Source organism: Hyalella azteca, unplaced genomic scaffold (assembly GCF_000764305.2).
Source record: "Hyalella azteca isolate HAZT.00-mixed unplaced genomic scaffold, Hazt_2.0.2 contig3241, whole genome shotgun sequence".
Classification (NCBI taxonomy): domain Eukaryota; kingdom Metazoa; phylum Arthropoda; class Malacostraca; order Amphipoda; family Hyalellidae; genus Hyalella; species Hyalella azteca.
The window spans coordinates 134,200-246,221 of record NW_025933493.1 but is presented as its reverse complement, the minus strand read 5'-3'; the positions used below and the strand labels follow the sequence as shown (position 1 = coordinate 246,221).

At 38.2% G+C, this 112,022-nt stretch overlaps 3 protein-coding genes across 4 annotated transcripts; all 3 read right to left on the bottom strand.

Moving 5' to 3' along the window:
- Positions 1-9,551: 9,551 nt before the first annotated feature.
- Positions 9,552-17,643, bottom strand: LOC108677650 (U6 snRNA phosphodiesterase 1). The gene is made up of 5 exons (XM_018165903.2): positions 16,915-17,643; positions 14,120-14,250; positions 12,847-13,060; positions 11,997-12,156; positions 9,552-11,402 (listed from the first exon to the last, which is right to left on the bottom strand). Exons 1-5 carry the CDS (start codon positions 17,256-17,258, stop codon positions 11,202-11,204), a joined length of 1,050 nt encoding a protein of 349 aa, XP_018021392.1. The 5' UTR covers positions 17,259-17,643; the 3' UTR covers positions 9,552-11,201.
- Positions 17,644-22,877: 5,234 nt separating this feature from the next.
- LOC108677642 (otoconin-90) lies at positions 22,878-46,488 on the bottom strand. 2 transcript variants are annotated; one of them, XM_018165893.2, is made up of 5 exons: positions 45,209-46,488; positions 27,861-28,065; positions 27,172-27,281; positions 25,917-26,046; positions 22,878-24,472 (listed from the first exon to the last, which is right to left on the bottom strand). In XM_018165893.2, exons 1-5 carry the CDS (start codon positions 45,531-45,533, stop codon positions 24,454-24,456), a joined length of 789 nt encoding a protein of 262 aa, XP_018021382.2. In that variant the 5' UTR covers positions 45,534-46,488; the 3' UTR covers positions 22,878-24,453. The 2 variants fall into 2 exon arrangements, with proteins under 2 accessions (XP_018021382.2, XP_047735476.1); XM_047879520.1 differs by having other exon boundaries at positions 22,878-26,046.
- Positions 46,489-59,732: 13,244 nt separating this feature from the next.
- On the bottom strand, positions 59,733-103,968 carry LOC108677643. Its single transcript, XM_018165894.1, has 5 exons — positions 103,852-103,968; positions 78,840-78,949; positions 77,495-77,649; positions 63,104-63,247; positions 59,733-61,702 (listed from the first exon to the last, which is right to left on the bottom strand). The coding sequence occupies exons 2-5, from the start codon at positions 78,940-78,942 to the stop codon at positions 61,673-61,675; spliced, it is 432 nt and encodes a 143-aa protein (XP_018021383.1). The 5' UTR covers positions 78,943-78,949; positions 103,852-103,968; the 3' UTR covers positions 59,733-61,672.
- Between the last annotated feature and the right edge of the window lie 8,054 nt (positions 103,969-112,022).

The following is a 112,022-nucleotide window of genomic DNA, read 5'->3' as shown; positions in this document are numbered from 1 at the left end:
GTTCTGACGTGGGGCCGCATTGAACAAGTCTTCAGAGGCTCCCATAAATTCCAACTAAAGAAAAGAAAGTGCACCAACTAACACAGCTCGGTTAAGCAAGCCTCCCAGCCAACGAGCATGATACTAACAGAAAATAATTTTCAAAAATGAAATCTTTACATGAAGTGAAGTTCATGCGTTACATTACAGATGCTATTTCTGTATTTTCCAAAATGATTAAGATAATCTAGAAAAATTTCAGATGATCAAATAAATTATTTTCTGGCGCCACCACGAGGGCCTTGAGGACCGGCCTCGAGAGACAGCGGCTGACTCTACGTATTCGTCGCAGAGCGCCAAAACAAGCGGTGGTGACTTTGGCTACGTGTGGGTTCATGATAAATTCAGAGTCCAGCAGAATGCCGAGGTAGCGAACCGGAGGCTCCGGCATTACGAACTCGTTGCCCACGCGAACAGGGTTGGTCGGTTTTATTGCTGCATAAAAATGGTTTTTGATGCATTGAGCTGGAGCCGGTTGGAGTGCACTCAGTCTGAGACGGCGTAAATGCTGACAGACATCCAGTCATGCAACGCTGCAGCGTTAGCCGGTGCACAGTAGCCATAAATTGGGGTGTCGTCAGCGAAAAAATGCGGATTAAAAACTACGAGTGAAGATAAATTATGTGCAACACATCGATGGTATATAACGAAATGTGGATCGGCCCGAGAACTGATCCCTGCGGTAGAATAGAATAGAATAGAATAGAATAGAATAGAATAGAATAGAATAGAATAGAATGGAATGGAATAGAATGGAATAGAATGGAATAGAATGGAATTGACTTGATTCACAAGGGATCCGGCCTATGGAACCCGATCTTTCCATAACTGACGATTGATTGAGATAGCTGCTGGACTTATTGCTTGGTCCGTAATTTGCTGGGCATTTTAAGACTGAACATATGCTCCTGCATAGCTTCGTCTGGACTTATTGCCTGGTCCGTAATTTGCTGGGCATTTTAAGACTGAACATATGCTCCTGCATAGCTTCGTCTAGTCTGTTTTTGAAGGCGTTCATACTCGGAGCGCCAACGATGCTATCAGGGAGGCTGTTCCACATGTTGGTGACTCGAAGCGAGAAGAAATGTTGTTGCATGGATGTGTTACAACGCAGTTTTTTTAGTTTATAGCCGTAGCCCTTGGTGTTGGTTCTTGTTTCAAATTCTAGTAATCCTTCGGGGACCTTGTATAAGCCATGAGTATACTTGTATGCTTCAATGAGGTCCCCACGCAGACGTCGATAACTGAGGCTTGGAAGCTTCATAATCTTCAATCTTTCCACATAGGACTTGCCTTTTAATCCCGATATTATCCTTGTTGCACGTCTTTGAACGATCAAGCATCTCGTGAGAATCTCCTTACCGATGCAAAACGATCAAATAACTGATATTAAAAAAGACATACACATGACATGAAATATTTACAAGTAAACAGCTTACGATCACCGTACAGCATCAGCTCGCCGTTGAACTTACGACAGTCGTAAGGTTTCACGGCTCAGCACAACACAGTTACCGGAAGCCGACAGAGAATTGCGCTAAGTTCCTCTACGAAGCTAAGATATCGCACTTAAGTTGGGGCTGGTGTTCTCAAGTTAGGCCAATCACGGCTGAGAATGGCCTCGACAATTAAGTGAGGTAACCATTGCACAAGTGAAACAACATTACTGTTTTATTCTTGAGTATGAACTTGAGCATTCATTTATAACGTATACTTAAAAAATGCTGAAAGGTCAATGACAATGATGTAAATTGCAATGCCATTGATTTTCATAGTAAATTTAGGCCATTATATTCCTATGACGTGGTTTTGGTTCCTGTGGACTTGCGTATGTCAATTGTACTTCTAAACACAAGTTAAGAGAATTATAATTTTTTTATCGTCTACCTTAGCGTAGAAAATGATTCGACCCACGCGTTGAAATATCCCTTACTGAAGACGAAGCATTATTATTATTATTATTCTACGAAGTAGTTATCGTGGCGTCTGATTCAAGCGAACTTCCAGGGCACGTGCCATGCTCATCTTGACTTCTGCGTTTTTCCTTTTTTTCTTGAGTATCCAAATATTTGAAAGTTTGCAAATTTTTTTTTGTTATTTTCATTTTATGGCAAGCTATTCGACTATCTTATCCTATTAAAGTGCTATATTGTGATCTAACTAAGCTCACTTCTTAGCGCATTTTCTCATTTATGGAAAAAATGCACTATTGTGCTCGCCATGTCGGTCTGCCCGTCAGTGACTTAGCGTTTTCGTCGACGAGAAAATGCGCTCTCTGTCACTCACTGCAGTGAGTACTGAGTTATATTTTTGTTATATACATTAATTGGATAAGTGCGGTCAGTACAACCTCACATTCATCTTCTGAGTCTTCATTATCTGGTGGTCTTTGTGGCCCACAAATTGTACCGCCTTTGGTGGCCTACAAATGGCAAGAGTTTAGGCTACCCTATTGAGGAAACATTACGCCTTGAAATCAAATATACAGAGGTTAGATAAAATAAGGAAAACATTTGAGAAATCCGCAAAATATTTTTTAGTATGGTGTAGGTCCACCTGTTACGGCAAATACAGCAACAATTCTCCGAGGCATTGATTCATACGATTATGAATTGTTTCCGAAGTAATTTTAACCCATTCTTCAGTTAAAAATCTCCAGTTTTTTTGAAAGACGATGGTGGCGAGAATAGACTTCTGACTTGCATATCTAAAATCGACCATAAATACTCGATGATATTCAGGTTTGGTGATTGTAGTGGCCAAATGGGAGCGCAGCCGTGGGTAACAAAATTGACTCGTAAACAGGCCCTGGGCCTAACGCCAACCACCAGCATGCAATATCTACACATGGCCTCAGATCAATGAGCTGTGGGTAACTCCGGCTAACAGTAAATCCGCTTTGCACAACACAGCCACTGCTCCACAGCGCCGGAGCACAACTGGCCGGAGCGCAACAGGCCCTACCGCAAAAGGCGGCGCATGTTAGGTTAGGTTACGTTAGGAGTAGCTGTTGCGGTAGGGCCTGCTGCGTTCCGGCCAGTTGTGCTCCGGCCTGTGACTGAACTGCGCTGTTGTGGTGGGCGCTTTGTGTCAAAAGCCGTGAAGATGCCCGGCTGCGTTACGCTCGGGAAGGTATATGAATCGCACTGTGGACTTGGGCGATGCTGACCTCTAGCTATCCACCCGGCCAAATGATATACTCAACTTCATTAGAATATTCCTCGCGCCATTTTTAACCATTCCTGTTGCATGGATCGGAGCAATAGCATCTTGAAAGGTTCAATGGTTCAAGCACTGTTTCATAATCATCATTCCCCTCCGGAAACAGTGCATAAACCATTGGATGATCTTGGTCCTCCAAAATTTCTAATTTCCTAAATAGTCATGGCTGTTGATTCTTCCACGAAGAGAAATCATTGGTCCGCTGGAATTCCAAAAAAATAGCACGCTAGATCATCACAGATCCCCCGCCATGTTTCACGGTTGGGTAGAGGTAGTCGGGATTAAATGAATTTTTTGGCTGTCTCCAAATGTAAAATTGGCCAGAGGTCGGAAATAAGGTAAACGATGATTCGTCAGAGAAAATCACATTTTTCCACTGCTCGCGGGACCAATTCTGAGGTTTTTACACAACTCTATATTTTAAGCATTTCTATTTGAAACCAGTCTTCCTAATAGCATCTTTTCCATAGAATCCCGATCTGCGCAGCTCTTGGCGGACAGTCTTCATGGAAACTAGGTTCTGTAAGCGTCCATTGAGGTCTGCAGTAATTTCACCAGCCGTGGTTTTTCGATTGTCCCTCACAATTCGATTTGGGTGCCGACGTTCTCTCTCAGACAACTTCGACTTTCGGCCAGACCTGTGCTATGCTGAGGACGTTTTTCCTCCTCTTTAAAAAGCAGTCATTACTTTTGAGACAATACCTCTAGAAACGTCAAGCATTCGGGAAGTTTCTGTCACACTAGCACCTGCCATACGGGCCCCAACAATTTTAGTCCAGGAAACCTAGTGAAAAAAGGAGGTCAACCTAGAACAAATTGCAAAAGAATTTTCTCCATCACCATAACATGCAGAAAGGCCTCAGAAAAGACATATAAAAATCCTCTAAAATATATATGGTGGAAAGGCTTCAAATCAGTGATTTTCAAAATGGCCGCCAAAGTACTCTATATGTTGATATGCAGCGGTTTGAATTAGTAGACTGGAACAGTTTTGCTGCCAAAAACCAATTTTTTAGGCTAACAAATCAAATTATATCTATATTATGAGCTAGATTATATAAACTAAGAAATATTGCATTATTTTGTAATAAAAATACCATTTTATCGATAATTTTATGCTTTTTTAAGTCCGATGAATTTTCAGCGTTTCTTTTTTTTTTCTTCTTCTACTGATAAAATTTGGCATAAATGTATTTGTCTTATGTAAAATAAGTGGGGAAAATTCATTATGCTCAGAAATTCCTTAATTATGATGGTCAGCTTTGGAAAACTATTTCTAAGATGAAATAAGAGAACGGCAGCTGTGTAGACAAAAAGAGAAAATATCAGACATATGAATGATGAATGGGATAGAAAAACCCTTTTTTTATTTCAGTTTGCACAATTTATTTATTTATTTTGGACGTATAATATAAATGAGAAATTAATATACTGTGGTAATTAAGAAGTTATACTAACAAAAAATCCAGTTATGACGCTTAAGCTATAGAACTAAGGTTTTATTAACGTAAAGTTTAACAGTCCATTATAGTATAGGGTAACATGGGGCAGCGAGCCCACTGCGGGTCATGGGCCCATAGCGGGTTTCTCGCTAAGTATGGCAGATATTGGTCCGTGTTCTCTACCGCTGGTCGACAGTTTCACTGGGATGAAGTGTACGGATTTACGTTTTGCTAAGATTTTGCGTTGTTTAGTTATTTGCGAATAAATGTTTTAGCTCAGATAAAAGTTTTTTTACTGCTAAATAAAACTGTTTTCGATTACTGTAGATGAAGCTTTTGAAATTACAGTGAATTATATTTTGAAAGTAATATTTATAGGGATAATTTTGAGTTCAAGTTTTGACTATTAGCTTATAAAATAAAATGTTGACACGATATAAATTGAAATGATACTTAGGGGGGCAACGGGCCCATGCGTGTCACGGGGCAAAGCGCCCATGGTGAAGTCTTGTGTTATACATCATTAGATTTGTCTCAATGACCTTTTCAAAACTATGACTGGCTTTTTGAATTACAAATTACACTTCATATTGCATGATTTTTTTATTTGCTGCCTCTAGGCAACAGGTTCTAGTTTCTAGTTATGCGTATTTGACCCCTTATCGAGTTTTTGACTCTTGCTTTGCCAAAAGTTGATTTCAGCAAACACAAATGAGTCAAAAGTTGATGAATTTTTTTGGTGTTGGCTGAAATCAAGATTAAGCACGAATTCTCTGCACATAATATCTGGATTATGGACGAAACTGGAACGAAGTTTTTCTGATCACCTAAGTATATTTTTTCTAGTCAAGGATACATTTTTTCATGTCGAGGATGAATTTTTTATCGCAAGGATATATTTTTCCAGTCAAGGACATATACATTTTTATGTCAATGAAATATTTGTCTTCACGTCAGTGATAGATTTTCTAAGCCTGGAGTATAATTTTTTCATGTTAAGGATATAATTTTTTAAGTTGTTAATAAATGAATGAATGTTATATCTTTCATTACATTTGGCTTATTTTTAACTGTAAAGTGTTGTTTTATCATTTTTAAACAAAAAATATGCAATTGTGGTTGTAAAAGTTCAGGTAAAGGAGGACTCCAAATTGATTCGACAATTAACCCTAATCTGCCACCGATCTTAACAAGGGAGGAATGAGAGAATAATAAACAAATATTTATTAAACAAAATACGCGAATTGATCACTGATAAATGAAAGGTTGAACAGATCCGAGTAACGAGCGCACAACAATGATAGTACACAGCAATGATAGAACACAGCAATGATCGTACACAGGAAAGATGGTCAGCAGCAAATGTAGTTCACAGCAAAGGTAATGCACAGGTAATGCCCCATTGCCCCAGGGGTGGGGCAATGGGCCCATTTTGACACTTTTTATAAAATAGTGTTTCATTAAAAATTGAATTACTCTATAGGCGTCTAATTCACATCATACATTCCTCATTATTTGTACCTTTAAACATAACAAAGAATCACCTCGTATCAATTAAAACTTCATCAAAAATTTAGTTTAAAAAAAGGGAGGGGGCCGCTGCCCCATGTTACCCAACTGTGATTATTCTATACAATATTTCAAATTAGAATGATGTCACCCATCAGGAGTATCAGCATTGGCTACATGCTGCTGAACACTCCTATGTATCATATTCGCCCTTATACCACCACCATTACTGTCTTGCGGTCACTCATCAGAAGAGTTAGAATCACTGTCAAATACTTGACTTGTGTTACTGCACACACCATGGCACTGGCCACATACTGGGGAACATTCCATATCTTGTTTCCAATCTGTTGAACAATTGCATCTCACCACTTCTAGTAGCTCAGGTGGGGCAACTTCTCGATCTGTGAGAACAGGCATGCATTGTCCATTTCTCATTTCCCATCCCCACTCTCCAGGTTTCATTCTGTTGCCCAGCCACTCTTGCACTTGGCAAAATGTCCTCAGACTGTGAAACTGGGCAGCTGCTGATGTAGGTGAAAGCACCTGGGGGTCTACTAGACTCCTGCGTCTCGAAATAATTTTCTCGAAATGAACTGGGACAGACGAAACGAGACGAGAAAATTCAGGGAAAAAAATAACGGGACAGAGGGTAAAATTTGTCCCGGAATAAACGTATGAACCGAGACAAGACTCTGTCCCGGACTTAAAAACTTGTGTCCCGGTAAATTATGAACCGGGACGAGACAGACAGATTTGAAACGAGACATAACGAGACGAGAAGAGATTTATTTTAACCAGGATGTCTCGTCTCGTCTCGGTATCGTCCCTGAATTCCTACGGAGGGCTGAAAATTGTCCCGGTTTTTAATGCGAACCGGGACAGAGCCTTCTCGGACTAAACAAAATGCCAAACGAAGGAGTCTAGGGTCTACAAATGCTTTGCTAACAACTTTTCTGTGAAAGTTGTTGAATCGAAGTTTGTCCAGAGACTCTCCGGTAAAGCACCCTTGTACAGAAAGACTAGTGCAATCTCTCCAGCCACAAACTGTAACCTGGATTTCACCTTCAGACCCCACTCATCTTCTCTCTCAGACCCAAGGATTGAGTTTTGAACACTGTATTCCCTGACAGGTGTCAGCACTAAGTCTTTCTTCTTACCACCATATCTGTCCCGCAATAGATAGTTACTTTTGCAATCAAAGCCGGTTCCAGTAGATCTCAGCTGGCATGCTCCGTCTTCAGAAGACTCATTTGCTCTTTTTCTGTTCTAGGCTTCAATACTGAATGACCCACAATGGTCCTTGCGACATTGTGTGTGTACTTTTTGTCCAGCACTACTGTTGTTACAACTTTTCTTCTTTCACTGGCTTTCTGGATACCTTTACAACCCTTGGGTGTTAGTGTTGCACATTCTTCACCTTCTAGGACAGGCCTGCTGCAAAGGGCACATTAGGCAACATCCATCTTGGTGCTACCTGTAAGACATGATGTGATCACCCTCTACCAAGCTTATGTACAAGCTAGACATTCTGTAGCAGTGACTATAAGCATGTAATAATCACAAAATACCTCTATATGGTGTGTCCTGTCTTGAAGTCTGATCAGAGGGCTGCTCTCTTAATAATAATAATAATAGCGGTTTCAGCGTTTATTAGGCCGTAGGCCTGTCGCCGATTCTTAACATCGCAGAAAATTCACAGCATTTTGCAGTATCGAACTCGCAACTCACTGCTACAATTCTGCTGTGCTTAACCGCCCGACCTCCTAGCCGATTCTGACCAGAAACTGGCGCACAGAGCTGGGATCAAACCCGCACCTCTCTGCTCCAATCCTGGTACACTGAACTGTAACCCCTGGGCCGCCCTCTCATGCTGTCATGTTCTTAAAACTTACACCAGAGGGTCTAGGCAATGCTGCCCTCTAACTACAATTAACACACCATTTATGATATAGACACACACTCACCCTGCCCCACAAACATACTCCAGGTGCATGCCTGTATATATCATAGGCATTATTCCACATGCCTATATAATCACAACTTTTCACTTTATAGGTGGCTGTTTTTTTGCAAATACTAGATTGCTACCACCTTGGATGAAATTTAGTTATTATTTATGAATACCCCCTACATGAAAACATACATACAGTCACAAAAATAACTGTCGACCATATTTTTAAAATGTGTTATTGGGCTTATATTGCCATTCGGCGGCCATTTTTTTAAATCTTAAATTTGACACCCATCCACTACTTGCATTTTAGAGGATTTTTAGTATGTTGTTTCTAATGCACTTCTGGAGCATTGGTGAAAAAATAATTTATTTTGCAATTTGTTCCGGGTCAAACCTTATTTTTCCTGGACTATTTGGCCTCTTTGAAAGTCAGAGGTTTGCTACGTATAGCATATAGGTTAGGTTATAGATACAAAACTTTAGGACTAAAAATATCTGTGCAGGGATAAAATATGAATTAGCAGCAACAATAAACAATAAAACTTAAAAATTATCTCACGTTTTCATTGTTTATAACATGTTCAAGAAGTACGATATCAAAATGTCAGGTGTTTACAATATTTTGTCTGGAGGGTGTAAAAATATGTGAGGCATGTGTGGCTGGAAGCTGTAAAATTGCCCGCTTTCGGAACTCCACAAAACAGGACAAATATGGAGAGCAGTCTTAACGAGATAAAAACCGCACGGAGAGATTCGATCTTTAAATAATTAAGATACTGGTTATGACTATCGTTCCTGATGAAATTCAAAAAATTCGCGCGACAATCGCGCTTCCACAGACAATTTCTTGACCACGTTCCCGGCCTTTAACTTTTCCTTAACTGAACAAGACAATAATATCAGTATCGACGGAATCCTCTCTTCAACAAGGTGTTCGGGCCCATACACGTGCAAGTGTATGGGCCCATTCTTCTTAGCCGAACAGAATTAACGAGTCTTAAACATAACGAATCCGCAGCCCCCTATTCAAAAAGTAATTATGCATTTCATCTACAAGCTTGGTAACTCAAGTTAGCGTCGGAGGGTTCAAGTAGATATACAAAATTTACATGATCCATCGTGGACGAAACGAAGACGTATGGATTTTTTCGTTACTCCACACGTGGAACAAGTTGCGATAGATTAGATTAACAAAAAATACATTGATTTTTTATTACGATTTTCGACAGAAATAACAAAACGGACGAGTTTTACACGCCCGTTTTTTTACTTGGATGCGAAAAATGATGAGTCGCACATATGGAATATAAAAAATGTTACCAAGACATTATGGACGGTACTAATTAGAAGCACTGGCGAGAGGAAGGATAAGAAAAAACAGCTCAGAATTAGTGTCATGTAAGCATCGTACGAAACAAACTGAAGCCTTAGTTCAGTTACTTTAGTTGGGCAGCGAGGGCCCTGCTTAGGAGTGGCGACCGGCGCGTCCCGTCGCGCACACACACAGACACACGGCGCTTAGATATCGTACAAAAAGTACGAGCACATTATAATGAAAAGCAACAAATATGGAGGAATGTTGCTTATTCCTCCGCATACGCCTAAGAAAAAGTGATTATGACTTTATAAAAGGAAACAAGATGATAGGTCAAAAACACAGCCAAGATGAGAACACGAAGAGCAGTGATCTCTCTGATCACTTATATTATAAAGCATGTACAATATTATTCCTTTCTTCATCTCTGCTAGGCTCGATGAAGCAGCATGAATTTACAGTGAGCAAATTCAATCCTCCTATCAAGTAAATTACGAAGCAGAACTACAACAGATAAACACAACAAAAAAAGAATATGGAGTTTTATTCTTTTGTCAATATTTGAATAGAATCAATCCTTTTAGTTAAGAGACCATCTATAGGAGAGGTCAGGCAGCGTGAAAGCCATGGGACAATAAAGACTTTTCATTGACGTAATAACGAAGAGAAAATTTCACATTCAAATATTTCAACCACTGAAGCGCGAACACTTGCGCGTCAATGGAGATGATACTCAAGCACTTCCACCGGCTCACCAGTAGGCTAACACTATTTCCTAGCCTTTGATGGTCGTAGAAAAATATTCATTTCAGCTAGATAGAGTTCATGCAATATTTCATTCAGTTTTTTAAATCTAAAGAGAAAACAGGCCACAATTTCACACTATACGCCCTTGAAATGAAAAAATGAACGTTGGCCTCAAAACGCGAGTTTTCTAAAGTTTCCACAAGCACATGAGTAAACAATTGTTTACGTATTTTCCTTAATTTCATCCTTGGATCACGGATTCGTGATGACTTACAACAAAGTTATTTATCTGCCGGGAGTGGACATCCGAAGTGAGGTAGGATCACAACTTTGTTCGTTGCTGTCACGATCAAACCACGTTGAAACTAATAATTTTAAGTTTATAGTGCTCGAAATTGTTATGTGAAGCAAAATTTTCAATAATATAGGTACGGTATTGAAAATATTTGAAAAGGTTTCATATCAATATGTATCAAAGACTTGAATTTGTCTTTATAATAAAGAAGTTTGCTTCAGTTGAAATGTGACAATTTAATCAACACCAAACAAGACTTTGTCTCGGGCATTCAAGTTCATTATGCGGCATTAATCAGCTATTCTCCTAGATGTATCACAGACACTTGTACACATTTCATCTCAGAAATTCTTTTCTAAGAATATAGAAAAATATCATTACCTAGACAATGTATCCAGTTGAAAACGTAGCCAAATATCTGCGTGAATTAAATATCAACAAAAAGTGATGCAAGTGTCGATTCATATTTCGGCACATGCATTAGCTAACACAGTTAATGGTATGAGAAGACATTATTTATGCATTTCTATATCTACATATTGAAGAAAATATTGTTGTGCGATCTAATGACACGTGAAAGACGCATGTTTATTCACGAAGGTCTAAGATTAACGAGGTTAATTCAATAAAAAACCAAAATTAGTGTAAGAAACATATGTTGAAGCTAGGGCATGGCTAGCTGGCGTAGGGGCCAAGCTGTATGCAGTTGACGCGGTTGCCAGCCTTGAGGTGGATGTACTTGGCATGGAAGGAGCGCAGGTGATCGTCGTAGTTGAAGTAGTCATGGAAGTGCGACTCCAACGACGGCAGCAGCAACTCCAGCGCCGCCCTCTGGTCACCTCGCACCCACGCCACCGAGGCGTGCAGGTCGCAGTCCTGCAGGCACAACTTTTGTTTAGCCTACATTCATAATTAACATTGGAGTAATAATCCCATTTTGGAGAGCACATAAGAGATCGCTTCCACTTATTTAGGAAATAGTTATCTAATGCAGCTCACTGTCAGGTACATACAAGAATGCATTGACTGTGCTGTTTCAAACCGTGCTCGTCTGGAGGAATGTAATCTGATATCCAGGATGATCATAGCAATTAATCCTCTACCGCCGTATGTCGATCTCCAGCAACATAACTTTAAACTTGAATTATATGTAAACAATTGAGTGTTGCAACCTGAGGACGTTAGTACGCAGCAGAGAACACTTTAAGTTGTCATACGTGGCGGCAAACATCAGTGCAAGTCATTTTGGGCTCACTAGCAACAAATCCTTTATGAATAAAGGCTTGTGACAATATTGCTCTGGTTACTCATGTCAGGCGGTAGAGGGTTAATTCAAGTTTGGCCTCAAGAGTAAGCAAGGTAATTTTTTCACAGAAAGGCAGCTGCTCGTGCTCCAGTTTAAAGGTAATGCCAGAAATAATTGTAGAACTTACAGACAAAATTATGAAGATGAGCTTGCCTGGCACCCACCTCATAAAATGTAGGCAGGTTATAAGTTTGGAAGATGCGGTCCAGCTTGGCAACAACGTTAGCTAGCTGAGACTGACCATGTAGCACCTTCAGCCCCAGGAACGTACGAGTCTTGTCCTCATTGACATAAACAGCAAATTTGTTCAGAAAAACATGGAACCTGGAAACAAAATATATGAGCAGACATTGATACAAATCATTTGGAGTTAGGAATGGTTGAATTACAGAAGATTCTGCATTTGATGAAAAATAAAGAAGAGGATCAAAAATCCTCTTGTTTCCATTGTAATGTATTCCAAGAACAAAGTAAGTTGGAGTTAGTGGTTCAGAACATATCTAGTTTTCACGAGAGGGGGGGGGGGGGAGGGGGAGTGGATCAAAATAAATCCATCAATTATAGCCAATTAGTCAGGTAGCAGTTAATGAATGAAAAAGAAAAATAGCCAACAATTTATATGAATTTCCAAGTCAATGACAGCTTGTTCATTATCAACAGCTTTTCACCTGGAACACACCAATTGATGGAACACAACAATTTATGATTCAGGTTTATTCAAAACCTTTATGAGAGTTCACAGATCATAGGTTTTAATTACTAGCATTTTTCAACTCTAGTTAGAACTAGATTTAAATTTCATCAAGTTTTTCAGTATCATTTGCGAATTTTAATGCAAAGTGCTACCAATGAACTCTCTGCCACTAAACTCACACTAAATATCTGAACAACTTGCGCCAATCAATCTGTTATTCCAATATAATATATGTATTGGTTTACAGATTTTCCTATTGAATTTCACACTCAATATCATATTACACAATTCAAAAGAGCTCTCAGTGAAAGTTGACTGACCGGTGAGTGTTGGCAAGACTGGCTCGCACGTCGTGAGCGAGAGGATGAATGAGGTGTATCCTAAGGAGCAGAGTTCTGCTCAGTGAGATGTGGAAGTCCGTGGAGGGAGTGAGGCACAGGCTTTGACGCTGGCAGATACTCACTGCTTCAGTGACCAGAGCTTGTAGAGTCTCATAGCTTGTGATGCCAACCCCACTGCTGGTGTCTTCATTCACTAAGTGAAGGAGAATAATTGTCAGTATAATATGAAATATCTGTTATCCATGAAACAAATGCCATTAAAAATGCAGTTTTGGTACATTGATATAAAAATACAAAGGAATTTACAAATTTGGATGCAAATACTACTGACAATGACCAATCCTGGGATATATATAGTATCTCCTCACCAACATTTTTCACAATTATTCATCAAAAGAAATCTCAGTTGCTCAATTTCTCACATGATCATTACAGTAATTGAATATAAATTAAGTTTGTTACTAGTTACACACCCTTCAAATTTGGATGCAGAAACTTAATTAAAATAAATTAACTGGTTTTAGTGAAGAGACAGCATTAAATAAATTCTAAACCATAATTTAATCCTCTAATATGAAAAATTTTGAAAAATACACACGAGTCAATAGGTACATCATATAATTGATCACACTTTCTGGCATGGCTTACAGAAATTTTTATTTCTGCAAGGTTACAGGCTTGCCTGCAAACGGTTATTCAATAGCCATTCAAAATAAATTTTCAGATGATTATTTATACCAGTAATCATATTGATTATAATTGATAATGCCAGTAATTATTATTTCTTCATGGTTCTTGCTTACTTTTTTAAAAAACAAATTTTTTTAATTATTCCAATGTTCTTGGTTTGGAGAAGATTTTAAAGTCACTTATACTGAGAATCTTTCCTTTAATTTGTATTTTTATGCAAGTTAAGAGCATAGCACAAGGTGGCCACATGAATGGTCTGATAAGTAGACATGTCAAGATTGGAAAAAAGCCTCAAAACATGAACAGAAAGATTTGATGTGCTTTCATGGGTGGAGACTTTTAGTTAGTAAATATAATACATATACTTGCCTTTGGAGCATTAGAGAATAATGTATTGATATTCCATGCAAGCCTGGGAAATTAAAATATTATTTGTGTAATTGTGATTTCCATTCGAAGCAAAAAATCAATGTATCGACTTAACATAAAATAATAAATTCATGCATTTGTGATATAGTAGAACAAAATGTTCCCTACATTAGGCTACATAAGATCTACTTACATGGAAGATATACAATAGATGCCCAATTTCCTACATCATGAGGGAATGACCTCACACGACCTTGATGCTTACTGGCATCGTCCACGTGACTGGGACCTTCTCCAGCCAATTCTTTGGGTAAAGGTATGATTCTGAAATAAATAAGTTTAATAATTATCAATGGTAAAATTAAAGCACCAGTTTTGCAAATTAGGCCCAAGTTCTTATAAATATTCTCAAATGTAGCAATTACAGCAATCCCTTGATTAGCACGGTTTTGATTAACGCAGAAAAAAATTTTGCAACCTACCCTTAATCTACGCGGTGCCAGTTTTGATTAGCGCGACTTTTTTTTCACAACGCATCATTTTCCCGCCTCTAGCCAGAGGTGCTACGTTCGTAACAAAAGTGTTACTTTTTGCTTATTAGATCTTATGTTGTTACTTTTGTTATGACTTTTGGAAAAATTTGCCAAATGTTGTTACTTTATGAATTTCAGCCAATAATTCTTTAAGTAAGGTCCCATTCCGTAGGCACTCGTGCTGACTACAGAGTCGGTTTAACCGCGCCTTGTCTCGTTCATAACTCGAATGGTCAAGTTCGGCAACGTTTGCTGGTAAGTGCGCCATGCCGGTGCTCTAGTTACTCGTTAGCCTGCAACTGGTCAAGATCGCTGCCATATCTACTGCTCATTTTTATCAAACTACATAATTTTCCTTGATAAATTACCGTCATAATTATAGACAAAAAGGGAAGAAATCTAAGGAGAGAAAGAAATCTAATACTACTGTGCAATTGAAATTGGATTAGTTTTTCAGTAAAAAATAAATGTTAATTCATTCGCATTTCTTTTATTTATTTCCCCTATTATTCAGAAAAAATATGATGAATTTTAGTGGAAAAAAAATTATTATGTAACTTTGCTATTTTTGAGGATTCATTATAATTATTCCCATATATTCTTAAGTTTGATTAGCGCCGTTTTGCCTAACACGGTAAAACTCGGGGATTTATTAACCGCGTTAATCAAGGGATTGCTGTAAATAGAATGAAAACTTAACCCCTTGTCTTATAGAAACAACAAAAAACTCTTACTTGCAATACAAGATTGAAAAGAGATGTTAATTAAAATATCTCACAGGTCAGAAATCATAAATTTAAAGTAAATTTGATATCTTGCAGTTAAAAAGCTATCTATTTTGAAGCATGGGAAAACTAACAGCTTGAAGAAAAGATTAATACATCAAGTTGTGGAATTATGCAGCCCTAAAAACAGCAGAGGTGTTGTTGACTCATTGTTGCATTGCAAAAAACATGCAATTAGCACTCAACTGAGGGAAAAGGTTCCTATTACTATTTTAGGAATTAGGAAGACTTGGCCCAAAATGGAATACTGAGAAGTCACCCATAAAGGAGGCCATTTGAGATGAAAATGATAATGCTTGCAGTCAGTCAATTTTACCCATTATAATGGCTTGTGCATCTTGACTAATTTTTTGAGTAAAAAGTGGAAAAACAGCAGATTTTTGCATGCAATTTTTGGAAATTCTCTTCAAACCATCATTGACTCATTCACAGTAAAAAACAATCATCAACCACTGTAACCTAGAATTTAAATAAATGCTCAATCACTAAAAATTTTTTTATTTCAACCATATACCATAAATCATATATGAAAAGTAAGATATAACAATTCAATTTATCATGCATGTTTTTGATTGAAATTTCCTACTCATTACTGAAATCTTGCATCTCCAGATCCACAAGTTTTCAAAACATTTGGAATCTTGCAGCCAGATTGTACATTTTTGTTAATAATCAGAGAGGTTTCTTAGTGGTATTTCAAGAGGTAAGCCAATTTCTTATGGGAGGAACAGGCACCTACTACCTAGCATGAATCTGGCAGTCTCAAAAATGGCAGAAAACCTCTAGCAACTAGCTGCAGCTCAAGAGGTAGAGGGCATTGAGAATTTACACACTAGTATCTGAATCTGATAATATTCTGATTTTAGAGCTGCAAGATTTTAGTTTTCAGATTTGACAAAAAAAAAATCCAAGTTTCCTAGGAATGTGATTTTTACTCACAAAATTGGCTTATGAGAAACCTAGAAATCATAAGAAATGATAGTGTTTCCAAAAAAAAGTTTCAAAAATTTATCAATTTTTTAAACATTTAAAAAGAAAAAAATTTGCCTAGCTTTTTCACTTTTATTTGTAGGTTTCCACTTGTGACTTATACCTAGTTTAGGTAGGTATATCATATATGGTATTTTACTATTTTTCTAATTTTTTTTCTCTTTTCAGCAGTTATAAGGCCTACCTAATTTTCAAATTCCATTAAAATCTGAGCATTCTGAGGAAAAATTTTTTATACACACATACCTATTAGTGAGTACTGAGTATTACTATTACTATTAGGCTATTACGGTATTATTGCAGATTAACTACATCCAAAAAAAAGGTGTCGGAAAAAAATCGGTTTTCCGATGCCGACCGCCAAAAATGGATTTCAGATTCGTAATCTACACCCCAAAAAACATACAATTAAAAAAAAAAACACCCTTTTTTTTGTATGTAGTTAATCTGCAATAATACCGGCTATTACCTAGTACTAGGCGTAGGCTACGTGCCTACGTAGCTTGTACTAGTGAAGTAGTGATGGCGGTTAGCTGATGGGGGGGAGGGGATCATCATGCCATCATTGCCATGAATCTGATCAAGTTTACCATTACCAGGGCCAAATTAGGTATTCCTTCAAAGTCATGCAAACTGAACCTCAACTTAAAAAATTTTCTTTCTTGGATCTTGGTACTCACAATTTTCCACTATACACAGGCAGTTGGCTTGTAGATGGTGATGAAGTTTTGACATGGTTATTCTTACAAGAAGAGGCAAATGAACCAACATTATGATTATGATTTTCTCTCAAGCTCAGAGACTGAAATTTGTTGTATTCTGGAATATCTACCATCATTGCTTCTTCCATGGAATCGTCCTCCAATTCCAATCTCCGTTTCTTTGAATTAATTTGAGTAGAAGTATCATCGTGTGATTTTCTTTTCTTATCATCTTCGCTTGTATATCCTGAATCTCTTTCGCTGTCAGAAGAAGACTCATAAGCAGCAACTAAATTTAGTGCTCCACTTTCACCGCAAGCCATTTTGAATTTAGTAGAAGGCACGACAGCGAATGCTAGAGCTTACACCAGGAGGTGCAGAGCGTTGTTAACTGTGACCGACACGACCTCCATAAAAACAAAAATGAGTGAATAGAATAGAAGTGTAGGCACTGAAGAAGTAGGCCCATGGCCTGTTGCCGATTCTTATACTTTGGACCTGGTAAATCCCTGAGTATATCTAATTTAAGCATAGTTTACAAGGTTATGATCAAACAATCTTAAATTTGTGTACCAATCAAAGTTAACTAATTGAATAACGGATTGTTTTTCTGTCATACATTTTTATTTAAAGAAATTATGATTGAGTGGTACGTCACCGTACGTGCAAACATCAAAACAGGAGATCGTGTTTTTGCTGAACGCACATCAAGCAATCGGAGGAAACTATGGGTATACATTCTAATTCATAGGAATTTCGAAAATCAGTTCAAAATTCGAAAATTGCGATTGCTGCAGTGCACTCTAATCATAAAGGCACTGCTCTTCGCGTCGATTTGTAATCCGGCATGAAACAAATAGGAAACAGTACCTATTTTTGTCCACTAGCGAGGTCATGTTCTCAAACTGCGCCAGTTTTACGCGCGTTTATTTGTTTATTATTATTTTTACTAGTGCGCTTTGAATCATTTACTCACGAGGGGGCCCAGTGGTTACAGTTATGATTATCAATATTAAGTGCAGCGAGTATTATGGGTTTGACTCTGGCTTCATGTGAATGTTCCTGGTCAGAATTGGCGAGGTTTGGCAAAGCGAGTATGGAGCAATGAGTTGCGTGATCGAGACCCGCAGCAAGCGGTGAAAATTCTGCGTTGTTCAGAATCGCGTTAATCGAGATGGCCTAATATTGAAAGCCGACACCGCTGTTATATTTATTATAGTTGTCAGGTTCTCACACTGTTTATTTTCAGAGAATTATTTTCCTGAGTAGATCACATTTCAGGGTAATCATGAAGACATAAATGCATGATTCGATGATTGCATGATAGTTTAAATCTATTCCATTACATTTGAGTGTGATCCTAAGCCAAGCAGCGGTAGTGAAAACGTCGTTGAGGATATGAGAAGCTAAAATGAAAATCGCTCATACTTATATCAGATCAGAGGAAGATATCCTCTGATGAGGGCAAAGCCAACGTACTTAATCAGTTTTTCAGTAGCGTATTTACTGAAGAGGACTTGAACAGTATTCCTGCCATTGAGGAGCGCCCAGTCGGCTCTAAATTAACAAGCTTTCAAATACAAGAAGAAGAGGTTCTCAATGATGTCGAAGTCGACAACGGAAAAGGATTTAGAAGTTAATATCGACAATGAGTTGAAATTTTCTAAGCATATTGAAGGTCAAGTTAATAAAGCCAATCAACGACTTGGACTGATCAGACGCTCTTTCGAGTTCCTAGATTTAGAAACGATGAAGCAGTTGTTTGTTGCTGTCGTGCGCCCGAACCTGGAGTTTGGAAACGTCGTGTGGTCACCGAAATTTGAAAAGGACAAAATTTTAGTAGAGAGTGTTCAAAGACGCGCAACAAGGATAGTTCCGGGCTTGAAAGGCAAGTCCTATGAGGAAAGATTAAAGATTATGAAGCTTCCAAGCCTCCATAATCGACGTCTGCGTGGGGACCTCATTGAAGTATACAAATATACTCATGGCTTTATACAAGGTCCCAGAAGGATTACTAGAATTTGAAACAAGAACCAACACCAGGGGCCACGGCTATAAATTAAAAAAACAGCGTTGGAACACATCCATGCGACAACATTTCTTCTCGCTTCGAGTCACCGACATGTGGAACAGCCTCCCTGATAGCATCGTTGAAGCTCCGAGTATGAACATATTCAAAAACAGACTAGACGAAGCTATGCAGGAGCAATGTTCAGTCTTAAAATGCCTAGCAAATTACGGAGCAGGCAATAAGTCCAGCAGCTATCTCAATCAATCGTCAGTTATGGAAATATCGGGTTCCAAAGGCCGGATCCCTTGTGAATCACGTCACGAAAAGTTCAAGAATCGGCAACAGGCCATGGGCCTATGTCTTCAACGCCGACACTTCTATTCTATTCTATTCTATATAAGGAAACTTATGTTCACGAGGCTTTTATGAAGAGTGGTGAATAAGATGCGCAGTAGAATATAGTGACCGTATTCTGTAACGGACATGACACGGCCCATACTAAACTCTAATATTAAACCTTAAACACTCATTTCAACTGGCGCCGAACAAGACACAATTAGGTAAAGTAATGTGTGCCCGTGGCTGCTGGACATGCTGTGTCGGCGAACAGCAACGCAGCTTGAAAACCGTGTAAATGCCCTGCGCCTCTGCCATAAATTAGTTTAAAAATGCTAACGTTTTTAATGCCAAGCCGCTTATCCCAAGATTTCAACTACTTGTCGACATAAACTCCTACATCTTTTTCAATTATCGACTTCACAATCATGACTCTCGTTGCAACAATGTCGTCTCAGACTGCAATCTTACTCTTCATTGTTCCTACCAAGGTGAATTATTTTACACTTATCAGCTCTGAAACGCACCTGCCACCTTTCAGCCTAATCAACTAACCTGTCCAGATCATCTTGTAACTGTACTTTTTTGACGTATCCTTCACAGTATTACAAACTTTGGTGTCGTCAGCATGCACTGAGCACACGCCGAACACAGATTTTGGCAGATCTTTATGTACGAAACGAATGAAACAGGCACTAGAACACCTCTTTGTAGATGTCAACTCTTCACATCAGTCGCTCGCGCTCACTAGGTGTCTTGACTCGCCTTCCTGACCTGGCACGACGCTGACTGGGTTTGCATCGCGCGTCTTCCCGTTAAAGGACTTCAGGTAGTCGAGAGCACGAGGACTCGCATGCAACCCGACACCCTGGCGACGAATTATGATGGAGTAGCTACCGTCGCCAGCTGGGGCGTGCACCTCACCATTCTTGACATTGGCGTCGGACCCACCACCTCTGAGCTGCTATGGGCTAGGCGCTAGGGTCACCTGCGCCTCGTTTGCGGGCGTTGCAGTCACCATCTAGCGTCCCGGAACGGTTGCTGTGGCACACGAGATTTTGGTCGAATTGAGCGATGTCTTTTCCTGATCATGTCCTATGATCCTTATCACCAGCGATTTAGACGTTCGACTGGATCGCGTCATCGACTCATCAGCGCATCAGATGAACGAACGGCTTGCTGTCCACCTTTGGTATGGTTTGTCACATGACCTTGTCGACGCACGACATGGGCGGACTGCTGGACGTTGTCATCACGTGTACTGACCTTCAAATTCAGCCAGTTGACATCATTGAGATCGCAATATCCGACCAACGACTACTTCAGCGGACGGTACCATGTGTGCGCCCGGTGCCAGCGTAGAAAACCGTTATCTGTCGTCCGTGGGGCGGTCTCGACGGCGATGTCTTGTACGCAAAAAAGTGCAGTCGTCCCGACTGCGCCGGCATGACTCATCGTTTGCACTTTCAGCCAACGATCCAGCTGAACTCTATGATACCGAGTCGACTTGATCACTTGATGACCTCATTCCTGCCGTTGGAGCACTCAAACACCCACGCTTTGAGACCCGACATTCATCGTCGAACCATGCATGGGTCGGAGAGGGTCGCCTGCCGAAAACCACCACTGCCCTGGATGTAATGGACCATCATGATTCCTGCCTTCCGGAACGTAGCCTTCAACACTTCAAGCCGTCCGTATCTAGGCCGTGGGTCGAACCAGCCCTCGGTCGAACGGCCACTTGTCGAAGGACGATAAATTTTGGAACAGAACTATGCTATCTGAAACCTAACCTCAGATGCGGTGAACGTAAAATTACGTAATTTAACGATGCCAGGAAGTCATATTCGATCCGCGGCCTGGTGGTGCACGGCAGGTGGTGGTCAAGGCCAGAGGAGGACAAAGCCGAGTGGTGCACGGCTGATTGGTGTAGGTTCGGAGAGATCCAAGGCGTTCGATTCAGGGCTTATTGGTGCACAAAATTGGTGGTGCACGGCTGCGCTCCCGTCGGAGACTCGTTGTGGTACCCGAACTGTGCGCGCAGGAATGAGGTCATATAGTGCACAAGTCGACTCGGTATTATAGAGTTGCGGAAGACACTTGTTTAGTGTGTCAAAGTGAGAAAATTTATTTGGATATAATAATTGTTTTTTGTTAAGTTTGTTCATCTATATTGGACTGTAAAAAACTTACTCAGGTGCAAAAATTCTAGTTAATTTTTAACATATACTAAAATTTAATTAATATCTACTGAGCATGCTTCGATACATTCAGTATTGCACATCCCGGCAGTTCCCAAACCATAATATAAACCTGGCCAACATGAATAAAAATCCAAAATAAATATTTTACATGAATAACCATACTTAGAAATGCTTCGATTTCAGGGTACCGAATCACGAACCTTCGACGATTCAGAGATATACTTTCTGAATTGTGGAGAATTATGTCCTTTTGCCCTATGTGTTCACTTTCCTAAGTGAGGCCTGGACAATCTTATGAGGTGACATTAGTTAAAGAATAAACTAATGTCAACTTACTTGATGACATTAGTTTATCACTATCACAAATTTTCCAGCTAACTGTTCGCTTTGCCCACGTAGAAACATATTGGTCCGATTCACGAACGGAATCGCTCACTCGTGGCATATCTTATGGAGCCCCGCAGCGTAACTGTTTTTCTAGTAAGGTCTATCTGCGTACTTACAGTAGTTCCATTAATTGAGATCATCGTGTGTTTTAAGCGCATTTTCTCATTTATGGGAAAAAGGCGTTATTGTGCTCGCCATGTCCGTCCGTCCGTCCATCTGTCTGTCTGTCCGTCCGTGACTTCACGTTTTCGTCGACGAGAAAATGCGCTCTCTGTCGCTCACTGCTGTGAGTTCTGAGTTATATTTTTTAAGGTATTTTTGCACATTCCTGGTCTAGTGTGATGGAGTTTCGCATGTCGTGCTGAAGACGTGGTTGTTGTCGAATACAGAAGAACACATTGTGCAGTGATTCAGGCAATTCCTCCTCCGAAATACGAGCACTTCATTGACGTCTCGTTGAGCACTCGGGGCAGCAAGAACAGCGTTACCAAATTGACGTCGACTATGCTAGTCCAAACATCAGCCCTGAGCCTGTGTTGGTGCACTAAGTTATGAACTAACTCGTGAAGAATCTTAGTTAGGACAAAAGTTTCTTTACGGACATGGAATCGGAGCCAAAAATAATATATAAATGAACGCCTCAAAAATGTAAAACTTCTATGGAAATTTGAATTAGCCAAATATGTTTCAGTGGTGGAATTATTGCGTTCATTGTTTTTGTTGAACGTTGAATGAAGGTAATTGTAAACTTGTTTATTTCATTTGAATTCCATAAAATTACGTTGTGCTAGAGAGATGAAAGACGATCATGATTTTGATTAAGATCGCTGACAAATAGAATATCGAATTTCAAGAAGCTATATATAATAAACAGTTGATGTCATATATAATTTTTGGTGACCAAAATACCCAACGCGATGCGAATCCAATCCTTTTCTCAAACTAAACCTTTCACGCACTTTTAATTCCTGCATACTGAGGAGTTTGAAACACTGTAGTTCATTTATCTTTTATTACATTAAACAGAACTTCATATATATAATGCCCGCGAAATATTTATGTTGCAGTAATATTATACACAATTATTATAGATATGCGTGTCGTCGTTAACACAATGGCAGTTATCGTAATGTATTTGGCTGAACTTTTGAACCGGGCAATTTGTTGACATGAAAAAATCCTGCAGCAGTCATAGTGATTAGTTTCTTGCTAGATGAATTCAAGTCATTTGGAAGCTTTCGCAAGTAACGCAGAACTTCAAAAGCGCAAATGCCGGGACATCACGAGACAGCTCGGTCATCCCCAGCAATACATATCCCTAACAAAACTGACATCGCAATAGCTTAAGACGAACTGTCTTCGCCCGACACCAGATCCGTATTAATTACTAATTCGACCAAACTTTTATTTAAGACTTTAATTAAGAGAAAACTTGTCCTAATTGAGTAAGAAGGGACTTTTTCATCATTAAATTTATGTTCAGAAAAAATATTCTTTGTAGCACAATTTTATTTAATATTAGTTTACCATAGCAAAATATCCGGTCATATTCAGTGTAAAATTAAGTAAACTAACTTCTTTTAGTAATCACCGCAGTGGCCGATGCTGCAGGGACGCAATACCGAAGTTCACATCACTAGAATAACCTAATTCAAAATAATACCTGACAGCAAAATCCGGACGAATTGCCAGAATCAATTTATTAGAGCTAGAACAAAGTGATGATGGATGATATCGTTTGTAATTGAAATAAATAATGCATGTAAACATAGCAATAATTGAACGTCACAGGGTCAGAAAAAAATTGATCAATAATTGATTTGCTTCGGCTTGAATCAGAAAGAGACGATTGTTAATAAGGTTGTTTAAGTCAATAGTCGGACCTTAGTGATGCCCTTATTTTCATGAGGGCATCATTATGAAAATAAACAAGCGTGTCTCCTCAGTACTACCTCTCAACCAGCAAAATGTATTGAGCGATGCGTCCTACTTTTACTATAAAAAAATACTGACTTGAGAATCCACTTCTTACAAAATACTGAGTATCTGATGAGTGATTTCTACCATCGCATCCTTTACTTTGAGTCAGTGATGCGCGAGCTTCCCTTGCATTCAGATTACGGCCACACGTTGACATTGAGCTTAACCGTGTGATAACCGACCCTCAGTTCATGAATTTAGTTAACTCATTATAATTTGAGCGCTACTTCGAAACAGAAGTGGACATTAGCATTACTTGTATTCTCCATGAAACCGAGGACACTCCATGTACAAGCCCCTCGAGTAATTATGTAAGCAACGTGAATTTGGCTTCTCAGCAACGTGGACAAATCAAACAAAAGACGAAAGACTTGAGCGCAACGCCGAAAAAATGAAGAGCCATTCCCATGAATCATTATGAATAACTTCGAATGATTTTGGGAATGAAGCCAACTCGAGATTAATTAGCAATTATCTAAATCCGCAAGCATTGTAAAAAATGACACACCCACAAATTCTTGTCAAAAGTTCTTGTCTCTTCGAGCCCTTATTAAGCGGTGAACATATGAGCCGCATCACGACATGCAGCTCGAACGCCACTCAGCTTGATCTCGATGATCTAAAGACAATATTAATACTGAGCTTAAGAGAGAGAATCAAACAAACGTAAATTTGTGCTCTGAAAATACCAGTCCAAGCATCTAACTAATTCGAGATTTAGGCTCAACAGTGGTCAATCAAAAGAGTAGGACTCTAAAATCTGGCTCAAGCAAAACAGTGGGACATAAACAATGGATTAGATGTGCAACAACCAAAAATATAGTAAAATTCCAAACAATATGTTAGATCCGCACAGTATTTTGTGCATGACGCATATTTTAAATATTAACTGCGTCATAGTATTACGTATCTCATTAATGGTGCAATCGCGACATCTCTGATAGGAACAAGCGTTAGGAAAACTACACAAAGCAGCTTAAATATTTTCTAACGCACTGATGAATAAGCAACGATATTAATTATGTATGAACTCATCAAAATAAATTTAATAGACCGATTAGGCGGCATTTCAGCAAGCACATGTGACAGAAGCTACTTGCAATACTGAAGTAATAACGAAGACGGTAGGTGCAGAGATTGCGTTTTTGAGGAGTAAGTGCAGGAAACATCAAAGCATGCCATGTGCAGAGGGCTCATATGGGTTTATTCGAATCACTAAGGATTAACCGCCAAAAATATGATGAAGCACCGAAGCCACTGAAAAACTGAGATTCACAAACGCAGTTTACGATTTTACCAATTCCACGAAACATGAAAGCAATTTGTGTGTCAGATTCGTTGATACACAGAAAAATTCAAATGATTCATTGCAGTAATTGTGTGGTGCTTAGATGCTGGGCTTGATATTGTCAAGAAAAGAGTTGCAATTTAAGCGAGTTTGCTGCAACGACGAGCAACTTTTGCTTAGATCAATGAGTGGTCAACAGGAGCGGGCTACCGGTAGGTTCTATACGAGATGCATTTCAGCATGCGCTTTAAATGCATCGTATATGGCAAACACTCATGCAACCAGTTTAGTTCTAATGACAGAAATTTATTTTAATATAAAATTGGAAAAGGACTAAAATAGACTGGCAGTCGAAAAAGTGTAAGGAACTTTCCCTCTCGAATTATTAATTCAGGAACATCAAGCAAGTTAGAAAAACGACATTCGTGAAGTGCACCGAAACGAACCAGTGACGTTTTCACCGGCTTCCGTTTATTGTTTTTGTTATCATTGCGTGTAGTGAATTCTTTTCCAATCATTAGGGGTGCTGACTATCATTACAATCATTATGGATGATGACTATAAAAGTAATACAATCATTAGTGGTGGTGTCTATCAATACGATCATTGAGGTTGGTGAATGGTGTCTATCAATAAAATCATTGGGGATGGTTATTACAGACAACTTGACGTGAGGAGGAAGGCAAGACTAGCGCGACTGGATCAGTAGAGGAGGTTGTCGGCATGCTCGAAGCCTGTTTTACCGACGACGCCCATGAAGACGTTCTGTGCTAACCTCCACGGGGACGACACACACATCGCCTTCGGTCCTGGGCACGGCTGGTGGCGGAGGCATTCGGCGAACGCGCGGTCACACTCGCACAGCTGCTGGCCGCAGGACCGTCGGCGCCAGCGCGGCGCAGGAGCTGCTCAACAAAAACTTTTTAAAACTAAGTGAAAAAACATTTTAGTTCAAGTTTTCTTAAAAAGTGGACTGCAATATCTTCAAACTAAAAAAACTTTGTAGTTCAACCTTTCTTAAAGAGTTGACTGCAATATCTTTATGTGTAATTGTGGCAGATCGGAAAAAACGCGCAAGATTCTAACAACTGAATAACATACCGAATGCAGGTATAATTTTAGGACGTAGGTAATTTATGCATAGATGAAACTTCCAAAGGTTCTACTTTCCTAAAGTTATTGATGCCACTGTGCATTATTGTTCAAAAAAAAACGTTAACATTGTCATATATAAGAGAACTCACATTCCTCATGCAGCAGACATGCTGATTGAGTCACAACGATAGATTTATGGCTCAAATTTGTTTGCTTGCCTCACAGTGAAAAGATATTTCCTCTGCTGTTTCTATGTGACATGAAAATGCAATGTCTTTCAAATGACGCTCTTATAGGATAACCGAGAACATTTTGATCGTCCATGGAAGAAAAAAAATCAGCGACTGTTATTCCACTTCGAATCAGGAACCAACGCATGATTGCCTTCTTGTCAATAGTAGAGTGTTTCGAAAAACCGAAGGCATTTCTTCTTCCCTTAAGCTGAACAATTAAGGAGCATTGTGTATTAGTGTTGAACGTAACAATTTCTCACGATTGATTGACCACCGGAATGCCTGTCGCATATTGGACGGCTATGGCAGCTTTACCCGCCGTATGACTCGCCGCATAAAGAACGGCATTAGATATGTAGTGCCAGCCGAGATGTTCGTTAAATTCGCCGCATAAAAGATGTCCTTAGTAGCAGTGCCAGTCGTCAGACTCACCACAAATAGGATGCCCATAATAGCAGTGCCAGTCGTCAGACTCACCACATATAGGCTGTCCGTAATAGCAGTGCCAGTCGTCAGACTCACCACATATAGGCTGTCCGTAATAGCAGTACCAGTGGTCAGACTCACCACATATAGGCTGTCCGTAATAGCAGTACCAGTGGTCAGACTCACCACATATAGGATGCCCATAATAGCAGTGCCAGTCGTCAGACTCACCACATATAGGATGTCCGTAATAGCAGTACCAGTGGTCAGACTCACCACATATAGGATGCCCATAATAGCAGTGCCAGTCGTAAGGAGCCATGTACCACTGTAGTCCCGAGCATTGCCTTGCCGTCTCGTAGCACCAGTCGTGAATTTTGCAGCACCTGCCAAGTCAAGAACAAATGTCATAATATATTAATAGTGTAAAAGAAGCACAGGGCTTGCTTTCATTTCTCGTAATGAACTCTACTGAGAAAAAGTTTAGTTCATGTATGAAGTTTCTGTGTGCACAAAATCATAGGATATTCTTGCGTGTTTATTGTGCTCTCTTTTTTGTAAGAGGAGATTCACTCGTTGGTGAATTTCCCGTAATTTTTAGAACATTTTGTATAGAATATAATTAAGTGTTAATTTTATGTAATCACTTGGTGACATCATAAACAACATTTACTCTCACAATTAGTTAGATCATGTAAACTTTATTTTTGCTGTCATGGTTTTCACATGTTAATAATAGTTCGCATGTTTTGATTCATTAAATTAGCAGGCATAATAATTAAAATGAACTCCATTGAGATAGAGTTGACTTTAAGCAGGAAATTATTCTGAAAACGCCCAAAGTTACAAAAAAGTAAGCTCGCTTAGAAGCGAAAAGGTTAAAATTTAACCGGACTTCAATAACTAAATCAAAGATAAAGGGCATGAGAATATATATGAGAATTAGATCACATTACGCCCCTGACCTGTCAATGCCGTCAACGACCGCGCCGGCGCCCATGAAGCCGCAGTAGCAGCCGTATCCTTTGTAGGAGAGCGGGTCGCAGTTTGTGGAGCAGGTAAGCATGTTGTACAGGTCCTTGACAGACCGTCTACTCCTTGTGCCTCGTACGCTGCCGCTGCCGTCCGTATCCGGCGACGCGGTGCTCAGTGTTAGGTTCTCTGCAGCTTCTGCAACAACCAAGGACATATCACCGTCAGCGTCAGAGAATCTACGGGTGTTATATTTGGATCCATGTACAGTGTTTCCACGCTCAGCTCATTTAGAAGCTGAATAATGCGTCTGGAATTGGAAAATGGTCAGGTTAATTATGTTGCATCTGTGCCAAATGCAACTTTAATTAAATGACTTGGATGACGCAATATGTAATGGGTTATAAATAGTACCTATATGCATTTGAATTAATATTATGAGTTTTAAAATGGTTCATCATTAAAATTTGTTTGGCTGGAATAGTGGCCAAATGTATTTTATAATATTCATGGCAGATTAACATCATAATATAGATTGGAAGAAGCAAGCATAATGAATATTAAAATATCAATTATTTTATATCATAGTTGATAGAAGATCAGCAAAAAAAAAACATAGACATCAAATGTGCAGATTTAAAAAAAAGTTTGAGAGATGTAAAGAACTTCTGATTTAATTCAGGTTCCTCACCCTGCACGACACTAACAAACCTTGCTCCTCTTTTGGGTTTCATTACAATCCGAAGTGAACATGAATGAAATATGCTCGTATTCAACAGGTTTTCAATCCTTTTAAATTTATTATTTACATTATACCTAAATGTTGGGGAATCAACAATCAGTAGAGCAATAGATTTGTCATCGCAAACTTATATAAGGGGTTTTCGTAGCCAGGGTAACTAGAAACGATTCCTGCTTACTATTGATTGACGATAAAAAATGATCGGCAGTCTTATTAATAGTAGATATCGGTTACAATTACGCTGTGCTTTCTCTCTCAACTTCTGCAGCGACAGAAATGCAGCAATAAAAACTGGCAACTATTATTTTTCAGTTCATTCCATGAATGAAGCGAACTTTTAATCACTTTCTCTTGCCTTAATTAGTCGCCTTCAATTTAATTACTTAATTTTCTAGATAAAACTTAATTTATTGAATACTTCATTCTTCGATTCATTCACATGAATCTTTTACTCCCTAATTCACCCCATTATGCAGCATGAACATATTGAATGAACCCATCATCCTAGTGATTTAGTGACCTCAGATCCATCAGAAGTTCAGCAGCAAGACCCCCACCGCCGCTCTGGTCGCCTCCTCGAGTTGCGCTCGCGGTGATGACAAAATTTGGATTTGGAATATTTTTTCTTCAGTAAACAGGCAATCAGCTTCAAAAATAATAATAGTATCATAGTATATACTGCTATATTGTTTTAGGCCGCTCTGTTAAGCTTAAATTTAATACTTCTGTTTTGGTATACAGTGCACTGATACGTGAAAATGTCTGACAGGCAACGTTTGATAAGCACAGTCCAGCTTGGTGCACTGGAGTCCGTTAATCTTTCAACAGAAGTGAGCAGTACATTAAATTTGTTGTAGTTTAGCTGTGATACATTGCACTACTCCGAGACGTAGTGAGCATTATATTTGTTGTAGTTTAACTGTGATACATTGCACTACTTCGACACGTAGTGAGCATTATATTTGTTGTAGTTTAGCTGTGATACATTGCACTACTCCGAGACGTAGTGAGCATTATATTTGTTGTAGTTTAACTGTGATACATTGCACTACTCCGACACGTAGTGAGCATTATATTTGTTGTAGTTTAACTGTGATACATTGCACTACTCCGACACACAGTGAGTACAATAACATAACTAGGAAGAGTGGGGCTGACACCGCGACATCTTGCGTCCCATTCGAGCGTGTCACGAACGCGTTGTAGTGACACCGAACATCGGTGTGATGGAATGTCTTGGACTACGTACGTTATTACTTCCTAGCGTGGAGACTTCTGGATACGCAAGGCTGGAAAGAAGAAAGAACTTCAAGGCTGATATCGCTGTGGATTCTAAAATTCTAATTTCTATGTTCTGACTCGAAATCTACAAGACATTTTTGAAGGCCTTAATTAAAAATAAGTAAATAATATGAATAATTTTTTGTATTTTCACCCAAAGAAGAGGAGGATTATTTTTAGAATTTGGAATTGAAAATTTCGTTGCAAACTAATTTTGTGAGGCTCCCAACGCTTTTTAGCCAACCCGCAATTGCTGATTTGATTACTTTTAAAGTAATTCTTGACTTATGAAAATATTCTGATACAAAAACGTTCAACTCAGTAAGCAATAAAGGAAAAAATGGTGAAAATGGTGATGCAAAATTTAAATTGAGCGTTTGAAAATCTGTAAATTCTGCCAATACAGATTAGTTTTCATCCGGTTGGATTTCCTGATCATTCGTAGTGCAAGCATTGATGGCATTTTGTGCTCAGCAATTGAAAGTCTATTTATATTAAATACCTTTTACGAATTTCATGTGCGTTGTTACATCTGCATAAATTATTGCGTATGCAGGCTGTACAGGCAAGGCCGTATCGTGTATGCAGGCTGTGCAGGCAAGGCCGTATCGTGTATGCAGGCTGTGCAGGCAAGGCGTATCATGTATGCAGGCTGTGCAGGCAAGGCGTATCATGTATGCAGGCTGTTCAGGCAAGGCCGTATCGTGTATGCAGGCTGTACAGGCAAGGCCATATCGTGTATGCAGGCTGTGCAGGCAAGACAGTATCGTGTATGCAGGCTGTACAGGCAAGGCCGTATCGTGTATCGCAGAGCTTGTTTGTTCTGTCAATAGGCAGACTCATTATTGGAATGTACATTCTGTTCTTGAATGTGAGCTTAATTTAAAAATTAAACCAAAGTGAGGTAGAAAAGAAAGAGTTTCTTGTGATACTGAACTCTCACGCTATAGGTAAATTTAATTTTTTTATTCAGTCTTTGATGCATTCTAGTTGCATATTGAATAAATAATTGCTCGTTAAAACGTACTGTTTAAAGGATTATGTGAACGTAATTTAACTTCGGCATTCATATTGTTTACCTGATAAAGTTAACAACTTCGGTATATCCTGATTGTTTTCCGTATAAAGTTTACAACGTCGGTATCGTGATCGTTTACCTGATCATAAATTATTAATTTATTTAATCCATAATATCTTTCAAGATATTATTTTTTAAAGAAAATATTCATAAAATAATTTACCTCAAATAGGTGATTATTTATTAATGCTTCATCAATCTTCGCTTCATTAAATATTCTCTATGAGACATTTAAGACAGGACTAGTTTAATTGATTGAACATCTGCTCTAGAAAAGTAATCGAAAGGAACTTGCCGTAAAATAATGATGAGGATTGTGTAAAATATTAAGGCATATTAAATAAAGCTACGTATTACATGAAAAAAGTTTTTGCGTACGAGTGAGTTCGAAAAAAGTTTCTAATGCTCATGGAATAATTACGAAAACAACCGAGTGTATGAACAGGATGGAAAAAATGCAAAGCAAATTAAACGACATGTAGATTCACCATATCGTCATTGAAAACGTTTCGAATATCAGCTGTATCATCAGTTCAAAAATATATGTAGATTCAAGTAAGGATTTTAGAGTCGTTTCATGGAAATCTGGTCTAATGGACACCTTGCTTATTAATGTACAGTGGAAAACTTGTCCAATAATGCTTATTATAGTTCAAATCCTCTTGGAATCGTAAACCGTTAAGTTCATATATTCCAGCGTCGTTTTCTCTATTCGCAGATAACTCCTTCGTGTGCACTTTCGCTTTTCCTTTCTGATGGTATTCGCATTCAACATATTTTTAACTAATGATGGATTTGGTCTCCGATCCGTTTTTAATGACGATATGGTGAATTTACGTGAAGTTTTCTTAGCTCCTAAATTCTTGATGAACTTGCGATTTAAGCAAACTAATGATATTAGTTTGATGTGATAAGTGCTGCAAGTAAAAAGTTATGGTGTCCAGTCAAGGACAACAGGCGCAGAGTTGCAGAAAGAAAATCTATTTTTTTACCCGTTTTTTTCAAAGAAGGAAAGTGAGAGGCTCTCCCTTGCAGTAGCTTCCTTTCGACGAAACCTTTTCACTGCCTTCCACTTGTTTGCCTCGGCCAGGGCGTCTCAGTGACTGAATTTAAGTTTGCTTTCCTTTGAACTTTACAACGCTCCATCTTATTCAGAATTCTGTGAGAGTTGACAATTGACATTAATGTAAATAAAGATGACCTCATCAATGCGATGATATTGTAGTCTCTTATAATGTGTACTCCTGACCAACCATGCACAGCACCATGCACAACGTAGCACGTGGTCATAAAGCACAAAATATCAAGCAACGAATGTGATGTAGCGTTAGTAATGAATGTGATGTAGCGTTAGTAATGAATGTGATGTAGCGTTAGTAATGCCATGCACAACGTAGCAAGTGGTCATAAAACACAAATTATCAAGCACAGACTGGCAATTTGAGGCGTCGTCGGTGAATTATTTGCAAAACACCCATAATTATTAAAACCAGAGTTTAGGAACTATATTAGAACATATATGAAACAAAACTTGAAGCACATACAATAAACGAATTTTATTCATGTTGTAATGGTTTATTGACCAGAAATTTTGTCCCTTTACAAATTTATTTGACCTTCCTATTTCCATAAAGCCCATTTGTTCAAAACCAATTGAGAAATATAATCATATTTATCTATTACTGCAAGACAGTTTAAGACTATTGCCTAAGAACTGTTTGCTGAGACTCTACGTAAACTGAAGTGCGAGAATCATTCCGCAGCAACAAGTTTTTTTTCCAACGTTTTTTGCCATTTCTTAAGGTCAGTGTTGAGACTGCACGTCATGGTGCAAAGAAAGGATGAGGTAATGTCTATACGGTTGCGGCAATACGCGACCATTATGACGCTATACACACGAAACTATATAACCGTTGCTGCAGGTGTTAAATGCTCTTGACCGCATGTAAAATGAGTTTCGACTCTGTAAAATAATTATATTAAATTTCTGAGAGCAGTGGGATGTTGCTGTGAGGTTGCATTCCTTCCTTAGGCGATGAATCAAATGATTGCAATTTTCCAACATTCAGAAGCAATCATTAACAGATTAACATAAATTCCATCTACTCTAGATTAAATTAATAACATAATGAAAACTGAAAAGATTATCAAACATTATCATTCAATTTAGCGTCAGCACGCAATAAATTTTTATACAATGGCACTGAAATAAATAGCGCAGACGGCAATGACCGTTCTTTGAGGTGGTCATGACCCCTCAGCATCTTACATAAAACTTTTTGCTCAGTTCGGTCATACTAAAGCGCAAAAACTCGTCCAGATCAGCTGTACGGGAGGAGCTGGTTTGCGAGGTTTGCTTTAAATAAACCCCAATTATCCTCAACTCAGTGGCATGTGAGACATCCGAAGGATATAAATCTCGCTGAGGACTGGAAATATTGCTCGATTATACATGAATCATCTTTTATTGGACCTAAATTACTGGTTGAACTGCATTCGTCATGCCGTAGCTCTACTGCAAAGCCTATTATTTGGTAAATTTTTCGCAAATATCCCGCTCAAACAGCGTTGTAAGCCATATACAGATACTCTTATATCTATGTCAACAAAATCAGTTGGAATGATTTCTTTCCCAGCTCAGTTCTTGGTCAGTTTTGGTTACAAAAAAATGCTCTCTATAGTCAGTCATAAAGAACTGACCTTGACACGAGCACGTTTTTTCAGTAAAGACTCGCACAGAGAACCAATTCAATGTTGTGTAACCGACCGAAAAATTACTGTTTAAGGTTATATTGTCAAGAACTTTCACATTATGATCTTTGTGAAATGGCTATCAACCCTGGTGGATTTAATAAAAATGCCACAAAGAGTTATTGTTCTTAATGAAGCAAATTATCGAAGCCAATAAATTAAAAGCGTCTAAATTTAGGATTAGGATTTTATGCAGTACAAAGAACGGCAGTCGACACCAACCGATGCAATCTTTTTCGACTTGGCCATGTGTAATGGAGATCAGGAATATTAATTTGTTAACTCACATCGCAATACATTGAGGAAATTAGAACTGTAATGTAGATCAGAATGATTTGCACCGTGAGGTGGTGTCCAAGAGAAAAAATTCTGTTTTTAATTATTGGCGTGTAAATTGATATTCTGAATGCCGGCAGATATATGTTATAACAGAATGTTTTCAGGTTAAATTATATTTTCCCATAGATGTTGATTATTAAAAATGACATCGTAAATAAATTTTCGCCACCTCTATTCTTTCATTAATAAAGCCACAGTCGTAATTAGGAACGTTCGTCGTCCATTCCTTGAAAATTGGCCTAGAACCTTTGAACCAAAAAAAGTTAAGCACTGAGATCCGTTAAAATGATGAAACGTACAATTTGAAAACAAGAGTAAGTTTAAAATTAAATCAGAACGTGCGACCACACCATAATTCCAGCGAGATTACGCCATGGACAAATCCTGCAGATCTCCATCGTGTATCCTGCGAGCTCACGGCCCTCCGAAATTCCGACAATCAAAGGATTTGTGTGTGTAGGAATATGTAGGGTCAAATCAGAATATTTTGTTCGATCTTCTTAAAAGCAGCATAAAGACTAAGAGCAAACCGTATTGTTCGATCTGACGCGATTAGAGCGGTTTGACGATCCCGTAGCAGATAGCGAACATGGTGCCAACTTACCTGAAGGGGTTACGAAGGGATGTGCCCGCGTAGTTCAGCATCTGCAGAGGTATGTTCTAGTGGCGTGTACTTAATTTTACTGCGTTTCCAAGTGTTGAATATTCTGTGTGTAAATCCCAAGAATTCATTTCTAATTTTAGATAAGGTGCAATTATTTAAGTTATTAAACTTATGCTAGACTTTGTTTCTTGTAGGGAATCGACCTAAGAAGAGGCCAGTCCCAATTATTGCCGCTCCTGAGCTCTTAGCTAGTTCACCATTAAGTTAATAATAAAACTTTCATGTGGGTAAAGCTTTTTAATTAAACCTCGGCACGAAACATTATCACAGTGTGGACATGTATGGCTGCATCCATATGTTTTGTTTCCCTGAATATAATACATTCTTAAAGACGCACGACTTCTCGTGCACGCTGCATCAGCCCCACGAGTTATACACATCGATGTGCAATCCACGCCTTACATTTAATCCTCAAATCTTCAACACACGAGAGTTTTTGCTCTTGAATAGTTTCAGGTCAGGTGTCCCTTACTAATTTTTCCTACTAGTCAGACTTGACTGATATTAAAGTTTGATTTATATCAATTTCCGGTTTCCATTAAATCATAAGTTAGAGGTAAAACTTCAGCTTTTCTTTTTTAATTTCCGAACCGATCTCTAGGTCGCATCAATCCAAAAATTGACGGTCACAGAAGTCTCTTCAAACATTCAATAATAATACTTATAATCTCGAATATACTAGCTGGCCTCTAAATGAAAAAAATTCTAAGCTTTTTTAATTCACAATCATTTAGATACTTTTTTCAACTTTCCAGATACTTCTGCTCTGAGATACTTCCTCAGAGCTCAGCTCAATGTTTTCACGAAAGATCACGAAACAATTACGGTTCAAAAAGATCAGGAAACAATTGCGGTTCAAAAAGATCAGGAAACAATTGCGGTTCAAAAATATCAGGATACAATTACTTTTCAAAAATATCAGTAAACGTTTACGGTTCAAAAAGATCAGGAAACAATTCCGGTTTAAAAGATCAGGAACAAATTACGGTTCAAAAAGATCAGGAAACAATTACGGTTCAAAAAATTCCTTAAACAATTGCGGTTCAAAAAGGTCATTTAACAATTGCGGTGAAAAAGATCATGCAACAATAATTGTGGCTCAAAAACTTGTCATTGAGAGCCGTTTTTCGACATGTCTGTGTGGAATCTCTGGTCATTCAGCAGGCGATGTCACTGCACGAGCTGTGCTGTTAGTCACTGCACGAGCTGTGCTGTTAGTCACTGCACGAGCTGTGCTGTTAGTTACTGCACGAGCTGTGCTGTTAGTCCCTGCACGAGCTGTGCTGTTAGTCACTGCACGAACTGTGCTGTTAGTCCCTGCATGAGCTGTAATATGTCATTGAATCACCGACTCCAAAATACGGCTCATATTACAGCTGCACTATACATATGGAGTCTCGTGAACCGAACTGTCAGCCATTTAGTAGCGCCCACTGACGCAGCTGTCAAGGCTACTGGCGCTTTCAAATGTGCTGACGACCGACTGTCGCAGGGAACGCTGGCTCGCTCGTCACGGTTCAATGAAGCCAAACTCGGTCACAGCGTGAGAAAATTATTCTTTTTGTATAGAATATGTTTTAGTTCGAACTTCGCTGCAATGGGAACAATATACGGTGAAAATCTTTAGGGAACGTTTAACAAATCCCGCGATCGATGTACTCATCCTGTGGATTAAATATTCGAACCCACGATATGTTGCTTACGCTTGATGAGCCGCAGGTAAGGCAAATTTTTAAAACAATTCTAACAATAAAATTGAGCAAAGTTATATATGAATGATTAATTAGTGATGTTATCTGTAACATTTAATTTGAAAATAAGATAGACCTCTGGAATAATACTATCCTCCATTATAAAAATTATAGAAATTCTTAACTCGGTCAGGTTCTGTGAATAGATTTCTGCCAATTGATAAAATTAGAGATTTCTTGAATAATTTAATGATTATACAGCCGCTAAGAGAGATTGTTTGTTGATGAACCCTGGCTACCAGATTTGCAATTTAAGTATAATACTATTCATAAAATCAACGAAAATCAACAGATGCGCCTTATTTGCGACCTTTCGTCTTCAGTACATGTAATCAATAAAGGTTGAATATTCTTTTTGTCACTCAACCTGCTCGCGAACAAAATACCGCAATAGAGAAAAAAATATAAATTAAACAATTTATCGTTTAATATCACGAAATACTTAGAATCGACTGCTGCCGTGCAAAACGGCACTAATTTAATTTTAAAAGAGTACCTGAATTTTTGTATCATTCATTTTAAAGATGAAGTCAGACAAATGACGGCCCCCATTGTCAATGCATTCAGTTAGTCAATTTTTGAAGTTCCGTTCAACTCGCTGAAGCATATTGACGGGTATGTTGACTATTGGTTGGCGTATGTTGTTCTTGAGATGAGGAAGGTTCCATGGACAGTTATTTTAAACAAACGATTTAAGATGAGCCCATAAAAAAATCACACGAAGCCAAATCGGGGGATCGGGCCGGCCAAAGAAGATCACCTCCCAAGAAGGTGAGGCGCATTCCGAGTACGGAGTACTCGTTGAGAAGCGATAGTAGCACGGCTATAACTAAAGTATGCCTCGACAGCAAACGTACGCTGCTCACTTGTAAAATGCATAGTAGCAACAGACTAGGCGGAACATAAAACATTATAACCTTGTCTTTTGCATGAAATAATTTTCGTCAATTTTTCAAAATATCTGGCTGCTTGGCGCGAAATACAAAAAAAGGAACTTTTTCGAATCACCCTGTAGTAATATAAATCATCTACAGGAAGAACATGAACAATAAGGAGGGCGGATTGCGGCTGAAATAAAGAAAGTGAAAGTATGCGTTACAATCATTACATCTTAGCACGTCGACTTCCACTATACGGACACAATAACCATTTGAATAAGGCAAGAAAAATTGCCATTTGAATCCAAAACAAATATTACAACTGTCAGAAATATCTAAATAATAAGTGCACGCTAATGTAACATAGCCATTCTTAGGCAAAAATGCACTTCATCTGAGATATACACGCAAGTTTTGTTAAAAAAAATAATGTAAATACTTCGCACATAATTATCATTACACCATTTCAGTTGAAAATAGTAGAAACTGACTACTTATTTAAAAATTATTTTATTTAAGAAGCAAACATTAAAATCCAGTTGAAATCCCACTACTCATGTGAAAAACGCACTTTCGATTCATAAAAAAATGCTAGTTCAATAATCAACATCAAATTTACGAAACAAGCAATTCACTCCGACTAAAATCACACAATATCGGTAACAACATAAGATCTGAGAAACAAACCCCACTCTTCAGAACATAAGTGCTACATTAGAAACAAACTCTACATTCCTGTTATCAACGTTTCGTGGAAAAGATTTCAAGGACTGGCTCACAGCTTCAAAAAGCATTGCACCACTTCAGCTAGTTACGTTACTTACGTATCACGTTCATCGCTAGTGTTTAAAAAAAGTCTTAACAGAACAAACAAAATCACCAGTTATGAATATCGCATAACTCCACCTGAGCATAATCAGATTCAGAAATATTTCAGACTTGAACACAAAGATTCGGTAACAGATTCAACACATAAGACACATACGCACCGGTCTAGCTAGCAATGTTCCCGTAACAAGTTCTTGACACGCGTCATAATTAGATAATAACTCGTGTCTCACACGACCGTCAGCCGTCGACACTCATTGCTTCTCTTGGAATCTAAAGGTCAGCAACAGTGGCTCATAATTACGATAACAATGTTCAATAAAACCCTTGGAAAAGTTATGATGAACTGTTAAGCGCTGCCTTTGACTCGTATATTGTGTTGTCATCGAGTTTTAGATAACAAATGCACTTCCTAGCAACACTATATGTGACATATGAACGCGCATCACCAATTATATTTGACAGTAAAAATTATCGTAAGAAACGCCAAAGTAATATTTGAGTTTGAAAATTGTATTGGTTAATTATGATATTATCATTGTCTTTAATCTATTAAAGTTGAGAGGAAAACGTCTGTTCCGACAATTGTTACTCGGGTAGAATTACATGAAATTTTGCAATAAGCTCGATAAGTTGTGTTAAAACTACTCGGATCTCATTTTTACTATGCCTCACTAAATTAGGTCTCAAAAGTACTCTTTTTCGATTGATGTTATTTCTGCGTGTGATTTTGTAGCACCGGGGCAACTAGCAGGTGAATAAGTTATGCACAGAAATATACATATATACGTAGAAGGATGGAAATTGAAAATTTTCATCTCTCAAAAATTTGCAATTTTCGAAAATTTTGGATGTTTCTTTCCTGAATTTTGTCATCACGGATTTCCTAATCTCGAACCTCATTATAATCCAGCGAAATATTCTGAAATTTCAGTGAGTTTATTAAAGAAAATCCCGTTTTATTCCATATTTAGCGCAGAATTCAAGTTCCGTTTTGCAATTTTGAGAAATCTTGAACATTTTATTCATAAATTTAATCAAGGTTACAAAATTAAAAAAAAACATTTTAATTTTTAATATTACCTTTGCACTCATTTTTCAATGTCTGGTGATTTTACCTCCAATAAAAAAGTTATTCGATCAGTACAGGGTTGGTATTAGTGTAGAGCTACTGTGAGGCCACTATATATTTTTCCAGCACCATTCGTCAAACAATAACACACTTCCGTCAATCTATTACACATCTCTCAACGTTTGTGTTTGCTTCCAAGCGCTGGAAATACATAGGAGCTGTTTGGGACAGCGTATACACGATATATACTGTAACTATCGTATCAGGATATCACCTTTAGGAACGAACGGACTGGTATTATGGTGGAGTAGCAATGTATTGTGAAATGAAGGAGAGGGTGAGATTAAAATTTTATAAATAAATTTTAATTTTGTAAATATAAATTTTATTCAAACTATACTATTAAATTTTCAGTTAAATTAGTAAAAGGGGTTTGAATGAGTTTCGTGCTAAATGTGGGTTTCAACGGGCATTTCTTCACTTTACGAACTTAAGTTAAAAAATTATCAGCTGAATTCGATCGAAATATCGGGGTTCGGGATGACGAGATTCAATGTCTGGATCAGGAATACCGGGATTCTCAAATTACCGAAATAATGTCTTCCGGAAAACGTCTGGCTACCCTGACATTATGTAGCAGATATTGTACTCGCGCAGTTCAAATGGAAGTTCTTCAATTTCGAAATTTCGATAAAAAATAATATAATATCACAATATAAAAATAAATAATATCACAATTTTGAAAATTGTTATATTATTCTAAATGCTAACAATACATGCGTTGAAAAATCTAGTGATTAGTTTCACTCCTGCTATTCATAATCTGAAAGGGTAAATTTATCTTTGTAATTTAAGGGTAAGTTCACAACGTGGGGGAGTGAAGCATTCCCGTGATGGCGCTGGGAGTTTCATAATCATCGAACAGAAAATAGGCTTGGTTAACTGATCACTAATCGTACAGGTCAAGAACAATCCTCCTGACCTTGCTTGCATCAGCGGTTAACTGCGTAGAATAATGATTCCGAAAATATGACTTCACGGCTCATCAATTTTCAAGAGATAATGCGCAGGGACTTGACAAAGTTGCAAATGACACTCAAGAACTCAGTTTTTGTTGCATTGATGTAGGTTATTTTAAGCTTTCCATAAAGCTTACGGTATATGCGTAAATTTTTAAACTCATGATAAATTATGTCCTCTGGCCATGCAGGCTAGTCATCACATAAATATATTTTTCGCACCGATTTGATCATATGAGCCAACGTATACATGTCGATGGTACATTAACGAAACATGAGTATTTGTATAATTTTTTACCTCTAAAAAATGCCAATCACCGAAGGTTATTATTTCTCGTAACCTATACGTATTTCAAACATTATGTAATGTCTACTAATGCACAGAAACGAGGTAACAACGAAGGTCGTCACCGGGCACCTCAGTGCTTGGCATCAGGTAGAGGTGCCAGTGTCCTAGATTGGGTGCTTGAAGCGGTGACCCTGCACGTCACGGTGGCTGGTAGCGTCATGTGTGAGGGAGGTGGTCAGATCTGCTGTGATGACGATGACGATCAGTGGTCTTCAGTGGCCAAGAAGAGGCTGTAATTTGTTGGTCAGACCTCGCGATCACGACGCAAGGCTCTGTGCATGACGTACACTCTCTCAGCACTGCGGTCAGAGATTATCAAGTCTGGTGGTCGATTTTTGATGGTAAATGTAAAAATATTTTGCTTGTAATAATGTATTTAAACGAATATAAGTTATTGCTTGAAGGTTTTGAGGCAAGTCTCCATATTTCAACAGGTTTCCGCGACTGCTTTACTTCCTGTCTATTGATTTGATGAGCACATTTAATGAGAAAGAAGACTGGGAAAGAAGGAACGTGCCAAAGTGAAGGAAGAATACGAAGTAAGTCTCTGATCCGCACAATGGCTCGAGTGGTAGATTGTATGCACGGCGGACCTTGAAATTGAACCAAGGTTTTCCTTATTACGAAAACTGTGTAGCTAGACTCTGTTAATTGTCAACTTCCTAGGCCGATAAAATGCTGGTAATACATTGGCTCATTTTTTATTATGATCGATAAGAAAATAAATTTGGGAATAAATTACATCTATCTTACATTCCAAATAGCAACTAGTTTCCAATAATTCCACTTAATTTGATAGGAAACAACCTCATATCTAATCTACGCAAAATCATATCTAATCTCTAAACAACCTCATATCTGTCCAAACTGGCACCAGATGAGCAGACCCTAAGACGGAATATTCTTCATTTACACACGAAGGTTAAAGTGACTGCGCCTATAGTGACCGATGAGGAGGCCACAAACGCTCGGTGACGGTCGACATATTAGGATCTGGACGCTGAACCTTGACCGTACGATGTAACCGGTCCTAGAAAGGTCATAGTTGTTTCATACGATTAAGTTAGTTCTATTCATGAGACTAGTTTCAACAAATAACTTAGTCGAACAGTAAACTATACACGATTTAGAGGTCAGAGTGAAATTAAGCTCAACGATTATGTACAGAAAAGCCTTACAAATTGTTGTTTTTGAACAGGCGCGATTTGTATAAAATTTTGCTTATTTGTTTGCATAGGTGATCTTGAGCTTAACAACACCAACAGCATGCAATATGTAAAAACTGCTAACAATTTCATTAAGTATTTTTTAAGTGCAAACTTTTAATGTTTGACCATAAATGTGCATATCGTGTAAATCTAACGTTGTATTCATGTATTCACTCTGGAATGGCATTGTAGCTTGGTATACTAATTTGGATGCGGATAACTATTCCGAAATTTATGATCGAAACAGAAGGAAAGAGGATTTGTGCTTGATACGCGTTGAGGTCACTAGTTTTATTTCCAACTGCAATGTGTTGTTACGCTGAAAGATTGATTTATTGCTAGGATAAATTAATATGCAAGTGAAAGACAGTGGTCATGGAATTAATGAAGCGATATTATAAAACGGAAAGCAACATGTTTTGCTCGATTTAACTGAGATAAAGTTGACGCACTGCAAGAACCCAACAACTTTCAGGTGGTTGGAAAGGAAGAGTAAACGACGAATCATGACAGATATCCCAAATTATGGGTTCGCAAGGCTTGCCAAATAGTTTGAGTTTCATACATCCAGAACTGTATGAGACGACTAAAATATTCGCGTGCACAACATACGTTCACAATCACGTAATAATTACTCATTATATTTAACTGTGCATGAACAAACTGTTTAATTAATTACTTTCTTAGCTACAGACCCCATTAGTTTCACTTCATTCAGCACTAACTGGTCAAGTAATGTCGGCTGAATCCAACGCCAAACTTGCTCCATTTCTCGGATGTGATATTTTGCGGATTGCGTAAGGCGCGCGGCGCAGCAGCGAGAGCGCTTGTGTAATGCACGCGCAGCCGACCTTGCGAGTCAGGCTCCTCGGCCCTGGCCTCTCACAGCCGCGACCTGCAGGCCACGTCTGCCATATATCCTGCAATCCTTCAGCCATATATCCTGCAATCCTTCAGCCATATATCCTACGATCCTTCAGCCATATATCCTGCAATCCTTCAGCCATATATCCTGCAATCCTTCAGCCATATATCCTGCAATCCTTCAGCCATATATCCTGCAATCCTTCAGCCATATATCCGACGATCATTCAGCCATATATCCTGCAATCCTTCAGCCATAAATCCTGCAATCCTTCAGCCATATATCCTGCAATCCTTCAGCCATATATCCTGCAATCCTTCAGCCATATATCCTACGATCCTTCAGCCATATATCCTGCAATCCTTCAGCCATATATCCTGCAATTCTTTAGCCATATATCCTGCAGCTACGCCGGCCACGTCTGCTAATTTGTTCCTCTATCAATGCTAACTGCGCCGGCGCTGTGGACACGCAGCTTTGAACAAGATGTTGGTTGTTGACAATACATAGCAGGGAGTCAGACATGTGAGGTGTTTCACTGGAAAAGTTAATGCTTTGCGCAATAATCATGTTCAAGAGACCTATGTCTTGTGAAAACATTCGTAATTAAGTGTGCGAAACGGAAATATAATTACCGTGAGAACTCATGTGTGAAATTGTTATGATAGCAGGGGGATCAAAAGTAATAGTAATTAGAGATGCGTTCATAACTGATGAACTCTAGTAAAGTATGTGTTAAGGGTATGATTTGAAACTTTAGAGATCCATCCATAAAAATTTTCGATTGAATAAGGCTGGCAAAAATTGAGTTCGCATATGACATTTGCACTGAATTGAGGAGTAAAAATACCCGAGGCAATGTGTAATTGCGTTCAATAAACTTGTTGAGCGGCCTTTGTAGGGAGATTTGCACAGCGGCTGTGCAGCATTACCATCAGCTTGGACGCATACAACAACATTGCCAGGTTTGAATGTGATTAACAATTTGGAATGTAAAGCTGATTTAAATAATGATTAACTTTCTTTAAGTTCTCCATTCAAAATAGCTTGGGGCAAACACCAGTTTATAATAATTTCTGTGTAAAATATAAAGTGATAGTTAACATTTCACACAATGCCTGGGATTCAGTGAGTCGATTCCTTAGTGTTTTTAGCGCATTTTCTCATTTATGGAAAAAATGCACTACTGTACTCGCCATGTCCGTCCGTCCGTCTGTCCGTGACCTCAAGTTTTCGTCGACGAGAAAATGCGCCCTCTGTCACTCACTGCAGTGAGTACTGAGTTATATTTTTAGTGCTAATATGATGCTGGACACACAAACAGAGTTCCGGCAGCAATAATTAGCTCCTTTAAGATTTTAAGTATTTAAAATAATAATTCATTCTCTTTTATCATCATTTAATGTTCCTGACAATTGATATATTAAGTTAGAGTAGTTTATGCTCACAAACATAAAAAAATTCGACAAAAGAATTGCATTGAAAGACTTGATGCCTACTACATCATCTGTAAAGCGTGCAGTCGTGCAGAGCGGCGCAGCAAGTTTTGCAATGTTGCAATCGTACGCCTTGAGGCGTTGCGTGACATAAAACGTAAAACCATTGCACAGCAATTCAAACTCAAAGGATGTTTGCTCTCTACCATGATCGCCATTCCTCAGATATATTCTGGTGTAGATATTATGACGTGAATTGTTAGAGACACGCAATACAAAGCACGCAAAACCTTCTGTTTTGTTCGAGTTTGTGGTCATTCATAAATTTTAGTTTGAGTACATGCGAACATAGTAGAGTGATTGAAAATTTTCTTCACGAACGATTGAAATGAAAAACAATTAAGAAAAATAATTTATTATCCCAAGATAAAAGTAAGGATATGAATGAATTTAAAGACCATAGGAAAAGTGAGAGATTTGCAATTATCTAAAACGCGATTTTTAAATATTTGTGTAATCGACAAACGATTCGGGCGGAATATACTGAGATTTAAAAAATAATGTTCAGCTAAAATTTAATCGTAGTTACTCGAGAAACATTTCTTGTGCGTATGAATGATATTTTGCAGGTCAAGTGATATTTCTTAGACTTGGCAGAGTGACGTTCTGAGGTGATACAGACATTGCGTCACAGAGATGCTGGAGGCCGCATATACAAGTTATAATGCGAGTCCACAGCATCTCAGACAGCCGGAGGCCCTTATGGCGATGTGGACTTCAATTGAGGCAAGGAGTAACAAATCTAAATGCATTGTGGTGAGCAATGCGACAAACTCATGAGGCAGAGAAGATTATGAGTGAACGACGACCTTTCGAATGAATGCTTGGGCAAAATCAAGAAACAGCTTAAGAAACAGGCATCGAATTTTTAAGCCAAAGTGTTGGAGTGGAAAGGCGCTACACAAAACTACAATGCATGATTACGACTCACATTACTATTCGATAACTACACAAATAACAAGAACGATACTACAAGAGTACTACACAATGATACATAACAATAGTACTAGTAATACTCACGGGAAGTGTTATTCTGGGGCGGGGCTGCGCGCACGGCGGGCAGCGCCACGTGCATGAGGACGCTCAGCCCCAGCAAGAGGCGGACGACGCTGCTGGAGGGAAGGGAAGAGCCGCTCGCCATGCCTCTGGAGTGTCTGAGGGAGCCTTGCATGCCCTCGGTGGACGAGCTTGCACTCAAAATACTCCATATGCATGTTTCTGTATTCATTTTCCGATTTATTCCAATGTTTTTATACCGCTGAATAGTATCCGCTGTTTGGAGAATTAAATTGGGTCTCTTGACAGTTCCTGTGCATAATACAACCTGTGTTTGCAGGAGAACCATACGTGATTGTTGTTAGTGACGACTTCTTAATTGTTAATATTGTTACCTTGTAGACAGCTGATCGCTCTACGAGTTAGCAGCAGAGGAATTATATAAGGTTTTGATCCAATCGAGAGAACGGCTGCGAGGGCAATACCTTGTACAAATCCACAATTGCGAAGCATTTGTGTTGAATATTGCTGATAGTTTTTCAAGGATAAAAATATGATGTACTTGTTTCAAATTCACTGCGATGTTGGGATGATGAAGAGTTAAAGAGTTGGGATATGTTTATATAATTATAAACATTTTTTGGTAGTAGGGCGTCTTTGCTTGACAAATCTCGAATTGGGCGAGGAAGAAACGTAGAATAAATTTCTGTGTCAGCCGAAGACTTCTCTAGAAGAACGGAGAGTCGCTTTTGTATGCAATTTCATATTGTTCATTTTCCCAGGCTCGAGAAACAGCAAACTGAACGGTTGGAAAGAATTGCTTGCATTTGTTGTCATTCAAAGATTGAAAGAAGGCTCACCGAAGCGTAATCTCACTTTCAAATTCCTAACGCATAGAAGATGCACCAATTCACGACAATGAGCTACAGTAGCTCGTGACTGTTAAATACTTCCGACGAGAAGAACTTTCAAGAGCGTCATATTAACATCACGAATGATGTTCTAAAAAAATTACTGCAATTAAATTCATTAAAAATAACTATTCATTTTAATAGAGGCAAAATTTCGTCTCCGAAAACAAAGGCATTTCATAGATGCGATACGAGCGTAAATGTTCACTTCGTTGATTAGCCTTTATCACGTCGAGTCGATCAAGGTGCGGAAGAAGTAGTTGAAAAGGTGGCATCTCTCGCTTCCATTGGTCATAAGAGCTGATATTAAATGCACTGCACTATTTGGGTTCGTTATTCGTAAGGGTGAAAAAATCGACGAGCACACGCAACACACAACCTCCTCACGCAAGCGTGTGCAGCAAGACTCTGAGGGTCGCAGTTCCCTCGCTCCTCCCCTCGGTAGCAGTCAAGCCTCGCTGCCGCAGCTACTAAGTTGCTGGTCAAGTAACCGCCAACCAACCTTGACTGACCTTGACACTCAAAGCTCCTAGATCTCCAGGTCAGCTAGTGGCCAAATAAAGGAGTGACCGGTCACCAGGTCTAAGGTACCTTGAAGCATGACTCCAAGAGTGCAGTTTCTCCTGCAATGTTTCCTTTGCCTTTATACAAGAACAGATGCAATCTTATACTCATAGTTTTACCCATCATCGTCTGCTAATATAATGAGGAATTAATTTCGTGCCAAGATAGGTTAATTATAACCAAGGTTATTGTTCCTTTGCAAATTCCTACAAATGGATAATGGGCCATTTGGGATGCAACGATTTCGGATCGACGTGCAGATGCTAAGTATGGATGTTAAAAAAATGCGATAGAGAATTAATATTTAATAAATGAATCTAATTTCAGCTATTGTCTGAATTCTGTAAGGAATCTCCAAAGTAGCAGCAGACATAGATTTATTTAATGCTTGCAATCAAAACGTTTAAATTTTACTATGAATGTTTTCGCAAAAAGCGAGAAAATCACCAAGTGATATGGAAACTTCTTTCACAAGATGTAGTTTATTTTAAATGATTACAAATTAATTAAGCTAGTGCCGTGAATCACGAGATCAGAAATGAACGTCCCACGCAAGTGCCTGCTGTTCGTCTGCCGCTTGACTTTAAAGATGAAATTCGCTGCTCAGCTAATCCATGCAATGCCAAATAACGCACTATTCAAAGAAAGCTGATAAATTTGGCAGTGTAGGTTGTGGGAAAAAGTTACAAGTATAGGTCGACTTTTAATATTACATTTCTGGCGCCTCAGACCACCATGATCTTGGTTGAACTACCAGCATACTGCCAACAAAAAGATTATGTTTGAAAATATCTGTTTGATATGTCAGTTGTATTACCATTTGGTTGTAATAAAGGTTTATTAGCTTTAATAAACTTTTTAGGATTTTAGCAGGTCATTTTCAAAGAGAACTTGAACTATGACGCCGAAGCACGAAAGAAATATTCCACATCGGAACAACGAGATCGAGAGTAGCGGGGGGATGGAGGGTGGAGCTGCTAGCTGCAGGTGCAGTCGACAAGAGTGAAAGTATGACAATGTCGTGTACATCCAGCCGTTACAACTCTACTTACATAATCAGTGTGTGATGCGTGTACGTACACTACAAAAACGTACGTACAAAAACATATACTGCTCCGCACTCGAGCTTGTTTTTGAGAGATGCACTGGCTTATACCACAGGAAGTACACTTAGTGTTGATCTTCTTTTTTCTTATTCGAGTAAAATTGCACAAACGCGTAGAAAATTTTCACACAAAACTAATGCATGTCTTCCCAAAAATTAATTTCCCGCATTATATAGCTGTCAAGCGCTCATCAGTATAAAGGAAGTTATTATTGCAGTCTAAAATTATTGTTTAGATATGCTTATAAAATTGTCTGTTCCTTTGCGCAGCTCAATCACTGACAAAATTAAATCAATTGAATGATACACTCACTTTCCAAAGTTCGTCCGAACGAGTGGACCGACAAACAGAGAATGAGGATCTGCTACTTTATGGCCATCACGTTTCTTTGGAGCATCTTGGCTAGGCCTATGAATCCTAAAAATTTGATACGGACACAAAGTTTAGGCCTTTTGGTCACGACGCTTTTCCTTCTCATTTTTTAGCGCATTTTCTCATTTATGGAAAATAGGCCCTATTGTGCTTGCTATTCCGTCCGTCCGTCTGTCCGTCTGTCTGTCTGTCTGTCCGTCCGTCCGTGACTTAACATTTTCGTCGCCGAGAAAATGCGCTCTCTGTCGCTCACAGAAGTGAGTACTGAGTTATATTTTTTAATCTGTTGACTCATTTTTGTTAATAAATCGAGAGCAGAGGCAAATGATTACAACATATTTAAAACGACGGTCATGTTGCACGACTTCTGTAGATAGTATGTTTCTTCAATTACAATCCAATCTCATTTTCGTACACATTCCAACGCGAAGGCAAGAAATCGCCTAGTAAATATAAGCTGTTAGCGTGGCATAAGTTTATACATTACAGTTTTCAGCCAAAATCGGTGGCAATTAAATTCAGTGAACCGACGTTCGGTTCGATGTTGGAACTTGAGTTTACCTGTGCATGCATGGCCTAATTCAGGATTGTTACGACCTATGCAAATTCTTCTTTCTGTTGTGTAAGAGATCTCAAGCAAGCAGAGGATCTTTGTATCCAAATTTATATTGAAATTCAAAGAACTTGCCGTGAATTTTAATATTGTAATCGTTTTGCCTTTATTTGTTTCATGGAACTGCGTTTATTGCAAGGCATTACTTTTTCGAAACGAGATGAACATATACAATCAATCAGGAAACAAGCATGAAGTTCTTCAATTAAAGTTTGCTGTTTATCCACATAAACAATATTATTATCTGTTTTCCCTACATAATGCAATAATTACTAGAAAGAGGCCAAGGAAAAAATATAATTGACGTCGACTAGACCTGTTTGAAATGGGACCTAGCCTTCCTCCCCCAGTAGGGTCGGGTGAAGATGGCGAAGAAAGCCAAACTTTTGCCCTTCCTGAACGGTCCAACCATGGCAAGTTTACATCCTATTACGTGCGCTTATAAAATCTGGCCATTCAAACACGCCTACCTGCGGTCAAATGTTTACGCTGCATCCAATAATTTTTCACTGAAGATTTTTGTAATATTCTGGAGGCTCGACAAGACCAGTCATATTTCGTCCAAACAATACATGGAAGCTGATCGAAACCGCAATTCACACGCTTCGGGACCCCCGGAAGATTTCAGGCCTATTTTCAAATTATTTCTGAAATGTTGAAATAGATTGAACGTTTCTGATATTCCCATCTTTACTACTGCATAAGTCCACGACATTATTGCAGCCATTCCGATGTAACTGTACCATTGTGCTACGTGATATTTCCCGGAAAACCAGAGGCGAAAATTTGACCACAAATTCTTCAATTGTTTATAAAAACTCCACAAAAAAATTCAAGAAAACGCATCTAGTAATCTATAAATTGTATAAATTCAAGTCTCCAAAAGCTACTGGGCGGAAATGTAGTGCATATTGGTATAACGGAGCTAAAAATAACCTATGTTTATTATGCTCATTTTCAAGAGCAAACCAACCAAAGAGTAACCATAAACATGTATGACTTAACATAAAAACTTTTGTGAGCGTGAATTTTTTGAGCCACGACGAAATTCTTGGCCTAAAATGCGGATAGTGATGATCTTCATTGAAGGTTTCGGGGAAGGTGAGAAAATACTTATTTTTTCAGTCACGATTGTTCAACGCGGCTAACCTTTAACTTCAACTTATTTTAAGCATTGGAATATTGCATGCCTTATGACACACTTTTTCTTTCTGCATGTAATTCAAATCAATATCAGTCGATGAGATAATATTGGAAAGGAAAGGAGCCGTTTGGCGTTATTAATGTAACATTGTGAAGTGATAAAATTTATTTTAGAAGCTGTTTATTCGGTTCTTATTCGTAATTTCATATGGTAACTTTAGTTTAAAACTTACGGAAGGTGGAATGCACAAGGTGTGTATTAGTAAATTTTTGTGGTGTGAAATTCGAGCGGAAGAAATTTACGCTTACCCATTACCACGTTTTACTGATTGTCAACTGTGGTTAATCAACTGAAGTCTGTCCAGCCAAGGGGCCTCATGGACACATGGACACGGCTTCAGTGCTCCAATAAGAACGAACCGACAGCGGAACTCTTCCGCTTTATTCGGCGTTCCTCGACTTTCCTAGACTTACACTCTCCGGCACTCGTGCAATGAAGAAGCCAAGCATATCAATACTGTTCATCGAGTGTACATACGTTTAAACAAGTACGTGGATTGTTTATACATATTTGCTAGAAAGTGGCTTTAATTGAAGACAATTGAAAATCGAAAAGATTGAATTGAAGTTGATGTGTCCAGGGAACCCCAAAAATTAATGTGCAAAATACTACGGCCTTATATAGGGCAACATGGGGCAGCGTACCCCGCACTTTTTTTAAGTTAAAAATGTGATGAAGTTTTAATTGATACGAGCTGGTTATTTGTTTTGTTTAAAGGTACAACTAATGAGGAATGTATGATGTGAATTAGACGCCTATAGAGTTATTCAGTTTTTAATGAAACAATATTTTGTAAAAAGTGGGCCCATGGGCTTGAGGCAAGGCGCCCACCCTTGTTCCCTTTACCACAATTGCATATTTTTCGTTTAAAAATGATGAAACAACACTCTACAGTTAAAAATAAGAAAAATGTAATAAAAAATATGACATTCATTCATTTATTAACAACTCAAAAAATCATATCCATAACATGAAAAAATATACTCTTGGCTTAAAAAATCTATCACTGACGTGAAGAAAAATATTTCATTGACATAAAAATATATATCCTTGACTTGAAAAATATAGCCTTGCGATTAAAAATTCGTCCATGACATGAAAGAATGTATCCTTGACTAGAAAAAATATATATAGTTGATCAGAAAAAACTTCGTTCCAGTTTCGTCCATAATCCAGATATTATGTGCAGAGAATTCGTGCTTAATCTTGATTTCAGCCAACACCAAAAAAATTCATCAACTTTTGACTCATTTGTGTTTGCTGAAATCAACTTTTGGCAAAGCAAGAGCCAAAAACTCGATAAGGGGTCAAATACGCATAACTAGAAACTAAACCTGATGCCTTGAGGCGGCAAATAAAAAAATCATGCAATATGAAGTGTAATTTGTAATTCAAAAAGCTAGTCATAGTTTTGAAAAGGTCGTTGAGACAAATCTAATGATGTATAACACAAGACTTCACCATGGGCGCTTTGCCCCGTGACACGCGTGGGCCCGTTGCCCGACTAGGTATCATTTCAATTTATATCGTGTCAACCTTTTATTTTAAAAGCTAATAGTCTAAACTTGATCTCAAAATTATCCCTCTAAATATTACTTTCAAAATATAATTCACAGTAATTTCAAAAGCTTCATCAACAGTAATCGAAAACAGTTTTATTTAGCAGAAAAAAAATTTTATCTGGGCTAAAACTGTTATTCACGAATATCTTAATAACGCAAACACTTAGCAAAACGTAAATCCGTACACTTCATCGCAATGAAACTGTCGACCGGCGGTAGAGAACACGGACCAATATCTGCCATACTTAGCGAGAAACCCGCCATGGTCCCGTGACCCGCATTGGGCTCGCTGCCCCATGTTACCCTACAAATTTTCCGATCGATATACAAGCGCAAAAATATTTTTTAATATTAAAAATACGATAGCTAAATTTTTCCGCATTCTTGATGAAATTAGTTTTCTTAAACTGCAAATTTTTCACAAACTTAGTGAGCGTTTCATACCAACAGAGCAAAATTTTTTCGGTTCAATGTCGTCGATTTACGCCGGTTACTCTACTTTTTACTCTACTCTACTTTACTCTACTTTAATACTCTACTTTTTCAAGTATACGTTAAATATACGAAAAATAATCGATTCAACAACTACACCTTAAGTACTGCAATGTTAAAATTTTGAGCTACAATAAGGCAGTCTGTGATAAGTTTAACCACCGTCTCACGAGCCCTTAATTCTTGTCTATGCATCCGCCCATACAAAGTGAGACGACTCGAAAGACAGACCAAACATAGGCGTGGAACCGGAGCACCAGAATCCTGTTTCACAATATCGCGTTTGTCAAAATTATCATTAATTCAAGAGCAAAAGGGAGAGCTCAACAAAACTATATATACACCGGCGGGAAAGGATTGCGCTCTACAACTTAATTGAATTCAAGCCCTATACACGAACAAGCGAATGCAGCGGGCTGAAACGCAGTACACACAGAAAAAAGTTCAGCTGCACCAACAGCAACATTCAGCTGTCCAGAATTTCTTTAGACACAGACAGAGGTGGATAACGTCTTGAGAATCGCACTTAGTCGGCATAAATTAAGCAGCATGATTGATGAAATCAACTTGGTGTGCAGCATGGGAGCCAACCTTTGCATGAATGTGGTTTGCAGCATTATAGAAATCAACTGAGGTGTGCAGCATAATGAGAGCTAACCCTAGCCTCCATGACGTGCACAGCATAATGGAAGCTCAAAAGATATTTGACTCTCAGTTTGAGCTGACCTCAAACAAATTGACATGCATTCGGATTGCGTGATGAAGGCGGTTATTCTGAGCTCTCCCATTAGGATCCGTACGATCACAGTGACGCAATTCTGCAATGGCTGCGTCTTTCACCGAGATTAACAACGGATACTGAGCGACCTTATCCTGCAAATCAATTCTCATGGAGTACAGCTCACAGTTCGAGGTGGTCGGAGGATTTCATGGCCTAGCGCCTGTCAAGTAGTGCGGTAGGTCATTTCTGATCGAGCTCTGAATGGGCAATCACCTCGGTAGGTCTGGTGATCGAGCAAGTGTCTCGTACTTTGGTAAGTCGGATGATTAAGCTGATGATCGCTACCTAAAATAATCTTTTGGTTGGTCGAACTTAGGTCAGTTCACTAAATATGATGATAAAGTTCTTAAGGACTACGCTAAGTCTAATGGGCATAGTATATTGTTCGCGATCGACGGTCGTTTTGTAGCCCGCTACGACCGCTGATTTGGAAGTCTAACCCTGGCCTGCCTTCAGCTAGTGAGCGCGATGGTCGAGCGCTGGTACTTTAATTTGGTAAGTGTGATAAGTGGATGGCCGAGCGCTGGCCTTGTCCCCTAGCAGTGCGATGGTCGAGTAATGGTCTTTTACTTTGGTAGGTGCGATGGTCGAGTTCTGGTATTTTATTCTGGTAAGTGCGATGGTCGAGTTCTGGTCTTTTACTTTGGTAAGTGCGATGGTTGAATTCTGGCCTTTTACTTTGGAAAGTGCGATGGGCGAGTTCTGGTCTTTTACTTTGGTAAGTGCGATGGTTGAATTTTGGCTTTTTACTTTGGTAAGTGCGATGGTCGATTTCTGGTCTTTTACTTTGGTAAGTGCGATGGTCGAGTTCTGGTCTTGAATAAGCGTGATTTTTGGGCTCTTGATTTTTTATTTAGGATTTGCGGTAGCCGAGAGCGAGATCTAACCTGCGCTCTGAACTCCAGTTTCTTCAGTTATTTCACAAATGAGAGTGCTATCATTTTAGAATCATGCCGAAGAGCTCTGGAAATTTATGATGGTTATATGTGAATTGGGAATAATAATTTTTGTCTTCCATTTTTACATTAGTAAGCAGAATAACTATCATCAGACTGCCGGTCGAAAAAAATGGACTAACATGAATTTTCTGTGCGAGCCGTCCTATGTTATTTTTAAAGTTATATAGTTATATAGTTTTACATGCAAGGTGATGCTCTCAACTGACAATGCGGTCAATAAGAAAATAAACGCCGCTAAGATCGAGCGTCAATCTGTCGGTCCAAAATTATTTTAATTTACATGTATTATATGTATTCTAATCTACGAGCATTCTAAGGTTGAGAAGACATAGTTGGAGTTGCTCCATGTTCAATTAGATTGCCAGTTGAAATCTTGATTATTCAGTGAAATGCTCCATATGATTTCATAGTTAATTGGGCGTTTTTGTTCGAAGTTTCAATTTGAAGTGCATAGAAATTCTTACTCATTATCAAGGAGACAAGCTGTGAAAGTTGAGTAAATCTTCAACCGTGGAACTGAATTGACTCGGAGGTTAAAGAACTTTCCTACAACAGACTGTCGTAATTGTCAAGGCTAAAGATGCTTATATTCATAATGATTATAGTGGCGGCCAGTAAAGCTGTTAAATTCCAACTGTCACTATTTGCTGTGCTAAAAGCCTTGTGTATAGACGCTACTGGTCTCGCAAGGACCGATTAACCCTCAAAACAAGGTCAGTATCATGATGATTCGTCGCAGTTTGCATTTGAAAGTTATACTGGCCACAACTACCGTCCTAGTGTACATACATCTAAATAAAAAAATGTTCAGTTACAAATAATTAATAAAACAAAATTCGCATTCACTTTAGCAGATTGAGATTCATTTTAACAGTTTTTAATTATTAAATAATAATAAGGGTGATTATTATAATTGTTTCTAAAGTTGTATCCTGTAAAGATCCCGCAGACTTCATTGCGACTGATGTTGTGTAATAGTGTAAATTAACTAATTGAGTTATAATTTATACAGTTATTGGGTGTTGCGACAGAATAGACGTTGGCTGAGCATTTAACACCTTGTGCGTCGCCTAACATTTCAAGCGTATCAGAAATGGTCATCATCTCTACACAAATTTTTGCCGACCATGTGCGTACAGCGGGTGATCGACCCGTGTTTACGTGTCGATCATGCAGTACAGTGTGAGCAGGGCATGCAAGTGTTTTGTTTACCTTTTAATCTCTGACCATAAATACATTTTGATACCAATCTTTGAAAATCTTATATTAAATTAATTATTTTAGTTGTCTGGACAGCAAAGTTTAGTTGCACACTACATGTAATTTTAACTAATTTACAACCAAAGCCTGGCACAGACTTGCAAGGTGGAGACGTGTCGAGGGGAGCGTTCATCTTCAACGAGTTACCGCGACCTTGCATTGGGTTTTATTAGGGAGAGCGCTCACTTGTTAGAATGCCAAACACGGAGCGGGAGAAACAAAGGGGAAGGCAAATGAAACAAAGTCGTGCCTTTTCAATTTATACTTTAATTATTAATGAAATTATATTGTACAATTTATACTGAAAGATACTGAACTGAAATATACATCCTGCTAAACAGCTTACAACGTTCCTATGCTTAACTGGTTTAGAATTAAGTTGATTGACTTGTATTCAGTAGAAGTCAAATTACCCATAGACTGAGTACGTGCGATACATGCATGTTCGCACTTCAGTGAAAGATTATGATAATTTTGTTTCATTCTGCATAAACCCATGTTAATACGGATTTTGTGCCATTTGCTTAAATTCAGGATAATTACTCATAGTACTAGTTACATTTGTTCAGATTCCTTCAATTATAAGTCAGTACATCTTGCTCAAACCTTTTTTAATCTGATTATGCAATCATTACTTTGTATATAGCTTACAAATTTCCTTGAATGTTTGCCGCTTTACTGCGAGACTGCTCGTACATCTGCGCCTAGCGTAATGCCGGCTCTATATGCGACCCAGCGACGATCATAACCTTATGCTCTGAAGATTGCTTGTAAATCAATACGTTCCGTAGAGTTATTCACACAGATCATTGTAACAAAAAATTAGAAATAAAATGGAAAAAATAAAACTGGTAATAACATGGAAAATTGATTGCAAGTAATCTATTTGCATTGATTTGAAATTGATTGCAGGTAATCTATTCAATGCTTGGCAAGCGGGAAACTAATACCAACATTCCCAAGGTCTCTTCAAATTGTGAGTGGAGTGTACCTCAATATGAGAATACCTGTTAAAACATAATGCTGCAAAATGCGTTGAATTGAAGAGACCACTGAGACAATTATCCATATGTGGGTTTTATTTTAAGCTTGAATCAATGAGTAAATGTTTTTCCTAGCAAACCTCTTAGCATATAATGACCAGCACGGTGACCCAGAGAGCTGTATGCCGAGGCTGCTATGATCACGCTATGGCCCATGCATGTAATTTAGTATTGAGAAAATGGTTTTCAGGGACCATATAAAGGAATGATCAATGGTGTTCGAAAAATATGAAGCCCCTGCATGGAACCTTCTTCACATCTGGAAATAAATAAGTCGATAAAAGTTTAGCCTTAGTTAATATGATAATATGCTAGTCATAATTGCACTCCTTCCAGAAGCACACACGCACTCATTTCTTAGCAGCATCTGCCTTGAAGAGGCTAGCTCAAAATTTAGCAAGTGGTGAGAGTTCTCGGCTAGAAACCAATTTTATCGAGCCAGCAGCTCTGGACTGCAGCTGTTCAAGAAAGGTCAGAGTGATTCATTACCATTTGGCGAAATTCTCTCTCTGTCATTTTTGACCAGCGCAAAGGTCATGCTGTCAAACATGAGAGTCCTGCACGAACGCAAAGGTTGCTGGGATCGCAAAGGCTCGAACCATCGACAAGGTAAGCGAGACCGCCACGGGAAAGCAGAAGTCGGCAACGACTCACCAGCGCAGCCGACCAGTCCAGCGAGCAACCAGCCTTGCAAGGCCGTTCACACTCGCACTCCTCAGCCGACTTTACGGCTCGACTTGGCCACGCTGTTCACTGCTATTGCGATCCTGTCTGCTCAGTCACTTCGATTTGCAAGAGAGCGATTAACAGCTAATTAGCATAAATTTTAAGGATTTGTCTCATAACTCAAGGGAAACTAAAGAACAAATCAACTAAGGGTTAATTTGCAGTTTTTATTGTTTATAGTCAAATCATCATCGGTAGCCATTATTTTCCTAATTTTATACCAAAGAACCTTTATATCGTAATATTGAGGAACTGTAGTATTTGTGTGAATTCTCCAAAATGTATGCGCATACTTTGATTTCAATTGAAGCTTGTTGTTTGAAATAAAATTTGATAATTGTTTGGTAACAAACTTCAAAGTGAACATTTTAAGTGGCGATTGTTAATTAAGGAAAAGGTGAAAAATTTTGGTGGCTTGTTTTTAAGATTACAAATGTAATTTCAAAAATTTTTCATTCTAGTCCACTGAAAAGTAAATCGTCATGCCACCATCCATTTAGTGAACGAACATTGATATTCTCAAATGTTTTCCAACATCAGTTGACGGCACATAAAGTCATTTAATTCTTGTAATTTCATTTATTATTATTATAATATTATAAATTAATTTAATTCTTATGTAACTCATTTAATTCTTATTAGTCAACGCCATGTTTATATCAAGAAAACAAACTGCAGATTTGCATGAAAACCGATTTTTTCTTATGTTTTACAAAGAAATTAAAGCACAAAAGGATTTTTTGAAGTTAAAAAATTTTTTATACTATATATTATTATTTTAACATTTTATAATGAAAACAAAACTTGAAATGGTAAACAAATAGAATACTAGAGGAAAAAAATACCACAAAATGACCGTACACATTTATAGGAAAGCATTACCTAATTCCATTGAAGAAAACTGAACACATGTTTTCTAACACAATCAGATGGAGTAGAGTGAGAGATGGGGTAGAGTGAGAGATGGGGTAGAATGAGAGATGGGGTAGAGTGAGAGATGGGGTAGAGTGAGAGATGGGGTAGAGTGAGAGATGGGGTAGAGTGAGAGATGGGGTAGAGTGAGAGATGGGGTAGAGTGAGAGATGGGGTAGAGTGAGAGATGGGGTAGAGTGAGAGATGGGGTAGAGTGAGAGATGGGGTAGAGTGAGAGATGGGNCCTGTCTCTTATACACATCTAGATGTGTATAAGAGACAGGGGCAATTTTTTTTAAATTGATCTCAAAATCGGCACAAAAACAACGTCTTTCGCGACAGTATTTACATTTTGGGCCCACGGTGACGTCACAGTCGGAACAACAAACGACATCCGCAAAGAGCAGCTGCGCGTGGGTCAACCTTGTATTAATTCAACCATGGATTTGTTGTATGTGCAGTAAATGATTACTATTAAAATAACCATCGAATTGATCACTATAGGTATAGATACTGACCCACACACACATTAACTATTAGGTAAATATTGTCTCCGAATTAAAGAAGAATGAAAAGTAACAATTCACTGATTTTTTTCGGCTCTACTGGTCCCATATTCTGTTCAAATTTTCAACCTCCGAACTTGCAATAGGTAATATAATGTAAGCATTTTATGTGCACTGGGCTTAATATTATGCAATTTACATTTGGTTTTATTATGCCTAATAGAACGCATTCTGTCTGAGCGAGCTGAACTTGGAAGTACGTTGATGTTTAGAACATGAGTATTGAACAACAGAAGGAATTTATTTCACTCATTTCTTATATAGTGTAGGAGGAGAGCTTACCACACAACAGATGACCTTGACCTAGGTAGCAGTTCTGCTGCAAGCTAGTTAGGAAATTTTGTTACTGTGAAAGTTCTGTCAATGGTATTAAAAAAATTCTGTTTTATAATACAGGTAGGTTCTAAAAAACGTCGGACAAATTAGTTTCTATAAAATTATTTATAAAATACTTCTATTTTGAAAGTAATTTCAGGCTCTAGAAGTGCGAACGAGTGCAAGCAGAGTGGCAAGCTGCTCCTAACGAGGCAGCAGCTCTTGGCGTGTTGCCAGAAGCTGGCTTGAAAAAGCTCGAGAGATTTCTGCCAGCGAATTTCTCCACAATGAAGGCTGCCGGAAAGTAGTAAAATGTTTAGCACCCGATCAAAATCTCTAGATCAACAGGAAATAGTCTACGATTTCACTCTCCACTCTCCGTCATTGAGAAACACTATTCTCTCAACTCGTCCCATATACCTAAGCATTTAGTGGTTAACTCGAGGAAACTTCGCTGCATAAACTTTCACTTCAATCCCGATCTCTATTTTATTTAAAACGTTTATAACAAATGAAGAGTTGCACTCTGCCTCGCTGTATGCTGAGTCAACGTCGAACCCATCAATTGAAGATGCCCCATGAAACATTTTAACACAAGTTGAGCGTTGCAATCTGGGCCACAATATAACCGATGCTCGTCTTCTATTCTTACAATTTTTTTATTGAATGGGTTTCATATACTTTACACTAGCAATAAATTCAATAGATCGTCAGCTTCTGTGTTACTGTAAATAACTAAGTTTGATCCCATAAGATTGTGAGTGAATATTTTTAATATTATTTAAATTTATTAACAAATATTAACAAATTCAAGACCAATAATATTAAAATTGTGAATTTTCGTTGTCAAATTTCGGAAGCCTCTTTTATAGAGCGATGTGAATACAATATAACGAGACCTCTAACATATTAGTATCATTTTTTATTCCTATTTTCTTCTGTACTTTGGATGATTAGCTGAAATTGTCATTGATTTGTGCGCTGTGTAGCTTTAAATGCACCAAAGGCTGTGGTCTTAAATGGGACCGACAGTCAAAAGCAACAGCATTAAAAAAATTAAAGCAACATCGGCCCTGCAGAGTATCCTCGGAGTGTCAATAATGGTCGTTTTTTAGGCGGATAATTTATCGGCAAACTTGAGAGGTTAAAAAAGCAATGCAACGAGGTTCAAGTGCTTTATTCCAACATAATTTGGCACTGTTACATAATTATTCACTATCATCCAGCTGGTATTACTCTTAACTCAACTCGAGTGCTCCATCGTAGCGCAAGTTAGACACGAGTTTCTTGATTTTATCAAGGCTTAGCGGAATAGAAGAAATTTCTAGAGGCTACAATTTTTTTCCTTATAGTTGATAAGCAATTTCAACAGTATTGATATCACGATAATGTCAGTCATTTGAAAGCGTATGTGTTCACCGAACACACAAAGTCTCTGTTCTTTAATCAGGAACACCAGGCTTCCTATTGGTTAGTTTAGATTGTAAACAATGGAAACTCAAATCCATTCGACTTGACACTAAAATAGATGAGGCTTTTTTTATAGCAGGTTTCAAAATTATCTACAGGTGACTAAATTACAAAGAAATTTCAATGATTTATATGGAAGTTTTTCGTGCCTATGATGATTTATATGGAAGTTTCGGGGTCCTATGAGTGCGAGTTTAGCATTGACAGACACTGACACTTTTTAGCCAGGCTTGTGTCTAACAGCCTCTTGAGTCAAGGATGAAGAACTGCACCACTAATAATTTATGCAGTGAATCAGTAAGAGCTTTTTGGAGGAAATTTAGCTATTTGTTTCATTGCTACAACATTTTTTGGGCGTCTGCACTGGGCCCACTAATGCGTTTAAAAAAATTAATAAAAGCAAATGTAATAGTGAGTTCGATCAGTGAAAGTATAGTTTGCTCAGTTTAGAACTGTAACCAGTTTATTGGAGTTTAGAACTGTAATTATTTAAGAAACAAGAGTGAAATAAATCTGATGAAAATTCGATAACACTTCAACTAAATAAAGCTTGACCTTCAAATTTCTTTTATTACTTTTTCCAACTGATACTATGCGTTTGAAGCGACACAGTACAGATTGCGTTGGTTGATCGGCTGACGTGATGTGTCCTATAAACCAGGTTCCTTGACGGCACAAAATATAGACAATTAGGAACCTTCTATATTGCTGTCGTCGGCAGTATTGTACCAATTGATATTGTGATGAACAATCTCTTCGTACTTCGCTAACGTAGAACGAAGTCTCGTGTCGCGAGATCATGTCGAGATACGAACCAATCCATGACTATTACTGTATGGTTCACCCAGTCGCACAAACATTTGGTACCAACTTTACACAATAATGTAACTAATAAATTTTTCCATTGTTGGTTCTAAACTATCTTGACAAATTATCTCTCAAGTTTTACAATTTTTGTATATTGTTGCATCTGTACACATCAAGAATACCTAAAATAAATTCGAGACGTCTGGGATAACGTACGACGGGTTGAGAACTTAATTAATAAACATCTTTAAGGGGAGGCCGGTATGCAATATTTAGATCATTGCACTCATTTACGAACGTCTGGTGACTTTCTATGTATGGCCGATGCATTGTTCATACTTACAATTTCACTCAAAATTCCTGACGTTACAAGAACCGTTAACATTATATAGGCGGATTTATTCATCGGCTTAATCAATATAAATATATATATGTTAACATAATGTCTGGAGCAGAATTCGGGACTTCCACTCACTTATATTCACTAAATAGCAAGATTATATACTTCGGCATTACACGTACCAGCAATATAATAAAATAAACATTTCAGGCACAATGAATCATTTTCCTGCGCACCCGACTAAAACTTCCAAACGAGTTTCTATCAATTTTTGCACCTCCCTGATCAATCGCAAAAATATCTGAAATGATAACTTTACAATTGATGAATGATTAAAATTTACGATATAACGATACAGTAAGAAAAATAGAAGAGGTTATAGCTGGCTAAATCGACCAGACCAAAGCATAGCAGCAAGTTCTGTAATTCTCATGTCAATATTATCCTTATTGTTTGTGATGCGTGACCCTGACCAGCAGCTACTCTCACTGCTGCGTCGACGCAGCGTCTTCCATCTGCACGAGGATATTTCATTTATTTTAACCAACACAAATAATGATAAGGGGAAATAATCATGAAATTACTCGAATTTGATTCCATTTTTGAGCTTACATTGCATGCGCGTTGAGGTCAAGAAGAAATAAATAATATTCATTCTGTTTGAAAGATCGTTAAAAATATATGCACATTTTTGAACTAGAGTGAAATTTACAGAGAGAAATGATGATGTTAAATGAGTGAAATGTCAATAGGTAGCTTATTATTAACACTCAATACTCATGAAAGCCTTTCTAATCACCGCTGCTTTAAGAGCACAACATAATTTACAGTTGCTGTCCGCTGGACTGTGCCTCTCTCATGATACGCTGGCCAGACGCCTTCAATTGTAGTCGGATTCAGTCGTAAATATTGACGTGCAATATCAGCGAATAAAGTGGAAGATTCATAGGAAACATTCAATCGTTTATCTCATTCGCGTTTGGAGCGAAATTATCTCACCGGGAAGAAGCTTAGCCTATCGCAGGCTGATGTCAGAGAGCCTTGAGGACGCGGTTCATTGCTGATGGACTCAGTCGAGTCCCCTGATCCTATATTCCTTGGACCGCCATACTTACCCGAATCTTCTGATCCTATAGTCACCTGGACCGCCATACTCACCCGAGTCACTTGCTCCGCCCGACTCAGTCGAGTCCCCTGATCCTGTAGTCACCTGGACCGCCCGACTCAGTCGAGTCCCCTGATCCTGTAGTCACCTGGACCGCCATACTCACCCGAGTCACCCGGCCCTATAGTCACCTGGACCGCCATACTCACCCGAGTCACCCGGCCCTATAGACACCTGGTCCGCCCTACTCAGCCGAGTCACCTGGTCCTATAGTCACCTGGACCGCCACACTCACCCGAGTCACCCGGCCCTATAGACACCTGAACCGCCATACTCACCCGAGTCACCCGGCCCTATAGACACCTGAACCGCCATACTCACCCGAGTCACCCGGCCCTATAGACACCTGGACCGCCATACTCAGCCGAGTCACCTGGTCCAATAGTCACCTGGACCGCCACACTCACCCGAGTCACCTGGCCCTATAGTCACCTGGACCGCCATACTCACCCGAGTCCCCTGATCCTATAGTCACCTGGACCGCCATACTCACCCGAGTCTCCCGGCCCTATAGTCACCTGGACCGCCATACTCACCCGAGTCTCCCGGCCCTATAGTCACCTGGACCGCCATACTCACCCGAGTCTCCCGGCCCTATAGTCACCTGGACCGCCATACTCACCCGAGTCTCCCGGCCCTATAGTCACCTGGACCGCCATACTCAGCCGAGTCACCTGGACCGCCCGACTCAGTCGAGTCACCCGGCCCTATAGTCACCTGGTCCTATAGTCACCAGAACCACCATACTCACCCTGGTGAGCTGCGGTGCCTGGCGCTTGCCGAAGCGTAGTCTCATGCCGGGGTGCGAGCGGCTGCCGTCACGTCGCGCTCTCGCGTCGCCCGCGGCCGCCCCGACGTCGTCCTCCTGCACTGCGTCGTCGAACTCACCCACCAGCTGTACATGGTCAAATAATTCCATTACTTTAATTATTCATAATATTATTATTTTCCTCGAAACGCTTTCCGAGAGTCACAAACGCATGTAATTATAAATTATTTGTTTGATCTGTTGATGCTTGATTTTCAAACAAGGATAATAGGGAAAGACAGGCGATCCATATCTTAGAATTTTATAGACCTTCTTCGTCTGTGCCATTTGGTGCTGTTTAAAAGATGTTCAATTATTAAATCGATGTATTAAAGCTAGTTTTGGTTTGAAAGATATTTTTTTACGCAAAAAGCCCAGTGGAGAAATTTTACTTCTAGCAGTAACAAAATATACATGGATTATTTCAATGGTATCAGTGCTGCTGATAGACAGATTTAAACCCAATAGCACTTCAACTATTGTCAAGCTGGTAACTGCATTAGAAAAAATAATAAATCAGCATTTTTATGTTTCAAAATATTAAGACATTAAGAGGCTGGCTTACCGCGGTCAGCAGCCCTACAGGCGATACTATCTGCTATGGGATTCTTCACTAGATTGGTTCGCTCTAAGTTCACTCGTTATTGAAGTAACAATATACTTAACTTCTTATTCTAACAGTCTAACTTCCTTCTTAGAAATACTACTTCAGCTATTTATTTTTGTACATGAGTTGCAAGAAGAATTGGTCAAGCTTTATTTCACAACAATTTCAAAAAAGTGAATTTTACGCTTTGCCCTTCAAACCGTGTGCTAGTATTGGCCCCGGCCATTTTTCACAAGTGTGCAATACTGTTTTTTAACATTGATTGGGACAGCAGGCATTTCACCACAAGCCTCCTTGTCGTGCGGTATTCATGGCCGAAAATATGATAAAAGGAATAAGCCCAGTCAGGCATTGTAAGTCCCGTAGAGTTACGCCAGCTTAGCTCACGAGCAGCGCGTAGCAGATGTCCTGCCTTCCCAGTCTCAATGCCTTCTCAGTCATGCCAATAAATCTGTCGCTGCTTGAACTCACCACACGTGGAGAGAGGTGGGTGGTGGTGTAACATCTTTGTGTTTGCAGGAATAATCGCTTTCAATCCTGCAGGTTTTTTTCTGTTTATACGCACAGTATTTACTGCACCGAATAGTGAATTTACTGCACCAGAAAAAAATGCAGCGCCATTCCAAGCGGTCGTGTTAAGAAGAAAACTGGCGTCAAAGTCATGAGTGGCCTCTGGCTTTAAAACTTAACTACGCTCCTTACGGGACTGGCCTAACGGAGCAATCCACCCAATATGTCCCTTAACAGTATCTTAAGAATATTCTGAGAAGAAACCTTTGAAAATAACATGCCAAATGCTGCTTTATTCGAGGAAACTGGTATTAGATAATTCTCATAGGCAGGAAATGGGACATCACCAATTTCAGCTGTGCCTCAATTTTACAGACCAAAATTTGCCAGCAGTACAAGAGTTTGACATTTAACCAGAACTCTTGCATCACTACTGACTAACCCAAACAGCTCACTAAGCCCAGTAGCAGGTGTACAGTATAGTACAATATAGTCCAGCCCATGTAAATTTCGAACTGATGAATTTACTGCCAAACATTCTTAATAAGGGGCTTTAGCCTCATAATGTCAGTCTATTAAAACGCCAATGGGTAAAGCTCAAACTCACTTAACTGAACATTCAACTAAGACGACACTTCTAATTATGGTTAAATGAGAAAAATGGAATATGATACAAACGTTGCAGCTCTGTTCACGCCGCTTGAAAACAGATTTTAAACCAAAACATTTAGAGGTAGTTTTTTGTAAAGGAACACCTATAAATGTTCAATTTCAATAATAATAAAGAAGGTTTAACTCCATAATTTTCAATTAAGTTTTAATTATCAAGCATTGTTGCAGTATCACAATCGGAAGAAATAAGTAATAAAATTGCGAGCAATTTTCAAATTGTCCCACCATAAAACGAGCATATACTATATACTCTGCTATATTATAAACGGTCACAAATTGTCTAAAAACTTCTGTAAAAAAATGTAAATTGTCATTTAAAAAGATATTGCACTGCACTATGAATATAGCCCAATTACCCCTCATCATTAGTGATTTGCGCCTTATTACACTGAATAAGGCATGAAAAGACTTCATTTCAAATATTCTACTGTTTCGCAGTTCAATAAAACTATACATGATATCGCCGGGATAAATCTCCTATTTTGTATGCACGGTGGAAAAATTAAGGCTCTCGTAAAACTGGTTCATTCCGGCGGTATTTCCGCTGAATAAAACATCACTTGCCTTTATTGAACGAAGAAAAATCGGTCATCTCCAGTAGGAGGAATGGCGACGAGACCTTTAGTAACATTCGCGTAGATCTTGCCTAGCTTAATAGTTACTTGAAGCACCTTGATGAAATTCCTTACTTCATTATGTGTAATATGCACATAATTTCGAGGAAAATATTTTAGATTTATATTTTCATCGCATTCCTCAGCCCCGAATTATTTTCTGGATAGATGCCATGTCCAGCGAAGAATTTGTCAATCGAAAGGTGAGAGCGCATTTCAACACAAAAGAATTCTTCATAAAATGGTAGCCTTCATTTAATTATTTGAATATTCAATTAACCTCAAATGAGTTTTTTAGTTCCCAAAAAATTGTCGAAGTATTTCTTTTTTCGAGGCAGAACTGATTGTATGCGAGCCTGCTTTCATTTACGCGCCTTACGCGCCATCCTGCTACCTGATGGCTGTCCTCAGGCTCTCAATGATGAACTGGCTGACAAACCAGCATCGTACTCAGCACTGCCAATCTTGTCAACGCTATTCGTGCACAAGAACACTAATTGTGGACATTGTGGAGAACAATGAGCGTTCAAAATGCATATATGAAAGCATAATATATGCGTTGAAAATATTTAACTTTTGTAGAGAAGAATCATATTTGCCTTGAAGAGCAAATTTATTAAAAAAACTGAATTCTAAAACCTTGATTACTTTTCATGGCTTTATAGGTGATCATGTACTATTTAGCGTGTTAATGATACTGAAATGAAAACTTTCGTCTACAACGTTATCTTGTTCCGAGTTTCCTCTCGTCAATTATTTTCGTCGCAGGACTTCACGTAGCCTTCGTTCAACAAACAGGGAGAGTTTGAAAAATATTTAAATTGAGGTTTGTTGCAATAGCAATGAAAGGATGATCTCTGATAACCTCTAATTTCTCATTCTAATAAACCAGAAATGTTAGCGATCTTGGAAATCAAAACTCATTCGGCTTGTATCGCGAAAACATTGCTTCATCTCGGCAACTTCTGTATTTAATGAGTCGTTCGTTATTGGGCTTTCCTGTGAATACGAAACATTGAACTTTACAAAAAAGTTAATTATCGGAGACATTTGAGGCTCTTACCTGCGTTCACCGCCCTAACGACGAGCAAAATTTTCAATCCTAAAATAAATCTAAAGCATCAAAACTGCGACGACTCAAGCAACGCTCACCTCATGCCAGGACAGTTGGACGTTACTTGAAAGATCCTGGAACGTCTGAAGAATGGAGCTTGTCCGATAGGTCAGGAGCAGTAAGGTAGCATGTCAGATTGTTCAGTTTCCTGATAGAATTAAATCTGAAGCGGAGGCAGAATAATCTAAAAAAACGGAATCTTATGAGGCGTAATAAATACAATTGTTTCGCTAGCAAGTTTTCCATGATAAAAATTCAACAAAGATTCCTTAAATTTTATAAAGTGAGAGAATTTTATGAAAAATAAGAGGTGAATGATCACTAATCTCTCACACCGTTATAGCTGCACTAAAATTAGCAAATCTTAACCAATGTCTCAGTTTGTTACTCGCGCATTGTATGTTGACAATTGCTGAATGCTTTCCGACACCACTAATCGCTAGTCTTAATTCCAATCCTTGGAATTCACGAAGTACCCAGCATGAAAATAATGCAGCTAATTATGACACTCGGCAAAGGGGTTTATTTAGATGTATAACTCAGTTAAACTCTTCGTATGACATTAATTTTTAAAGTTGGCAAATTCACAGATCGTGCAAGAAAAAAATTGAAGTGAGAATTTTAACGTTACAGCGGCAGAAGTTAAGGAGATATGCTTCTTACCACCACAGGTTCTGTCTTTTAAATAAAGTTAATTAGTGCGATCGTGGAATCGTACATCTTTGACTAATTTGGGAATTCAAAAAGTTTCCTCTATCAAAAACCGAAAAGTGTTAAAGTTAGAAGTTACAGAATGAAAAATACATTTAAAAGTAAATCATTTGTAAGATTTTTTTTGAGATGACGAGCCCTAGGAGAAAAAAACACGGATTGAGAACCTAAGCACAAGTTATCGCGTCTTGTGTTTCAGTGTTTCTAAGGACAAAACAACAACACGTTCATTTAACAGGAGCCCCAGCCGCACTTTGCACAGCGAGAGCGGCGCGAGTGGCGGCACAGAAAACTCAGCCGCTGCAGCCGACGCAAACAGGCTCGTCGCGACTGAATAAGTGACAGTGTTTCAGAGCCGCGACCATCACAACGAATTGTTTAAAAATTCGATCTGGAAAATAGCTAAATTCAAAGATATGCAGAGTCTGAATATTTTAAACTCAAGAGGGTACCTCATGAAAATTGGTCTAATTTAACCATTTGCAGAAATTTGGTTTATATGAATTTCTAAGCATAACGTCAAAAAGTATTTTCGCTGAGTTCAAATTAGAAATATTCAAGATTCGTGATAGATGATGCATACGATGTATTACAGAACATATTTCTTGTAAAGCTGCTGCTTATGTGATCAATCATTCAAGTGTATTTTTTTACTCCATCTACGATTATCTCAAGTATAAATGTCAAACGAGCGATTTCTTTAAAATTTCTCCTACTTGTAGCGACGCAGATTGATCCAAGAATGACCCTTATACAATTATGGATGCAGTGCTGCTTTGTAGCATTGGATATCACCACTGGAATTACCCTCTCACTGACCAACGGAATTCATATAATTATTTTTATTTATATGTATATGTTAGGTGCTTAGGTTACTAGTGACCACCAAATATTTGCATGTAATAACTACGGACAAATTCGAAAGAAATGGTGATGCGAAGTTAGAAGAATCCTGACCTCCTTGGCAGCACATTGAATCAAAATAATTTGATCAGCAAATTTGCGACCGCAGAACGACGATGGGTCATTACGGATTCGTAATCTAACATTATTCAATATCTTACGCGAATTTTTTATTTTAACCCTTTAACCCGTAAAATATTAGTCTTGAAAACTTCATAACTGATACGGGAAAAACTTCCATGTAATTTTTAATGGCATTTTTAACCTTGGGTCAGCGTAAATGATTATGACCTGACATCGACGAGTAATGTTCTCACAATCATCGGAGTATTCTACTTGGGATTACGAGTCTTTTTCAAACCGTTTTGTCATTATATCATAAAAACTAAAAGATCAAAACGCCGTAAGAATCGAGAGCTCAACGGTGATTGCGACTTCAAGTGTTTTTCTTTAAGGAACTTGCACTTAAAGGGTTAATAGTTTTTTACAAGGTTTCAACTGTTTTCTTGGGAGAAGCGGCCGGCGTCTGGTGCAGCCGCTAGTTGCGTTGGGCTCGATTGTCGCGTGGCCGAGATCTCCCGCAATCCCGGCTGATGTCGGGGTTTAGATGCGGGACATTACCGTAATGGCGGCTTACATTAATACGGAATAATAATGCGTCATGAAACGACCTCTCATCTCTTAAACAAGTTGTGTAGCACTCGTAGCAAATTTTGACATTAGGGGCGTGTGAACAAGCTGAAACATATTGAAATTAATGCATTTAACTTTCAACTATTTTCAAAAGCCTAAAAAAATAGTTGATACCTCTAAAGGGTGAGGTATCAAGGACAAATAAAGCGGCTTTTAGAAGAGTGGTTGAGTAATTATCCATACTGCAAAATTCAAAATATGTTCAGTTCACACAGCTGAGCTGCAATGTATTCAGATGTTGGGGTGCAAATGAAGACACACGACCAATAATATATCTTAGTTTAAAAAGTTAAACGAGGGCAAGATAATTTCTACCAAATTTGTGAATTTTATGTGTAATTTATAATTTTTGCTTACAACAGTGACGCAGGTTCAATTAATGGAAGGTTAAATCTAAATAAATTTTACTGGCAATAAACGCATTAGATGTCCCTCGGAAGAAGTTCAACTACTCTGTGCCGCAAAATTACCGCAATATCCTATATTTAAATGTACGAGATAATAACGAGGTGGAAGCTTTATATAGTAGTAGGTTTATATTTACAGTCACGTACAAAAATATTTTCGACTGTGCGCCGGCTGACGTTCGAGGGGAATATTGTTTATGCGAGAAAATTCAATGCTACGCAAAACCGGAAATAATTTTGTGATTTGGTATTTTCCTGTGTATAAAATTGCGCAAAGCTGGCTGATAATTTTGTGGTTACATAAGTTTCTATGTTTGAAGTTATGCAAAACCGTCTGATAACTTAGAGTAGAATTTTGTATGGGTTCATATATTTTTACAAGATAGTGATCAAGAAAGGCACATCACATGGCTGAATTGATAGTTAAAACCTTGTAGTAAAGTTTTGCATTTGTGGATTCATGTAGATTTTTTAACGCCATCGATGTAATAATATATGGTATTGTATTCCGTAGCCGTGAAACCTATCCGAATGGGAGTCGACAAGACCTATAGCAGTGGTGCAGGTAAGCGGGAAGGCATGTCGTGGTTAAACAAGAGGAGTAGCTGTACGTTAAGACGAAGAAAACTTTCCAGAAATTATTTTCAGAATTGAAGGGTTTATCAGATATACCAGTACGTCGGCAGTCGAAGTACCATTTCACGGCTGTCGGTCTCTCTTGAACTGTTTCAAAGTTTCTTGTAGGAAGATTGACGCTAAACTCGAGCAAAACCGTCAGAATGTCGCTCATGTAAGTCTGATTTCAGTTGGGGGGGATTTACTTACTATCAGTTGCATTTATTACTAAATTATTACCGAAGAGAAGTTAAATTGTAAATTCATGTATGACCTCCTGCAATTGATCTAGCAATATAAGCATGAAGGAACTTGATGGCGTCTAAAATTATGATAGAAGAACGATTTATAATTTATTAAACTCTGGAGCGCAAGTCCGTCATAGATTCTTCAATTGAAATATTACTCGAATTATCTCTCTTTTCTTTTTAGACAAGATAAAACTTTACTACAAAAAATTCCAGACCTGAATAGAAACTAAAATTATTTTTGCAAGCGATGCAATACTTGATTGATGCAATAGATTTCTTTCACATTTCAGATAGCATATGAGGTCAAACTAATTCTTTTATGAGCGAGTCAATTAATTGAACCAGTTTCTCAATTATTTTAGGATGTTCAGTTACTCGAGATTACCCTTTCATTATTACTACGTTCTTATTGGCTGTGGTTTCTTTTATTCTTTAGGCGAACCGATAAAGAGTTAATTAGCTTATCCGCTCACATTATACACATAATTGAATTTATATAACTAAGTAAGCCCTCAAATCACTATTCACCGCTATCTAATCATAAAATTGATTACCCGAGAAACATTTGTACTGCAAAATAATTAAACTCAAGTCATTTTCTGAGTTAATTAATGATTTATTCATGACAGAATTGGCAGGATAAGCACTTACTGCTTCAATCAAGAAGTACAGAGAAATCTTTTTTCCAATTAGGCAAGGAATTTCTCCATTCCTTCTCACTCGCGACGACACGTCTCCAGTTATCGGTCGTCTATTTCGGAAAGCCTTATCTCGCTCTCGAAGGCCCTCGTTCGGCAGCTTCTTCGGAGAAAAAGAAGCAATTTGCGTGTAATTTAGCAGTGTCGAATGCTCCTGAGCTCGTCGACCACCAGCACTCTTTGAAATGAGGCGCTCGACGATCCGAATGTTTGGCATCTTTTCTCGGTTCGACCTCAGCCTGAGAGCGGTGCATTGCTTCGCGTTGGGAAAATCAAGCCAACGCAGTTGAGAGAACGAGGAACCTTCCCACAACCGTCCCACAACCCTCCCGTAACCCTCCCACAACCGTCCCACGATCTCCCCATATAACTTCAATCTAAATGGCGCAGAACGTCTGGCGACAGTCGATCATTTGAACATATAAAATTAATTATAGAAGTTAATCGTGAATGCATAATGGTTAATTTTACTATGTATAAACGAAACCCGAATGTTTCGTGTATGCATTGGAATAGCATCAGCCCTACCTGATGCTGTTCATAAAGAATGGGCTTCTTGGAAAGATGAGAACGCTTCTCTAGATCGTATGAGGTACGTTTTTATGTAAGTGCTCAAGATACATATTATCCCGCCTTCATTAGGGACTCAATTTTTTTCTTGCACGAAATTTCTGTTTGAGAAATGTCATCTCTGCCAAAATGCCATTGAGAAGCAAAAATCTGGATAGATTTTTAGATTCGAATTCAGAACAAGAAGTAGAGGTTAATGAATGAAAATTGTGATGGATATATAATATAACTTTTTTAATCTTTAATCACATTTTTTCTCGTGGCTGGTTGTCAAAAGTTTTGATTTGTAGGTAAAGATTGCAGTCATTTTAAACTAATAAAAAATCCATTAACATTAACTGACATTTTTAAATAGAATCAGCACTCGTTCTGAATACATCGACAAAGCGAAGACTTCCCTTGCGTTTTGGGGCAGCGGTGTCTTGTTCAGCGGCAAGCTCGGTTGTTCGTTTATTGTTCCAACGCGAAAAGTGATCTAAATTATCGCATTAGGCCTAGATCATTAGAACATAGTTTGTTCAATGATTGGTAATTAATTAGGGATTAGTGTAATGGTTTATTAACGTGTAATTACATAAATACAAAAGCAATGCCTTAATAGTCCTGGGATTGCGATGCTACTTCTGCTGCAACATACATTTTGTGCTGGTGAAGAACTGAATCTGGTGCGTGGCTGGGCAGAGTTTGTTAATCTTTATAAGTCCTTCAAAGTTTCCTGTAGGAAGCAGCTTGTCATCCCGCTTCTATTTATAAATCTTGTCGATTGAATGAATTTATTTGCCCATCGCTGCCTCAGCTGGCTGGCTGCAGGACATATATTCAACAGAAAACAATAGTAAAATCTATCGGAGCTATAAATACGTTGCTAAATATACTTCGTTGTATAGCTTGGAACTTACGATAATTTTTCCTGACTGGTATAGAAATGATCAAGTAATTTCGTACAATGCAACAATTTATGCAGCGAATCTATCAAAATGTATACACTAACTTAAGCAACGTGCTTGTCCCCAAAACGATGACACGGAAGACTGCTATAAGTAAAGAATCTTATTCAAGTTCCATTGATTATTTTGTCTCACTACGGAGGGCAAATGACCGCGGCTGAAGAGCGACTCGTTCTGACGCAGACGCTAACTTTAAAGTGGAGCCAGAGGCGCCATCTCTTGAAGAGTTTTTCCTTGGTTATATAATTAAAGCCACGAACTGCTTCATGCGAGTACGAAACTTGTGGTATGAAGGCAGATATAAGAAATGGTGTATTGTAATTACCTTGAGCAATCAGTTATTGTTTTAACAGGATCGTCGGATTAACACGATAGTCAGTTATTGTTTTAACAGGATCGACCAATATTTTTATTAATGCACACGAGAAGCTGTTAACTTTATGAATTTAGAATGAACGAAAGTACTCTTTGAGAATGTAAACAATTTTCAAATGATCTAACGGGTTAATGAGACGGAAATACGGATCCAAATAACTTATTACTTTTAAAATGAAGAAAAATACACGGACCAAGGAAAAGTTTCCGTTTAATGCCACTCATTTCAAACGGCTTGCTTTCTTTACAAAATGAAACGTTTGCCGGGTAAGAGGAAGATTGTCGATTACATTTCTGCATACAAGTGAGCAAATAAAGATAAATATTATATTTGAGTATTACTTCGTGCATTTGAACATTTGATCAGTGACCACCATTAATGCAAAAAATAACAAGTTCATCATAATTTAAGCTAAGGAATAAGGTTCGATCAATTCACTGACTGCATCGACAATAATAAAAATTTTAAAGGTAGCTGAGTGTAATTTATTCGTAATATAAATAAGCGTTTAAATCGTTAATGAGAAATTTATTATTCAGCCATTAGACTCAGTCCTAAACGTGCTCGAAGGTCAGCCCAGCGAGCTGTGAAATTTAATTCCCAGCGCTGATGAGTTGCGACTTCATTATCCTCTGCAATCTAAATATATGAAGCCCAGATATTGCCCGCTGCTCTCTGATCAACATAATCTACGCACATATACCGGGAAATGTTTGTGGTATGCCCATGCACCCATAAAACCCGACGTCGTTGATAGTTTGTTTATTTGGGTGCAAATATTAACTTTTTATCATGTTAACAATCATAGATTCTGTAGGTTACAATATCAATTTCACCCAGCATGTTAACCCGATGTCGCACTCGGTAACCGGTACTTGCACCATGGTTATGCATGATGAGAATAATGATCGTCAAACTCTCAGTCTAAGTAGAAGAGCGTTGTAAGTGCAAATGAGATCTAGATCACCCAGACAATATTTCGATTTCCTTATTTATATTTACAACTGCGTGAGAATAAAAACTCTATGCTAAAATAAACATTCGGATGATCGATTAATTTTCCGGCAGCCTGAACGATCATTAAAAACAATATGATAATTACAAAAAATTATCTTAATAAAAAATTAACAACTAACATTCGACGCTCGTTCCTAAATCATAAGAAATAATATATCTTTCATGGGCGACGCCACGAATGCATGCATCCACGTGTTATGCAATCACGATTGCATCCACGAGGAGCTGGTGAAACAGAGACGATGGTATCCACGATACTAGGGCACGCTGCACTTCTGGGTAAAGATAATCCTGATATTTCCACATCGCGCTGCTGAGTTCGAAAAAAAGTTTCAAAATTGAATTGAAACTATTATTCAAATCATGTTTTGAAATTCAAAATGAAATTTATAATTTCCTGAAGTATAATGAATATATGGGAGAAATAAATTATAATGGATTTCAAATTATCTTGAGGTTCATTATTTTTATTCGCCCTCTTCTTTGATGGTTCAGTCTTTCCTTATTGGAAAAATTTCAAGCGTATCCCCTGTATTTCAAGCGCGAAATTTGTGCGAGTATCCCGATGCTGTTGTGTAATGAGGAAACGCGCTCAAATGGTCTTCTATACAGGGGCCAAATTATTTCTACAAATTAAATATGCTTGCAAAAAATCCCATCAATAACGCTTACTTTTTGTCCCGCACCAGCTTCAGAATGGGAAAGGCTACCGGCTGGTTGTATTGTTGAATTTTATTATGAAGTATTTTAATTTCTAGCTATTTCGTTATCTCTAAATAAAAGCTACAACAATAAATTTCTTGACAATATTCGTAGCACACAACTTGCTGGTAGGCATGTTTCTTGAGTAAGTGCCATTTTAACATAAAAAACAAGTAATTTTTCTAAAAAAATTTTATATACTTCAAAGCTCATATACTTACCCTGTCTATATCACAATTCCCATTAATTTTAAGACATTTATTGCCTTTTGGTAAAAGCTTTTGTAAGCCATCGTCAAAGAAACTTGCCGCCAGATTAGACAATCACAGTCGTTTTCACTTCTGCACACAGCGGAAACACAGTTGCCGATTATTAGATTGCTTGGAGACAACTTCGTCATCATCACTTCCTTGAGAAAACAAAACACTTCTCACCTTAGGACGAGATACTTAATCGTCTGTTGTCTTTAAATTTACAGCCAACTTTTTGAAATATGATCATCGGTCATGACTGAAGGTCTCCCACTTCATACCTCATTTTGAATGTTTAAGCAGCCATCTTTAAAGTCCAACAAATCGCCGTATCATTCCATCACTCATGATGTTCTCACTATACACTTCACTTATTTGGTGATGAATGTCATCTGCTTTGAAGCCTATAGCACAGAGATACGTACGCACTTCGCAGTGGGAGGGATTTTTAACACGTGGAGGCATTTTAAAATCACGTAAACAAAAGTAGACTCGATCAGATGGCTCCGTAATTAGCGTCTGCATTGGCTTCCCAGCAGATGTAGCTACACGGTACGCATGCGCTAAACGGCAGCCTCATGCAGTGCCCTACAGCTTAATGTAAAAACAGTTCTTACTCCTAAAACACGAGGTAATTTCCCACTTTATTAGAGAAATTATGAGATGAAGACCGAATGGATGACGCAATTCCGAATGGAATTGAATGGAATTGATCAACTTGAACTTCTTCGGAACAGAACGATAAAGGCCATAATTCCAAGGCATTTGCATAGTTCTGTGTAGATTTGAAGCAGAAAATCGTTACTGAGTTAGCAATATCTTATTCTACTCCGTTTATCGATAATAAACGATACAGGCTATAATTTCAAGGCATTTGCATAGTTTGGCGTAGATTTGAAGAAAAGAATCATTACTGAATAAACAATATCTTATTTCACCCCGTTTATCGATAATTTTATTTGTTTAGGCTTGTCAATAAACTCGTGAATCAGCTTTATTTTTAAATTTGTTTTTCTAGATGAAAATAACTCGGTTCTCTAACGTTCCAACCCGCGAGGTAACAAAGCTCGCAACAACTCAACACAGTACCTACGCATCACTTGCTCTAAACATCTGATCAAACTCTCTTCAGTTTTAAATGGAAATAAATGCGGAGATTGCATCGCTTCGTGCACTTTAGAAGCCACGAGCCAGATATAACCAACAAAATTTACGAAATTTTAATATCTAATACACATAGACATCAATTAACTTAATTGGTGGAAGATTTGAGAAATATTGCAGAAAGCCTAGCTATAATTCTTATGAGACATGCCATATTTTAAATTTAAATAATCCTCCGCCAGGTTTTTAAATAATAACGAAAGTTTCGCCCGGTTTTTAAATAATTTTTTCTTAGCGCTCATGATCGGGAAAGATAATTGAATTTTGAGAAGAATCTGTGGTCGCCTCAAGCACGATCCAATGCACCCTTGAAGACGGATGGAGAGACTGCTGCATTATTCATACGCGTTCAAGTAATCCCGACGCATGCCACTTGTGACGACATAACCACGCGTGCCGGGGGAAGGCTTCTTCCGTTCAAACCGTGTTCTCCAAATTGATCCAAGGCTCTGGTGGAAAATTTTCCCGTCCAGTCCTCCAGAGTGCTACTCAATATGACTTAACAAAAAACAATAGATTAATCTGCTGGACCACTGATACACTAAATATCACGATAAATTCTAAGAAATTTCACTTCGGTAGTGGGACAATCATTGCCTATAGTACATATAAATTTCTTCAAGCAGACTGAGTGCGTAGAGAGAAGGGCTTATAAGAGATTTTATCTCTCCTAAATAAAATTAATCCACCAGAGAAACCATTCATTGAAGCCCGAAAACGATTTTCTGTTTGTTTATCAGCTGTTATCGAATACGAGAATATTTCCCGATTACTGCAATGATTAAATATTCAGATTTTCGCCTCCCGACAACTCAGCAGTGAGCAGGGAACACGGCTCAGGGGTGTATGAACCTTGTGAGTGTGAGCAGAGCAGCTGAGCATAATGCCAAGTTTCCAAGTATTCGGGAAATGGGACACATTATATTGCGCGGATGAATTTCACTAGAATATTTTTAATTAAATCCCGTAATTCCCCTAGTCCCTGATAAAATTACGAATAATAATGCATCTGTAGACTATTTTATTCCATTCCACAGACTGTCAAATGCACATTTTACATAAAAATGGGATTTTCACCTATCTTGCGCTTCAAAAAGCGGACCAAAAAAAAGTAGTATACTTTACAAGCAGTGTATTGTAGTGTATCTCCGTCGATCCACATTCTACATCCATTGATCGCCCATATCGTTAATCCATTGTATACGCGAGAAATTTTGTCACAAGTTTGTCCTGCTATCCGCATGTTCGCTCGTAAATTTATCCAGTTATTTTTTAGGTAGTATAATATCAGTTTTTATTACTTACCTGAAGATGTTACTTGTCAATATACTTACCTAATTACTTACCCTCACGATAAGGATGTTCCCCAAATAAATATATTTTTGTTCGTATTCAACTAGACTTTGATAGCATTAACTCATTCTCCTTACAACGAATATACTATTTTTTATCATTGAATCAGCATTTCATTTATTATATGGAAGTATAGTATTCAAGGCAATTATTATGTACCTGTGAAGGCATCCAGTCCCTCTTGCCGAATCTCATCCTGAGCGACGGCATGGAGCGCTGGGTGAGCCCCCAGAGGCTGGAGCCGCGCTTGCCGAAGCGGAGCCTCATGGACGGCTGCCCGGGCGCCGGCTGGACTGGCCAAGGCAACATCGATCCTTAATGGCAGAGTAATTGAATCGTTATGCTTTGGCGCTACAACTAGGAAAGCAAGTAGATTTATACTCCAGTAGTCGTATGGTAGAGTAATTGAATCGTTATGCTATGGCGCTACAACTAGGAGAGCAAGTAGATTTATACTCCAGTAGTCGTATGGCAGAGTAATTGAATCGTTATACTATGGCGCTACAACTAGGAGAGCAAGTAGATTTATACTCCAGTAGTCGTATGGTAGAGTAATTGAATCGTTATGCTATGGCGCTACAACTAGGAGAGCAAGTAGATTTATACTCCAGTGGTCGTATGGCAGAGTAATTGAATCGTTATACTATGGCGCTACAACTAGGAGAGCAAGTAGATTTATACTCCAGTAGTCGTTATCTCATGACCTCCAATTAGGATATCGATGAAGTCTAATGATATAGCTTAGAATATTATAAAAAAAATTGTCAATTCTTATTTAGGTTTTAATACAGCATTGATATGATCGCAAGTTAGCATTCGTCGTTTTTTTTTTTTTTTATCAATATGATTCCGCTACTTAGGAGTTGGGCTGTATTTGTCTACTGTATTTTGTTCCAATATAATTATTCGTACCAGCTCTTTATTTATTTGAATGGGGTTGTGAAATGTCATAACAGCGTTGTTAATTTATCTTTTGTATTTGTATTTTTTTTAATTCAAATGTCTGCCTTCAAGAATTTGTATTTTTGAAGTCAGGCTCTGAATTTGGGAGTTCATAATAAACATAATAACTGAAATTTTTTGCCTGGAACCATGAGCTACATATATTAATAATATTGATAAATATTCGCACATGAGCAACATCGAAACAAAATTTCATGTAAGATCCTAATATTTAAAAAATTTTGAGCTCTGATAAAGGAAAATGTGACCATTGCGCTTGCTGCAGTGGACTTAAAAATCAGCTCCAGGCTATGGATAACAAACGGCAAAAGACAGAAATTTTATATTAGGTGACATAAGACCGCGAACAGAAATGTGAACATTCGGTAACTGCATGTAGTTGGGTTACAAATGAGCATATACAGAAACAGGAAAATTCGGCAGCTGTTTGTGTTATACATGACCATACATGGAAATGTAAACAGTTAATAACTAGTTGACTTAGTTGATACCTTTACGAACAATTTTCCTAAACTTGTAACTAGATTATCTTTATCATTACCTTCGTCGTAGTCGAGGAAGTTAGCTCCAATGACTGGTGACGACACCATCAGCAAGACAAACATCATCGCTCCCATCATCATCAACTCCTGACCACGTATCATCACCGGTCTGTGAAGATAAATTGAACGAGGATAAACGTACATTGAATTCATTACCAGATTTTCGCTGCAAGAAGTTGGGACAAGTTTTCGGGACACGGGTATAAAGACGAAGCAAGGTTATCATACGTTGAAGGAGCAATCTTTGTAACTACTTCACAAACTACTTCAACTTTAGCGTACACCAAACTTTGTAGCTCTTGAGCAATAATAGATAGCTATATTTGATTAATTGAAAAGCCCTTCGGTTTAATATAGGAAAACCTGATATGATATAAAAAGCTACTATTAACAACAAACTAATTAAAGCAAATTTATTGCGAAAGCGTATGAACGCAAGTACTTTCATCTTATAAAGATTTCGCGTCGACAATGGAATCCAGTTCGGAATGTTATTAAATAATTTACGCAATAAACTTTCTCAATAATGCGTTCTTCTATTCAGATGCCGAGGGCTCTTTTGGCAGACGGCTACCTCGAACTCTGAGTAACTTCTACAATTAATCCATTACGAAGTTACAAATGCATTTAGGTGGCGGCACCCAGCGAAAAATTGCTTTTAAATACGCAAGCCTCAATATGTTCAGAACCTGTACAAAGAGAAGTTGTAGCTTGATGATAAATATCTGGCTTAGATTGTTGACTGGATGCAGTTTGCCTTTAATAGTCCCATGTAAGATCAATAACTTGATTCGAAAGGTATTAATAATTAATAAATGATACTACTGATTAAAACTGAAGTTTCTTATCAATTAACAATTAAGAAACACATTAGTCAATTAGTATCTTCCAGCAATTTGGCAAGGGTATCGATTTTAAAAAATTGCTTCAAATCAATCGTTTAAGGTAGAAAGTACATTCTGTGTACTACTTTGATAATTAATTAAAAAACTTTAATAAGTTTTTTCTCTCAATATATATTAAAAAAGTTTTTTTTGCGTGTTATCGAAGCTAATTCACAATTAACTCATGTTCCAGCATAAATTATAAAGACAATTTCCTGTGTCGCTGCATTGCATTTGCTCTTTCGCTCCGACGATTTAAATTCTCATGTCCATCAAAAACACTTCAGTCCGAGCCTCGTAAAAGAGGAGAACATGATTTGGTTTGAAGATATGGGTTCAGATAGGGATTCATCCCACTCTTGTATAAAAGCTTTTGGAATTAAAGCTCATTCGTTTGACATTATTATCGCCGTTGCGTGCTTGGAATATTAGACCCGCAATGTGATTATTGGTAGAAAATCTTGCTAGTAAACTTGAAATATTCGCGAAAAAATTTTCTGTACATCAGTCAGATTCAAAAAGTGAGACACGTACAAATTTTTCTATGCTAGAGAATTTTGCAGCTCACAGATTAATAATAACTAATCAGCTGACTCAAGCAATCATGTCTATTGTAAAATTATAAAGGTCTAAATATTCTTAATTGAATGCAAGCATTGAAAATGAAAGTATTAAGTCTATCCAAAAACAATCAATTTTTTTTTATTTAATCACTAAGAAAACTCTAATTTAAATGACGAATGTAATGATTTTTATAAGCTATACTAGGCAGAAACACTTGTATCCTAATGATTGGTCATTGTTTTTCTGACTCACAATCTTATTGGCCTCGTTTATAATGATAAGAGATTCATGCAGGTTTGTTCTGGAGCGTCGGAGGGAGAGGAGCCCGCCGCTGACGCGTCATCCTAACGCCGGCGACGCGACAGGCAGCGACAGGCGTCTCGCCTCCGCCGCTTGTTCATTAGCGACGCTTTTAGCGAACAGCGCAACATCAAATGTACTTCACAAGCTCCGTATGATATCTTCCTAAAACTATTCAATTATTCTAAAGAACAAAGCATGAAGTTTATTCGAATAGACTACATTAAAAATAATTACCATAATAATCACTGAAAAATTGGGATTCGTACAAGATTTGATTAAATATTTTTCTTCTCTCATTGCAGGTCCGTTAGAATTCTGTTTCGTTTAAAAATAATATATGCGTTATGCGTTCGAAATATTAAAGTACATAATTAAAAATCAGCAAACACTTCATGGATTGTCACGTGAATTAAGGGAACAAGTTCCGGGCATAACTAAACGTTTCATCTAAATAATGAAAATTAATGGGAATATGATAGTTATGTTATCTGATAAGATCTAATCTAAAAAACCCAAAACCAAACTTTTTCAAAAAAGCGATAAGCAAAGTTTTGCTTATGAGATGACTTACAAGATTGTTAATACTTTTGAAAACCGTAACTAATGACTCTTACTATGAGCCTACAGTGGTATTTATCAAATTCTCTTGCTCAGATCCAAAAGTCAAATCACGTACTATTTGAGTACGTAGAACAGAATTTTTCGTATAAAAAATAATTCTGCCAGTCAGCGTATTGCGCCTTAAACGCATTGGCGTCTCAGGCTAGCCGTGTCCACTCAAGTTCAACGTTCAGTAGAGTTGTGTTCCCAAGATTCTAGGGAAGACAACTTTACTGAACGTTGAACTTGAGTATTTGCAGCGAGTGTTCTAGGGCCTAGAATACTCGCTGCATATAGCATAGATTTGACGTGATTTGAATATGTTGACGTTCGATCAGACGCTACTGTAAGGATGCAGTGTGCTGCTCAAGTCAAACATGGCATTGACGTTTGAGTTTCTGTTGGCGTAAAGTTCAAGTTCCACAGCTCGTGCAACGATTATATGGTCAAAAAAACCACGAGGGTTTTCTTTAATTTGAGAATATGAGACATTTGTACAATTGGTAAAATTTTAATTTAAAATCCATCATGCAGTTGCAAATCTTAACCGAAAGTAGAGTTATTTTTTTCTGATCTCAGCGGCCTTGGCAAATAACTGAAATCGGTTCCTCCTGCTCAGCTGGAAGAAATATTGAGCCAGAGTGAACACTTGAATGCATGTCTGTGCTTCAGAATGACTAAAAATACGCATTGAAGAGGAAGTTCATCCATTTTCAGTTAATATTATTTATTGCTAAACTCAACGCGAGTCAAATTGAATATGTTAATGACAATATATCTTAAATCTATATTTTTGCTTAAAAAAATGGTCCAAATATTGCATTGTGTGCACCGGTGACTGGTTCGCTCCATATTGAAATTACAGCAAGTACAAGTGGAGCTCATTTAAAGGAAACCCCTTAAAGCATTATCCAAGTTCCAACTCTCTCGCCTTGGCAAAAATCTCCTGTTGACAAGTCACGAAAAATACAAGAATCGGCGAGAGGCCACATCAGGCCTACTCTTCAGCGCCGACACCACTATGTTATGTTATGTTAATATTTATTTATTATAATTTGTTAAAAATTGGCTTGATTTGCATGCAATTATTTAATATTATTAAAAAACAAGCGCTTCGTGTGGCGTCGCAGGCAAACGCTCCATCTGAATGATGGGCCTTTCCATTGAGCTATTATAATGCTGAGCAATTGTCCTCAACTGGCCCAACGAGGGGGTAGCCATTAGGTTTATTTCAAGCCTGGGCGTGGGTGAACTTTGTACGTGGTGATGGTGATGGTGATGTCACCGGTGCCAGCAGCGACGGAGTAAACGAAGTGATTTCCAAATGTGACGACAACATATCAAATTTTCAATTCAAAAGCGATTTAATGTTGTGCGTCAAAATTTTTATGTGAAATTTTGTCAATATTTCAGTAAAACTAATCACAATTTTAATAAACTTTGACAGATGAAGCTGTTTATATGGAGGTAAACACTAGTGCGCCTTCAACACGAATGTTTATGAGGTTTGAAGGCTAGGGCAACGAGTCCGCATATGCCGAACATCAACGGCTCTATAAGGACACATTATCAGATTATGTCTTAGTGAAACTTTACTAACGCTGATAGTTTGCTTCAGTTATTTAACTGTATTTGAACATAGAACTTGCAGTAATTAGGATATGCTATTTCATTAGAACGCGTTAGAATTGAAAACCTCATGCGGAGTTTGTACCCAAAAACGCATCCGTATTTTACAGATTTTCCAGAGTTTAATTTTTTTATTAAACAGAATATATATAAAGAGGGGCATGCTAGTGGAGCATTAGGTCCCTTGGCGTTTGGGGAGGATGAAAGGAACACCATGGGAACTTTTTTCGTTAAGAAAAATGTTTATGTAGCTAACACCGGCTTTCTAACAGCTTTCAACAAGTCCCTGCTCACAAATTTAGAAAAAATACTAATTGACATTAGAACCATACAAGCAGCCTCTGTAATTATTTTCTCACAAAAGGCGGACATTACTTGAAACATAACGATCAAGAGTGCTTATGAAATTACTAGCATTTCATAAAATACATGAAACCCATGACTGTTGACTCAGTGTGTGTTGATGATTCTGGCCTCAACTGATTGCAAAGAAAATAGACGCGATAACCTAGTTAACCTAGTGTCATAGCCTCAGCCAGAAGTAGAGATGAGTACGTTAAACTTTCACCGTATTAACTACGTTGCTGCATTTCATGCCATACACTTGATTTAACGAGTGTCATCTAAGAGGGTCGACGCATATGAGGGGGTCGGCGCAATTTTATAAGCTTCGGGAAAGTGCTAAACCACGACAGTGCTGGACGATGGAAGTACGAGTACTTACGAATGAAGTTAAACGAAGAATGGAAGTTAACTTCGTAAGAAGCTTGCTTCCATTCTATATTATTAACTACCTCCTAAACGAAGAATGGAAGTTAAATGGAAGAGGTAGTAGCCCCAACTTGAAATTTCGATAGAGAGCATCGAATGACATTGGGTGCATGCCACTTTGATACAGCCGGTTGCAAGAAATGCCAGGTCAAATTAAATCCTGATCTCATCGGTGTTCATTCTCGCGTGACATGCCGGCTGTTGAAGTGTTTCGATAGATGTAAGTCTATAGCGTTCAAAATTAATAAAATTCTAAGGTATTTATTGCTGTAAATAAGTTTCCATTAGTGTAGATACTTATTTTTGTGTGCAAACGACGACACTGAGGTTTTGTTTGTTTAATTTGAATCTTTTACTGTATTTTTTTGTAAATTTGACTTGATTAAAGGTCAATCGTTTTGAAAACAAAGCCTAATTGAAGACTTCACAGATTTCTATAAGTGTATTATAGACTTATAGTGAAGATTGGTTAGAAAAAATCTTCATAACAGCGTTTCATGTAGGATAGGAAAATTTACTTGTTTTGGTGCGATGAATCAAATGAAAACAGTGAATCAAATGACAAATTCCGCGGCTAGATCTTGTTATTTGGATTTTTATAGGGCAATTTTAAAATATTCAAGTTGTACATAGCGAAGATTGACAGTTCAAGTAAAACAAATAATAAGCCCTCAGTGAAATTGAAACATAAGGAGCTTATGATATGTACATTCTGACATAGAGAATGGTGCCATTTTTACAACACTTCTCTTTAACTTCACTTCTTGTCTGTTTGTTTGTCTGTCTGTTACAAATCTTGTAATCGAAATTTACTGGGGCGTTCGATTCTCATACGGGTGGAGCCAGCCTTTTTCTGATTGCAGTTTAATCCTATAATTGTGCAATTTTCCCGCACAATTGTTATTTTTTATCTAGCCACTCTAACATTATTACCAATTTTTTACAACGATATTTCGAAGAGTGTTATATGTCACTAACCACAACAGGACATACGTATAGGTAAGACTGATGTGAATACTATATAGTTTCGTAAGGACTCAGAGGGAAGAGATTGCAAGATAAGAACGCCTCCTACCCCGCTTTATTATATCTGCTAGAGTACTTCTAGCGTTACGGCTCGGCTGGCCAGATGCCCTGTGAGAAATGTCTTCAGTTTGCCATCTTCTACAAAAAAAAGTGGATCGAGGTTATCCATAAGTGAGATTACCTCGATCAGTCCTCTAAAGGCTACATTTAAAGGCTAATGACTGAGCATTCCCCAAAAATCTTAGCTTAAGCCCAACTTAATAAAATCAAATTAATGGCATACTTTATTACTGATAAATCTATGCCCTTGCGAAAACTCATAACCAACTAGTTATGTTGGTTATGAGCGTAACTAAAATTTTCGAACTGCGCTATACGATACTATTGGCTCCACAATAAAGATACATTCCAAACTGATACTAATTAGGCATATCGTGAAAAAAAATAATATCATTATTACTGAAATTCAATTACTTCCTGAAAATGCAACACAAACACAATAATTCAGTTAAAGTTAATAAATACACAGAAAAGAGCTGAATACTTTCACTCCGGCATCGCCATCACAATAACATTAACTTTGCTACTACGATTCTTGGTGGAAGAGTTTGAGCCCATCACGTTAGGTCTAACATATCACTAGTTACCACATTCTGACAAGTTTTATGATCCGAATTAAAAATGTATAAATCCGAATTAAAAATTTTATATATATATAATTTATGCCACCGTAGTATTTCCAAGTTTACTTAAACGTAACATGAATAAAATTGATCCGTATTATTTGGTAAGGCCTTAATTCATTCGAATGCATTTAAAACAAAAGCGACTAGTTAATTTCTCTGACTAGTCCAATATCTTGTTTATAATGAAGGTTAGGGGAATAGACCTGAATGAAAAAAATATTAATACTATTTTATCCCGTCACACGTACAACGGAACTCTATCAAGATATGCTTAATTTCACGAAAAAGAGGCGGTGTTTAACTTAGAATGGTCCTTGCTTCCAGGATCGGAATGTCTTGTAGTTATTGCGTCTTTTACATCTACACTGGTCGTCTTACGTAAATTTATATGTATCTTACATTCCGAGAACATGAATACCTGAAAGGAAAAATCCACAGTGACCCTTATCTTACATTTTAATGGGCTGCAAAAATGCACAAGTCCTCAAAAATTCTCAGTAAAGAAGTTTATTGAACATTCAAACCGCCGAGGCGGAAAGCTGCTTTTTATTGGCTTTGGTGCTGTACAGCTGGCGAAGCCTCGAAGATACTTCGTTAAAAACTGTCACTAGTTCATTGAAAATAGTGACTGAAATGATTTACTACGTTTTCTTTTTCTTTTTGTATATGACGATATTTTTGGTTCGCAGAATTCTGCTTTCTTTGTTACTGCTGTCTTACGAGCCTGCTGATAAAGTGATAGCGCCAACGAATTCTTACTGGATAAGATGCTTGTGGATATCCGGAAAACTTCGCGGAGTACTATACAGCCAATGAATAAAACGACGAAATGGTAAAAGATAGCCTACTAACTACCCTATAAACTCAAATAAAAATGACGTCAAATGCGCTACGAACTCTTTTAAGATAACCAACTATCACGCGCTAACTGGTATAAGATAGTCAACAAAGTAAAGAATAATTCTTGTAAGATAACGAAAGAATTTGTATTCGAGATTTGAGAACGATTATTTCATATGTTACTTATAATTCATAATTTAAAATATAGAACGATATATAATTCAGCACTAAAAAATCGTATGATAAATAATTCAGCATTGAAGGAAACCGAATGACACATTCAATTCAGCATTGAAAGAAATTGAGCGACTCATATTATTCAGCATTTTCAAGAAATTGAACGAAACGTACAATTAAACATTCAAAGAAATTTAACCACGCATCTAATTCAGCCTTGTAGAAATCTGGAAGGACAAATTTAATTCAGCATTTACACCAAAGAATAATAAAAATTGCGATAATTTTGTCTTACTGTTGAATCAATGTTCAGAAAGCGATTCGTTTTTATAAGATTGAATGCAGCGCGAACTGTGCCAAAGTTTTGATCGTAAAAGTTTGCATGTGCTTCAGCTGCAAAGCCTAACATCAACATCGTCGTTGACTCCGTGATGTGACCGCTGACCGTAAACCCAAACATTATACCACAGCTTGCATGCCTTTATATGTTCTCGAATCGTTGCGCGTGTTGAAATAAGGAGGCCTGATGTCAAAAAACTTGCAAGAGCATGACCGGACTCGTCGAGAAAGGAAACCAGTGCCGTCTTGGAAGTGCTTTTTCCTGGTAATTTTTTGCATGAAAAGTTCTCCTCATGGGTCTCAATGCGTCGTCCGCTCGCGCTTTTGTAGCTCGTCGTTCGCCACGAAACAAAGCAAAGAAAGAATTGTTATTGTTAATTATAAAATATTTCGGACTAAACAAATGCCACTGCACAGCGAATTCTTCAACGCAAATTAAATATTCTGCAGTTTCCGGTTACGGCTATTACGTAGTGATGACTACAGCAAATAGAGAATACTGTTCGCCCTAATTGAAAGTGAAAGTCTTTACCTAGACCTTCTAAATAAGGTTGATTTTGAAATGTCTTTGAAGCAAACAAAATAATGAAATTCAGCAGAAATCACCATAAACTGATACATGAAGGTTTCTGAGTTTAGACACTAGTTATGCACAGACTTCATTGCTGGTCATTTATTTAAAATACTTAACTTTTGGCTCATTTTTGCGACTCCTCAAAAGTAAATTCATTATGAAAATCATTAATAGTATTTTTATTTATGAAGGATTGCAGGACATTATGAAGGTTAAGTATATATTTATAATAAAATTTAATAACTGAGTCACCAAGCAATGTTCTAAACACTGTAGTCGTAGTCATCTATGAAAGGCATCACTGGCTTGGAGTAACGTGGCTAAGCAGCTCGGCACCTGCTTGACAATATACGGCATCGGCGCTGTTGGCTCTCCATACACGCCTCAATTAGGCGATCAAGCGGCCGCCCACCTCCACCTAATCTCAAACACGGTTAGGATTATAAACTTATTCACGGCAGCTGTACACGGTTAGCCTTAATGAAACCTAACCTGCAGACTGCAGAGTTGTGGGAGATTTTCAGAATCATCATGTGCACACAGCCTATCAAGTTTGGCGTCGTACGAGTGATAAAGGGATTGTTTTGTTGTACATGGGAAATATGTTTTATTATTTCTGTGGGCAAGGACATCAACGTACTTCTGCGCATTCCGAAATTTTTTTCTGACGGAAGAATTTTTTTTTTTGTTTTTTATGTTTTGAATGTGAAGGATTCATTATTATCAAATGATATTGTACATATTATATTGACATTAAAACAAAGTTTAAATCGTTTTAAGTGAATGGAATGCCTGCTAGCCTTCGAAAACACATTCATTTCTCGAATGAAATACAGGCGCAAGCAACTAATTCGTGAGCAGAACTCGAGCACTTCGGAGCCCTGGCGATGAATGTTCATTTCTCACACATCTCACTGTACTAACAAGTTCTACTTCCATACAGAAACCAAGTGCTCTGCGAATATCTTCAGTCACTCATGCGCTCCATTCTGCAATCGATCCTTTGATCAGTTATCTATCCTCCCCTGCCATCAAATACGCAATTCCTTCTTTTCCGCATTTCATGCGTATTTGCTTCTTCTCCGCCATCATATACGCAATAGCTTCGAAACCGCCATCTTATACGCAATAGCTTCTAAACTGCCATCGTATACGCAATAGCTTCTGTACAGCCATCATATACGCAATAGCTTCTCAACTGTCATCATTTACGCGGTGGCTTCTTGTCAGCTAACGAAACGCAATAGCTTGTTGTTGTCCGCCATCATTAATATAATAACTTCTTGTTTGTATTAATATACGCAATCGCTTCTTGTTCGTTTTTGTAGACACAATTGCTTCTTGTCGGCCATCATATACGCAATTGCTTCTGGTCTGCCATCATACAGAGAATGTCAAGTCCATCACCCCCAGCTTCAACACCAAGAACATATCTCATCGAGTTGAACTTCCTGTCGTGAGAGGGGAACCTCAACAGACTTCCGTGATGATCATTTGTCGTCCACCTCGTTAGCCGAGGCCTCCTCCAGTCCATCGCCAGACATCATCTATCTGTCACCGTCAATTGATTGTCCATCATCAACAGTTAATTACTGTCTTTCTTGACGATCTTTTGAATTATATTTTCATTACCAAGAGCCTGTATTTATTATGAGCCCATATGTGTTTTGTTTAGTTTCATCTATATGTTCATATTACTTATTGCTACCGAATTCTAAGTTGTATGTCTGTTTGAATGTTAATTTACGGTTTTTAAAATCATTTGCCCGGATACCCTAGTTAAAAAATAAGGCATTTAACACAACCCTTTTTTCGTTTAGGATTTCAGTGTCAATCGCTCAAGACGTCTCAAAAGATTATACATTAAAAATAAAAATTATATGAAATTTAAATAAATATAATGCAATAAAAAGCAGACCGCAAATTTTGGTCTATGATACTTTTAGAAAAATGGATTGCATCTTTGAGAAGCCTCATATGTCAACATTTGTATTGCTGGCTTTTGTATTTTTGATTTTGTCAATTGCCGAATTTAAACTTATGACCATAAATGCGAAACGACCACACAAAGTTATAGATTATCGACCCAAGCCAGATCAATCGAAATTCTTTCCATTAAAATATACGGCGTAAGTGACCCAAAAATATATTTCTCTCAAATCAATGAAGCAAGAGGACTTCACGGCAAGTAACCAAATCTTGGTCTCCACTCGGCGGTGCCGACACCAAAAAACGCGCCTGCCAGAGAGTGTCCACTGCAAGTTCGTTGATCCCAGAACCCCTTGGTTCGTGTGCGTTCAGCTGTTTCTTAATTGCGGATGAGATCGACGAAGGGCATTCTGGGTCTACCACCAGCATAATTGTTATCATAATTAATATTGAAAAATACTCAACAATGAACCATTTGAGTGGCTTCTCATCAGCCGTCTCAGTATAGATATAAAGTTCTACATCTCCCTCCAGGCACCTGAGGATGAATGGAATCACATTTGGAATTTCTATACGTGTCAATTCAATGACTGTATCACTTCAAATTATATTAAATACTAAAAGGTTTTGCATTTCCTAATCCAATGCGCGTATTATATCTTATTTTACTCGCTGGCTCATAAGTGCTCATGTTGTCCTAATTACCTCCAAACTCCCTCTAACGTCAAGTCCAACAATGTTACGTAAGTGTAACAACGTACGCATGATTGTTTTCCTGATGAGGCTGACGACGCTTCAGTTCAATTAGGATGCCATAATGACCACTTCACGGCAGCTTGCTGCACGCGAAAACAAAAAGCTGGAGCCGCACTCGACTTGCGCTTGATCGTTCGTTCAAGCCGCTGTACTGAATTTCTGTTCTAGGACAGACGGCCGGGCTGCTCGTGACTTGCGCTTGATCAGTCATCCGAGTCGCTCGTGAATTGTGCAAGATCAGAACAGAAGTTCGAGCCACTCCTGACTAACACTCGATCGGACATTCGAGCCGTTACTAATTCGTGCTAGAGTAGACGTTCGAGCCGCTCGTGACTTGTGCTTGAACAGACGTTCGAGCCGCGTATGACACGTGCTAGATCAGACGTTCGAGCGGCTCATGACTTGTGCTTGAACAGACGTTCGAGCCGCGTACGACACGTGCTAGATCAGACCCTTGAGCCGCTCGTGACTTGTGCAAGGTCTGACGTTTGAGTCACCACAGCCTCTCTATGGCACCCTCAGCACGCACACAAGTACATGGCGGCTCACCAGCGGAAACCAAGTTGAGCATCCGAAAATAATTTCTTACTTACAAGGTTGGCAGAGGTGTCGTGGTCCTACTAGCTGCTGTGAAAAATTGTGTGCAGTAGTTCATTAGAGCCTTCATGAACAACTAAACTTTATTATTGGATGCAGGGAAAGTTCGATTCCTGACAAGCCAGCGTGGTTAACAGATACATATTGAAAAGTTGTAGAACAGAAGAAGATAAAAACGTTGAACGGAAAATGTAATTGCTTTGATCAATTATATTCATGTTTTCATATTCACGAAGAAATCTCGTTGTCTGTCATTTGTCCCTGTATCATATTAAATATGCTCGTTGGACACAAAATTTTTATAATACGCTGACTTTTTGCTGCATTGCATTAAAATTGTTGGGCTGACTATATCTGTTGGAGCTAAGTTGCATTCTTCCAGCGTCTGTTCCAATTACTTCATGTTCTTTGAGGGACTTCCAATTTGCAGCTAAAAGAGAAAGTTTCGAATTTTATAACTAGTGTTGTAAAACATTCTGAAACTGGTCAGGAAGAAAAGGAATATAGAGAAGAAATTAAAAACTTTAACTATTATCTAATTATCTTCAAGCATAAAATTGTCTGGTTATTTCGTTGATCAACATCGAAAAATAGCAATCGACTTTTCAGCTTTCTTTAATTACTAGAACTGGTAGTTAGTGTAGGCAGACCGTAAAGACCCGAGGCTTCTTCTTCTCAATACGAAGTAGCAGTGCTACTCATCCTGATCCGTGCTCTGATTGGACGAGATTACGTGGCTACCGGACGTCAAAACTGGATTATGGCTCTGATTGGCTGGTCAAGACTCGCAATCCAACTCCACACGTCAACAACAGTTCTAGGAGAAACAGCAGCTTTTCAAGTTTATACTGATATCTGTTGTTGCCTTACTGCTTAGTTCAATAATTTCTAAAATCAACTTTCAAGCAAGAGTCAACGGAGGATTAAATTAATTCTTCATTATATTGATGGTCAAGAGGCTTTAAGTTACATGCCGCAGCCAAGTTAGTCGTCCCTCGTCGTCAGACACATGACCAGCCAAAACACCCGTTGCCCAGACGGCCCCTTTCCTCCCACTTATGATGAGCGAACGCTCCCATCGTCTCCCCCACCCACACGATCAGCCAACACACCCGTCGCTCCCCTCCACACACGACCAACCAACACACTTTGGAATCTTTGGTGAGTGTTTCAGACTTTTAGGAGCCCTAGGCACGGCGTCAGCGCCACCATAGAATCCAGCCATCCTCAGCTATCGGCAGGCATGCAGGTCTTCCTAATCGCCAAAGCCCCGGGGTGACAAAGAATATAATTATTGCGTAAGTACGCATCAGCCCACAGTTGGGAATGATGATGCCGATGCTCTTGCTATCTTCTTGTTGATGGTAATGGTGCGAGCGATAAGGGATTGTGCTCAGAAACATATCCTGTCGCCTTTTGATGGTCTCTAGGATGAAATCTCTATCTCACTGTTCCATCTGCCAGTCGTTAAATAGCCTCGGTTCTGCCATGGAAAGAGATCTTTACCGAAAAGACTAGACTATGGGCGCTGCTCTGTCGTGTAATGAGAATATCCTTCATGTTTTCCTTCTCTCTCTGTGGTAAATTAAATTATTCTGCCGTTTCCAGTTACGGCTATTCCGTAGTGATGACTACAGCAAATAGATAACACAATTCGTTTCATTTAAAACGAATTTTTTTGTTTTACCTTGACCTACTAAATATGATGATTTTAAAAAGTCGTTGAAGCAAACAAAATAATGAAATTAATCAGCAATCGCAATAAACTGATACATGAAGGTTTCTGGGTTTAGACATTAGTTATGCACAGACTTCGTTGCTGATCATTTATCAAAATACTTAACTTTTGGCAATATTTTGCGATTCCTCAAAAGTGAGTGCCTTATGAAAATCCCTAATATTAGTCATATTTATGCGGGATCTCGTTAGGGTTTAATTATATTATTATAACATTTAATAACTGAGTCACTAAGCAATGTTCTAAAGTCTAAACCATGAAAACATCCATGAAAGGTCTCACTGGCTTGGAGCACCGTACAGTTGGGATTATAAACTTAGGATTAGGTAAAACACGGTTAGGATAATAAATTTCTTCACGGTAGCTGTACACGGTTAGCCATAATGCCACCAAACCTGCAGATTTGTGGGAGATTTTCAGAATCATTATGAGCGCATAGCATATCAAGCCATGTGTCCTACGAGTAATAAAGGGATTACTTTGTTGTATATTGAAAATATGTTTTCTCATGGCTCTGCGTTATAATTCAGTAGTATATATCAATATAATTTAGAAAATAAAATATGCACAAACTCCTCTCTCCAGCTGATCGCTCACAGCATAGCCATGCATACATCCATGCATCACGCAGTGCGGTCGAGGCGCGTCGGGTCTCAGTGGCATCAACAGCGCCCAGCAAGTCAGCGCTGAAGTACAATCTAGAGATTGATTACTAACTGCAATTTGCACAACCGAATTTAATTTAAAAAGATCTATAGCAGTTGCTGCGACTGCTCGAGAACTAGAACTACTTAATTAGAAACCGGAGCGTAGATGAGGATCACATGAATAGATTCCCAGCAATTCAAGTAATTTTTTCTTGTCTGCAAATCGACGAGTCAATAAATTTAAATTACTGAATCTCTTGACAGATGCTCCAAAGTGGGGCTCTGAATCATGTTCACATTCATTAATTTATGGTTTAATATTAATTTTTTATGCAAGGTCAATTATTCATGTTATTGCAAATTTAAATTCAACATAAACTTTCATTTCTGACGAATTTCTCTCCCTATTGCATGGGTGCTTATGACGCCAGGTTCAAGGTGTAGCAAATGATTTCGATGACAAGAATAGACTTACGCCTGAAGTCGAAGCCATCCTGATTGCTAAGCCGCTAATTAGATGGAATAAATATCAGGGACGATTGCAAGGCAGTCACTGGAGCAATCAGCTGCCGGGCGCTACTGGCCACTCATCAGTAATAGTAGCTACTATAGCGACGGCCATGCTGTGGCCGACGAGTAGCCATCGGCGGCTCGCCACAGCTTTTGAATAAGGGTTGGCAGGAACTGAGCCAAGCCATGGGTCATTAACTCTAAGGGGCCCTGCAGTTCTAATTACTGCAGCCGATTGCGAGTAGAACCCAAGAGGGGGGGGGGGCAGGCCTCACCCAGGTCCTGGCCAACGGGGGGAATGCCCCCCGTAGTTATCAAATTGGGGAAGGGAGCTGCCTTCCGAGAATTTGGTATAATATATTTGGACTAATATTGATAATAATGTTATCTTTTGAATCATCAATATAATTTCTCAGTGTATAATCCCTATGATATTCTCAATGCAAGAAATACCAATCAAATGAGATTTATTTATTGCTTTATATGCATCACAAGGGCATCTTTACAGAAAAAATAATGTACCAAGAACATGCAAGATATTTAAATGGCAGGAACAATAATTTTCTTGCAGATAATTAACTACAATTACTCTTGAAATTTTACTATGAAGTAAAAAACTTTAAGACAACATTATTAGCACCTGACAACTGAAATGTTAACTCTTATACATAATTGGTATATCAAGAGATAGTTTAATATCTTTAGAAATGAAGTATACAACCTCAGAAATGGGATGAGTATCTTCATAAGACAGGCTCAAAAATATCAGAGGCAGAAGCAAGGACCAGCAAAGGAGCCGTCAGAAGGCTGTGGAGGAACTTAATTTTAATCCGTCATACGGACGAATTTAACGGTAACTCTACTATTGAATTTCCTGACCCAGCGGCGATGCTTGGGTTAACTGGTGTGCAGAGTCGCATTGTGTCCGGGGAAACGAGTTAATAGCTTTACTCACGCACTAAGATATTAGTCAATAATATCAATTTACTTGATATTCCGAGACTGCAATTTGTTTCAGTCTAAAAATTGCTTAAACGGTATTTTCAGAATTCAGGCTTATTCTAGAAGAAAAATCTTCGCCTAATGTTCGATTCTTCCAAAGTCGAGCAATTTGAAGTGTTTTCAAGCCAGCAAATTTCATTTCGTTGCTCTCAAGGAAATTATAACCTCAAATTGAACAAATCTCTTTTGTTTTAATCAAAACATCAATTCAAAACAGCCACATGCAAGATGATATCGAAACAACTGATTGATATGATTCTTATACAGGCATAATAATCGAGTGATTGTTTCTTCTGAAAAATCAAATTTTTCGAGTCATTTGAGAATTTGATATTATTAGTCATAACCTAGTGATGAAATGTTTGAATACTTGGCTTTTTGTTTTACTAATGTTGGGAGCAACCCTCAAATCTGACCATAAGTCGTGTATTATTCTAAGAGCCTGAGTTCCTACGTTTCAGAACCTGAATATCGTAATATTCTAAGAACCCGCATGAGCATATTGGCTCATACGTCAATAGGCGTCATGCACCAAAGCGCCAGCAACGTTCTGATCAGCAAGAGGGTTGCTGTGTTGTGGGAGTGAGCCTCTCAGACAGCAGTACTGCGTGCCAGCTTCCAGAATATTATCAAGGAGTTTAGGGCATAATTTTTTAGCCCTGAATTGCAGGGCTTCAAGACGAAAAAACATCTCAAAATTGCGCTCCTTCTTTTTTGCCTCATCAAATTTTTATTTTCCTTAGTTAAATTTTGATGGTTATTAATCTCTAAGGGTTTCAATAAACTCAATTCATTTACTATTAATTATGACTCAATTCCTAAAAAATAATAGGTACATGATAAAAAGTAATTTAGACATTTAAGAAGCCAAAATGCCTGATATCAAATATGAAATAAGGTCCTACTAATTATGTACTTTACAAATTAGCTTTTACGAGGAATTGAACTCTTTTTTCATTTCAAGTTTTGTTGTCACCAATTTAAGCTGCTGTATTCTTCTCGGTTATCAAGGAAGCCTATTATATTCAATTAACTAAATATATTTCCAGGACTAATACGAACTAATTTATTGATATTATTGAATTATGGGAATTTAATTTACAGCACAAATTAAATCGTTACTCGACGGTGACAATTATTCAAATTAAAACAAAGATAAAGACGAGAATACAAAACAAAACGAGTATTTGCGGGAAAGAAGTTGCAACCGCACAGTTCGTTGGTCTAACATGAGGAAATAGAATAAAAGTGTCGGCGTTGAAGAAATAGGCCCATGGCCTGTTGCCGATTATTGAACTTTTCGTGACTTGATTCACAAGGGATCCGGCCTTTGGAACCCGATCTTTCCATAGCTGACGATTGATTGAGATAGCAGCTGGATTTATTGCCTGGTCCGTAATTTGCTAGGCATTTTAAGACTGAACATATGCTCCTGCATAGCTTCGTCTAGTCCGTTTTTGAAGATGTTCATACTCGGAGCGTCAACGATGCTATCAGGGAGGCTGTTCCACATGTCGGTGACTCGAAGCGAGAAGAAATGTTGTCGCATGGATGTGTTCCAACGCTGTTTTTTAGTTTATAGCCGTGGCCCCTGGTGTTGGTTCTTGTTTCAAATTCTAGTAATCCTTCTGGGACCATATATAATCCGTGAGTATACTTGTATACTTCAATGAGGTCCCCACGCAGACGTCGATACCGGAGGCTTGGAAGCTTCATAATCTTTAATCTTTCCTCATAGGACTTGCCTTTCAAGCCCGGAACTATCCTTGTTGCGCGTCTTTGAACACTCTCGACTAAAATTCTGTCCTTTTCAAATTTCAGTAACCATACGACGTTTCCAAACTCTAGGTTCGGGCGCACGACAGCAACAAACAACTGCTTCATCGTTTCTGCATCTAGGAACTCGAAAGAGCGTCTGATCAGTCCAAGTCGTTTATTGGCTTTATTAACTTGACCTTCAATATGCTTAGAAAATTTCAACTCATTGTCGATATTAACTCCTAAATCCTTTTCCGTTGTCGACTTCGACATCATCACTCTGTCGTTGCAACCGTGTCTTCTCATACTGTAATCTTGCTGTTCATTATTCTTGCCAAGGTGGATAACTTTACATTTGTCAGCGTTAAAACGCAGCTGCCACTTATCAGCCCAGTCAACCAGCCTGTCAAGATCACCTTGCAACTGTACTTTTTGCGACGTATTCTTCACTGTAAAGCATGCTAAATAGGTATGAAAGAAGCATGCTAAATAGGTATGCCTAGACGAACATAAGCTAAGTATAATTAATTTCATATAATTTACAAGGTACGCCAATCGAAATAACTCAAATATGAAGCATAAAAACAAAAAGAATCCTAATTTACTCAAGACGTTACAGGGCTCATCTGTTGAGGGCGATCTGATATGATCGAGATAAATTGATGAAATACGCACTCAAATAATCCACGGTATGGGAATAATAAGTGTATTAATTGAGTGTGGCCAACGTATGTCCTTACACCGTTGTACGTCAAATTCATATTCATGCAGTGGTTTGTGTTGCTTCGAATGGATTTATTATCCCAGGGAACATTGCTAGGGAATTGATCGCGATGGATATTACTAGACTTATTGTTCCTAAAGTTGGAGATGAACTAACTAAAGTTTTTACTAGAATCCTAAATTGTAACAAGTTTACCCAAGCTTTGAACCGCGCATCGGAAATATTTTTATGTTTTACTGCATGAATTCAAATTATGTTGATGCACATCATAGAATTTAGAACTTGTGTATAGACAGGAACAGAAATTTCACTGACTTCTTCTGGTGCCGCAAGCAGATCTCCATTTCCTTATCGTAACAAGTTTTTTTGAAAGTTTAAGATACCCGGAGGCCCTTTCTAGCGCATTTTCTCATTTATGGAAAAAATGCACTATTGTGCTCGCCATGTCCGTCTGTCCGTCCGTGACTTCACGTTTTCGTCGACGAAAAAATGTGCCCTCTGTCACTCACTGTAGTGAGTACTGAGTTATATTTTTTATCAGTGTTTGGTGAGAGCAAGCCAGTATTAGTTGTACATAAACCTGCGTTTTATCATAAATCAAGTCTCCCCTGGAATAGTTCCGTAGATTTGTTTCGTCGTTTGTCCAGTTATCGTGAAAATTTACCGTGGCATTATTTTAAATCCACCAACAATTAAAAATCAGTTTCACGACCAGTTGAACCTTTGTTGTTTATGAACAAGCACCAAAATTGTTGACGGCTGATCCTCCAGATTTTATCATAATTATTGTGGCAATTGTCGAAGGCAATGATAAACAAAGCAAATCCTTCATTACAAAATTTTCTAACCGGATTAAATTTTTCGCTCTTAAATCCCGCAAAAAGTGGTACAAGAATCTAAAGAGATAGGACCATGCCAGATCCGAAAGTAAGATACAAGAGGATCATAGCCTTCCCCTAGAGACATGATTTGTGTTCAGCAGTCGCCTGACTTTCCTACAAAGCCCTAAAGGCTTGGGTCGTGGCGCTGCCACATGACGCGGGTGTCTGCTGTTATGGCGACCCACGTCAGGTATCGGTCCCAGCAGCCTCGATTAGCGGGTCTCAAGCTCACACCTCGTAGTCACGGGGGCGGATTATGCATTTCTTGGGGAAATTTTTCCTTTTGTAGACTAAGCAAGACTGTTCCAGCAAGAAGCTGGAACAGTACACTTTTGAGTGATAGACGACGAAGACTTTGCATGCTGGTAGGTAGAGTTGCACTTTTCGAGGAATATTAGTTCGAAAAGAATATTTTTCTTGAGGGACTTGAATTTTTCGAGTTAAATTAAGGCTAGTTTGTTGTTATGCTGCAAATTATTCGCGAGCTCAGAAAATGAACAAAAATGCTTCTCAGATACAGCGATAATCTTTTTTCGCCAATGTAAAAAGTTGGAGATTTGGAATTGAATCATGACCGCTGAAACTTACTTCCCTCAAGACTGCCAGAATAATTTGTAATCTTGGAAACCCTCTTTCGAGTAATTTCTGAGTCAGTGTAGGACTCTCTGCAGTGATATGACTACCATACTAAAGATATCAAATTTGTTGAAGTAACTGCTGAGTCATAAGACTCACAATGTCGTGAAGAAAGTTGTAAGCAAAAATGATCATCAATTACATCAAAATATGTTCGTAGTCAAAATTAGGAATATCCTTAACCTATCTAAGTTCAGAGAAAGGCTTAATGGACTACTAAACAATTTTTGTTCCTCCCTACCGTTCTTTGTTAATTCTTATTCACGTGCACAATATCTAATTGGGCTTATATTAGGCGTTTTTTATAACACGTGAGCATTTGAGTTCGTCGAGTTTTTGTCAAGACTAATATCAAGACGGACTAATAATGAGCTTCAAATGCTGCAGTAACCTTCAAAACACTCACATCGTGAAGTAAAATGTCAGCAATCTTAGATAAACCCACAGCTGCTTTAGGTTCTGCTCCCAACAATAGAGGATGTAAACATTTACGTGGGATGTTTGTGTGCTCCCCAGCCTTGACACAAACTGCCGGTTGAGGCCTCTCTGCCAGACTCTATTCCGCGTCTAATTTGTGGCTTTTTAACGTAAACTCCTCCACATCTGTCGCGGTCTTTAAAAGTCAGAATTTAAGGAGCAATATTGGCTGCGGGACTTTTAGAGACTTTCCAGAAGTTGAGTGAACAGCAATCGATTTAGCAAACAGCAGCGGCAATGCGTTTACAATTCAGATCGAAAGAGTTTTTTTTCTACATAGGAAATGAAGCATTTCCGATACAAGGTCCTGTATCATCGTTCTCTAACACTTGAAGCGATGTGGATTGTATTGAAATAAATGATAAGAACTACTAAAATTATTTTAAAATTACATTTTTGTGTTTATATTGAAGGTATTTGCCGTAACTCAGTAATGAAACGATGTGGTTCTAGCGCCCCACAGATTGAAACAATATTTAAGGACATCGTAAATTCCGAAACTCAGAAGCCTTGCCAGTAATGTGGTTTAGGGTTATCGAATGTACGTGGCACCCCTAGAATCGTGGCACCCGTAGACTAGAATTTGTATTACTTATATGTTCCTTATACTTATCAACAAGTTATTTGCGAATTCGAAAATTTGGATACAGTCAATTTTTATTCTATGATTAAACTCTTTTCCGTACATTAATTTCTCGCATTATTTAAATATGCCCTCGACTTCGTTCGACTCAAAGGAACGGTTAGATGTCTCCTTAAGAAGTTATTATCGAAATGTGCGATAATAATTGCGACGGCTTTCCAGTAAAAATACAGACAAATAATACAAATTAATGATGACTTCATAGTTGTAATAAGAACATCGTTCGAATCCAATCCTTTCCATCAACGTACGCGTAAATTTTGAATAATGTGAGCTTTTTCTCTTGACGACCAGTGTTATTTTAGTCAGCAGGCTGCCTGACTTGACGAGAGGCAGTTAAGGCTGATCCAAGACCCAATGAGCGGTCATAGGCTTAACGATGGTCGCTGGTCCTATAATGTTATACGGCGTCTCGCGTTACTATCCTCAGGTCTTGTTCCAACACATGCAAACAGCCCCACAAATTCGGCAGCATTTATCTTGAAAGACGAAAACTGTTTCAGGGAAGTACGATAGTGCCATTGCTTCTTCACAAATTTCACTATCTCATTTTTAACATCTCTTAATTACACCTGATTGAAACTTAAAAGAAGACAAATTATTAAAATACAATTTTCAAAAATGATTCGCATTTCGACTTCGTGCTGACGAAGTGTCAGATGCGGTCTCGTAACTCATTTCACTTAAAGCGACGTAATTTTCTTTATACTTCTAACAACAGGCATTCTTTAAGAGGCACAACTTCATCCATTCACTGACGCGTTTTCTTCTTCGTAATTGGTGAATTTTTACATCATGTGAGTCATTTTTTGACGGTGATAAGCTATAATAATTTTAAGAAATTTTTGTTCAGGTTTAAAGGGATAAAAATCATTATGGCTTTTTCCTATTACATCAGCTCACACCAGCTTTGGACGACGGAATTTTAATAACTATAAAATAATTACAATACGTCATCGAAGCTGGCATACGCCCTGAAGGACCATTAGCATAAGCCACATTAGCTGACAACTTCACGTAAAGTTGACTTTGTGAACTCCAACTCTCACTGAGCCAACTTGCTCTCATGTCTTAAACTTTTATTCACCGGTGACTTAAGCTCATGGAACAACTATGCAACTTAAAAAAGAGGAATCATTTCGTAGTTTACACATTCCAGCCCTGAGTTTTCAAAATTTCCTGTTTTTAACAGGCTCCCTTATTATTTAGATTTAAAAAACCTTTTTTTTCTTCTGGGACACATTAAATACTCAAGGATATTAATTTATTTTCAATATTGATATTAATTGTATTTAATATTATTAATAATAATTTGTGATTGAATATTACAAAAATTGGATTCAATGTAAATGTGCAACGTTAAAGAAGGAAAATTTATCAAATATAACCCCGAGCCGAGGAGTAGGCTATAATTTGCCCAATTTTGATCTGAAATAAGAATTATCTTCTAATAAATTTTTTAATTGTTACTCGTATAATCTAGATAATATTTCAATTCACGCCGCCGACTGTTTATGGATTATGGATATCATGTTCGTATTTCACCTTCTCCCTGTAGATGCACGTGCCATCGCCATTTATTGTTAGGAATTATAAAAATTAAATCAATCCCACCAAAAGGAATCGCGAGTTAAATTATATATTGATTAAGAATTGTTGAAATTACAAGTTCTGCACAAACTATATTCATAAGCGTTCATTTTAAGCTGAATAAAAACAAAAATATCAAAAGGTGTCATATGAAGGTAATTAGACGAATAGAGGTTTGATCGAGTCATTTATAATCATGGTTCAAGTTTGATTATCTTTTTCAAAATAAATAAATTAAAACTACTTATTACCGTCCGTCATGCATCAAAAAAGTTACAAAGTTGTTTGAGAGGTCGAAACGAAGACACAGTGGATTGTCAAATGCGGACTAATTAACTTCAAACCAACATTTCACATAGAAGTGAGGACTTCTATGTAAAACTCACTCTCGTTTCAAAATATAAAAAATTGCCTCATTTATTCATAATTTATATTCACCAATTCCAATATAAGATTTAAATTTGGAAGCTAATTCTTTAGTACTTTCCTTCTTGCTCTATATTTGCGGTGACAGGCTTCAAACACACGCAAACTAACACACAAACTTTGACAAATATATATGAGCTTAGGAATGCCTTAAGACAGTTCTATACAAGCAAAGAGCTGAAGTCACCAGCCACCGTTGTAGTGTTGCATTTTCATCAATAGTATTTATGCTATGAATCCAATTATTTGCGAATGACTCTTGGGTAAATAAACTCTGTCTAAATCTACGGATAAAACAACGAGCATTTACTTTACTTTTTCAAAAAGAGCCCTCGTACTTAATTCTAGATTACAAAAAATGAAACAATCATCCATACATACAGACCAACTTAGACGTAATAAATATTATGAGTGGTCAATTGATGACATTCGGTGAGTACCGACTGTTGTGTTGAAACAGCAATAAATTGAGAATATCTTGAGTGCAGTTGAAGTAAAACTCTTGGCATTCGATGATTTAATGAGCTAACATATAATCTTGATAAAGTGATTAATGTTTATTAGAACTAAATAATGGCTTTTGGATCTTACGTGAATTAAAACAATTGAAACTTTTTTACGAGTGGCCAATAAGGGGCCAGCATTAGCTGCACTAGATGATTGCATTTGTATGCACCAATTTCATAAATTTTTTGAAAAGAATATGTCAACATCTACGAATCCCAACAACAATAAATGCATTCTTCAGACGTTTTCACGTGTTTGCTGATAAAAACACTCTGACAACGATAATTTCCATCTAAGATCGTTCCACGAGACGGGTTGACCTGAAGACACTTGAGTTTAATTGGGTGGGCAAGGTGCTTGACATTAGTATAATGAACGGCTTATCACGGTTCAAGCTAACTCTGTTCTCTTCTCATTAGTATTTTTTATTACGGATTATGAGTGGCGACCATGGATGGCGGATTGATGCGCTGTCAATTGCAAAGGTTAGTTATTGATTACGGGAGAATTCTAATAAAGAAGCGACTCTTGGTACGCTATAGTAGTGGCCCTGGCCGGACATGTCATGGATGCTCCACAAGTTTCCATCGTTGCTGCACCGAAAGTATGTATTTGGATGTTGTCGATGCTCATATATTTTAAGTCTTCCTTATTTACAGTTCTTTGCTTTAAAGAGAATATATCTTCGTCTGGGCCAGCTTTGAAACTTTAAATACCCCATTAAATGATCGCGTCATGATGTAATTTGATGATGAGAATATATGAAATAGGATTTTATCTTTATGGCAAGAGTATCTTAATTTAAATATCCTTCAAAAGCTCTCAAGGCAGCCAAAGATCTAAAAATTGGCTTGTAAAATTACTTAGTGATAGTTTCATATTACTGAATGTCTTAGAAAATATTTTTTGACGACACGCAATGGAAATCTATCGGGGAGAAACAAAACTGTATTGTGACCGTTTCGAATAATGAAAACGTACATCATTAGCACTTTCTCAGTGTACATTATACATAATATATTATTATTTGGTATTATTACTTGAAATGTACATTCTAGACATTCTAGACATTGTTCTTAAGAGAGTAAAGCAAAATGATGTTGAGGTCAATATACGTTCGATACCTGGAAGATGAAAGATAAAATCGCTATGCAGTAACAGTTAAATTAAACATAAAATGCTATCCTGTCATATCTCTAGAAACCAAACAAATCGAAAGAAAATATTTAACTATGACGAACAGATCACATAGTGCTGTATTTTTCTAAAGAAAATATTAACAATTCAAACTTTAACAGCACAAATTTTATTTCCCTGTTATGGGCTGAGCGTCCAACTTAAATTCACCTAACGTAATTGCAGCTCATTAGGGCCGGTGTTTAATTGACTCTGTGAGGCTTCTATTGCTCTTCCACTGTTATTGTTTAAATAATTACATATGTTAGAAAAGTTTCGAGATATTTCAAAAATTTTATAGATGCATCGTGGGCCACCGATACATCTATTAATAAGCAATAAATTGCCTTTACTTGCGTTCCTGCAAGAAACTCATCAGTATTTTTGCGCTGGAAGCTAAGTAATATAAAGTGATACTTCTCAGAATTGCGCTTGTGAAACAATTTTAAAAATGCATATTGTAAACACATTTGTACTGGTAATTCAATATTTAATGAAACAGTGAACTTACGCTCCTAGAATAATTAGCCAAAATACAGCGGGAGAAAATTTATACCAGATGATCAAGAATATCGGTAGCGTACTGCATTATTGTTTTATTCACGCGATACTTATACTCACTGTGGTTGCAAACACTCAGTAGCTGTGCAAGATGAAGATGCAAAAGAGGCAACAGTTGGCAGCAGCAGCAGGATAACTGGATGCTCTGGTGTCACGCGACGAGCTCTCCCTTGCACGGCCAAGTTACGAATGGTCAGGCCTGAGGCCCGGCAACCTTTATATTGGTCGCCGACGTAGCTCCGCCCACCGTACCTCGCTGTGATCAGAGCGACCTGTTGGGTGATCCAAAACACCCACGCGAGCTCCCACTCGCTGGAAAAAAAACTATATCAGGATATCATGAAGAGTATTTATCCATAAAATAATTATTAATCATAAAATTTTATGAGTTTTAGTTCTTATGAAGTAATTTGTTCGTGGTAAAGTAACCCGGTGGTAATGTAATACATAATAATACCTGTTGGCATTTTACCTGCTGAAATAACTATTATAAAATGCAGAAGAAACTATTATTAATGATGTTACAAACAGTTATTAATAAAGTTCCCATGTCTTTTTATCAAACTGCAGGCTTTGTCTCTCTCGAAAATTTTTTTACACATGATCATTGCAAATAAAATACTATAGACAGCACTCTAATAGCACGAAATACTGTGACACAATCAAGCTTTTCTGATTTTTTGTATGTTTTGAATTTTTGTATGTTTGTTTGGAGCCACTCACCACACATATATAAGGGCTATTCGAGTCAGTACCTCAGTAGGCCAACCTGGCGTGTCAGGATTTTGCCTGAGCCTAAAATTTCAGTTCAGTGAGATTCTGAGTCATTACAGAACGTGAATGGTGAGAGATAATTAAAAATTTGCACTGACATTATTAATTATATATGCAAACATTTCGTTCAAAATTAAAAAATTCAAGTTCCCTTCGAAAATTAAACCGAGCTCTGACTGGGAGTTCCATAATGGATGTGGGTCTAAATACAATCGTACACTGCCACCTAATTAAACTGATCATTTATTATGGCAAATAGCCCGGCTGGGTTAACCATAAATTAATTCTATATGTATTTTATAATGAATATTTTCTGGGCTAGTTTGTCAATTGCAAGGTTCAGAATTGACGATCGATACTCCAATTTGAAGAAATTTTGCGCCAATATAATTTTTAATGAAACTTCTACGCCTGATTACAGGCTTCAATAATGTGTGAGCATGCAATAGAAATCGTCTAAACATTTTAACTTCTCATGTTTTAAATGAAATGTTGCCCCATTATTAGCTTAATATATTTACGATGCCAAAAATAGAGTGTTAATGAGTAGAGCAGGGCCGTATTTTGCTCGGGAATGGATTTCTTCGAACCTGGACAGTCTGGCTAGATCGCCCAGATTATAACAAACCCCCTCCATGCCCCCATGTACGACTCAGTCTCCTATACTTTGAAGAGACATTTTTGTAGTGACGAGGTCCGAACACATCGAAGATAGCAAGATGCTGGAAATATTCCAAGCTCGATTTGTGACAGGTTTCAGTAATTTAATGCATTGCACTTTCTGGGTTATTTTTGACCAGCATTAAATTTCATGATATATTTTGAGCTTGAATTAGAATTCTATGCGTAAAAGCTCTGTGAACGTATTTTTGTTGACGGTTGAGTATTAGATAATCAGATCAGAAATATGCATATTATTTCAAGTGAAGCGACGTTACAGTTGAGAAATTTTTTCAATTTATATTTGACTGTTCATGCAATCACCAAACTTAGCTCTAGCAATCAGTAGCATCAACTGAAGACTATTTTTTTTAAATATGCCTCAATTCTGAGATATTGAAAGTACGATTTTGCTCACTCCTCACCGGACATTCACGCTCATTCAATACGTATTTTAGAAAGTGTGATAGCTAATTTTTTCGACAAATTATAAGCCATGGTTGACAAATACTTTTGATAAAACTCAACGATAATACGAAAGTTATACATGCAGATGAATATTCGGCGGGGTTTTTAACGGTCGTTTAAGAGATTTCTCTCAATCAATTTAGTGATGCAACCAATAAACCAGCTAGTGAATAGAGTGAGCCTTATGGAGGACCCTTACATGTGCAGCTGGTGAAACAGGACGACGAGGCACTCGATGCGAGTTTCAATGTCTGTCAAGCCCGCACTGAAGTTTTAATCCTATTTGATTACCGAAAATCGGACAACTGCGTGCAAAATATTTAGTTCGGAGTGCACGTGCAAATAGAAAGAAATATTTCGAGTTTCACAATTTCCAGAGAATACCTGCGGCTACTTCACCCAGCTCAAACAACAAGCAAATGCTTCGCCCAGCTCAAACAACAAGCAAATGCTTCGCGTAGCTCAAACAACAAGCAAATGCTTCGCGTAGCTCAAACAACAAGCAAACGCTTCGCGTAGCTCAAACAACAAGCAAATGCTTCGCCCAGTTCAACAACAAGCAATTTTTCATTTGACTCAAATAACAAATAAATTTTTCACTTGACTCGAACAAACAAATTTTTCACTTGACTCGAACAAACAAATTTTTCACTTGACTCGAACAAACAAATTTTTCACTTGACATGAAAAAAAAAAATTTTCACTTAGCTCAAATGAGCAAATGCTACGCTTGGCTGAAAGTTTAAACTTATTTTTCGATTGGCGCCAATTACCAGCAAATTTTTCGGAATATCTGCGTGGATACATACACTTTTGTTGCTGCGTAATGGAATTATATTTACAACTATTTTTCAGTTCACCACGAATTAAAAATCCAAGAATACGCCATGTCTTTTTCTTCAATAAAAACGTTTCGGAGACTAGTTCCATCATCTGTTCAAAAAATTTGAGGGCGTTTTCTTTGATGCTCTCATTTTTAAATATCCAGCAATAAATTTAGTTATGAAGATGTAAACCGATAATTGTCCATCGTTTCTCGGTTGTAAAGTTGCTAAATTTAACGGTCGTCTCCATACTTCTGTGTACCGCAAACCGATATTTAACGGCCTGGGCATGAGTTTCTTTAACTTTTGATCTTTTCGTTTAAATTGAATGGTATTCAAACCTTGTGTACCTTGATACACCGCGGCTACTGAATTTGTTCCTTTTTCCAAGATAAGCATTCTGAAATCGAATTAATTGAAATATTTTTAAACTGAATGGGTTTCCATTGTCTGTTGTGTTATGAATAATAGATATCCAGGCTCTGTTACTGGTGTTGACAGCAGAAAAACTGTTTTTTGTTATTTCCACCATTCTGGTAGCTCATCTGAAACGATGTCCAGAGAATTGAAAATCTGATTTCAGAAATATTTACGGATGTTAGCTTTTGAAAACATTCTTTACTGGTGCATAATTTCAAAATTTGTTCATTCATCAGGTATGCGGATGTTACTCCTGCCTCGTTGCAATTAAACATTGATTACGGATTTAGTTGTGCGCGCTATGCATCAGCGTTCATTGGAATGACGTCATATACCTTCTACATCTGGGCTTCTGAACACTACGGCAGCAGTTTTCGTTCGAACATGCCTCTTGGCAAGCCCCTCACTCAACTGTGCGCCCTTATACACTCTCAGACACATTGGTATACTAACTGTGCGCCGAGTGCGATACCAATGTGTCTGAGAGTGATTTGAAGATACTCGGTACAAACTCTCAAGGTTCGGATTTAAGAATTTGGGAATCGCGGCATGTTTATAATGGAAACATTGTTTTAATAAGGCTCACTGTCTTAATCCAATTGAATTTGTAAAATGGACAATTTTTTTTCTTTCATTTTTTATTTTACCGTTACTTTAGGTTTTGATTTTCACCACTGATTGTATATGAATTCTGTAAATTTTTGAACAGCTGACGAAACCGGTCTCCGAAAAGTGTTCATTGAATGTAAGGTGAACTTACTTGGCGTCTTCTCCGGGCGCTACCTGAAGGAACAAACACGATGGGTAACTATGTTAAAATTTTTTACTACAAAAAATGTAAATAAACTGATAACACTCAAAGGGAAACTAGTGAGAACGTAATTTCGTCCCAAACCAGATCAGAAGTTAAAATTTCTAATTGATGAAAATAAGAATTCTTAATTATTGATACCGACAAACAAACCTTGAATTTATTCACCTACATATATAACACAAATGTAATATAAATCCCCTAATGAAATAACCTATTCATAAATATGTATGGATCCTCACTTCGCTGCGCCAGACTAAACGAACAATGCCTGTGTGGAACTCAGACTGCTTTGAAATTTTGACAGTGCGTGGGTAACGCCACTGGTATTACAGTGGCTACAAAGGAACCCACGTAATTTGTCTTTCATGTTTTGATTTAAATGGGACTCGCCTGCTATAGGCGAAGGGGAGCGAATGTATGAAGTGTATCTCGACTTTACAAGAGCATTTAGCAGTGTTCTGCAAGAGCGGCTGTTACGTAGAGTAACGTCCTTGGGTATGAAGAGAAATGTACTACAATGGATCTGAGATTTTCTAGAAGGTAGACATCAACGGGTTGGTTTGAACTCTACTGTATTGGTCTGGGCAACAGTAAACAGCGGCGTGCCGCAAGTAAGGTTCTCGGGCCACTTTTATTCGTAGCATTTATAAACAATCTGAAGGAGTATAAAGTGTGTTTATGTATGCTGACGACACAAACATTTATAACATAGTTTTTGATGCGTCGAAAAAAATTGCGCAGTCGCAAGATAATCTTAATAGGTTAGTTGACTGGGCTGAAACGTGGCATTTGCTTTTTAATTCTGGCAAGTGTAAAGTACTTCTTCTTGTTAAGAACAGTGCACAGTGCGCTTACAATATGAGAAGACATTAATGCAATGAGAGAATGATGATCGAATAGATTTGACGGTTTTTGTAGACAAGGAGTTGAAATTTTCCAGAAGCACAAGTTATAGGCGCCAATAAACGGCTTGGACCTACGCTCCAAGCAAGCCGTTTATTGGCAGTCGCAGACGCTCCTACGAGTACCTTGACACAGAATAGACGAAGCTGTTGTTTGTTGTTGTCGTGCGCCCGAACCTTGAGCTTGAACGCGTCGTGTGGTCACCGAGCTTTGAAAAGGATATAAACTTAGTCCATAGTGTTCATAGACGAGCAAAAATTATAATTTCAGGCTTAAAGAGCTAGTCTGATGAAGAAAGATTGCCTATTATGAAGTTTCCAGGTCTAATCTAATACAATTAGGTAGACGACAACGTGTCAGTATTACCGGAACCGTGTCAGACTGGGCATCAGTGCACAGTGGCGTGCCACGAGGAAGATTCCTGGGGCCTATTTTGTTCGTTGCTTTTATAAATGATCTGCCAGAAGTAGTTGAGGGGCGATTGGAGGAGTGCATTGTGGAGACGAATCGTCGAATGGTTCAACAAACGTTATGGGTTGAAGAGGCAACGCGCTTAAAACTGGCCATCTGGACTGTACCCGAGGCGAAACGCAAGTGCCAACTTCAGGCAGCGGCTCCCGGGACGAGACTGCCGAGGGTAATTCTACGTCAAACAGAGCTATTGAAGGAGTCAAGGCTGGAGGAGGTGAATCGTTTTGGTTCCCATCAATGGAGCGCAATTCTTCAGCCGATGTCGACTCATGAAAGTCGGGACAAGCCTCACGGTATTGCACTGGCTCCTCCTCGAATAACATGGAAGTCGTTAATTCTGGACACACTTCCAGATTATGACCGGGCTGGTGGCATAGGCAGCACCTATCTTTCGCGCACTTCCCAGAGACGTGGCCTCTTTCTCCACACGATTTACACCATTTTCGGTTGGAGTTGGTGAATACCAAAGTTTTCGAATATCTTCGGCCGTCGCGAATGCCTTGCCGAGATTGCCCACGATGTCGCGCTGGCTCTGCCCGAATAGGCACGTCGGAAGTTCCGTTTTCACGTCGCAATTCGATTAAGACGGCTTCCAGATTCAACAAACAGTTGATCAATCGCTCAAGCAATTCCGACGACATCCTATAAAGGTGAGCATGTGCAAATTAACAGGTCTAAGAATCTATACAACAAATCAGGGTACACAACAATAACAGACGACTCGAGCGAACACTAATTACCCCGAACAAAGCAAGTATAACCGTGTCCACGACTCGCTTAAGTTATACATATCCATTAATCACTAACTATGTTGCGCAACAGAAAGACAGAAAATCTAGTATAGTACTCAGGACTGCATCTCCCAAAATGTAATCCCCATACTGGCCACCAAATTATATGTTGTGGGAGAGCTTACAACGTATATATGCTACCCGTCAAAATTGTGGACGTGATAGTGAAAAGGAGAAACTTCAATTAGTAAAGCTACATAGCTTTATTGAGAACTTACAAAAAAGCTAAACCTTAGCTGGCCTAGAGTATCATACATTAGTCCCTATATACAAGACATGCTAAAAGGTGTACGACGAAAAAAAGACCTAACTCAAAAAATACATAGATGCTAGGATGACGCACTGCGAAATAATTACACGACAAGCAAAAATAACCATTTTAGTTACGAAGACCAAACCCATAGTTGAAGAATTGGTCTGTACGTCAATTCGCGGCAAGCTGGAACTCCCGACTACACGAACTATAGGGTTCCTCCTGCAGTGAAGTTTATTCGTTTCAGGATTTCCATTACAGTGGGAATTCCAAGGAACTTCACTTAAGTTCTCTGAACCTCGAGCCAGAAGGTAAATCCGGTGCCCACGTCCACCTGGAATATCCATGAAATACGCAAACGTTCAATATTATAGACAAGCCAAGCTTTTCCACAAGATTACAATCGATCGGGAATGTATGCCAGTATTTATCCTAGCATCTAAACATGTTAGAAATGTGCAAACAATAGAATTTTAAACCAAGATCATCGTTAGATCATAAACCATATCACAAGATGCGAGGCTTACCCGCCACTCAAAGAGATCATGAATGTCACCTCTGCTGTATTCTAATAACAATAGGAACAATTTCGGTATTGAATCTTAATAAAATTACGGATATCTCCAAAAATTTACGCAACACGAGGTTGTTGTCACCACCCCATGCTGATCATTAAAAAGACCCGCAGCGAATGCAACGACCTCCTCACGTTAACAGCGGGAACCTGGTCAATAAAAGACGAAAGCATAGCGCAGCTACAACGGACAGACGGACGGACGGACATGAGCACAATAGCGCCTTTTATTCCATAAATGAGAAAATGCGCTAAAACATCAGAGCTACGATCATGGTTTGAGTAAGATCCGAGGCCTCTGATCGAGGAGTGCCTGCTTCACAACATCACGTGACCGGCACTTGAGCGAATTTGAGCGCGCTTCTCGAACGTTCACTTGAATTACATGGAAGCAATCGAAATTAATGCTTGGATATTTTGAGAAAATCATCAATTCATGCAAATGAATTACTTATGTAATCTACGCAACTACTGCAGGGTTGAAACATCCGGGCTCGTATTTACAGTGCAAGTTAATTTTACTTGCTGTTCTTTTCTATAACACGCATTATCTGCGTATAATTTCTTATCCAGCAAAGCCAAATTCGTACGTACAAGGCGTTCATTTATGTACATGTTTAGTTAAAGAGAATATATAAAAAAATTCCGCTACAAGTACGAGGCTTAGCCTTTTATCTGCGTTTAGAGATCAACTCTGCTTCCGAACTTTATTCGCCGCAAAATGTGCAGTTACGAATGATAAGTTTGCTAACAGCATAATGTGAAGTAATTATTCTACTTTTATTCTACAATTATTTTACTTTCCGAGCCGTAGGACACAATCCTAAAACTCGCCTTAAGTGTAAACTCACGAGCCTTTTTCTAGTTAAAGGATAATGAAATCATTAAGATTTTCAAATCTTTCCTTGCCCAAAGATTATTGATCCACATCAGGCCTACACTTCAGCGCCGACATCACTATGTTATGTTATGTTATGTTAAGTATACTCATGGTTTATACATGATTCCCTAATTATTTCCCACCAGGATCGAGCCACAGTTATCAACTGAAAACCGTTGACGCTCCCTAGTATAAACGCGTTCAAGAACAGACTATACAGAAGTATATGTTTCGACTTGAATTGTCTTCCGCCTCTCAAATTTGCGGATAATCAGCAGCTACTAAGCTTCAACGTCATTTTTTTATTTTTCTTGTCAAAAGACCAGATCTCGGATCTCCAGAAGACAAGTCAAGAACATTACCGTACAGGATTTGGCGACAGGACAAACTTGGCCTATT

Excerpts from the sequence above, each read along its gene's own strand:
- LOC108677650 (XM_018165903.2), bottom strand. The coding sequence starts at position 17,258 with ATGGCTTGCGGTGAAAGTGGAGCACTAAATTTAGTTGCTGCTTATGAG. Across the intron at positions 14,251-16,914 it reads CCTGTGTATAGTGGAAAATT|AATCATACCTTTACCCAAAG; the intron begins GTGAGTACCAAG and ends TATTTATTTCAG. Across the intron at positions 11,403-11,996 it reads ACCTGCCTACATTTTATGAG|GACTGCGACCTGCACGCCTC; the intron begins GTGGGTGCCAGG and ends TTGTGCCTGCAG.
- LOC108677642 (XM_047879520.1), bottom strand. The coding sequence starts at position 45,533 with ATGGTTCTCCTGCAAACACAGGTTGTATTATGCACAGGAACTGTCAAG. Across the intron at positions 27,282-27,860 it reads GTCGTTGACGGCATTGACAG|GTGCTGCAAAATTCACGACT; the intron begins GTCAGGGGCGTA and ends TTGACTTGGCAG. Across the intron at positions 26,047-27,171 it reads TTATGGGCATCCTATATGTG|CTCCTGCGCCGCGCTGGCGC; the intron begins GTGAGTCTGACC and ends TTTGTTGAGCAG.
- LOC108677643 (XM_018165894.1), bottom strand. The coding sequence starts at position 78,942 with ATGATACGTGGTCAGGAGTTGATGATGATGGGAGCGATGATGTTTGTC. Across the intron at positions 77,650-78,839 it reads CTTCCTCGACTACGACGAAG|GATCGATGTTGCCTTGGCCA; the intron begins GTAATGATAAAG and ends TCTGCCATTAAG. Across the intron at positions 61,703-63,103 it reads AGGCACCGCAGCTCACCAGG|ATGGAAGACGCTGCGTCGAC; the intron begins GTGAGTATGGTG and ends ATCCTCGTGCAG.